Below are 108,889 nucleotides of genomic sequence, written 5' to 3'. Positions count from 1 at the left end.
AGATATGTCTTCTGAATGACCATGGCAAGTTTGTTGCCATGTGGCCAATAGGTGGCACTGTAGCAGATCATCTATCTACTGTATAAAGGAAGTATTCTGTGTCTGTGTGTGTATGTTTGTATGACTGCCCTTCGCATATCTCGAGAACTGTTCATCCAAACAACTTCACACTTACAGGGTACACTAACAGCCATACCGCGGTTCTCGGGGGGCCGAACAGTTGTCCCATTACGGAGAGGCATGCACTCTGAAGAGGTATTGCACTAGTTAAAATAAACATTAAAGTGATATTTAAAGACTGAACCCTGAATTCCCCCTTTTTTCCAATGTTCAGTTTACCGAGTCCATGTTTTCAGTTGAGTACTTTTGATTGACTGGTAGTATTTAATGCAACATCAGCTGCACAAATTGTCAAAATGCTAAATTTATTGTTAGAATTTGTTTTGCATTAGTTGACAAGGAAAAAGAACGGATCTCTGGTTCTGCTGCTGCATCTAATTTGTCCATCGTAAGTTCAACAATGTTTCAGGACCGTAATGTTCGGAGGTCAGTCTGCCATCTCCAGGCACTGAGATGCTTGTCAGTCTGAGTAGGAGTTGCCATGTTGTTCCTGATACTGGTGGAGAGGTTTCACACGGGGCAGAATCATCTCTGGCAGGGTTTAAACCTGAAATAACAGGGTCACAGCAACCCCCACAACAGCATCTCTCAAGTCCTCTGTACACCTGCTGTGTGACAACGCAGTGAGCGCAGAAGAACTTCATGCAACTGTTCAAAGTTTCTCGTATCGTGTGTGTGTGTGCATGGTGACAGTTTCCTCTCTTTCATTTGCGTCATCGATGTTAAAAACCTCAGTTTCTATTCAATTTAAAAATACAAACTTGGATAAACAAATGTGCAACAGAAATAGGGGCGAAGGCGGGAGGAGCGGAGGATACAAATAAGCCAGCCTGTTAATGAGGCGATTTGTTATGTGTTGTTTTGCTTTTTTTAATCGGACCGAATCTGTCGCAGGGCCTGATGATGTCTTTATGACACACAGATTTGACAGGCTTACTCAAAATGTGCCAACTAACTCATGTCTGTTCTCTTTGATTGGAGCAACAGGACAGAACTGTAATGGCCTCACTTTATCAGCCTTAATGTGCTGTTTTCCATCTGCTGTGGGGAGCTGGTGGCAAAACGAATTATCTCTGACGCTGAATGAATGAACAGGCTACAACATGAACGCTGAGCTTATTGATGCTCTGAGTTTTGGGTTGTATCTCAAAACAGTCTGCTCAAGACTAATGGACACGGTGACTTTTAGATTTCTCTTAACTGTTATTCCTAACGAGGCCAAAGTGAAAAAATAATTACACTATATGGACAAAAGTATGTGGACAGCAATGTTCACTTTTGGTCTGGGGTTGTTTCTATGGTTTGTTTCAGTGGTGGAAAGTAACTTAGTGCATTTACTCCCTTTGTTTTGTTCAGTTTTTAAATATTTCAAGATGTTTATTGTCACTCTGGTTATACAAGTACAATCATGTGTTTTCGCTGGGAAGCTCCATAAAAGAGAGAATAGTGAAATATAAAAAGACATACACAAAATGAAAAAATAAAATAAAATAACAAAATATAGGAAGCAATAGAAATATCCATTTAAAGGTACGGTGTGTAGGATTCGCTCCTTCCTTTCCAAGACTGCGGTAACGTGAGCCGCCAAGTACAAACAGTGATAACGCTGTTCGCCTCGCTCAGAGGTCATCCTTACAACACTGTAACTCTACTTTAGGAGCAACGGAAGTCAGACGACGGCTGGCGGTACCAAGGTTTAGCACTCTGCAGCTCACATTACTGCAGTTTCACAGAGTCAGTGTTTGGTTTGTCCGTTCTGGGCTACTGTAGAAACATGGCAGACTCCGTGAAGAGGACTTGCTCCCTATGTCGATATGAAGGGCTCATTCTAAGCTAACGAAAAAACAACGATTCTTAGTTTCAGGTGATTATACACTAATGAAAACATGGTTGTGAATATTATAAGAAGATTGCATTCAAGGCACATATTACACAGTGGATGGCACATGATAGCATCTGTAATAATAATCCACTGCGCGACATTTACTTGTAATGGAGTATTTTTACAATGCAGTATTGGGTACTTTTACTTTAGTAAACAATCTAAATACTTAAAGACTCCACCTCTGCTTTGAAATCTTAATGCTACAGCATATGACATTTTAACATGTCACAGGATGAAGATTGATGTAAATACTAATAATGATAAAAAGAATGATTGCTGAATTGCATTTAGCAGCTTCGTTGTTCCTGCTGGCTCACTGTCACACTGCCGTATCTTACTGGGACACTTGAATAGAACAGAGCCATTATTAATGTTAGTAGAAACAGTATCAGATATTTAAATCAAGAGTCTTTGGAAATAGGGTGTGAGGCTTTGAGGCATCATGGACTGATAAATAAAACTGACTTGACATGAATGAGATGTTCAACACTCTCACATGGAAGTAATGTTTTGGTGTCCACATACTTTTGGCCATATAGTGTATCTTTGTCTCACTTTTTCTCCCCCTTTATGTGGCTGCTAGTCATCATACGGCACTAGCACACCATCTCTCACTTTGCCTCTCTGTGTTTGTGAAACCGGAGTTAAATAGGATTTAAGATTTTAACTGTCGCAGGATAAAAGACGAAAGGCTCTACTTTACTGAAAAACAATCCTGAATTAATTTCTCAGATACAAGAAACTATGAAATTCTGAAATCCTCCTCACATTTGACTACAACAGGCGTATATTTAAATTGTTTGCAAATATGAACTTTACACACAGAAGCACACTGCAACTAAATATCAAATGATTCATTATCTCGTTAACAAAGTCTTGTCAGACCTTTGCCGTCCCAAACGACACCCACATCTTGTCTGATTCATACAGTTTTACACATATCGGCGTCGCGCTGCATTTCGAATTTGAAAAATGTGGAAAACTTTGGTGTTTAGTTGATATCAAGATTATAAGACTATTTGCAGTCACATTTCAGGTGAAATAAAAATCATTCTATTTCACATGAAATTATCTCAGTTGGGGGATTCGTGATCCAGAACAAGTTCTCTGAGGAGGCAAGAAAAAAAACAAACTTCAGCTTCTGGTTTTTTTTCACCTCTTTACCATGATGTACCAAGTGGGCAGAAACACACTTCGTTCACACACAAGGTCTTCAGCCCTGTGTGAGAGTGATTTTCTGTGTGTGTGTGTGTGTGTGTGTGTGTGTGTGTGTTTGACTGAGTGGGGGTTAGAGACGGAGTCAGCAACACATTTTTTTTAGGATCAGGACAGATCCTTTGAACATGCTGTGTTTACACCAGTTCAAATGCCAGTGTGCCCGTGATTCACTTTGACACAGCAGGCTAGTGTGAAGATGTAAGAGAGGGGATCTGGGAGTGGACATGTGCATGTGTGTGTGTGTTTGTTATGCATTTTTTCTGCCTATGTATTAGGATTGGTCATGATTTTAGCATCACACACACACACACACACTCAGTCTGGATACTTGGTCTTTATAGTATGGAAGTGGCACCAAGAACCGCCCGTGTGCGCACACACACACACACACACACGCACACACTCCCACAGCCTCCCTGAAGCTGGTTGGTGAGTTGGCTGCCTCCCCCAGTTGCCCTGGGGCCAAGAACAGTGTGAATACACAACGTGCACCCACACACCCACACACACACACACACGCACACGCGTGACCTTCTCAGTCCCACAGACCCCCATGGAGGCTAATGGCTGACTGGTGAGCTGTCTGCCTCCCCTAATCACTACACCTCAGCCAAGAAACAGTGTGACTCCAGACGCGCAACTTATGCCCTGCACTGCTCACAGCTTGGCGTTGCAGATGACCCTCCGTGGAGCAGGTTTTGGGGAGCGTGTGTTCACTTGGGAACAGATGGTGTGCATCATGGTGGACCGGGCCTTGACCCGTGTCATGAAGGGAGGACTCAGTTTGTGAGTAAACCTGCCCTGACACAATTTATTCCACATGCAGAAGACCTCCACGTCCATCCATATGCTGCAACCTACAGCAATTACAAGTTTAATTTGTTTTATTGGTGACACACACATACCTGGATGCCCAGTAGGACCATGTGTTGTCACCTCTCCTCCTCCTCCTCACACAAATGTAATCAGTCCATATGCTGCGTTGGATCATTTCGCTCCGCCGCTAGGTTTCCCTTTCATGTTCATCTGTTGTTCTGAATTGTAGGCGGCTCTAGGGCTTCTTTCCAAAACCTGGCCTACACTATGAGACAGATGATTTTTTGGCTTTAATGCCAAATGAGTTTTCCCGCCTCCTGTCCTCCTCCAGCCCTCTTGTGAGCACATGTGCCACGATGGAACTACACAAACACCCTTACAGTCATACAATAAATATTTGTTGCCTGCTTTATCATAGAAATTCTGAGTTTATTGTCACCCAAGAAGACCTCCATCCAACTTCTTCATGATCACAAAGAGTAAATTCAGGAAAAATCTCTGAAAAGGTGCATTAGGATTGCTCATGTTCCGAGATGTAGACTAATAGACTGCGTTCTATGGTGCCTTTACCTCATCGTAATGAATAAAGCCTAACAATCATTGTAGTGGCAGCTTGCTCTAAACCAGGGGTCTCAAACTCGCGGCCCGCGGGCCAATTGCGGCCCGCAAGACGATATTTTGTGGCCCCCACCTTGATATGAAAGTTTAATGTTAGTGCGGCCCGCAAATTTTTTTTTTTTTTATAAAGTTTTTTATAAAGTTTTTTTTGGGGGCATTTTTTCATTTTTATTGACAGGACAGTGGATAGAGTCTTGGAAAGGGGGGAGAGAGAGAGTGGATGCGGAAAGGGCCACAGGCCGGATTCGAACACGTGCCGCCGCGGTCAGGACCAAGTCTTGTTACATGGGCGCCCGCTCTACCAACTGAGCTAACCAGGCGCCCTCGGCCCGCGAGTTTTATGTGAATGGCAGTTTGCCGTTGAAGGTCCCTTTGTTGCGCGAGCCCGAGCTGAACGAACCTACCAATCACAGTGGGGTATATGGCTCCCGGGGACGGGCAATCGGCCGGGCTTGATGCAAGCAGAGAAACATTTCACAACAACTGTGGCGGCGCCCGTGTAACATCGCATAAGCTTGATTAAAGCTTGATTTATACTTCTGCGTTGAATCGACGCCGTAGCCTGACGTGCACCTCTCCAGAAATGTAACTACACGTCGCGGCGACGCAGACCGCAACAGCTGTGATTGGTCCAGTCTCTCAGCGATGCTGAGCGGCCAGGACCCCGGACAACCACAGAAAGTTCTACTTCTCTCTGCCTCCATCTTTTCAATGTTTGTTCACACAAATCCACTCAGATATATTTTCTCTTTTCGGCGTTGCAGTAATGTCAGTAAAAGTTCTGTGGTTCAACAGTTATTAGCTCCAACTCCGCTCAGTTTCTGTTTGTAGTACAAGAAGAAGAAGGAAACTCATAGAGACGCCGCCGCCAACTAGCGGTTTGGTGGTGTAATTGCAGAGCAACACAAACACAGCAGGCACAACTTTATTGCGGAGTGACACCAAGTGGAATGAATATATATCTTGTCACACAGCCCCAATCATGTCTTTTTCAAAGCCTGCAGTGAAGAGAAAGGTTGGTGACGAGCACAGACAATTTCAGGAAAAGTGGGAGACGCAATAGAGGCCATGTTCAGAAGAACCGTTCATGTTCTTCAATGTTCCATTAATGTTCAGGACAGTTCATGTTCAGAAGAACCCATTCAAGTTAAAGAACTGTTAATAATGACGTTTGAGAAGATTGTTGTTTTTTTTAACAAAGCTTTTTTTGTGGAATACCTGATGCGGCCCAGCCTCACCCAGACTCTGCCTCCAGCGGCCCCCAGGTAAATTGAGTTTGAGACCACTGCTCTAAACCATCCTCGCCACTTCTAGCAGGATGTAAAGGTTTCTGACTCACGTAGACTAACATGTCCAACTTCCACTTGCCTTCTGCAGACACTCACTCCCTGGTCAGCTTCAAAGTCAGAAAAATTGTTGCTCCCCATCCCGCTCCCCTGAAGCCTAACTAACATTAACCATACTTAAAGGGACACGCCCACATTGTCCAATAGAGGGACGACTAGTTAGGCACATCTTAAAGGGACTGTTTGTAACTTTTTACAGGTATAAATCTAACGGGTCGGGATCCCATGCGCACTCGCGTGTGGTCGTAGTCTCTCCTCCTCTGCCTGCTTGCCTTCACGCACACGCCGCGTGCGTTCTCGCTGTCTCGCTGCCTCGCTCCACCTCTAGACGTGCATGCGCGCACACTACACACTGCAGGAGAGTTAGTTTAGCTCTGAGAATATCTAGTGAATGTACAGTGGACGTTTGTGCAGAAATAACTGCTATAGCTCCTCCAGACCAACAGAGATTTCCCGTGTCTTGTGAAGTGACGGGGCTCCGCAGTGAGAAACGTTATCGTCTCCGACCGGGTGCCGGTGTCTCCCTGCGGGCGCAGTCGGGAGACGATAACGTTTCTCTTCCTGCTTCAGCCCCGGAGGCTGAAGCAGGAAAGGCCAAAACTAGGATCAGCAGTGATTCATAGAGAGACCTTCGTCTGGTCAGCTAACATTACTGCCAAGCAGTTGAAATATAGAGTGATATTGTGGTTTTAGCTGACGTGCGTCGCCTCACTGTGTTGAGCCATGCTCGTTCATGTCTACGTAGAGCGAGCACAAACGCGAGCCCGACGCTGACTTTCGTTGACTTAACGGCCACAGGTGTCGCTGTTAACAAGCATTTATGAAAGTTACAAATAGTCCTTTTAATATTGCACAGATTTACTGTTTGTTCAATGTCCGTATGGCCCAGGGAAAGAAACTGTTCGCGAGTCTGGAGGTGCGGGCTTTCATTGACCACAAAAAATAAATTCAGGAAAAATCTCTGAAAAGGTACATTAGGATTGCTCATGCAACATGTTATGTTAGCTTAGATCTTTCTTCCTTTTTTGTTATTGTTTTTTTTTCTCCTGTGCTTGGTTTTATATATGTGCAAATAAATACATTTTAAAAAATAAATACAAAAGAATTTTCCAAAATGTAGACTAATGGAGTGTGTTCTGTGGTGCCATTACCTCATCATAATGCATAAAGCCTAACAATCTTACTTTGGACAAGCGAGGATGCATTAGGTAATGCCACAGTGGAGACCGTCACTGCCTTTCTGGTCGCTTCCTCCGGTGACTGTCCCTCCTCCTCCCGGTGTGACGTAGTGAGGATCCTCCGCAGCCCACGGTCTGTGGGCAACGACCCGGCGGGTATAAAAAGCTTCCCGGGACTCCAGCCCGTCACTGCATGCAGCCTTCAGCAACTCGTTCACCAGAGCTGAACTTCAGCAGAGATAGCAGCAAGCAGGCACCTCCTCGCCAGCAGGCTAACTCGCTTTCGGCTTTGGTTCGAGATGCAGACTCGCAGCACCATGAGATGCTCCAGCAGCTCCAGCAACCTTAAAGGTGAGTTCTTCTCCATCATGCACCTGCACTTTGAATGCATTTTTTTTTGATTTTGCAAATGCATTTCTGTGATTTAGTTGACTTATTGCAGCTTGTGCACTCACTAGTGTGCACTTTTTAAAGATTTGAACAAAATGACTTGAGGAACAGTCAACTTTTACACTTTAAATTCACATAATTCACATTATTGTAAGGCAGGCTTCTCGTTGCCTTAACTATAAATTTACTTGTTACTGAAGTAAACTACTGTAGAGCTTCGTCTGTGCAACAGGATCTACTTTAATGTCTCAACTCCAGCCTATAGGACAATTGAACACCGATAACCTAAAAGGTGGCACATCACTTCTTACTTCATATCACTGAGTCACATCTTAATCATCACTCACTTTATAGTTTTATAGTTTATAGTTCCAGATCTAACTTAAGGAGCAGAATACAATATGTATACTGTATAAAATAAGTCTTTACAAAAATAAATCTAATCTTACATTATTTTCTGTTAACTCATTTGTTGATTTAATTTATTATTACTCTTTTTTTTTAACTCTATTCTTTTTTTTGTCATTATTATTATTGTCATTTATTTTCTTGGTTTTGTTTCGGTTTTGAATGTTGAGGTTGTTTTCTCTAGTGTACTTAGTGTCTGTAAGCTCATCTACTTAAAAGTTGGTTTATAGACTGTTGTAAATACGAACAGTGGATTGCATACACGAAAACAGACTTGAAAAAAGGGAAAAAGTAAAGTATAAAAAAAAAAAATTCACATAATATGTCCATGTTATTCTGGGTAGCAGCAGCTTTGTGTCTGTAGAAAACCGCTGAATTTTTATGAACTTTATGATGATTTTACGCACGGTCATTTTGCATGTAGGTCTATTTTAAATTGTTTACCAAGATGTATTGTTCATCAGCCATTTTAATTTAAATCGTGTTTGCGAATTATGGATGTTAGAAATGTAAAGGAAGGTAGCAAATAGAGGGAGCCAGAGTGCGCACTTTTGGGGCATTTGTGCGCAAAGATTTGTAAAAGCCTCTAAAAGAAATCTGTGTGAACTTATGTGATATCGTCATCCAAAGGAAACGTGATTTACAACACGTGATCAAAAGTTAGTATGTATGTTATAGCTGTCCTCTAAAGTTTACCTCCTTGTCCAAATCTCTCCATATCTCATTTACGCACAGAGATGTGCTGATATGCTGACGATTCCGAACTTTACTCTTCATGTCGTGTCGACTTTAGAGTAAATAAGACGTATGAAGACTCTAGAAAGGTGTCTTATTCCACTTAAAAGTCCTATCTCCAGTTCTCCCTCTGCTAATAGTCCAACTTGTTAAGAGGTCAAGAGGTGAGTCGCTGGAAAATCTTGCGCACAACAGATGAATGGGAACTTCATCATTATTTCATGTGTATTGCTTTTCCCGCGGTGGCCACTTTTGTGCGCTGTTATCCGAGCTGTGCCAAGAAGCTGCTGCAAAATTGATAAGAACCGAAACTGATCCGGGTCTGGTTGCCGGTTTTACGCGTGCCCTCTGCGTGACAAACCTCTCAACGGAAACGTCCCTTTGTTAACCTGAGAACTAGGAAACCGGGTTAATTTAATCTAGTGAGGCACGTGTGATTCACGTATCTTGTCTCTTAAATGTCTTTATAGTAGATTTGGAGATTTTCCTCTTCTAAACAACTGAATTACAGAGTTATGTAACGGTGTCACAACAGCCATGGAGACCTATGTAAAGTGATCCGGTGGATATGAATGGGTGAATGATTTCTGTAATGTAATCTGGTGAATTATATATGAACCCCAAAGTTCTGTAAACCCATCAACAAGTCACGGGTGAAAGCACAGCAGTGCTAAAAAGAATCACTGTCAACAGCAACGGGTTTGACAGACAGACAGCGAAGAAAGACTGGTGTCAAAAGCTGAAATCAACCTCTCCTTCTTTGTCTGTCTCTCTCTCCGGGACTAACTAGTGCAACAATGGTCCTTTGCTGCTAACCTGACCTTCAATTGTGTTCCTTTCATGAGAATGAACGTCCTCTGTCTCTCTCTCTCTCTGCAGGTGGATTGACTCTGTGGCTAATTTTGTGGCTGGTGGTGGTGAAGCCGGGCGGGGTGTCAGCATGCCCAAGGCTGTGCGTGTGTTACCCAACGCCCATGACGGTCAGCTGCCAGTCCCAGAACCTCACCATAGTGCCGGCCGGTGTGCCGTATGACTCACAGCGTGTTTTCCTGCAGAACAACCGCATCACAGAGCTGCGCGCAGACTCTTTTGGCTTCGAGACACAGGTAAAAATGGCAGTGAGTGCATCTGTGTGTGCATATTTCCCTGCAATATTTGTAGACATTCAAATTCATCTTTTTTTTCTTTCTCCTCTCTCCTTCCATTGTGCAGGTGCTTTGGCTGTATGGCAACAACATCACGTGGGTCGAGGCCGGGGCCTTCAGTAACCTCAGGGTGCTGGAGGAGCTGGATCTCGGCGATAACCCGCTACAGCGGCTGGAAGGTGGTGCGTTCAGGGGCTTGGAGAAGCTGCAGAGCCTGCACATGCATCGCTGCAAGCTGGCCACTCTCCCCCATGACCTCTTCCACAAGCTGTACAGCCTGCAGTTCCTCTACCTGCAGGTAAAACCAGCACACACACACACACCCACACCTAAAACACACAAGTTTTTAGTCATGCAAGAGTATGTACACGTGATGCAGACTTGATTTATGGACACATCAGTTGCCAACATGAAGGCTGAACACCCACACACATAGAGACACTGTGCACGTTGAAGGATTGTATTAAGTTGGTTCAGTGAGTTGCACACGGCCCGCAGTCACAAAAATGCAAACTGAGAATAGATATAAGTAATTATTAAAACATTTAGAATCAAAGCAACACATCTCAGCTCCAATTAGAACTATTCAACAGTCAAAAAACTAAATTTATGTAACCATCAAAATATTAATCACGCACAACAGATTGCTTTCAGATTGATTGGCAGGGAACTAATGACACAGAATGATCGCAAAGTGAGCGGCTGCCAAATTCTCCATGCACACACACACAACATATATGTATAATACACAAAAGGGAGCGTACGCCCACACATTTCCTCTCAACAGAAGTTCTAGCTGCTAGTCATATGAGACGAAATGATCAAACATAACTCTAGGATAGAATAAATGAAAATGATTAAATTCCCTGCAGTACAATAAACTCACCTAAACTCTAAGCTTGATTTATACAGCACTTAAAATCCAACCAAATAGTTTTGAATCACAAAGAGTAAAAAAAAATACTGTTTCAGGCATTCATTACCGTGCTCTATGTAAATTAGCTTGCAGAGGTTTTTACAAGACATCACGTGTATTTTTATGTTTTTGCCAGTGTTGTTCTCAGCTTTTTGGCAGCTGACAGTGAGATCTCAGCTGTCGGACTGTCTTTGAATCCCCCATATTAAGCTCTGTTCCAATCAGAAAATAAGTCCCTGCCAAGCAAAAAAAATCTCTCCCACATTCAGTTTGGTTCCAGTTTGTAGAGGTCACTTCTGATCATTGTTGAGCTACGTTCAGATAGTAAGTCCCCATATATGGTAACTTCAGAGAAAGTGAGTTTTTCCTCCTATCAAAGCTGATAGTAATCACTGACAACTTTTGCCAACTAGAACAACCCAACAGTCTTCCTTCGTTTTCCAAAGCACTAAATCTTCTTGTGTTTTGTCTTTGCTCCAGGAGAATCAGCTCCACTTTCTGCAGGATGACCTGTTCTCAGATCTGGTCAACCTCAACCACCTCTTCCTGCATGGCAACCGCATCCGTGCCCTCTCTGAGAACGTGTTCAGAGGCCTGGTTAACCTGGACCGCCTCCTTATCCATGACAACCGCGTCAGGCAGGTCAACCGCCGGGCTTTCCGTGACCTGGGACGCCTGACCATCCTTTACCTGTTCAACAACTCCCTGGCCGAGCTGCCAGATCAGGCCATGAAAGACACCCAAGGCATCCAGTTCCTCCGCCTCAACGGGAACCCCTGGTCCTGCGGCTGCGAGGCTCTTCCCCTCTGGGAGTGGTTCCGCACGGCTCGCATCTCCTCCTCTGAGCTCATGTGCACCTCCCCATCCCAGCGTCGCGGCCAGGACCTCAGGTTCCTCCGGGAGATGGACTTCGCCCTCTGCCCTATGCCTGACCCCGGCTCTCTGGCGGGAACCACCACGACCACCTTCAGCACCAAGACCCGCTGGTGGTTCTCCAAGCACAAGCCCGCATCTTCATCCAAGGCCGCGTACCAGAAGAGCAGCGAGACGGTGAAGGCCTTCCCCTTCCCCGCCGGGAAGCCTGAATACCTCCCCAAAAAACCCTCCGAAACCATCTCCACCAAGTATGAACTGTCGGAGGACGAGGCGGCGCTCCCCAAGCTGGACCAAGAAGAATACTGGGCCAACTACGGCAACGAAGACTCCTCCATCCGCTGCTTCGAGCTGGAGTGCCCCCCGGGCTATGACAACCCAGCCTTCTCCTCGTCCTCCTCCTTACCCAGCACCTCATCCCTCCTCCACCTCCTCTCCCTCTCCATAGTCACATGCTCCCTCCATTTCCTTTTTGGCTGAACTCTTCTCTCCTTCACTCCTTCTTTTCCCTTCTGATATTTCCCCCCGCTCTTTCCAACTCTGAAAAGAAACCTGGATCTTGATTCCTTTCAGTTACCTCCTCAACTCGCAGGAGGTGCAACACTGACGCAGGAGACAGGCGAGGCAGCAGGGAGCTGTTTTAAAGAGCAGTTGAGTTGATGTAGAGTAGGACAGGATTTCACTGTTGAAGTAGCTGCTGCTTATTAGTACAGGCTTTAAAAAAAGCAGGGATCAGATCACGGAAACTGACTCTGATAGCGGCGGTACAAAGGCAGAAACCTGCAACAACACGATGAAATGATAGAGACACAACACACATCTGGTGTCTCCAGATGTTTTTTGATATCACAGCTGTGAGCAACGCAGGCGTTGTGACTCGACTACAGCTATTTTCTATATCAAGCGTTCACCATCCACTCACCACGAACATTGTCCACCACTAATTTCTTTCTTTCATCATCAATAGAAGTGGTTATTAATGATACCGGAAGTTGGAGATAACGAGAGTCTTGGGAGGAAAGAAAAGAAATAGAAAGAATTGCAGGGCGAAGTTGAAAGAAAAATCAATACAACGTGAGCAGAGTGAGCTTAAGATATTCATCTAAAGGCAGAGAAGGATGAGAGGATCATTAGAACTGCAGCCAGGAGCGGCTCTCCTCTCTCCTTCAGATTCTTGTGCGATCCCAGAGATGCCAGCGAACCACCACCACCACCCACACGTGTACATACCACTCATCATCACTGTACATACACGCATCCTAAACGGCTCTGTATTTTAGACTAGCTGGATTTTTACCTTTCCTTTTTACTGTAGTACCATTCGGTAAATGACCGCTTGTGGTTTTAAAAGAGATACTCATTTTGTAAATGAGAGGCAAACAAATGAAATGTAGAAACTCCTGTTTTCGTCCCCCGTGTTCTCCAGTCTTGTCTCTTCCTCTCTCAGACGACCTAAAAATGTTCCAGATTCAGATTTTCTTTTGTGTGTGTGTGATTCAGTTTTTGTTGTAGACTAATAACCAAAGTCCCGAGAAGACCAGTTTGATCAGGTCTTTTCTTAAAATGAGTGTCTGTGTGTATGTGCCTGTTTTTCCTTTAGAAATATGGCCTTTGTCTATCTGGATGTCCAAACTGACAGATAACAAGGTTAAAACAACACCAGAGCTGAATCCTTTACAGTCTTTTGTGTTGTATTTAGCTCAGATTGAAAGTTGAAAAACTCCTTTACGCACAGATAAACTTACTAGCACCCATGACTGTTTAAAAACTGCACAGTTTCCGAAATGCACGAGAATCTGGGTCTCGTTTCCACATTTGGCAAATCCAAGAATTTCATCTGATTTCAGTGATATCTGTTTTGTATGCTACTACAGACCACAAGGAGGACAATCAAGCTGTCATACACTTTATAAGAGATATTTTCTTACTCCACTGTGTGTTTTTAGATACTGGGAAGTTCCTTGTTAACCCCAAATGTTTTTGAGTCCATACAAATCTGTGAGTTTCTGCATAGAACATGAAGGATACTGTGACGCTGGTAGATTCTGTATTTTTCAATTGAAAAACTTGTTGAAAGTTGAAAAGTGTTTTGCTTTATTAATAAAATAAACAAACAATTAAACAATATTGTGTTTGGGTTTCACTGTTGTTTCACTGTCGTCTTCCCTACGGAAGCCACAAAACGGGCGACAAGTTGGTGAGCTGGCACAAACACAACATATACAGATAATAATAGATAGTAGAAACCTTGACGTAGTGATGGAACACATTCATTCATCTAGTCTTGACTCAACAGCCTCCTGCGGGCAATATTTTACACTTTCACACTAAAAGCCCAATAAAATAAGAGCATCAGAAGCATGAACGTTGTCAGCATCATCAGAGCTGTCTTTTATTTTGACATCTGATAGCTCTGACGTCCTCGTGCCATTAAAGCAACAATCTGGGCTTTGTTTATTTAGGAGTGAATCACGTCATAGTGCTCCTGTCAAACCTCTCAGAAAAGGGAGGTGGTATTTGTAGTGTGTGTTTGTGTGTGCGTGACAGTGTGTGAGTGTGTTTGTTGAAGGTCACCAGTCTCAACTGTTCGCTCCTCGCCCCAATCTCTTTTCTCACCATGTGCAGAAGGCAGCTATATTGGGCCAAATTATACAGAGAGATGGATGAATGAGCTGTCCAAGTGTGTGCGTGTGTGTGTATGTCTGTGTGTGTGTGTTTGGGTTCAGTGTGTGTGTGTGTGTGTGTGTGTGTGTGTGTGTGTGTGTGTGTGTGTATGATTCAGGGAAGGGGCTGAATGGGGAACAGGCCAGGATGAAAATGTGACGATGTGTCCCGGAATCAGCACTCCCCCTCAACAGATTAACTCTCACCGTGATAATGACGGTGATGCATACGCTCATGTGTTGCATATATATTTACATGTGCAAATACACGCTGACACACACATACACAAAGTTCAGAAAAGTTTGGTGGGGCGGCCCTCTAATCTTTTTTATCTTCCAACTCACAAATAATTCATCACTTTCACACCTTTGTTTTTCTCCTCCCTCACTCCTTCCGGTCATAGTTTACAACAGATAAATCCTCAAACCCACATATACTATTGTCCTTAACAGCATCTTTCTTTCAGAACTTTTCATTTCCTCAAATTCAACATGCACATTTTGACCACAAAGGAGATCAGTTTAAATCTGAGGGTGCACTGAGACTACGTGTGTCTGTTGTGACGACCCCTGCCGACCCTTGTCAATTTTTGACTTGAAATGAAACTCGTGACGCGTGTTTACAACATGGAAGTCGTGTACACAATATGCTTGGCGTTCAAGTGGTAAAGTTGCACACATACACATATACATGTGTCTGAAGTGGGCCTTACATGTGAAGGTTGATGCATGTGTGGGCCCATGTATATCTGTGTGAGTGTTGAAAAGTATACCTATATGTTTATGTATGTCTAGGTTTGTACACATGCGTACATGTATATATACTGTATGTATATATGTATTTTTGTATGTATGTATGTGTATGTATGTGCATATATGTGTGTATATACTGTATATATGTGTATATGTATATATATATATATACATATACACATATTTGTGGGTTTATGAATATCTATATGGGTATGAATAAACATATGTGTATGTTTATATGTCGACATAAATGTATGTGTACAAATATATGCCAGTATCCATGGTATATGTAAATGAATCTAATGTACACACTTGAATACAGCATCCAACCTAGTTGTTATATATTTTCTGTTTTTTATTTCTAATGCAGATGTTGTTCTCTTTTGTGTACATCTTGTTTTGTCTCTTTGTTCGTTTCTAAGCTCATTACTTAAAAGATTGTTATGAAAGTATGAAGCCAGCAAGAAAGTAACATAATGCAGTAAATGTAAAGGCATAATGACAGAGGAAAAAGATGAGTCCTCAGACATATTATTAAATTACAAAGAAAAACAATATGCAACTAAAATTACAATATATTAACTTATTATGCACCAACAAATTAACTACCATGGCCTCCACCATTTCTGACATCAACAAACACGTCACAACTCGTGAACACGGAGCTTTCAGAAACGTTCCACTTCGTGAATACGACAAGAGGGGGGCGTTCATATGGACTCTTCTTGTGAACACCGTAAACACGACCCCATCTGAAGGCACCAAATCTGTCTGCCATGTTTTCCAGGTACCTGGTGGAGGGGATCGCTTGGGCCTAAGAGTCTATATAGCCCCGGCTGTTACTGGCAGTCTGGTTTCGCTCTCTGCCTGCTGTGCTGCTGATGCTGCAGTTCATACTCTTCCCTTGTTTTGTTTGCTACAGACATTTTCACACATCCACACATGCTTACATTAGTGATTACTGACTTCCCACGTTTGTTCTGTTCTCTTTCGTTACTTTGTGAATAAATCCCTTTATAGTACTTTTATACTCATCTAGAGGTAGAGGCGGGCGCATGGTGTTGATTGTGCAGCTGATGAGGTGATTCGGTCCAGCTGGAGTTCGGCTGTGTGCTTTGTTACCAGAGCTGCTTTGGTCTTTGTTTGTGCTCTGGTTTCTGGTTTTGGGAAGATTCACCATGGCTACTATCCAAATTGTATACTTTTTCTTTTTAGTACGTACTACAGCTGCCCTTACAAAGTACGTACTGTTGCATGCAGTATGCATACAATTGGGACATGCTAAATGTTTTTCTGGCATATTAAATGGTATGATAGTATGGGTATTGGAACACACAGCATGTGTCTTTTCAGCAGGAAGCGTCGGTTTCTCCAGTCTGGTCATAACACTGTTAATAAACAAATGAAAGGAAATACTATGAACCAGTGTCACAGAGGTTTGGTTGGGTTATTGTTCTGTGATTGGCTGCAGAAGCAACAATGTTTAAAAATCCTTGTCTCCAAATCTAGCAAAAAAAATCTGCTATTTTGTCTACAAACATGCAGCTACAGTGGTGCTTTGTTGGGATGCAAACAAGGTACAGTGCAGTTGCAGTGGATGTTGCAATCACAAAAAATGATGGCACTCCCAAATTTCCATCAAGAGATGAGAATGTAACACCGTCACAAACCCTGCTGTGTTTTGAGAAAGGAGTGCAGCTTGTTTTTCTCAACTATCTTTGTCCCCAACATGCTACTACTACTATTCACAGTTGTCTCTCTTCATCCCAGTCCGTAACACGTTTACACTTGCTCTCTCTGTGCTTGGCAACCACTATTATAATGTAAGGCAATCTAAGGGTTTTTCTTTGATATCAGGGTGTTCGCGCTTTAAAGGAATAGTTCAACATTTTGGGAAAGCCGCTTCTGGCATAGAGTGAGATGAGACGGTATCATTTGTGTCCTCTAACTCTCCGCTAGAAAGCGAACGAGCATATTTCCTAATTTCCTGCTTTCTGGCAGTCAAGGCTTCAGACATCTGTGGATTTAGACTTCTCATGGACGTTATTAGTGATAAAAAACAAGAGAAATATCACTGCTGTTGTCCAAAATTGTCAAAGGATATTGGCCTATAGCCAAGTTCAACTCAAATAATTATAAATATTTGACATTACAACCAATGGCATGGTAAAAAAAAATCATTGTAAAACAACTTTGGAGTTAAGTAAAAGGACATTAACTATGGGTCATAATTTCACACAAATGTGCAGATGGCAGTAATGGATGGCTCCGGACATGCTTCCGGGGTTATCCACCTCGAGAAATGCACATCAAAAACTTGAGTCGTGACCAACGTGCTTTACTCTTCCTACATTTCCAAGTTGCTCTTCCATGGCAGAAGTGTAGGCGTTTGCTCCATAGCCTGAAAGCAGCTGCCTGGGTGGTCACGGGACGTCTATTTCCGGTGCAGGAACACAACCAGGCCATTAGCAGAGCGAATTTCTCTGAAGTCGTCAGACTTTGATGATGTGCGTTTATCACACACTGTGCCCACTCATTCCCCCCCAACTCTCTGTCCTTTCTCTTGCCTCTGCCTTTCTTCCTCTCTTTTGTGTGTTTGCCTGCTTTTCATATGCTGTCACTCAGTCTTTGTCTGAACCCCTATCACTCTCTCTCACTCTCTCTCTCTCTCTGCCTGTCACACAGTCTCTCCCACATGGTTATGCTCGTCTTGGCCAAGCCTTCTGTGTTGGCTCGTGTGAGTTGGCGGGTTTGTTTGCGTGTCATTGGCGTGTTCGCTGACGTTCACCCTCACACATGTTCTTATTTGCAGAGGATGAACAGAGACTCACACCCTGACGTCAGAAGGCCCAGGATGGAAACAGAGAGGGATGAGAGAGACTTTTGGGATTTATTCACTGCCACCGAGTGTTTACTCTGAAATAATAGAATACAATTGTTGTCTTTTCTTGACATTATAGAAGAGAATAAGTTCAAACTGCAGTGTGACAATGCAGCCCTGCAGTCAACGTGACATCCATAATTGATGGACATCATTTGCAGCACTGTTGTACTCACCAACTCCCATTGTCAAGCACGTGGAAACATGAGCCTCCAGAGCAGCGGACCTCTGCTCCTGATAACCCACCCAAACGGAAGAGGAAGGAAACGAGTGAAAACAGAGCGACGAGGAGATCCTTTGATTGATCTTAATAAATCATGGAAACACTGAGTATTCTCACTAAACAGAGACAGACTTTGTCATGAGTTCACCCACCGAGCCATAATGAGCCCATCGCTTGTGCGTCACCGGATAAAATGCTACCAAAAGGGCATCAGTGGGAAATAATATTTTTAAAACGCCTGAGACATTAGGAGAAGAAAAGGATGTTGCTTTTAACTCATATGATTTTATTTCATACAACTGGTTTTGAAATGGTTTTCATAACCCCAAAAGCTGGAAAGGTTCATGTAATTCTTCACCAAAAACATAAAAATAAACAAAATTGGAGCAGCATTCACACACAAAGACCTGATTATTGTGAAAACTAATACTATATAGCAGCTTTCAAAATACACTATAAAACCTCCAGTGATACTCTGATCTTTTACTGAAATAAAAGTACCAATACAATAATGTAAAAATACTCCTTTACAAGTAAAGGTTCTGCATTCAAAAGTAAAAGTACATAGGAAATATCAGCAAAATGTTATGTTATCAGATTATTAATACTGATGCATCATTGTTTAAGCAGCCTTTTACTCTTGTAGCTGGTCAAGGTGGAGCTAATATATATGTGTTATATATAAAGTAATGTAGTTTAGTCCCGGGGTTCTCAAACGCTTTGGGGCCAGGGACCCCTTAAAGGGGAGAAAATTCTCCAAGGAACCCCTCTTAATCATAACACCGATTGAGCATAATGCTTACTACCAATTGTACTCAGGCGCATTTGGAAATATTTGTAGTCTAAAACTTTTCAACCTAAATACCTCAGACCTGTTTCATAGTGATAAAAAGAAACACATTTCAATTTGAATCATGTTAACACCACTCTCAAATTGCATTTGGACTCAACTTGACACCATTTACTTTTCAAGTAATTGATCTTAAAAGCTTTAAGAAAATGGACAGTAGAAAGACATATTCCTAATAAATCCAGATGTTTAAATTTACCAGTCTAAAGCTGACCTTCAGTAAGTGCTTCAACTTAATTAAACAGCACAATTTTATAATTTATAGCAAATTATTTCACGGACCCCCTGACAGAGTGCCGCAGTCCCCTGGGGGTCCCTGGGCCGCACTTTGAGAATCACTGGTTTAGTCCAGTGGGTTCCAACCTGAGGGTTAGAGTTCCTCCAAAGCGTCACGAGACAAATTTGAGAGGCCGTGAAATTATTAATGAGAGAGGAAACACAAATACGTCTTTATGTTTTGGACTTTCTGCTAATCTTTGTTTTTTATGTTATTTAAATGACATTTTGTGAGGAATTTAGAGGGGAAATGTCTCTTTGGTTGAACTGCTAACAACTCATAGACATCTGAAACATAGGAGGCCATAAAGGATGGGAACCACTGGTTTAATCTTTATTTATGCATTTTAAAATGCTTTTTACATGAAATCTAAATCTGAAAAGTAAGTAGTGGGCTAATTCTAGCTGTCAGATACACGTAGCATTAAAATTAGACCTTCCAGCATATATGGTTTGAGATTTAAAACTCTCCAGACTCTTCTATCTTGTTTGAAATAGACAAGACATGATGGAAACTTGCTGTTTCTTTTAGCACAAACAAGATGTGAGCAGCGTATTGTGTTTGTACAAAGGAACAGCATATAAGGCCTTTGTGAACAGACTCTTCAAACTGAGAGAATCAAAGCAAATCTGTCTGTGTCAGTGTGACTAATCAGTTGTTGATTGAACTTAATATATTACTGAAGTTGTACAATAACTCAAAATGATTCATGTTTCGTTCAGTTAACACATTTTTATGGCAGCAGGGGAGATTATGTTTCTAAATTAAACCAATGTGCAATGTTTCACACTATAAAGTGCTTAACAGCTTTACTACAGAGCCAATGACAGTGGAAGAAGCACAGCAGGGTTATCAATTAAACATCAGGATATATGTTTACCAGCTGGAGAATCCTAAATAATAAGGTGCTAAACATATTCAAAAAAGACCTTAATTTATGAATGAAATATTTGCCTTCTGTTGTTGCTTGCTTGTGTGTACATACAGACATATCTGCGTGCATGCAAGACTACACATTATGCAGTGTGGAGGCATCCAGGAGCTCTGTGCATCCGGTCTTGAGTCAGTCAGAAATTAAAGGAGGAAAGCGGGGTGAAGGCGGGGCACATCTGTTCGACGGTCTGTCCTCTCTTCTGAAGCTTTACGCACACGGCTAAAAATACGCTGCAACAGACTGCAAAGACAGATTGGGATCCAAAGACAGTAGAGATTTGATGTGTCTTTGTGTCTGGTCTGCTTCAGAGAGAGTGACGCGCTGAATGAAAGATTTAATAATATGGTGAAGGCAACGGGGATAAAAGTTAGTGCACGGCCGAGATGAAGTGTGGGTCTTGAGTTTGTTGTGAACAAAAGAACAGTTGAGCGCTCGTGAGTCAGTCACACCGCCTCGCTCTGGGAGTTTGTAGCCCATTTTTGTTGGCACGGACGCAGCTTGTGACGTCCTTCAGACAATTTGCTCGAGTGCCCAAATATGTGACTGCCACATCCACTGTGTAAGACACGTGGATTCTGTATTGCTATTCCGGTAACACCATATTTGTTCTTGACTTTGAGGCACTCAAACACATCCCTCTGATGCTCTGCAGGGTTTTCTCTCACTTTCTCCTTGTTTGTTTTGAATGCCGTCTCTCACAAGTTTACAATAGGGAATTTTGCAAACAATTAGAGGACATGGGATCACACAACCCTTGGGACCTGCATTCATCTGTCCGTTTGCAGAGGCGATTACACAGATCTTCAGTTGGAACAGCCAGAAGGGGGATTTGATCTCAAAGTGTATCTAGACTTTAGCTGAATGGGATGACGCAAATGAGGCCATGTCAGAGATCCCAACACACACATCTATGTATCAAAAGTGGTTTCTTTACTATGGAAACTTGTTTGAAATAGGTTACATTAATGATTATGTGCAGCATTTTATATCATTGTCAAATCAATTAAGATACAACTGCTGGAAACAAAAGGAAAACCAGAAACAAGTCCACCGGTGGCCTCCATCTCGACCTGGGGATGTAGCATCAGCTGATTGTTTTGACATCATGTTGATGATCACGATCGACACTAGTTAGTAGTTTAACAGATTATAAATCAGTCCTGGAGCTTTTAACATTAAAACAAACTTAAAGTTTTGGACAGAATAAGAACATCAATGATCCTTGCAATGAAACAAGAACACAAAAAAAGTAAATGTAAATTATCTTACAGATTTAATTTTCAGATAACAATTTTTCATCCTCTTGCCGTCCATTGAAAAAATGAATGTCCAGATGTGTTGATTTTTGAATTTCCTTTATGTGTGGAGAAAATTCTCTTTCTTCTTAAGCTCAATAAAACTATTTAAAAACCCTCTTGGATCAGCTGGAAAATGCAACGTCACAAAGCCGATTACGGCTGTTTTTCTGAGCTCAGGGAAAGTTTTCAGAGATACATGGTTCTCACAAACAAATGACGATGTTATAGAATATGATGCATTGCTGTAGATTAAACAGTTTATAAAGGAGATCAAATCAGCACAACCTTAAACTTCTACAGCAGTAAAATGCAACATATACATAAATGCACCAGTAATATTAATCCAAACCGACAGGGAACATTTTAATGCAGTAACAACAATTGCAATGCAAAAAAATAACATGAGTAAAGGATCTGAAAAGTTCCTTTGTCGCCACTGACAACATATTAACATTAGATCCTGTCCATGTAGTGATACACAGTCTTACAGATATGCGTGGCCAACTCTGCCAGAGAATTGCAGTTACCGCATGTGCTTTTTCAGAAGCCTGAGGGGCTCAGCAGTCTCCGAGCGCCTCCTCTTAACTGCGGGTGTAGACAATAGAGCGAGGGGGCCATCATGCGGAGTATGGTGTATGACATCCTCCAGAAGGTCCTCTAGTTTCTCTATTACCCTGTCCATGTAGCTTTCGTCTTGGAGGTGGGAGACCTTGTCTGCAAGATCTTTTAACAGACTATCACACTTCTGTCGCTTCCGTGCGCATGTGGAGCTGGATGATGATTCTGCATGGGTTTGTTGCTCGGAGGCGGAGGGATTGGTCGCTGTAGATGATGGTGCGGACGTACCTGAGCCGTCAGCAGAGTGCTTCAGGCACACCTCATCGATCACAAACAGAGGGTTCTCCCTGTATGCGAGGCACAGTCTGTCCCAGCTCCACTCAGGTACCAGGTTGAACACTGCACAAAAGTGCGTGCATGGGAGCAGGTTTTCCTGCCAGTCTTTACATGTACATGATGGCATCTGACTTTCCGATCCAAAGAACACGCTGCACTGTGGTACTGTTGTGTCTCTCTGAATGTTGACTTTGAAGCTGGCCTCCCCTGCAGACGCTACATGGTCCAGTGTGAACATCAGGGACTCCTGGTGTCTCGACATGATGTGCTCAGCCACCATTATTGGTTTGTCTCTGAGGAACAGTGGCAGATATTGGCTGTTTACCCGGTGGCCACGGACGTTCAACTCAATGTATCTGTGAGCAGATAAACATTGAATTACTTCATACCACATTATATATGGTTTGGTTAGGTTAGGTTATTTTGTCTCTGTCATCTAGTACATTTGATTTGAAATTAAATATTTGTGCTTGAAGTACAGACTTGGTATGACAGTAAATACTGCCATGTCATATGAGCACTATGAATAATAAAACAGCAAAGTATTCATGCTTTGAGACTATTTATTTTGGTTTTCTGTCTTTGGTTTGTTGGCCCTTTTTTGTGTTCTTACCTTTGATAAGATCTTGGCAGGATATCCTTCACAATAACAGTGGTGGTGTCACTGAGACTGCGGTCCTTGTAGACCTTCAGGTACGAGTGTCTGAATGTTTCATTTTGTCTCTCGACTCCATTGTTTGCGTAAGCAGCCACCCTCAGGTCTTCCTTCTTGAATGCCATAACCCATCTCTAGTTCAGGACATACAACGTCACAAAATCATATTAAAATCCTATTCATAAGGAATTCTAGTTGAATGTGTGCACTACAGTGCTAAAATAGGTTTTATTTTTAACCTTTAAAAATGTGCGCTGGCCTAAAGTGTCGTCTAAAGCTTTTTAGCTTTTAGTTGTACATTAACAAAAAGAACAGCTCTGGAGTAGAAGTGTACACAAACCTCTGCTTGGGAAAGCCATTTAGTGGAGAACCATCTTCTCAGACTCTCGTTTGTCTGCCAGGCAGAGTGTTGTTTGAGGAGGCAGGTGCTGCTATCAAATTCTTCAGCCGTCCCAGAGTCTGCGATGGCCCCAAGCATTTTCAAAACTTCCTCCTTACACGTCACTCCGTGACCCTTTTTTCTCGTCCATTCTATCCACGCTTTCTCCCGGTGAAAATCGCAGAGGATCACATTGGAATCTAAGAACATAAACAACACAGAGTTACTGTATATTTCCCACTATATTTCACTAGACCTGAGTTTGGTTAAATATAATCATTGATTGTACCTTATTATACAACTTAATTGCAAACAATAAAATGTATTGTGTGTATCAAATGGTTTGTAATAAACAGGGGGGTGTGGGTAACCCAAAGTAATGGACATAACAAGCGATGGCAATAAAGTTATTTGTATTGCTATCTTCTGATTTGCTACGTAAAAGTTAATCTTTGTTTAAAAAAAAAAAATGGAATAAAGAAATAAAGAAATTTAAATACTTACCCTTGAATACTTCTTCCAGAGCCCCAATTTCTGTGTTACAGAAATTGACCATGAAGTGGGACGGCTTCCAGTCTGCATTCCACTTTTTGAACACCTCCAACGCCTCTCTGATGTCCTCCTTCTTCTCAGACTGTGTGACGAAGACTCCAACCACAATGTAGTTGACATTAGTCCTCACACAGAGGAAGAAGACGGGTACTGAATACCTAAGAGGCAAATTAAGTAGATTGGTATTACGCATTCTCCAGTGCATCGGTAACATGTTGAGGATGTAATCAATGATCACAAATAAAAAAATCATTTTAATTTCAGCACAATAGTCATGCAGTTTTGAAGAAAAAATATGAATACAAAACAGTCTGTGTAGGTATGAATGACCTAATAAAGTTACTATCATTACAGTACCTGCTCGTACGGTATGTTGCATCGAGCAAGCACAATTGTTGCCCATACAACACCAAAAGCCTCCTCTGCCATTGGGTCTGCAAACAGAGGAGCAACTTCTCAACGGCGCCGTCGTCCGTCTCCTGAGAAGGTCTGTACTCAATAGCACATCCCTCTTCCTTCCATGTCTCCACCAGGTCCTGGAACATGTGAAGGCCAAACATTATTTTAATGTATGTACTTATTCTTAGAAGTTTCTGTCCTGCAAACGTAAACGTAGACTGTCTTGTTAGACAGTTTAAAACTGACTTTTCTTTGGTGGTCAGAGATTTATGCACAACTCTGTGCATGATCTCCACATTACTACTTGTTGTTTGTCTGTAAGAGCAGCACCCACAACACAATCTTTACCTGTAAATTCAGCTGGTCTGCACTGCTCTTCATTGACCCCGTATTTACTTTTTGCATGATGTTGCGGATGTCCTTATCTAGAGGATAGAGCCTTCTCCGAGTAGGGGAAGAGGATTCGGAGCCTTGGAGCACCTCCCTTGACCCTGCTGCCTACATGTCCAAGCACATCAAATTGACTTCACCAGCAATATCTTAAACAAACAACTGCATATACAGTATGTACGAGAAGAACAGAAATGCTATGGAATTTGTAATGTCAAACCCAGCACAAGGCACAAACCTTTCCAACAATGGGGTGGTTTTTATGCACTGTCACATGTGGGAAATAAGCAGTGAACATCTGCTCTGTTACCACAGGTGACGGGTTTTCTTTTAGCGCTTTTCTCACAGCTGTTGATTGCTCTCGCCTCTGATATGGGGTGTCCTCGCTTATCTAGAAACACAAAACTCAGAACTAGAACTCAATTCTATTCAACCTTTTGTCATATCAGTTTGAACGAACATTAAAAATATGATCTACTAAGATAGGAACAGATATATAACATGATAGAGTAAACCTAAGAAGTTACGCACATGAATATTGGAAACACAGTCTTTCCCATGACAAAATAGCAGTATGCTTTAGATAGTATCTCACCTTATAATCAGGGAATCTGCATATATGCACTGCATATATGGCTGCAGGACAACCTGCTTTTTTGGATTTCCGCATGGTCTCCACAAACACATCTTCTTCTTTGACAGTCTTTGCCTGAAAGAAATCATCTTTAGCATTTATACATTCAGTGATATCCAAAGACTTAGTCTAAATTTTAAATGCCATATTGATCATCTTGCAAAGAAATGAAAAACTGCCTTTTTCTCGTAAAGTTATGACTTTATTCTCATAGTATTACGACTTTTTTCTCGTAATATTATGACTTTATTCTCATACTATTATGACTTTATTCTGGAGATCTCAGATGTTTTTTACCTCAATGTGGCCCTAATTTGTGCCCTCACGGCATTAGACTTATTACTATATACTTAGACTATAAACTGTTACCTTCATTCATCACAATGATCAAATGTTTTGAAGCTCCAGACATATTATTATTATTTTTTTTTAATTTTGCCTAAAATGTCTCTTTTGATAGTAAAGGTTGCTGACCCCTGGTGTGCATGCAAGTGTATTATTACACATGTAATGACAACCCCCACACACACTTAATAACACAGTTACACTCTTGTTAGGAACTGTAGCATCTAGCAGCCTACACTGTAAAAACTCTAACTTGTATTTGTTGGCATGACAAAGCGTTTCAAGTTGTTAAGACTTTGAAATATACGTTATTAACATTTGAGTCAAAAATATAAGTCAGTCCAGCAAACCAGACTTTAAGTTGGCGTCAAATCCCTTAAGTGAGTTCATAATACTTCTATCTTTCAGTTGTGAACACAGACTGTCGGTTGTGAGTCAACACAAGGGGCGAAAGTTCAGATAACTCTCGTGTCTTTGTTGTGAATGGAGGGAGACAACTTTCAGAGTTGAAGTTTGAAGTACTGCGCCCCCCAGTCTGTCTGTCTCATGGAGCTCCAGTCTGACTCCACACAGGTAAGATTAACTTATTTTTCATTTGATATAGTTTGAATTGTGTCATATTTGTATTCAGAGTTCTATGGTGTGATACATTAACAGATACGGTAGACATTACCATGACAACAGTTCACTTAAACACTATAACGTTAGCTTAATTAGCTAAAGCTGATGCTAGCGACGCTTGTATGGACAAGAAGCGTTCAAACAGGGAGGACGATGTTTCTGACTGGTTAGTCTGAATGGTATTAATGTGTTGTAACGTTACGGTAACACGTCGGTACAGTATTACAGCTACAGGGGTAGTTAGCTGCGTCCACATGTCAACGGCTAAACTGCGCTAACCGTTAAGCTATTAATGCTAACGGGACATTGTGGTGACTTCTAGACGGTGTTGGTGAGTAACGGTAGTGTTGGTGAGTAACGGTAGTGTTGGTGAGTAACGGTAGTGTAGGTGAGTAACGGTAGTGTTGGTGAGTAACGGTAGTGTAGGTGAGTAACGGTAGTGTTGGTGAGTAACGGTAGTGTTGGTGAGTAACGGTAGTGTAGGTGAGTAACGGTAGTGTTGGTGAGTAACGGTAGTGTAGGTGAGTAACGGTAGTGTTGGTGAGTAACGGTAGTGTAGGTGAGTAACGGTAGTGTTGGTGAGTAACGGTAGTGTAGGTGAGTAACGGTAGCGTTGGTGAGTAACGGTAGTGTTGGTGAGTAACGGTAGTGTTGGTGAGTAACGGTTAACGGTAGTGTTGGTGAGTAACGGTAGTGTTGGTGAGTAACGGTAGCGTTGGTGAGTAACGGTAGTGTTGGTGAGTAACGGTAGTGTTGGTGAGTAACGGTAGTGTAGGTGAGTAACGGTAGCGTTGGTGAGTAACGGTAGCGTTGGTGAGTAACGGTAGTGTTGGTGAGTAACGGTAGTGTAGGTGAGTAACGGTAGTGTAGGTGAGTAACGGTAGTGTAGGTGAGTAACGGTAGTGTAGGTGAGTAACGGTAGTGTAGGTGAGTAACGGTAGTGTTGGTGAGTAACGGTAGTGTAGGTGAGTAACGGTAGTGTTGGTGAGTAACGGTAGTGTAGGTGAGTAACGGTAGTGTTGGTGAGTAACGGTAGTGTAGGTGAGTAACGGTAGTGTTGGTGAGTAACGGTAGTGTTGGTGAGTAACGGTAGTGTAGGTGAGTAACGGTAGCGTTGGTGAGTAACGGTAGCGTTGGTGAGTAACGGTAGCGTTGGTGAGTAACGGTAGTGTAGGTGAGTAACGGTAGTGTAGGTGAGTAACGGTAGTGTAGGTGAGTAACGGTAGCGTTGGTGAGTAACGGTAGCGTTGGTGAGTAACGGTAGTGTTGGTGAGTAACGGTAGTGTAGGTGAGTAACGGTAGTGTAGGTGAGTAACGGTAGTGTTGGTGAGTAACGGTAGTGTTGGTGAGTAACGGTAGTGTAGGTGAGTAACGGTAGTGTAGGTGAGTAACGGTAGTGTAGGTGAGTAACGGTAGTGTTGGTGAGTAACGGTAGTGTTGGTGAGTAACGGTAGTGTTGGTGAGTAACGGTAGTGTTGGTGAGTAACGGTAGTGTAGGTGAGTAACGGTAGTGTAGGTGAGTAACGGTAGTGTTGGTGAGTAACGGTAGTGTTGGTGAGTAACGGTTAACGGTAGTGTTGGTGAGTAACGGTAGTGTTGGTGAGTAACGGTAGTGTTGGTGAGTAACGGTAGTGTAGGTGAGTAACGGTAGTGTAGGTGAGTAACGGTAGTGTTGGTGAGTAACGGTAGTGTTGGTGAGTAACGGTTAACGGTAGTGTTGGTGAGTAACGGTAGTGTTGGTGAGTAACGGTAGCGTTGGTGAGTAACGGTAGTGTTGGTGAGTAACGGTAGTGTTGGTGAGTAACGGTAGTGTAGGTGAGTAACGGTAGCGTTGGTGAGTAACGGTAGCGTTGGTGAGTAACGGTAGTGTTGGTGAGTAACGGTAGTGTAGGTGAGTAACGGTAGTGTAGGTGAGTAACGGTAGTGTAGGTGAGTAACGGTAGTGTAGGTGAGTAACGGTAGTGTAGGTGAGTAACGGTAGTGTTGGTGAGTAACGGTAGTGTAGGTGAGTAACGGTAGTGTTGGTGAGTAACGGTAGTGTAGGTGAGTAACGGTAGTGTTGGTGAGTAACGGTAGTGTAGGTGAGTAACGGTAGTGTTGGTGAGTAACGGTAGTGTTGGTGAGTAACGGTAGTGTAGGTGAGTAACGGTAGTGTAGGTGAGTAACGGTAGCGTTGGTGAGTAACGGTAGTGTTGGTGAGTAACGGTAGCGTTGGTGAGTAACGGTAGTGTAGGTGAGTAACGGTAGTGTAGGTGAGTAACGGTAGTGTAGGTGAGTAACGGTAGCGTTGGTGAGTAACGGTAGCGTTGGTGAGTAACGGTAGTGTTGGTGAGTAACGGTAGTGTAGGTGAGTAACGGTAGTGTAGGTGAGTAACGGTAGTGTTGGTGAGTAACGGTAGTGTTGGTGAGTAACGGTAGTGTAGGTGAGTAACGGTAGTGTAGGTGAGTAACGGTAGTGTTGGTGAGTAACGGTAGTGTTGGTGAGTAACGGTAGTGTTGGTGAGTAACGGTAGTGTTGGTGAGTAACGGTAGTGTAGGTGAGTAACGGTAGTGTAGGTGAGTAACGGTAGTGTTGGTGAGTAACGGTAGTGTTGGTGAGTAACGGTAGTGTTGGTGAGTAACGGTAGTGTAGGTGAGTAACGGTAGTGTTGGTGAGTAACGGTAGTGTTGGTGAGTAACGGTAGTGTAGGTGAGTAACGGTAGCGTTGGTGAGTAACGGTAGTGTAGGTGAGTAACGGTAGTGTTGGTGAGTAACGGTAGCGTTGGTGAGTAACGGTAGTGTTGGTGAGTAACGGTAGTGTTGGTGAGTAACGGTAGCGTTGGTGAGTAACGGTAGTGTTGGTGAGTAACGGTAGTGTTGCTGTTTGAACTAACGTGTACCTTAGTTAACTGAAGGCTTCGTGTCTTAACTAGAAAGCCACTTGTAGAGTTTAGACCTCCGTCAAGGACAAATGCCCGTCGCCCGTAGCGGCCACAGTCAAGTCCGTCCGTCCGTCTTCCGTCCCCCTCCGGTTAACACTATTAGCTCTGTCAGCACTGTTAGCTCTATTAGCTCTGTTAGCACCGATAGCGCCGCCATTTCGGCTCTGCCACCTCCATGTTTGCTTGTGAGGTCTGAGTGGAGGAGTGGAGAGCCCTGTGAAGACTCTTTGCATAAGCTATTCTAAAAAATTTAACTTTCGAAATGAATGGGACAGAATATTGTATTAAATTTGTCAAAATACTGTCAATTCCAGAGAGCAGTCTACTGTTTACAATTACATTAAATTGATATGTTATATATGTCAGAACCTGTTTGAGCAAAATTAACCACATCATTAATTATTCTACCACTGCCTGCTTTGCTGACTTCCAGCAAATTGTCACCTTTGTCTTTCAGATTGAAATTAATGCAGTACAAGAGCTATCTGTGAAGTATATCAGAGCGGCCTTCACCTTTTCCCATTCCAGCCTTTTCCTATGATGTGGAATTGAAGTTATGCAAAGGCAATGAGGCATATGAAAAAAACAAGAAAGGTATCAGCATAACCAGAGACATGAAGATGGACATTTTGGATAAGATTGCTCAAGCAGTTTTTGAAGTGAATGCCTATCCTGATCAAGAACAGATTTACTTATGTTCTCTGTTTTGGCACAGACTACATTATTAGTGTAATTAATGTCTCCTGAAGGATGACATTAATTACACTAATAATGTTTTGAGATGACATGGGTTAATATGGTGCTATGATGGTTGCTTCTTACAGTAGATTTTTCTTGGGGTCCCCAGGATGAGGGTTAATAAAATACGTATTTTAACATGAGGATGGTGTTGAAATTGTATTGACTTTGTATTGGCCATTTACGTTTGAGGTTCTGTTGTTCAACAGATCAGGGAAGAGTTTCTTCGGATCACCAACAAGGACCTAATAGACAACTTCAGAGCAGCCATTAATCAGCACACTCCAAGGCTCCTTAAACTCTATCGGGCTAAGCGGACAGCTTTACCGCCTGAGATGGATCAACTCTTTAACAGACTGGATGAAGAGGTGAATTTTTAGAATTAATAATTTCATCATTCTGGACATTATGGAAATAAATGTATAACAAGGAATTGTGTTTTTTTTCTTTTTATAAAGCTGCACTAATCAATATTTTTAAATAAACAATGGGTCAAATTTAAGGTGTTGCTCATAGTGACAAACCATCAGAATAAACCCACTGTACACTACCTAAGGGACAGACAAAGATAGCGACAAGGTGGTGAAGAAAGTGGAACATCTAACACCTAAAAAGCCAGCTATTTATATCAGAAGTTAAAAGGAGTAAATCTTAGACTTTCATTCAACAGGTATTCGCTGGATGTGGAAGAGGACAGCTGTTTGCCACATAATCAACCTTATAAGGCCATAATATATCAAGTGTGTGATTGTTTCAGTCTGTTGAGTCCTGCACCTAAGTGGGCAAAAAAATAAATAATAATAAATGCAGCTTTAACACAAACTGTGAAGCATGTTTCCATGTTTGTTCTCAGCTTTCTTCATGTTAGTTACATCTTGGTGTAATTTTTCTCCCAACCCTTTGTGTTTCAGATATCTCACATAGCACATTGACAGACTGCAGCCTTGAAGGGCCTCCCCTTGTGTCTCTGTGACAGTCATGAGAAGCTGTTCAGGAACTGTCTGGTGAGTGGTTATTAGTAGAAAATGTATATATTTATTATTATTCTGTTATTAAAAATAGACTCTCTTTGACTTCAACCTTTGCCTCTCTGCCATTTTGTCCCATTCTAGTCTATCCATCCCAGTGTCCTCCTTGTTCTCTTTATCTGTCCCAATGCCCACAGCGTCTTCAAGAGTTGTACTTTGCTGGCTATTACTTGATGTAAATGGTTTCATGTATATGGGGGTTAAATCTTTGGTTGCGGGGTATGATATGGAAATGTTTAACCCTAAGAGATCCACATAGACCCGTTTTAGTTTTTTAATGCCAAATGTCTTTCAGTTTGATTTACTATTCATGCGTTGGTCATTTTCTGTTTGTCATCACAAGGCCACTGACCCATAAGAGGAGCAGACGAAGGGCCTCATCGTGGGTATCCTCACTGTGTTGGAGGATGATGACAGTTCAGCTCCTGCAACAGTCATTAATGTTGCTGTTGTTGTAGAAGAAAACAACATCGTCCTCCAGGATCTCCCTGACCTGCCAGCGGCTTTTGCTTACCTCTTTGGGCTGATCTACGCTTTAAACCTCCAGTACCCAAAAGAACTGAGGTACACATTCGAAACCATTCAAAAGGTTTTCATGGGACTTGGAACTGATCTCTCTGCAAGGGTCCGATTCTTCAAAAACAAACTCCTTCAGTGAATCCACCGAGCTAGCTGATAATGTTGGGTCTGGGACAGTTTTGAATTGCAGAGGTTCCTGTTGCCCCTTGTAGAATGACTTAAATCTCAGTTGCCTGAGATGGATCCTCCTCTACCTCCTCTGATTTTAAGTTCAATCTCCCCACCTCTCCTCTCCCTTTTCCCATTTCTCCATTTCTCTCGCCATCTTCTTTCCTCTCAATCGGTCACCTTAACTTGTCTAACTTTCTTACTTAATTTGCATATTCTCCCGTTCTCACTCAAATTCTGACCTCTAAAACTCTCCCCTTCTGTCCAGCCAACACGATAACTGTCTCTCTGCAACTCACAAACTTGTATCTACCTCGAACTCCTCTTCTGTCTCCTTACCTGCCCATCTCTTGCGCTCCGACGTGCCTGAATGCTCTCTTACATTTATCCTGCACCTTATTGGATATTGTTAACCACGTGGCTTATGTTAAGATTGAATAGTGTGTAAATTGATGACACACACCATTGGGCTGCCTTGTTATTTTATTGTTAAAGTTTTATTAGATTGACAGTTCTGGATCACAATTGTTCTGTTTGGAGTTCCATTTCAACCCATGAGCTACTTCTTGTGGTAACTGAATCTTCTTATGTTTTGTGTTTTATCATGGTTTATTACACGGCGTTGTTGAATACTCGATTCTGATTGGTTAATTACGGCGTTCTGCGGTCTGTTATTTCTTTATAGCAGACCGTTGCTATGGGCGCAGCTCTGATGTCAGACTCTGACAGACCGTTTTGTGTCAAATTATTGATTTCTTAAGTAAGTAGCCGTGTAATAAGCGGGATAATGTACAGCTAGCAGGTCATTGTTGTGAAAGAATCCCCTTCAGGGCGATGCCGCTCAACGTTCCTTTTACAACAATGACCGGCTCGCTGTACATTATCCCTTACGTAGATGAGTGTACTCTTTTTAGTAGTCTCACTGTCGAAGTGCTGACTTTTCCCTTTAACTTTATCTTACTAAGGTCACAACTGCTACCTCATTGTATTATGGTGTTCAAGATGTGATTCATACTAGTATACAATGTTAAGTGCTTCATGTTAGTTAAGTGCTAAGACTGGGACAGTTATGGGTCTCAGCAGTTACTTGGCCTTGTTCCAAAGGTTTGGATAGGCTGTGTTTTAATTAATTAAAAAAAGAAGTTTTGAAGGTAGATGTTGCATCTGTAATTATTTATAATTTGATGGCTAGTTATTGGTCCTAATTTATATATTTGACTTACCTTAACTGTTGCAGTGCACAATTTGAAGTTACTCTAACCTATTCCACTAAATGAACTCAACTGAAATTAAGTGGGTACTATATACAGGTTTAAGTTACTGCAACTAGAGTTAAGTTAACAGAAGTAAGGATTCAAAGTTGTTACAATATGAAATTATAAATTACTGCAACTTGAGTTGAGTTAACAGAAATGAGAATTGAAAGTTGAGCAAACTCAAAAGCAAAACTTAAAATGTTATGTTTAATTGCCCAACTTAAAACTCTGCTGAAGTTTGTTACCTTACAATTTTGAGTTCTGCTAGCTTTTTTTTTTTTTACAGTGTATCTCACATCATGACCAGCAACATGGTGATATATCTAAGGACTGATTCATGCTTTAGTATAGTGAGGGATTCCTCACCATCTTCTCTTGTCTCTTCCTCTTCTCTGCAGCATGTTTATCTCGACCCTGGTGACACACGTACGTTTTAGTGCCAAGCACAGCAAAGGGCGTGCCATCAAACGGGACCGTCTTCAGCTGCCAGTGGACACCTGTACCTGTTAAACTCACTTCTGTGAAGAGAAATCACCTCAGATTAGTATCTAGATAGAAGTAACCTCGGCTGCAGACTGACATCTGACATTGAGTAGCATAACAGTTAGTTAGCCCAACCTTAACTTTAGTTCACTAACTTACCGTGTTTTCCAAACGATTTGTGGCTTTTTGAAACAACAAATTTGATATTGGTGTTTTTCTGGTATGACTTCAGATGTGCTTCAAAGTCTGTGAGACAAGAAAATGTTGAAGCGGCTCCCAAAGGTGTATGTGAGTCCGCCATTGCTGTTGTCATCCGTGTTGAATCTAGTGATGTGTCGTCGCGAAAGAGCCGGTTCTTTGAGCCGGCTCTTTGAGCTCTTATGATAAGAGCACAAAGAGCGTTTATTATTTTTTCTTTCTTTAATTAATTCAAGGCAGAATGATATGATGATCTTCTCCGCTCCACGGGCACTCCATGCACTGACTGTGACTGAATGTTGTGTTAATGACGTCCGTGCGACCAATCAGGTGATGCCAGACAAGGATCATTACATCAAGCAGGAAGGGGCGAACGGCGCGCTGATGGTCTACAGGTACAGAGCAGGAGGGAGAGGAGGAGAGAAAGAAAGAGAGAGGAGTGCGGTGCACGAAAAGCAGACAAGATGAGTGACAGTCGGAAACAAAGCAGCATGTAAAATTATGGTATTCTGGAAATTATAAGGTTTAGTATAATTATATTGAATAATTTAAGTGATATATATGCACACATACTAATCATAGGTCAAAACAGATAAAGCTACATTTTGCTGAATTATAAAAGGCAGAAGTGGTAAAACGAAGAGCCGTTTGGGAGCCGAAAGAGCCGGCTCTTCTTGGTGAGCTGAGCCAAATGATCTGGCTCACTAAAAAGAGCCGGAATTCCCATCACTACTTGAATAAAGCGCGCATGCGTGAGAGATTCTCAACTTGTAGATGGTCTCGTCCGTCGTAGTGAAACCCCCTTCAGACAGATAGTTTGGTACAGCCCACCAGTCGCGCGAAAGTTCTGTAACAGCCATGGCGCCTAAAGCAGGTAAGTTGTAGTCATGGATGTATTAAAGGTTGTAGTATGTTGTAGAAAGAAATATAACTCAGTAAGTCAACCAGCATGATAGAGATGTGGTGTATATTATTTGCAGTTGATAAACGGGTACCGTGTGTTATAATAACACTGGTTGTCATGGTTTGGTTAGACTTCCCCTAGTAGACTGCAGGTTGCCATGGAGTTACCGTTAGGTTGCCATGGAGTTACCGTTAGGTTGCCATGGAGTTACCGTTAGCTAGTAGCTTGCTAGGGCAAAGAGATGAGCAGAAAGGGGAACCCCCTTACCCAGCTGGTCCTGAGGCTGAGTTCACCAACCCTCTCCACTAACACACCAAGGCCTCAGGAACAGAGCAGACCACCAATTAGACTCAACCAAATTACAACACAGTTAACACTAAACTACATCACCTGTTGGCAAACACTATCTGGCTCTAAATCGACAGTACACCATAGCAGACTATCTGAGCATGGTTACTGATCTACATTTAAGAAGAACCTTGACAAAGTCCAGACTGAGTGAGCACAGCCTCGCCATTGAACAGGGGCGACACAGGAAGACCTGGCTCCCTGTAAAGCAAAGGCTGTGCTCTCACTGCATCCTCAGTGAGCCTGAAACAGAGCTACACTTTCTCACCAAATATGAGAAATATAAAAACATCAGGGAAATATATTTCAAAAGAATCAATTTTAGAACTAAAGTTTTTCTACAGCTCTCGGATGAAGATAAATGATCCGTCCTACTGGGGGAGGACACTAAGAGCTGTGAGCTGTGAGCTGGTAGCAGTCTGTGTTGCTGCCTGACATAAACTGAAGTTCAGCTGTCTGCACCTTGTTGTTGTTTGATTGTTTGTTAATTTGCTTCGTTTCCTGTTTATATCGTTGTTCCGATTGATTGATTGAAAATGATTTTTAATTTATTTTATTGATGTTAATGAAATGTAACTATTGTAACTTTTCATCATTTGAATATGCCAATCAATCATTGGCAATAATGCCAATAAAGCCATTTGAATTGAATTGAATAGTGGAGCAAAGCATCCAACGTGGAGGGATGATGATCAAAGTATAACATCAGCCAGTGTTTATTAGTTGAACGCTACGACTCGCTTCCTTATCTACCGTTATCCTGAGTCTATTGCATTCCCTTTAACATCAATGTGTATTCCAGGTCGTCGAGGGACGAAGCGCAAAGCGGAAGTTCAGACAGAGGAGGATAAACCATCCGTGGAGGAGAAGAAGGACAGAGGAGAGGAGGAGAACGGCCAGGACGGTCAAAGGGTAGTCATTGAACACTGGTGAGAAACATAGTGTTCAATGACCACTGTCAAATTTCTTATTCAGCATTTAGTTGTACATAGCTCCATCCTCTCGTGTCACTTCTGGTTGCAAAAAACCAAGATGGCGACAGCCAAAATGCAGTCCACAAACCAATGGGTGATGTCACAGGGACTACGTCCACTCCTTATAGTCTACTTGAGCCTGCCTGACAGGGCTGGTGGACAAAAACAGTTGGGAACCACTGTTCATCTACACAAGACATCCTGCTGTACATTAGGCAACAAACAAGCTTAATAACTTAATGAAAGAAGCAGCAGCTTCATGCATTGTAGACTTCATTTCACTAACTGGCATTCCTGCAACATGACTCCTTCAAAGCATTATGCTCATGTAATAAAGTGTTCTCTGCAAAGTTGTACTTGAGGACAGTACTTGAGTAATGTACATAGATGCTTTATCATATGCAGTCATTGATAACTTTAGTAGACTGCATAAATGTCCATCTGATGGTTGATCTGTTATTTCTGGCAGTAAGAGCTGACGAGTGTATGGGCGTAATGCTGAGGAGGTGAAATCTGCCCTCCTGGCTGCCCACCCTGAACTGACTGTGGTCTTCAACCCTGAGAAACCTCGCAGGAACAGCTTCGAGATCACTCTGTTGGATGGAGGCAAAGGTGAGGACGACGAAAAGGGGAAAACCTAGAATAACTGCAATTTTACATCCCCAGTGGATGAGCAAGTGTCAGTATCTCACTTTTTGGACTTACTCATTTGTAAAGGCTATTAAAGGTTCAGTTCACCAGAATTACAAACAACAAAAACACAGTAATTTTCTAACCACTGTTTGCTATGCACGTAGTTTGATTTTATTTGCTGATGTTATGAGATATTTACATCTGAGATGGATACTGGTGGTGGTGAATGAAATTTCATTTGGTCTTCATAGCAATAAAAATATCACTAAGCAAGGTGCATTCCCAGAAACAATGGTCCAGTTACTCAGGATGAGAGTTTAAGCCTCGCTTTTGACAATCGTCAGTTTTATTTTTTAATCTTCACATTAAAACAGTTTATAGCGAGGCCTGTGGATCCCCCAGAGTAAACTGGGACTTTGTTTGTGGAAAGACCAATAAGAACATGGGGTATTTCAGCATGTGTATACCAAAAGGCCCAGGCTTTTGTAACACATTGATAGTATCGCTTATCTTCTATATTGTTCCTACAAATGACGCCGTATTCTGATGTCTCATCCCTAAAGAAACATCTCTGTGGACTGGAATAAAGAAGGGTCCGCCTCGTAAGCTGAAGTTTCCTCAACCTGATGTTGTAGTTGCTGCTCTACAGGAGGCTCTGAAGGCTGAGTAGATGCCCAGTGAAGGTTTGTCATTTAAAATCTCTATCGGACAGAATAGTACAATACTCTATGCAAAAATGAATCAGGGATTGCACCGTCAGGCTTAATTTTTAATTTTGTTCAGCTGTAATAAATAGAGACGCAAAGTAAAATGAAACCTGTGAACTGTATTTTGTATTGGATGTAAATGGAGTTAAATTAAATTAAGTTTCACATAAGGGAACCAAACATGGATGTAACATACATGTATATTATTTTTGAAAAACACAGACTGTTCAGAGCTCATGTTGGAAATGTTACTGCCCAAAAATATATTTAGGTTGTTTCTTTTGTTGTTTCAGTATGATTTTAAAATTGGGCACATTACAAGGAAAGTTTGATGTCACCATTTATTCTTGACCGTCTGGTTTGTGGACCAGAATTAACTCAGGTTTTTAAAAAATATATATTAAACTGTTTAAATGTCTGTCCCCTTCGACATTTTCTCCACTAATTCATAGAAGGTGTCTTCCAAAGAAAAATCCAAATTGAGCACTAGGGCTTGCAGTGTGAATGCAGCCTAAGTAGTGTGGACCCCTCTATAAAATGAAATTAGCAGGTCTGAAAATGAAATACAGTCCACAGTTTGTTTACATAGTTGAATGTGGAGTCAGGTTTTAATAAAACACATCCAATCAATTTCATTCAATTCAATCAAAACTACTTTACCCCCATGTTTTGCACAAGTGTCTATACTGCTGCTGGTTGAGACTGATGGCCTTACAGGTGAATAGTACACAACAGTGGTGTTTTAGGAATGTTTATATTTCAGAGTTTAACTAAACAAAACTCCTTGTCTTGCTTTCAGCCAAGAGTTGAGGAGATGTGAACCATGGAAGCAGAATGATGAGGAGTGACAAACGGGATGTTCTCAGTCTCTCCTCTGATGATCCAAGCTCCAACAGCTCGCATCTCCTGGATGCATGGTGACACCTAGTGGAGCCTCTCTGAGCCAATACATTTCATACAATGCATACAATGCTGCTGTTTTTGTAAACGTTTTTTCCCCTTATTTCTCAACAGTTTATTATGCTTTTAAATCATGTTTTTGGTAAATAAATAAAGTGTTTCTTGTTTCTAAATTATTGTGAGTGCAGGTTTGTGTTTCCTCTAGCCAAGCAGTCATTTGTATGTGGGAAGGTTTTTATTTTACATCCCAAAAAGATTTATTCTGTGCAGGGCAGAGTTGGAAAATAACATAAATACGCATATTTACTCAAGTACTTTACTTAAGTATAATTTTGAGGTACTTGTAGTTTATTTTAGACTTTTCTTTTCATGCCTTTTTCTACTTCTACTCAATAACATTTCAGACGGAAATATTGTACTTTTTACTCTACACTAACTTTTTCTGACAGCTTTAGTTACTTTACAAATTAAGATTTTTGCACAGAAAACATATGAAGAGTTTGACAACTATTTTGATAATTGTTGTTTTTCATACAAAAACATTTCATATTTCCAACTTCTTATTTTAATTATTTTAATAACTTTAATGTATTTTATTTATAATGTTGAGGTTTGTGCTGTTGGTTGGACAAAACAAACGTTGTGAAGGTGTCACTTTGGGCTCTGGGTAATTGTGAGTTTTTACAAACCAATCAATCAATGAATGTGGTAAAACAATCACCAGATTAATCCATAATGAAAATAACCATTAGTTAATAGTTAAAAATGAGCTCCACCTCAACCAACTACAACAGTAATATCCTGCTTTTACAGTAATGCATGAGTACAAGTCAATTTTCCTGATCATACTTCCATACTTTTTACATTGCATTATTTGCAATTTGGCTGAATTATAAAAGGCAGAAGTGGTAAAAGCGAAGAGCCGTTTGGGGGCCGAAAGAGCCGGCTCTTCTTGGTGAGCTGGGCCAAATGAACCGGCTCAATAAAAAGAGCCAGAATTCCCATCACTACTTGAATCAAGTGCGCATACATGAGTTTCTCAACTTGTAGATGGTCTCGTCCGTCGTAGTGAAAACCCCTACAGACAGATAGTTTGGTACAGCCCACCAGTTACTGAAGGTTTTGTAACAGCCATGGCGCCTAAAGCAGGTATGTAGTCATGGATGTATTAAAGGTTGTAGTATGTTGTAGAAAGAAATATAACTCAGTAAGTTTGCAACAGGATAGAGATGTGGTGTATATTGTTTGCAGTTGATAAAGGCAGCTGGTGGAAATGCTTCCAGGCGGGGCTGTGCCACATCCAATCAATTACAGCAAACATCCCGGTGTGGTTTAATGCAAAGAAAAGTGAAGGTATCAAAAACACATTACTACTTTGCAGTTAAAAAATTATTAAAATAATAAACAATTATTTGATTCCAACAGAAGCAGTAAAGAATGCTTAGAAAAAACACAACAGTATAACATGTACTTCTACTCCACTACATCTCAGAGGGACATATTGTGCTTTTTACTCCACTACATTGATTTAATAACTTTACAGATTCAGATTATTAAAACAAAATATAATCAACGAATAAATGATGTGTTATTATAGATTAAACTACCCAGCAGTATATAAAGTCATTAAAATGAGCTCCACCTTTACCAGCTGCAACATTAAAGTGATGAACACATTAATGCTTCAATAAGTATAATCCAATAATATATATTATTCTGCATAATGTCTACTTTTATGTTTGGTACTTTAAAGCTGAAGTAGGCGAGATTGGAGCAAATGGGCCCACTGGTGGGCCTCAGAGAGCCACCTGGTGGGCCGCAAAGGTGCTGCCAAATGGTTAGATTAACCGCTAACATGTATTTCAGAGGTTGTAGTGGGCTCACTTTTAAAGCTGAGTGAAGATACTGACATCAAATGAAACTAGAAAAAAACCTGATGAATCCATCGGTACCAACCATGTCATACTAGCTTGTCGGGAAGGAGGTTAAATAACGCTCCAAAATTATGCTAAATTTTGGTGAGGAAAAAAACTGCCATGGCCATTATCAAAGGGGTCCATTGACCTCTGACCTCAAAATATATATATGGAGTTACAAAAGGTTGAGAACCCCTGGTCTATTGCATTCCCTTTAACACGTGTATTCCAGGTCGACGAGGGACGAAGCGCAAAGCGGAGGTTCAGACAGAGGAGGAGAAACCATCTGTGGAGAAGAAGAAGGACAGAGGAGAGGAGGAAGACGGCCAGGACGGTCAAAGGGTGGTCATTGAACACTGGTGAGAAACTTAGTGATATCACATTATAGCCTGTAGTGGAATAGGCACTTAAATGAATAACGTTTGCTATTTTTTTTTTATTTTCTTGAAGCGGTTTGTGGGCAACTTCTGGGTCTGAGAAGTGAAGCCAATCCTGAAGTACCTGAAATTTGCATACTTTATAAATAGCCAGCAGGGGGCGACTCCTTTGATTACAAAAACTGCTCCAGACTAACTGTTTACATGAGTTGCACTGGTGGGCATAACTTTTTCATATAGGTGCACCAGCACATAATTTAAAGGGACTATTTGTAACTTTCAGAAATGCTTGTTAACAGCAACACCTGTGGCCGTTAAGTCAACGAAAGTCAGTGTCGGGCTCGCGCTGCTCGCTCTAAATAGACATGAAAGAGCATCACTCAAAACAGTGAGGCGACACATGTCAACTAAAACCACAATATCACTCTATATTTCAGCTGCTTGGCAGTAATGTTAGCTGACCAGACAAAGGTCTCTCCATGAATCACTGCTGATCCTAGTGTTGGCATTTCCTGCTTCAGCCCCGCTGCTTCAGCCTCCAGGGCTGAAGCAGCGGGGCTGAAGCAGGAAGAGACAACAGCCTCAATAAAGTGTTCTCTGCATGTGCTCCTGCTTCTTTTTCAAGGTGTTGTATTTATTTTGCTGCCTGCAGTTCTTAACGAGGATGATATTTCCCCCTAAAATGTAGTTGAATATGAGTATAACATGATGGTACTCAAGTAAAGTACCTCAAAGTTGTACTTGAGGACAGTTCTTTAGTAATGTACATAGATGCTTTATCATATGCAGTCACGCTCCTCATTGATAATTTTAGTAGACTGCATAAATGTCCACCTAATGGTTGATCTGTTATTTCTGGCAGTAAGAGCTGACATGTGTATCGGCGTGCTGCTGAGGAGGTGAAATCTGCCCTCCTGGCTGCCCACCCTGAACTGACTGTGGTCCTCAACCCTGAGAAACCCCGCAAGAAGAGCTTCGATATCACTCTGCTGGATGGAGGCAAAGGTGAGGACGACGAAAAGGGGAAATCCTAGAATAACTCTGTCATTTTACGTCCCCAGTGGATGAGCAAGTGTCAGTATCTCAGTTTTTGGACTTACTCATTTGTAAGGGCTGTTAAAGGTTCAGTTCACCAGAATTACAAACAACAAAAACACAGTATTTTTCTAACCACTGTTTGTCATGCACGTAGTTTGGTTTTATTTGCTGAGGTTATGAGATCTTCACCTCTGAGATGGATACTGGTGGTGAATGGAATTTCATTTGGTCTTCATAACAATAAAAATAAAAATATCACAAGGATATTGTTTGTGGAAAGACCAATAAGAACATGGGGTATTTCAGCAGGTGTATACAGACGTGATGTGAATGCAGAAATAACCAGAATTTAATTAAACACATTTGTTCCAACCATTCATTAAAGCCACACCTTGAAAATTGAATATCATTAAGTTTAATAGATTTCACATCAGCTGTAAATCTGAGGTGTTAACTAAGGAAGTGGATAAAGTAAAATCTTTTACTATTACTATTAAAGTCTCTTCTGCTTCATTAAACCCTGTTCAAACATTCAACAGGAGGCTGTGTTTACCAGGCGTGCAGAAAAGCCACCAGAGAGAATAAAATGTGCAGAAAGAACTACACATGCCAACACGCGATACCCCCGTATCTAATTATGCATAATGTGTTTATTGTGTTAATATGTACGATTATTTAACTCCAAAGTTAAGACATTTGTACACCAGTTGCTCTTGACTTTTTGAACACTTAGTTTTTGAGTATCAGTCAACACATCTTAAATTGTCTTGTTTTTTGTAAAAAAAAAAAAAAGAAAAGGCCCAGGCTTTTGTAACACATTGATAGTATTGCTTATCTTCTATATTGTTCCTACAAATGACTCCGTATTCTGATGTCTCATCCCTAAAGAAACATGTCTGTGGGCTGGAATAAAGATGGGTCCGCCTGCTAGGCTGAAGTTTCCTCAACCTGATGTTATAGTTGCTGCTGTAGAGGAGGCTCTGAAGGCTGAGTAGATGCCAGGTGAAGGTTTGTCATTTCAAATCTCTATCAGACAGAATAGTACAATACTCTATGCAAAAAATAATCAAGGATTGCACCGTCAGGCTTTAATTTTGTTCAGCTGTAATAAATAGAGACGCAAAGTAAAATGAAACCTGTGAGCTGAATTTTGTATTGGATGTAAATGGAGTTAAATTAAGTTTCACATAAAGCCAAACATGGATTTAACATACATCTATATTATTTTTAAAACGCAGACTATTCAGAGCTCATGTTGGAAATGTTACTGCCCAAAAATATATTTAGGTTGTTTCATTTCGGACGATTCAATGGTCCCTTGTGTATAGTTCTACTTTTTTCCCCCAGAGCCATGTGTCATAGCCTAAACTTGGATTTCCTTTTATGTCTTTACATTTTATGAGTCACCAGCCCAGGGCAGACGTTAACTGCTTGTTAGTCGAGCTTATGACACAACCTTCAGTCGTTATCGCTAACAGACGTCTTACTGTCAGTGTTAGGGCTACATTCACACTGCAGGCCCAAATCCGATTTTTTTGTGACTCAGATCTGTTTTTTGTTTTTTTCATATCAGTGTGAACAGCACAAAACACATGGAATCTGATCTTTTCACTTCTGATTGCAGCTTCTTTCATATGTGGTCTTAAATTTGCTAAAGGTCTGATTTTTATTTTTTTGCAATGCGACCTCAGTCTGAACACTCATATCGTTATTAATGTGACTTTAACGTCACTCTAGATTGACACAATTCTGAGCTGTGAAACCATTCACGTCACGATCCCATCACTCCAGTCTCCAACTCCACATCCACTCACTTCTGTACAGAAGAAGCAGCCATTGCTCCACAAAAAGCCAGAATTAAAAGTTTGGCTCTCTTTCTCCTCATCCCCGTTATCATCTTCTAATCTAATCTAATCCGCTAGCTACCTCTGCACATTTTGACGTATAAATGAAACCGAAAACGCTAACTTCAGTGGCCTCAAAATTTACTTCCGCATGACCGCTTGCTGCGTATGACGTCTTTGTTGTTGTTCTTTTGCACATGCGGGTCAGTTCGTGGCCAGTTCACACTGGAATCTGAAATTGGCCACATTTTAAAAATAATGTGAATGAAAAAATCAAAAAAATCTTATCTGAGCAATAAATCCAAATTGAGCACTAGGACTTGCAGTGTGAATGTAACCTGAGTAGTGTGAACCCCTCTATAAAATGAAATTAGCAGGTCTGAAAGTGAAATACAGTCCACTGTTTGTTTACCCCCATATTTTGCATAAGTGTCTATACTGCTGCTGGTTGAGACTGATGGCCTTACAGGTGAATAGTACACAACAAAGGTGTGTTAGGAATGTTTATATTTCAGAGTTTAACTAAAGAAAACTTCTTGTCTTGCTTTCAGCCAAGAGTTGAGGATATGTGAACCATGGAAGCAGAATGATGAGGAGTGACAAACGGGATGTTCTCAGTCTCTCCTCTGATGATCCAAGCTCCAACAGCTCGCATCTCCTGGACGCATGGTGACACCTAGTGGAGCCTCTCTGAGCCAATACATTTCATACAATGCATACAATGCTGCTGTTTTTGTAAACGTTTTTTCCCCCTTATTTCTCAACAGTTTATTATGCTTTTAAATCATGTTTTTGGTAAATAAATAAAGTCTTTCTTGTTTCTAAATTATTGTGAGTGCAGGTTTGTGTTTCCTCTAGCCAAGCAGTCATTTGTATGTGGGAAGGTTTTTATTTTACATCCCAAAAAGATGTATTCTGTGCAGGGCAGAGTTGGAAAGTAACATAAGTAAGTGTATTTACTCAAGTACTTTACTTAAGTATAATTTTGAGGTACTTGTTCTTTATTTGTGTCTTTTCTTTTCATGCCTTTTTCTACTTCTACTCCATTACATTTCAGTCAGAAATATTGTACTTTTTACTCTACACTAACTTTTTCTGACAGCTTTAGTTACTTTAAAAATTAAGATTTTTGCACAGAAAACATGAAGAGTTTGACAACTCTTTTGATAATTGTTGTTTTTCATACAAAAACATGACACAGGCAGATGTAATTACTGCGGACAAGAGGAAACGGTGGAGCATGTCATATTGTGAGAGATATGAGGAAGAAAGAAGGCATTTGAGTCAAGGCCTCAAAGAGATTAAAGTACACTTTGATTTAATCGATATTTGACAAAAGAACTCACTAAATGAGTGTTATAGAACATTAATTCAGTATCTTAGACAAATTAATATAATTGGAAAAATATGAGGTTGTTTGTTTTATTTTGTTTTTTATTTTATTTATTTTTTTGGGATATAGTAATTATTATCCAGACTGATCCACACCTCCAGACCACTTGGTGGCGTTAATGCACCAAATCGTTGTTTGCCAATAAACCTCAAAGAAGAAGAAAGAAGAACATGATTGGTTGCGAAGGACGTGACGTCATCACGTCGTCTCACCCAAACAGCGTTGTCTCCTCAAGAGTTGGGAAGCTACTTTTCATTCTACAATAAGGCTTGAAATCAGTCCGTAAGTACCACACAGTAAAGAATAATCAACCTGTAGACATTCACCTGACATTATGGGAGTAGTTTACAGGTATTTGGAGCGTTTGTCGGCTCTTTACTGCTGAAATAGTTGCTGCTGCTGCTTGTTAACTGCTAACGTTAGCTAGCTGGCTCTGCCATGAAGCACTGGTTCTCTCTCAGTGAGTTCATTGATCAGTACACGTGTTATAAAGTACTCCAGAAAACTATTACTATAGCCAGCGATTAGCCCAACACTGGACTGTCACTCGACACACAAATGAGGAATCCAATTAAGTTTAAAATGTCCCAGCAGCTCTCTTTATAGCTCCAGTCTGTCCCTCACATGTTACATTATTAGTGGTAGACTGGGGCTCCTCTGTCTTTCTGTAACGTTATCTGAGTTTACTGAATGAATTGTATGTTTATTAATGTGACTTGTTAACTATATAACTATACTGCTATACTTTTTGCTGGCCTCTTGTGTGATAGTGATAATACATGTAAAGAGACTTTCTGGTTAAATGAACTTTGTAACTCAGCTTTGGGCAAGCATTTGTCAATACTTTTGACATTTTAAGACTATTTTATGGTCTTTAAAAAGATAAGAAAAGATTAGATAGAACTTTATTAATCCTGAAGGAAATTCTTGTGCCAGAGATTGCTAAAAAATAAAAAATAAATTACAATAAGTTCAAGTGTATAAAATAAAAAAGTACTATTTCTAGCACCAGTGCTTAAAAGAATAACAATTAAGTAAGATACATTTAGTAAAATGAGTAAATAAGATTAGTAAAATAAAAAATGTAAAAAGGAAAATAAGTAATATTGCACATGTTGGACATTAATATTGCACACAATGAACAGTGATATTGCACATGAGAATGTAAAAAGTAGTATTGCACATGATATTGATATTATTGTTGTTGTCGGTGATATTGTGACAACAATACATTTAAATACATACAAATACATCTCTAATATATTGGCAGTATTAGAGATATTGTGACAACTTGTACTGTATATGCATGTAACTTCTCTTTTTAATATGCCGTTATTGCCATATGTTTGTAACATAGACTTTCTCTTGTAGTCATGGCAACAGAGGGTGTGGAAACGACGAGTGAAGATGTTCCGGTACCTGGGAAGGTCAGCACCAGGTTTGACCTGGAGAAGGAGACTGAACTGAGGTTTGAGGTGGAGGCAGGGGAGGCAGCAGAGCAAGTTGAGCTGGAGCTCCTCACGGGAATGGCTGAGGTGTTTGGCTCCGAGCTGAACCGCAACAAGAAGTACACATTTGGACCAGGCTCCAAGATCGCAGTTTTCACCTGGCAAGGCTGCAGTGTGAATCTTTATGGGAAGCCAGAGGTGAGCACCTGGAGGAGGGTCCATGCAGATGTGTGCACTTTTTTATGTGGCCTCTATTTTGGCTTATTTGGTGATTCAACTCACCAATTGGATATGGTATCACATTTAACCCTGTGTGGCTTTGTGAGTTTGACATTTGATGAATGAGAGGCTCAAATAACCAGCGTCTCTCCCTCATCGCCACAGGTGGCTTATGTGTCCAAGGATACTCCCATGCTGCTTTACCTGAACACACATGCTGCCCTGGAACAGATGAGAAAACAAGCAGAGCGGGACAATGAGAGGGGGCCGAGGGTAGGTTTGATTAAAAAATCCTGTTTTCGGGGGTCTTTATATGCAAGCTTTCCAGATCCCATTAAATGCATTTTCCATTGACTTTGAATAATTAATCATCCCTCAGGTGATGGTGGTGGGACCTACAGATGTGGGGAAGTCAACAGTGTGCCGGCTATTATTAAGCTATGCTGTAAGGGTGGGCCGGAGGCCAACACTGGTGGAACTGGATGTCGGACAGAGTGGGGTAAGATGAATTGGAGTTATCATAATAAACATTAACTACAGACTACGGGAATAACCTACTGATATTTTAATTATTTTGCATTGTGTCACACAGACTTATCATCTTGAATTCAGGCAATGTAGAACTACAGCATACACAGCATCTGTGGTATAGAATAATTTAGATGCCTCTGTTTTAACGGCAGTTAAAATAAAGAGTAGTGTAGTATTGCTTGCACAAGATTGATTACAGTGACCTACTGCTTGTGATGTTTATTATCATTTATTGTATCTGGGACTATTGTAAAACGTCACTTTGAGTGCCATAGGTCCATTAAAGAGACAGTGTGTAGGATTTAGCGGCATCTAGTGGTGTGGTTGCAGATTGCAACCAACTGAGTACCCCTCCGCTCACTCCTCCCTTCCCAAGACTGCGGTAACATGAGCCGCAGAGTGCAAAATCGTGGTAATGCTGTTCGCCTCCTTACCATAACAACACTACTTTAGGAGCAACAGAAGTCAGACAGCGGCTGGTGGTTACAGCTCACGTTACTGCAGTTTCACAAGCGTGTCGGAGAACTAGGGTGGCCTTCAGGTTACATAAAAACGTGAAAGGCTCTCGCTAGAATATATGAATATTATATTCGATTTCTGCTTATAGATTCCCTAAATCCTCCACACTGTCCCTTTCATTGGACATATGGCAAACATCGTAGTTAATCATGCCACACTCAAGGTTGTTTTTTAAAAGTGCCATAGGCGACTCAAATCTTATTGTGTAAACTACATTCTGCTCCTCAGGTGTCTGTACCTGGGACCGTGTCGGCACTCTGCATTGAGCGCCCGGCAGACGTGGAGGAGGGTTTCTCAGTCCAGGCTCCTTTGGTCTATCACTTTGGCTCTACTACCCCAGGGACCAACATCAAACTTTACAATAAGGTGAGAAAAGAAAGATTCTGGCTGTTGCGTAACATGACAGAATGAAGCCCACGGCCAAACTACAAATTTAGTCTGCTTTGTCAACAGTTTTTTTTTTTCTCTGCCCAGTTTCATCTGTTCTTTTCTCAAAACATTTAGTTGACGTCATGCCTGGCGGAGGTGTTTTCTCAGCGCTGTGAGGTGAACAGGAAGGCCAGCGTGGGAGGCTGTATCATCAACACTTGCGGCTGGGTCAAGGGCTCCGGATACCAGGCTCTAGTCCACTGTGCCTCCGCCTTCGAGGTGGATGTGGTGCTGGTGCTGGACCATGAGAGGCTCTACAATGAGCTCAAACGAGACCTCCCACACTTTGTACGGGTTGTACTCCTACCCAAGTCCGGAGGGGTGGTGGAGCGCTCCAAGGAGTGCAGGCGGGACACTCGGGACGAGAAGATCCGCGAGTATTTTTACGGCTTCCGTGGAGTGACCTTCTACCCCTTTTCCTATGAAGTGCGTTTCTCAGACGTCCGCATCTACAAGATCGGCGCACCGTCCATCCCGGACTCGTGTTTGCCACTGGGAATGTCTCAGGATGACACACAGCTAAAGCTGGTGCCTGTTACACCGGGGAGAGACCTCACATATCACGTGCTAAGTGTGAGCAGCGCCGAGGATGGAGAGGAAGGTGCTAGAAAGGGTATAGTAGAGAGCCCCGTGTGTGGCTTTATTGTGGTGACTAATGTGGACACGCAAACACAGGTGATGAAAGTGCTGTCCCCAGCGCCCAGACCACTGCCAAGACACACTTTACTCATCATGGACATCCGCTTCATGGACATGAAATGAAGCGTTACACTTTAGAGAAGAGGGCCCTGTTGCAAAAGTAGTGGGAGTCATCCTTGGAGGAGTTCTGTTGAGAAGAAATTTTGTTTCCCAATTGTCTTTTTGTGCTTTGTAGGGACTACAGGTGGCAAAACAGAAAACGATTTAGGCCAGGAAATTGGTAGCTCCTGTAAATAATGCCCCATTTTATAGACCACACTGTACAGATGTTTGGACACAAAGGATGTTTTTATCAGTGCAGGAATTATTTTCTTGATAATCTGTTTTATGAACATTGTGTTCTCTTTGAGTAATAAATGTTTTAAATGTAAAACGTTTGTGTCAATTATACTAAGTTCCATGGTCGCATATTTTCCTATGCTACATATGGACTGTATATCAGTTCATGTTTATTTGCATATGTCCAATACCTAATGCACTGGTTCACAACCTGGGGGTCCCGACCCCCACTAGGGGGCCACCGAAGCTTCGCGGGCTGTCACGAGGCCTTCTTGATTTTAAGGGGTGTAAGATAACTTTTACCCTATATCTCAGCATTTCATTTAATTCTGTCAAAGGAAACTATATGAAATTGTTATTTTTAGAGTTTGAATTATTATTTTTTTAAGAAATAAACAGAATAAGGGCACAGTGAAGACCTGAATACAAGTTATATTCACAGAACCATCCCTCTCTGCTAAACAGCCTCGTCCTGCATTACAACCTCTTAAAGAGCTAATAGAACAATGGCCAAGCATCAGAGAGAAGAAAACACTGAACTTCGAGCCTATTAAGTATGAATGATTGTTAATAAATACATTTTAAAAATACACAATACAGAGAATTGTATTAAAAGTCCCTAAAAATAATAGGAAAAATCATTTCTGATACAATATTCACAGGAAATAATCTGCTCAAAATTCATCCAAATCACTGGTTATGAAAATATTTGTGTCTTTACTTAATAACAACATAATCAAATGTGGGAAAAAGTCTTTACAATTCCATTGCTTCATAGTAGGTTTTGCAAAATATTCTCACAGAGCTTCATCCAACATTGCAAACTTGTTATGACCGTGTCTGTGAAGTGAGAGACGTGTCCTGTCTTCTCTGTTGTATGTATACATCATGTAGTGTTTGTGTCTGTTTGGAAATAAGTGGGGCAAAGGTCACTAAACTGTAGGCTATATCCTAACTGTCATACAGTACCAGTATGGCAGTAACCGTTTAGGAGGACTGCGTTATGAGCTCATTAGCTGTTTATATTGTAAACACCTGCCAGCTCACTGGAGCTCATCACATATTCTACAGTTCCTTGTGCTGTAAATTGGACACATACAGTAACAATATCTCAAATTGAAACAACATATACTGCGTGATGCCCAGACAAATATTGCAAAATTAATTTATGTGCTGATTTTTATATTTAGCATGTTGTCTTTAAAGTTTATTTGCGGTTCTATTGCTCTAAACTTTGGCTTTAATCAGCAGGATGTGGCTTCATCGTAGGTGGGTCTGTTGCGGAGGATTCGAGTTGACCATCTGGGATCTGTGGTGAAAACTTTGCAAAGAAATTGTTTTACCTAAAGACTGTACTATAACTGCTTCCCAATTCACACTGCACATTCATTTTTGTTATTCATATTCACATTCTTTCTTTTTATTATTATTATTTATTTTCTTAATTTTATTTCAATTTTGAATGTTGAAGTTGTTTTCTCTAGTGTACTTAATGAGTTTGTCTATAAGCTCAACTACTTAATAAATTGTTTTTTAAACTATTGTAATTACGAACTGTAAATTACATATATGAAAACAACCTTGAAAAAAGGGAAAAAATAAGTATAAAAAAAATAATTTGGGAGGGTCAAAAGTGACTATAGTTGCAGAAACACAGTTTATGAAGCAAGTGTTCTTCCTCACCGTTTCACAATGAGACGGAAATGTTGCCTTTAAATGTGTTGCAAGGATAATATTTGTGTATTACTTTAACTGAAAAAACAAGCGATTTGGATGAATTTTAAGCAGATTATTTCCTGTGAATATTATATCAGATATGAGTTTTCCTATTATTTTTAGGGACTTTAAATACAATTCTCTGTATTGTGTAAGACAGGACACGTCTCCCACTTCACAGACACGTTCATAATAAGTTTGCAACGTTGGATGAAGCTCTGTGAGAATATTTTGCAAAACATACTATGAAGCAATGGAACTGTCAAGACTTTTCCCCACGTTTGATTATGTTATAATTAAGTAAAGACACACAAATATTTTCATAACCAGTCCATTAGTCTAGTGGTTCCCAAGCGTTTTCATTACGGGACCCTTTTTCTATCATTGAATAAACTGACGACCCCTGATTAAGTGACATAATTTATGAATATTTCATATTGTATTCAATGCATAACAATAACAGTACAGAACAACTGATAAACTGTACTATTATTAACCCAAATAGTGAATGCAATAACTGTAGGAAGTTGTGTAAAACAAGCGATTTGGATGAATTTTGAGCAGATTATTTCCTGTGAATTTTGTATCAGAGATCAGTTTTCCTATTATTTTTAGGGACTTTTAATACAATTCTCTGTATTGTGTATTTTTTATAATTTATTGACAATCCTTCATACTCAGAAGTTCAGTGTTTTCTACTCTCTGATGCTTGGCCATTGTTCTATTAGCTCTTTAAGAGGTTGTAATGCAGGACGAGGCTGTTTAGCAGAGAGGGAAGGTTCTGTGAATATAACTTGTGTTCAGGTCTTCACTGTGCCCTTATCCTGTTTATTTCTTAAAATAATAATAATTAGTTAAAACCTAAATAGTGAACGCAATAACTGCAGGAAGTTGTGTAAAACAAGCGATTTGGATGAATTTTGAGCAATTATTTCCTGTGAATATTGAATCAGAGATGAGTTTTCCTATTATTTTTAGGGACTTTTAATACAATTCTCTGTATTATGTATTTTTTTAAATTTATTAACAATCATTCATACTTAATAGGCTCTAAAGTCAGTGTTTTCTTCTCTCTCTAACATTTATGTGGTAATAAAATATATGAAGGTGACAGTAAATCAATACTGTGATGACACAGTCTGATGTGTTTCCTGAGCCCAGCCTGCTCGGCCTCTGATTGGCTGCTCAGCCCACCTGAGGGACGACGGGCTACTTCCGGGATTCCGATGTGTCGGCCTAGCCAGCGAGCTAACTGGTCTGCTAGCGGCTAACTGAAGGAGCACCGGAACGACCCACAACACCTCGACAGGACAGACAGCTCACATGTTCCTCAACAGGTATGTCCTGCTTTGTTTTTACCTGGTGACTGTCTACCTGAACGGAGCTGCATTTATCTTAGAAAGACGTCATATGAAATGTTAGCTGAGCCAGGTGAGCTAACTCTGCTAGCTGTGGGAAAGGACTGAGCAGTGTCGCAAACAAACTTCAGAGGTACGAGCTGTAAGAAGTATAGGTGGTGTTTAAACATGTCTTTATTTAATTCAACATTATTAGAGTGGAGCTAAAACATCGCAGTGTGATTTTACTTCGTTTTAAAGAGATAAAATGAAGGTTTTAATGAGGTTTATTGAGCTGGTTGTCTTGTCCTAGCTAGCACTGCTCTGGCCTGTTGGTCTGTTTCAACAGTATGATCAAAGATATCAATCAAATGGTTTATAGATTGAAACAACACATCAGATAAACATTAACCTTTTAAATCAAAGCTTTCCTGTTTGCTGCTGCCTTTTATTAAACCAGATAATGGTCTTATATACTGCACTAGAGCTTTTACTCTTCTGTGTTTTACTCTATTTTAGCTTTTATTTTTATTTTCTAATCTTTAATGTTTTTATAACTGTTTTAATTATGTCTTAATGTTCTTTTTGCACTTTGTGTCAATGTTCTTGTATGTTTATGTAAAGCACTTTGAATTGAAAAGTGCTATACAAATAAAGCTGCCTTGCAAAGGGTAGTAAGTCAATCAAATGGTTTATAGATTGAAACAACACATCAGATAGACATTAACCTTTTAAATCAAAGCTTAAAACCTTCCTGTTTGCTGCTGCTGCCTTTTATTAAACCAGATAATTATCTTATACTGCACTAGAGTTTTACTCTTGTGTGTTATTACTCTATTTTAGCTTCTATCCTATAGCTTTTATTTCAACCTTGTGTTTATTTTCTAATCTTTAATGTTTTTATAACTGTTTTAATTATGTCTTAATGTTCTTTTGCACTTTGAATTGCCCTGTTGTTGAAATGTGCTATACAAATAAAGCTGCCTTGCAAAAGGTAGTAACTCAATCAAATGGTTTACATTGAAACAACACATCAGATAGACATTAGTTAGTGTGTCACTGCTGGGAACATGGATTATACTCATAACACCACTAGCTGGCTTTGCAAGCTGCAGATTGTTGGTGACATGACAGACAGGCTCGACATGGAGATTTTAGGATTAACATCCATTATAGGAGGTGGTGGTGGAGGGGCAGGTGAGATGATTAACAACACTGACACTGTGCCACGGCCGCTGTATTTTGTTAGTATTACTTGGTGATTGTTGAAGAAAGAGGGGTGTGTCCAAACTATCAGGTTACACCTTATAGATCCGTGTCCAGTGTGTGTGTTTGTGTGTGTGTGTGTGCACACCTCACTACTTCTTCTTCACCTGGAGATGAGGGAAATTAATCTGAGGCGTCCAGGCTCATCACAGATCTTTGTCTCCGTGTTGTTTTGAATTTTCCAGAAGTGGGAGGTGTTTTCATTTGACATCCTGAGGGCATTTTACGGTAACATCTGTGTTTAACAACAGCAGCAGGCTGTTGAGCAACTGTGTTTATGAGTAATGGTGAGAAATGCACAGGCACTTAGTTAATAAAGAGTTGGTTAGTCATCCTGATTGTTGTGAAACCGAAACCTCTGCTTCTCTTATCGATACCTCTGTCTCCTCTTCCTCCTGTAACCTAACAATTAAATTTACTATTGACAGTGAAGCTTAAACCTGAAAAATGAAACATAGATAGTTTCATAAACAGTGTTATTGTTAGGCAAGGCAGCTTTAATTGTATAGCACATTTCAGCAACAGGGCAATTCAAAGTGCTTTACATAAACATTCAAGAACATTGCAACAAAGTGCAAAAGAACATTAAGACATAATTAAAACAGTTATAAAAACATTAAAGATAATAAAATAAAAACAAGCTAAAAATAAAAGCTATTGGATAGAAGCTAAAATAGAGTATGACACACCAGAGTAAAAGCTCTAGTGCAGTATAAGATCATTATTTGGTTTAATAAAAGGCAGCAGCAAACGAACATTTTAAGCTTTGATTTAAAAGGCTAATAGCTATCTGATGTGTTGTTTCAATCTAAACCATTTGATTGAGTTTTTTCCCCTACAATGGCCCTAATACGCCGTCGCACTATTGATTATCGAAATAACTGCCAATTAATCCTATCAAGTACTTCAGCTGTAATTATTGGCAACATTGGTTTTTGCCCACTGACTGTAATTTTTATTTTATTTTTAACAGGGGCATCCAGCAGCTGACCCACAGAGCCCGTGGGTAAAAGAAGACAGGGGGACAAAGAGGAAAAAAAGGACTAAAATGCATCAGACTACATAACATCACTGCTGCACATGGCTTTGTTTAAGAAATGCAAAATGGGAAAGGAGGTCTATCTGCAGAGAATTTGGAGATGGGAGAGGTCTCTACACCCAGACCCGGCCAAGTGCGGTGACACCTCGATGACATACACAGGGCTTCTTTTTGGATTGAGTTGATTTTGTCCCCATATTGACACAAAGACTGAAGGCAGGGGTCTCACAAGAACCAGGGGACTCTGCTTGGCTGTTTGAGCTGTTTTACTTGTAAAGGCAAGGCTAGACATCATTTTTTAAAACATTTTTTTTTAATCAGCTTTTTGAAATTCCAGCTGGACTTTTGTTTGACGCAGCTTCCCGCAAGTGGTTTAAAAGTGAATTTGTTTGTTTAGTTGTTTTCCCCTGCTGACTTAGTTTGAAACGCTGGAACTGTTCCTTCTGCCGCCATCCTCAGTTTCTTCCACCCACCCAGTGCCTAAATAAGCCCTCTCGGGACAATCACAGAAGTCATCAGCAGCTGCTGCGCTCAATCCTCTGCCTGTTCTCCTCTATGTGCTTCTGCTCTTGGCCTGCTGGCTATCCACCCACTACCTCTTTAATTTTCTGCTCTTTTGTTATTATATTCATTTTCTCTGAGAGGCATAATCAAGCACAGTGGCGAGCATTAAATGTAAACACTGAGTTTCGGTTGTGGAGAGAAACCTAGATTGCTCCGGTTTTAGTCCCGTCTGTGCTTTTGTGTTCAAGCACAGAAGTGTTACGGTTGCACTGGTGCCAGTGAGCAGTAAGATTAGATTTATTTATATTCTTGCACCAAATACAGTTACATTAAAGCCATACAAAAATATTTATGAATTACCTACACATATTTTTGTATCACATTGCTCTTGTATAGTTTTGCATTTATAAACCTCTAAGATTATGCACACAAATTAAATATTTACAAGCTGTACACTTGCAAGTAAAGCTGTATATTGCTGTATAAAAAAAAATATCCTCTTATTTTGAGTGACTATATTAGTGCCAGGAGACATTTAGTGTCTGGACACAGAGAATCCCTCATGTTCCCATTCAGTTGCTGCTTTGCATAGTGTTTTCTTTTCCTGTGTGTAGTCATGGCCCCTCCTCCCAAACAAACACCATATTTGCCATTTTGACCAGTAAAGCACCCTTTACAGTAGGTAGACCGGAGATATCTACCTCTCTCTGTCTGTCTTCCTCCCCTCTCTCTCTGTCTCTGATGCCGGGCTTCAGTGGTGGGGGGGTTGGGGGAGGAGTAGGTGTCCCTGCTTCTGCTCCTCCCCGTCCATTTCGTCCCAGCCGATATGTCCCGGTGTCTGCAGCCACCACGTTCCTCGTCGGATCCACAACCCTCTTCTTCTGCTTCACGTAAGTATCTGTTTCTTGCTCATATGCGCAAACATGGTTCAAAAGGACCTACATGTATGTACACACTCCGCATAACTAATAATGTTTGTACATATTTGTGTGTTCTAAAGGCATGTGTCAATATCTCTACGCGTCCTGTTTTATATGAAGACATCCTGTTGTTTGTTTAACTTTATTTATTCAGAGAAAGTTTAGTGAGCAAACCCGTCCTCTATTCAGCAATACTTCACACAGTTCCTCACAGTTACACCTGTGAGCTCCCCATTTACTGAGCAGCTTCAGCGCAGCTGTTTAGGTGGTAAATCGCCTTGTACAAAGGCTTGTCAGCAGTTTTTGATGGAGTGTGTGGAGTGCTACTTGCTCATTTTCCCCATCTGTTTATTGCCAGCAAGTGCAGGGGATCGAATTATGTAGTAGTCCAGTAGTTATGGCAATAATATGTTAAACTGTAATTTTATTTTCATGCTGTCCAGGTGCCCATGGTTGTCAGAGTATTTCTCTTCTGTCATTCCCATCTACATTGCCGTGATCTTCCTCTTCACCCTTGCCAATTTCTGTATGGCCACTTTCATGGACCCTGGAGTCTTCCCCAGAGGTAAACACATGTGGACACATGTTGGTATACAAGTCTAGAAAGTTAATTATCACATACTAACATATTCAATGCCTTTGAGTACATGATAGATAAACTACGACTGAAAAGAATCATCAGTAATGACCGTGATCCATTAGTAAAATGACTGAAATAGTGTCACACAGTACAGGGAGATCATATGATCAGGTACTATGATGTTTGTACAGTCTCAGTGTTTGTGTCTGTTGTCTTCAGCGGAGGAGGATGAGGACAAAGAGGATGATTTCCGCGCTCCACTCTATAAGACGGTGGAGATCAAAGGAATCCAGGTGCGCATGAAGTGGTGCTCGACCTGCCGCTTCTACCGCCCACCGCGATGCTCGCACTGCTCAGTCTGCGACAACTGTGTGGAGGTACACACAAACACACACATACACACACACACGCACACACACACACACACACACTATAACATGGGCTTGAAATATGAGTCCTAATTATAATTTTTTTTAATTTCACACACATTATTATATAAATATGAGTGAATGTTATCCAGGGAAATTGGGTGGAACAGGGTGACGTTTTTGATTATCTATGCTCATTTTGCCTTTTTAAATATGAAACACATTCTGTCCTTTTGTAATATTTTGAAAACGAATGTATCCCGATATCAACAGTCTAAAAACACTACTTCATTTAGTTTGCATTACATATGCTGTACCTGTGTGTGTAATGTGTCTATTAGATTTAATAGCAAGTCCTAATTTCCCAGTAAACTTTAATAAAGTGTAGTGTGATTTGACTGCTCTACCTAGATTTGTAGTTTTCCATGTGTGAGCGTGGGAGATAGAAATTGTTTGATTTTGATGTATTGTAGTTGTTCTTTGTCATCATCATTTTCCTCTCTGTTATATCCTCACTGGTGCTTGCACACGGTTTTCTCTCAGGATTTTGACCACCACTGTCCTTGGGTGAACAACTGCATTGGTCGGAGGAATTACCGCTATTTCTTCCTCTTCCTGATATCACTCACCACCCACATCGTGAACGTATTTGGCTTTGGCTTGGTTTATGTCCTGCACCACCGCCAGCACCTGGACACGCCACACGCTGCCGTTACGTATCCTTCACGTGGCACACTGCGGCCACGAAGATGCCGGACAAATTATGAGACTTTCTTTTCACATTTTATTTGCAGAGGTTGATTTGTAGCCTGATATTTGCTGGGTTTGTTGTAACCTCCTTGACCCTCTCCTCCCAGTATGGCTGTAATGTGTGTGGCCGGTCTGTTTTTTGTCCCAGTCGCTGGCCTGACTGGGTTCCACATGGTGTTGGTGGCCCGCGGTAGGACCACAAATGAACAGGTACATGCAGCAGTATCAAATCCTGCATCATTGAATTCATCATTATTGTTGGTGTCCCTGTGAGCTGCAACATTTTTCTCTCCTCCTCCCTCTCTCTGCAGGTGACAGGGAAGTTTCGGGGAGGCGTTAACCCTTTCACCAACGGCTGCATGAGGAACATTTCTCATGTGCTCTGCAGCTCCCTGGCTCCCAGGTCAGCCTTCCTCTCTCTTCTGCACTCAACCGTTTACTCCCTTTCCAGCCTCCTCTTTTATTGTTCTAACTTGTCTGTTTAGTTATTGGAATATATGAGAGCAAGCGTTCAGTGTGAGTGGCCACTGGTGTTAGATTATGTTTGTCAATAGAGCAACATACTGCTAAGCCTTTTGTTTAATGCTTGTGTCATTTCACATGTCATTCATGTCCCTCTCACAGATACATGGGCCGGTTGCGGAGCCCTAAGGCAGTGGATGTACAGCCACCATTTCTTAGACCGCCCCTCACTGAGGCCCAGCTAGAAGCAAAGGTCCTGGACAACGGCATCCAGAATGACCGACACAGCAACAGGGTGAGTGATACTAAATTCAACAATCGCACAAAAACGATGTGGAAGTTTAGATATAGGAACAGAGATTCTCAATGATTATCACGTTATTCAAGAGTTAGTGGTATATACTGTATGCTTGACTGTATACGTTGTTGCTGTGTGATAAAAAAGTCTGAGTGACAGGTGCGTAAGATCAAAAACTCTATAGACCTGAAAAGAAAACCAAAGAATCCCAAACACTTTCCATCACTTGAGCTCTTTGAGTACTTTATAAACACTACATTTTGGTCCACAAAATTCATACAGATAAAACCTAGTGAGTTCAAGTGGTGGACAGTGTGCAGGATTCTTTGGTTTTCTTTTCATGTTTAAATCCTGAAAGGTGAGGAGCAACACAGAAAATAACTGTGAAGAGGCAGCTGATGTGTTGGTGCTGCAGCCGTTGGCCTGGATACCGGTTGTAATTCTGCACACTTTCCAGTTAATATAGACAAAATAACATATTCTGAACTCCGCAGTTCTGCTTTTCCTCTCCGTATTTGAAAACCTCATGTCTTATGTCTCAGTTATCCAATGGAAACATTCTTAAACAGTCCTTTTAAACTGTCTTTAAACAAAATGATAAAACATGGGGCTTGAAGGTTTGTCAGTGTGCTGCTATTCTACAAATGATCTCAATGTATAAACTGTTTTCAGAACAGAGAAACAGCACACAAAGTCAGTTAACAGTTAAATCCCGATGCCATGTTGGAAGATTTGAATAATTAATGAAGATATCCAAGCTGTGCCAGCTTTGTGTAATATTATGCATGGTTTTGGAGAGGTGTGAGAGAAATTGATTTAGAGATAATTGCAGGTAACAGGTCAGTTCCCATGCTAAGCTTTGCAGGTGTGTGACAGGTTTGCAAATCTGGGAACGTGCAGGACAGAAGATGAAAAACGACTCCCTGCTTTGCTCATTTGTTAAAACATTTTAATAATATTTCTTTCTTTCTTTTCTCCACTGCGTATGCACACTGTATTTCACACACTGAATAAGAGCATATAATACAAGAAAACCCTACCTCATCTGGATAATGAAGTACATGTGTTAGCAGCTGCTTAAGAGGGCGGTCAGACTAAAAATAGTTTGAGCACATCAGTGAGTTTATCAGATGCCAAAACGTTGAACTATGGTTTATGAAACAGGACTTCATAACTCCCAAGAAGTTGTTATGGCAACAACCATTCCATCGTTTGTTGCAGCAACTATAAGGTAAACAATAGAAGTACACCGCTCAAGTTGCAAAGTAATCTACCTGCAATATGTGTGCATTGGCAGACGATGTTGCTTTGTCTTTCAGGAATGGGTTTTTGATTCCGTGCTATTGTCAGTCTGAACACGGCCTGATACTGTGTGTCTGCTCACATGACTCCTCTGTGTGTCTCCTCCAGTCTAAGAGCAGTCTAGATCAGATGGAGAGCCAGTCAGCTGATGCAGAGCCTCCACCTCCTCCAAAGCCAGAGCTTCGTTACCCGGGCCTGCCCCGAGCGGACACAGAGGGTGAGACACACACACACACACACACACAATACAGAAGTGAACCTATCTAGATGCAGGTATATCACCTGACCATCAATTGCAGCTCAGGTGTTTTCACGTGAACGGATGACTGTTTGTTTAGTAATCACAAACACGCCTCCTTCAAATGTCACTTTTGGTTTCTTGCCACACAGAAAGCAGCTTGTTGACTGAAGCTCCACCTACACCGTCGATGTACAAGTACCGACCAGCCTTCAACAGCCCAGGAAGGAACCACACTGCCCTCACACACCCCAACAAGGTACAAGTCGATATACACCTGCACAGACCTCAAGGTACTGGGTATAAACTATTCACATAACATTATGTAGATACTGTATATTAAGGCTGTGTCTGAAATCACTCACTGGTAAGACTCATGTGTATCTAAATATATTCTTTTAAATACAAACAACCTTGTTGATTTTTACATAGCAAGCTTGTTTTAGCAAAAACACAGTGGGATGTGGTTAACCTTACTGCACGAAAAGAAGTGAAGAGAGCAGAAAATATCCCATGGATTACTGTAACAGTTGGTCTGGCGGCCCTTCTAATTTCCTTTGTGGTTAATACCATGCCCCTCTTTTTTGTTTTTACTTTGAATTGATCATTCAGTGGCCATCGGTCGATCAGTAAGTCTCAGCTAGTGTCATCTGTGTGTATCCCTTTGGCTGTCTCTGTGTGTTTGAGTGGATCTATCCTTTCCCCTGAGACTGCATTGACTGGATTGTGTAGTTCATGTACCGTTATGTATTTGTATTTCCATTTATGTGTTGATACACACACAGTCTTTGACATGCAGTGTCAGTGCTTGTTCCAGCCAGTCAATGTTTCCAGTCCAGTAGTGTGATGATGGAGTAGAGCACCGGTCAAGCATCCAATTTCTCCCCACCACTCTTTATTTCTGTTAGAATCTGTAGAAAATGTTTTTTTACGCGATGTTATCTGTTCCTGAGGTAACATGGGGATTTTCATCTTTGTCCCCCCCCCTTCACTCCTGCCTTCATCTTCATCACACTTCCTCCCTCTTCTCTACCTTTTGTTTCTCCTCCTCTCAGATGATCCGTGGGGAGAGTCTCGACTCTCCGTCTCCCTCCATCCTCCAGTCCAGCCGTCAGCCTAGCTACCGCTCGGAGCCGAGCAGCCTGGACGGGACCACAGTGGTGGGGGGAGGTGTAGGGGCGCGCAGAGGGGGAGGGGAAAGGGGTGAGGGCCCCGGAGGCCCAGGCGGGACTGCTGGGGTGATGCCGGGGGGCATGTCAGGCTACTCCCTGACTGGGCGCTCCTACACCTCCTACCCATCCTCTCTGGTTCTGTCCACTGGCGGCTCTCGCTCCTCCAGCCTGCGCTCAGCGCACACGGCACATAACCCGCTGGCCACGCTCCAATCGGAGGGCACCACAGACACCAGCTACAAAAGCCTGGCTAATCAAACGCCTCGGAATGGCAGCCTGTCCTACGACAGCCTTCTGACACCATCCGAGAGCCCAGAGTTCGAGTCGGCCGCTCACGAGCTGTCGCCGCAGAAGCCTCGCGCTCCGTTTCCCTCAGCGACTATAACAGGCCAGCCTGAGGTGGTGTCACCCAGTAGCCCGCTGCAGGGCTACACGTCGCCCTTCCTCTCGGCTCAGATCGCCCAGCAGAGGGAGGGGCAGCTGCTCCAGGGCTCTGCCACTTTCTCCTCCCCCCACAGGGCCTACCTGCGTGCCGTCAGCCCGCCCCCTTCCTCCCCCTCTGGGCCTCCTGAGATCCAGCACCTGCTCCTGCACAACCAGGACTCTTCTTCCCGAGCCCCTCGTAACCTTTCCTCCTCATCCTCTTCCCCTGGGGCTCGCTCACTAGAGCCCCCGGTGTCCCCGCCACCTCGCGGCCTCTCCCTCGGCAAGTCCCAGTCTTACATTGGAGAGGCGGGGCCTCAGCACAAGCCTCGGGTCGCAGGAGGAGGCATTGTGCTGGGAGGGGGAGGAGCCGGAGGAGGGCAACAGGCTCCACAGTGAGTAGTGATCCATCGCCAGATCCGTCAGCCTGCTACTCGTCCTCCTCCTTCTCCTTTTCCTCCTAATTCTCTTCTTCCTCCCTGGTTTGTGTCAGCCTTCCTCTTCCTCCTTGATCTGTGTGAGTCTTCCTTTTCCTCCTTCACGGTTTACAGTCTTTGCTTGTTTAGTGTGTGTGGATGTTTTATTGGTTTAGTAAAGCATGTCAGTATGTGTTTAGCTCTGTGAAAGCATGCCTAACCAAGCTGCTGTTTACTTCTGTCCTGTAGCCTTTTCTGTCCTCGTCCTTTTCTCACTCACTTAGTTTGTTACCAAATGCCTTACAAGATCGACGGTAGAGAAACATTTTGCTGTTTGTGCTTGTTTGTTGTTATTTTTTAAGTAGAACCACTCACCTCCACATCCATGTATCCTCTTGTCCTCACCCCTGATCTGTCTCCCCCCGCTCCTCTCCCATCCCCCTCCTGATGGCTGTCCAACCAGATCCACCTCTCGTCCCGTCTTGGCCAATCACACCACATCCAAACCAGGGGGCGGAGTGAAGAAGGTGACAGGCGTCGGAGGGACCACTTACGAGATATCGGTTTGAGTGACAGACATCCTTCCCGGTCTATCACGAGGAGGGGGGAAACGTCACTGGACTACTTCCACTTGTCTCTTACCTGAGCTGGACATTATTCACGACTGCAGGCTCCTGAGAAATGACTGTTTTCCGCTACAGGACTCGAGGAGCAGGCCCGTCTGGTACTCACTTTGTTATATTTGTAACGCCACTGGCCACTCTTCTCTGCTAGCCTTTCAGATTTGAACAAAGAGTAAAAGGAGGACGCTTAATTTTTTTCACAGGATCAAGTCGTCTCCATCTAGCCACTTTGTGAGCCATAGACTGATGTGACTGTATCATCACGGCTGGGTACAGATACGTCTATAGAACACGCATAGCTATTCAATGATTTGCTGTTTTATTTGGTACATTAGCACACAGAGTTTTGACCACCGTGTCCGACACTTAAGGAAAGGATGGCCTTTATCCAGTGGATGTAGAACTTAAAGAAGGGGAGGATTTAGGATTTCTGTTGACCAATAGAAACGTCTTCTCCGCAGTCAGAACGGACCACACAACCTGTTTTAAGAGTCCAACCTATAAACACAGTATCATTTTAGTTTTATAAATCTTTTTTCTTTTTTTCTTTTTTAAATATTGTTTTATATAAATGTATAAACAGATTATTATTGGGTCAACTTGTCAGGTATTGAAGATGACTAAAGGGTGGCAGATGTACTGTGTGTAATTATTCATGAAAGCGATTTTTCAAATCAGTTGCCTGTTTTTATTTAATGGCTGCATCAGCCACTCATGAGCTCTTGCTGGAGTTTTCATCGTCCAAAGAGAATGATGATCGTTTGGCGGACAGCTTAAAGTGGCAAATATAATTGAGCTTAATTTTTTTCTGAAAGCCACAAAGAAATTCTGAATCACGATTGCAGCACAAGCATCTTTGTGGAATGTACGCTTGTAATGTTTATGCTAGAGACATTATGCAAACTCTGTTAGTAGCTTTAAGATCATCGTATGTCTTTTTGGTGTTTTTCTTTTTCTTTCTTTTCTGTAATGTTTTGTCTGTCAAGATGCTAGCAGAACCTTAAACCTTTAACAGATGGCCAGCCAAATAGGGGCAGCGAGGGAAGGGCTTATTTATTTCATCAGACAAGACAACCTTGTAGTTTTGGGCACAATTTCAAACCAGTCTCTACCAGTTTGTTCTTTTTTTTCAAGAAAAAAAGAGCAAGTATGAATATTTTGTATGAAAAAGACTTTATAAATGAAATTGTAAATGCGATATGCCACTGAATAGAATTTCAAGGAGGGACTGGTTTGCAGTTGGAGACTGTGTTGATTGTTTTTTTTGCCTTGAGACCATTCATAGAGAAGCATGCGCATTATTTTTTTTTCTATTGGTTTGTATTTTTTACACTTTTCTGAGGAAAACATGTAAGGCAGATTTAGATTTGTTTGATTGACTTTTAAAACTTCTGTCAAGATATAGTTAATTTTTTTTTTACCCATTACCATGTTAAGAAAGGAATAATTAGAGGGAGGGAGGTGTGTATGGGTTTTCACGATTGGGCATTACAGTTAAGGTTTTATTTATTTTATTGTTTTCTATCAGTGGTGTTAGCAGTAGAATGTCAAAGCTGGCTGAATGTAACACGTCTTTGGGGGGAAAAGTACACGCTTGAAGCACACAAGTATCAACCCAAACGACCGTGTTACAAGTTTTTCAACCCTCCCAGTCTTCAGTGTGCATGTGACTTTTGTTTGTCGTGCTGAATGCTTCACTGGCGTGCGTACTTGTGAGAATATCGTCAAAAGCCCACCTGGTTGATGTGTGGGTGGCAACAAGAAAAGAAGCATCTTTTAAAGATCACAGGCAGCCGTCGTACAGAGATAAAGACAACCTGTGTTACTTTTCTTCCCGCTCTGGCCATGGACAGTGGCCACTGAACAATTTGAAACTATGTGAGTACAGTAAGTATACTTCTATGTGAGATAAAATATCGCTATTGTGGGCTGTGATGAATGGAACGAGTTTCACAAATATCTGTAACGAGTACATTAAAAGACATTTCCAAAATGGCCTTATAAAGAATTTTTAAAAAGATGTCTTCTCAGAATAAAAAGGTCAAACTGATGAAAAACTGAATGTGTCATGAATCTTTTTTTTTTCATTTTTTTTTATTTCAGTTTCAACTTTTACTTTGGTTTTGAATCATGAGATATCAGTAAACACATTAGCTGCAAAATACAGGCAGCAAAAGTTTACACACAGTGATGAGATATTGCTGAAAAAACATTAATTACAAAAAAAAAGGCACTTATTCTCCAATAACTTAAGTAATAAAATGTCCCAAAATCATTGCTTATCTTTTGCATAGCTGCATTCATTCGTGCATGGTACCCAGTCAGACCAGGGACGTGGTCCAGCTTTTTGGGGGTATTTATTCGCCACAGTAAAGACATCTAGTAGTGGTTGAAACTATATTCCTCTCTCCGCCCCATAATAATCTGGATTTTTGCAGTAATGTAAGGCATGGCAATGTGGGAAGAAAAGTCAAGACTTTCATGCAGCCCCTCTCTGAATCATCCTCCTCACTGGTCTTTCTTGCTCTCTGTGGGCTCCTCCAGGTCGTCAGTTTCATCATGGAGCTCGTCGTCGCCCTCCTCTGGCTGAACGCCGTTATGCTCCTCTCCTTCTTTCAAAGCACGACTTTTGTTCAGCTTCTTGGACTTTTGGAAGAGCTCGTTGAGGTTAAACTCTCGGATAATGTTCTCCTAGGAATGAAATAAGCTTCGTATTAGCACGTGTGTGTGTGTGTGTGTGTGTGTGAATGTAACAGTACATGTGTTAGTTACAGCCAAGACTTACCTCACTGAAGGTCCAAGACACAGCTCTGGATTTATTGTCCACCATAGGACGTCTCATCAGTTCCCGCCCTCCTTGGAAAAGCATCAGTGTGGGCAGCTGCTTGGCCAGAGGAGATGTACTCACCCTGTAACTGTTCAGAAATAATTCATGGGACAGTCAAAACCTGTGCTCAGAGAATCTAATAAATATGTATAGCATAAACAAACATTAAAACGACTGCTGCATCATTAAAGGCAAGCAGAGTGGGAAAGCGAAGAAAATGACTGACCTCTGTGAAACCTCTCCGTAGCGTCCGATGTCCACCTTCCCAAACCTGAGTCCAGCACAGTTGTACCTGGGAGGGGGAAGATGCACGAGACATTTATGCCTCAAGCCAAAACTGTCCAAACATCCAATATTTAGTCGATTTTTGGAGAGCATTTCACTTCATTCTTCAGCAGAACTTAAACAAAGACGTTTAATCCAACAACGTGATTGTGATTGCTGAAGGAAACATTAAATGCATCTTAAAATTAATTAACAGCCTATTTTGATTTTTTTTTTTTCACCAGCGTCTGCAGCTACTATTAAATAAATACAATTATTTTTATGTTTCATAGCAAAGACATCAAAGACTATGATTTTATAGTGAATCTAGAACAAGTACTTTACTTGAGTTTTTATTTTTCTGTAAACGTTCACTTTTACTCCACTTAATCTTCTAAATAAAATGTGTACTTTTACTCCGAAACATTTCCCCGAAGCTTCTTCGTTACTCGTTACTATTGCAAGCAAGCAGGTTTGGTGAATCAGTGGTCCAAATTACATCATTCATGTGATGGGCCAGTGCAAACAAAGCATTTACTTGTACTTTCAATACTTAATTACATTTAATATCAGAAAATTACTTTTGATACTTAAGTACAATATATATCAGATACTTTAAGACTTTTACTAAGTAATATTCTAATAGGTGACTTTAACTTCTACTAAAGTAATTTTCTGGTTAGATGTCTACTTTTACTCAAGTGTTGCTTTCATGTACTTCATCCACAACCGATAGCCTATCTATAACACTCAGCAGATTCAAGAAACATGTGGGTGTTAAACCTATAAATGTTTATTAATCATAAGGTTTACTTCCTTCAAAATCAATAGATATCATGGTTGCTTATTTAAGTAAAAGGCATGACTAGTGATTTGTAGCTTCATAGTCAAAACAAGCGTGCATTGGTCTAGTATTTTGTCTTGAACACAGCTCAATCTGTATTATCATTAGTGACTAATTAACTTGTGGGAGTGCCTGGGGTCAACATACTGAGACAATATAAGCCTTATTAGGCCATTATTTACTTATCTCTTACTTGAGTGAAAGGTCGGCAAAGACGGGAGCGAAGGACTGGCATTCAGAGGACCAGTTGGCGTAGAATTCAACAATCCAGGTGACGCGACTGTCTCTCTTCAGTTCCTCCTAACGATTCAATAACACAGAGTTAGATTAGAACAGATTACACAGGTGTAGATCTCCGTCATTCACACCCACTCACCTCCAGGACGGGGGCATCGTCATTTCATTATATTAATTGGCATACTGCTATTATAACGTGCCGTCAATGTGTGATGATCACTGTCCGAAATGCAAACATTCTTATTGCATTGTGCAATAAGAAGCTCACATCTTTATGTTGATATAATATTGCATATGAACACTTGATTACTCTATTATAATTCCCACCAGGTTGTGTTGTTTCAAAGCTTTTACTTCACATATCAGAGGCCTGAGGTGGCGCTGTACATCATATGTACACATGTAGTCTTACGTCATAAAGTAATTTACAAGCATTTAAACAACTGAAATTCAGTATCATCTGTAGTGTAACACTCACATCTATGGTCTTGTCACTGAAGTACTTGATGTACTCGGGGCCCATGTAGAGAGGCGGCTTACAGGTCATGAGAAACGCTGGAGACAAGGCACAGATAAACAGTTTGATAAGTTTACATTACGGAGGTGCCCAGTGAATGAAAACAATGTCTACATTTTCTGAAGCTATGAAAGTCTGAGATTAGGTTACACTTAAACCCTAAAAGCATTGTTTTAGTGGAATAGGTGCTTGATACCAAAAAATCTGAATATAAAGAGGAAGAATATAAAAGAAAGGCACCCACAATGGAATCAGAGCCTTTTTTAATCTATAGTAGTGATGTCCTGAGGGAGACCAGTGTTAGGTCAAAACATCTGTAATAAAACAGGAGCTTCAAATGCAGTTTGCAGGTACCTTTGTTGTTTTCGTGTTAATCAATTTCCACAAATGTTGGCTTGTTTTATGAATATCTACCAATAATTCCATAGAAACTGTCGGGTAATATATATAGATCCAAGTCAATATTTGGAGGATTTCCTGCAGTGTTTTAATTCGCCTGAAATAAAGACCATCTCCGTTAACATTATTAAAATGAATACACTTTTATGAAACAAAACATTAACGTTCAGGGGAGAAGAGCAGATGTGCTATTTTACAGAGCAAATGTCACATATTTAATGAGTTTGCCAATTGTTTAGGCCGTCATTTACTAACAAAAATGATTAAAATACCAAATGTGAGAGGATCTAACTCTGCTAAATAGAACTGCAATGATTAATCGATTAGTTGTCAACTATCAAATTAATCATCATCTATTTTGATAGTCGATTAATCACTTGGAATACTTTTTTAAGATAAAAGAAGTCTAAATTCTCTGATTCCAGCTTCTTAAATGTGAATATTTTCTGGTTTCTTTACTCCTCTATGCCAGCTAACTGAATATCTTTGAGTTGTGGACCAAATAAGACATTTGAGGACGTCATCTTGGGCTTTGGGAAACACTGATCAACATTTGTCACCATTTTTCTGACATTTTATAAACCATTTGTGACAAGGGTTATAATGAGACCACTGACCGACACACAATGCCATGTAAAGGATGCCGAGCCGAATGTCCAGCCTGAAGAAGAGGATGACGTTGGCCACTTTACTGAACAGGAACACGTTGCCTATGTGCTGCTCCAATGTGACTGGGAAAGAGAGAGAGGAGGAACAATGAATGCAGCAGTGGAATAACCTTCACGCTGTTGATACAAGGTCACAGGATTACAATGTTTACACAACAAAGCAAAGTGTTTTAGAGCACTCCCTGGATGTGGCTTTGCTGCAGGGCCTCTCAGGATTTGAAACGGTTACACATTAAGTACCTGTTTGGTTGAAGTTTAACATTACATACACATTATAGGACAGTCCTTGTTGTTAGATGTGATGTTTGAACACAGTCACATAACTGTCTATAGGTTAAAGGATGAGGTTTAATTATAGAATATATGCATCAATATATCCTGGGGGCTCTCTGAGCATCACCTGCTTGGTGCATGGGCCACTTTTGATGATGTGACTGTTTACAGTATAAACACACAATCTGGTTTACACATATACAAATGTGTGTGTGCGTGTGTGTGTGTGTGTGTGTGTGTGTGTGTGTGTGTGTGTGTGTGTGTGTGCGTGTGTGGTTACTTACTGGCTCTCCTGTTCTTCATCATCACTATTGCACTAAGAAACATAAGAATCTCCAGCTCTCTCTATAAAACAACAAAAAGAAAAAAACAAAACATGAAACAACTTTCTTTGTGATAAATCATCTAACTCATGTTTCAGTAGCTCACTCAGCCTCACCACCATATTTAGCCCCACCACCACCTCCACCATGCTCACCCAGTCAAAGTCGCAGGAGTTGCCGTCCTCTCTCTGGGTCGCCAGGTGCTCACACAGACCTGGAGCCTTCCGGACCAACGCGAAGGCGACGGTCATGAAGACAGAGGTGATATAGTAGGGCTTCAGCAGCCATTTGTAGATCTGAGGTAAATGGTAAAAGAAAGTACAGAGTCCTGTGATCAGAACCATGTTGGAGGAGGTGACAGTCAACCTCGAGGAGGTTTGAGAAGGAATGACAGCTGCAGGTAGCTGACTGGAGACTAGGGACGTGTCGTCACGAACGAGTCGGCGACAAGAGCCGGCTCTTTTAAAGGGACTGTGTGAGAATCAGAAATGCTTGTTAACAGTGACACCTGTGGCCGTTACGTCAACGAAAGTCAGCGTCGGGCTCGCGCTTGTGTTCGCTCTATGAACTACATGAACGAGCATCGCTCAAAACAGTGAGGCGACACACGTCAGCTAAAACCACAATATCACTCTATATTTCAGTAATGTTAGCTGACCAGACGAAGGTCTCTCTTTACAGTTTACAGTTTTGGTGCTTCCATGTAGTTTGTGTTGGAGTCTGAGTCTGAACAGCGTAGCCACACGCGAGCGCGCATGGGACACCGACCCGGGTGATTTATACGTGTAAGAAGTTACAAACAGTCCCTTTAAGTGATATATGTGCACACATACTAATCATAGGTCAAGACAGCGCTAAATTTGGCTGAATTATAAAAGGCAGAAGTGGTAAAACGAAGAGCCGTTTGGGAGCCAAAAGAGCCAACTCTTCTTGGTGAGCTGAGCCAAATGATCTGGATCACTAAAAAAAGATGTAATTCCCATCACTACTGGCGACAGGGTCGTACTGCGCATGCGCCAAACACAAACTTTTAGAGTATTTCATAGTTTGTGGGCGCAGCGACTCGCCGTAGATTTGGCGGGTACTGCAAAAACGTAAACAGAGGAAGCTGAAAACATGGAGGAAAGCGAAGTAGCAACACAAAAGAACTCTGTAGATAAAGACTCAGTAGAAAAGCAGACTAATGAAGCTACAGGAGAAGTTTCCTCACAGGTGTTAAACCCTGGATCAGAGGCTCGCTACAAGAGGCTGAAGCTGTTCGATAAGGTGATGCAGAAGAGCCTGAAGAAGTTCATCGATCATGCCAGGTAACATGTTATATATGTGTTTATAGGTGGGAATCTAGTCCCAGTTAGTAGCTCTCGTGTTATAGATCATCATTACTGTAAATTACAGTGTATTATATTACATTTTGTATACAGACGAGCTGTGTGTGACTGATCATAACATTAGCATTCACCTTTCTTTTCTATTCATGTTAATCAATTTCACAAAATGTTGGCTTGTTCTATGAATATCCACCAATCAGGGAATGAAATTAGCACCTGCCACCTGCTAAATACAGGGTAAATGTTGGCTGTGGCAGGTAAAACTTTCAGGTCACCTGCCACCATGGCCTAAGGTTTTCCTTATATTAAGAAATATTAGTTTTAAAAAGCAATTCCTACATTATAATAGTCAGGGATTAAGGTTACATGATCCATATGTGTACTGTCTGTTACCACTGACTCAGTATTTACTAGGGTTGGACGAAAATATTGAGTATTGCAATATTGTGTTTTGTGATACTGTATTAATTCTCAAAAACCCTGTATTGAATTCTAATTAATAGTTTACATGCAAAGATTAACTCAGGAAATACTTTACTTTATTGCAAAGATCCTACTATTCTGATTGCATAAAAAAGTTTACTTTTTATATCTATCAACTTATAAATGAATCAGATAATCATTTCAGCACTAGATTGGTTAACTGAGAAAAGGTCCGGTGTTTTGGGAAAAGCCATAATTCGCTGCAGTTTTTGTTGACATTGCTTTCACTCTCAGTTTTAACAGATTCGCCAGCACATTTCGGCCGCTGTACAAGAAGAACCCACAGAGGATGGAGAGCATTCACAAGCAGTTCATTGAGGAGTTGCAGAGGACTATACAGGTATGCAGCACATCACACATTAATATCATGAATGAAAACATAAACTACAAATGGAAGGTCTACTGTCTTGTTGTTTTTATTATATTAGCTGTATGCACTTGTCTACCTGCCTTTGTTTTTTTATTTACTTACATCAATGTCTGTGCATGTGAAGGAGGACATCAGCAGATTGATTGAGGAAGGCCGGCTAGAGGTCAAACTGAATGAGCTGGACAAACTGGAGAGTGCTGCCAAGAAAAGTGCAGATCCTGCATGGTCAGTAAACAGCATTAAAAAACTATTCACCTTTCAGCACCGTCTGCTTTCTCTCCAATTAAATGATCAGCTGGTTACATGTCAAGATTTTAATTATATATGCTCAGTTGTCCTGTAAAACCTTTCCCCTCTTTGACAACATCTGAAGGCTGATGGCATACATCTACTTCTATTACCACCACTCATTCAAATACATTGTAACAACATGCAAGTAGTAAGTTCATTTTCTTGTCATGAATATAGCAAATCTTAACCCTCTGACCTGCATTTGTATTTGTTTTTGTGTGTTTCTGAATGCAAACTGCAGAGAATCTGAATAATTATAGTTTTGAATGGAAACTGTTGTCGATCAAATATTTAACTGATAAATATTTGAAGATTTAAATTGGACTCGTGGAAATTTCCACAATTCTTCAAAGGGGATACATAAAGATGGATACTAACAGGGCAATTTTGTAGGCAGTTGTTGGGTAACGGTACCAATGATTTGCCGCAGCATTGTTGTGTTAATCAATCACTGAAGAACATCTTATCGCCTGAACACTTGCACACTCTGTTTTTTATGCTCTTGTGTCTCATTAACAACCCTGTTATATAGGTGCATTGCATTTTTTATTGCCCTGTGCATCACCACTGTAATATTTCCATTTTGCAACATGAGTAAAATGCAAAACACTTTAATTCTTTACCCTCTCACTTGTTTTGTTAGGCGGCCGAGTGGGGTTCCTGAGGAGGACTTTTGCAGCTTTTTGATGCCATACTATCAAAAGCAGGAGGCCTACATGCGACTGGAACTGAAAAAGATTCAAGCGGAGAACGCTGCCTTAGCACAGAAAGTTCAGGCTGGTAGAGAGAGTCTTGCACAGACTGAACATCGGATTTCTACGGCTGTTGATGAGTGGAAGGTGAGAGAGAAACAATAGGCAAAAGAGACATTAGAGTTGTACAGGATCAGAACATTCACACAAAAAAACAAACATATTCAACATGTTTATTTTTACACTCACAAAGGGGATGCATGTGAAAGTAATGCTTGAGTCTTTACTCTAAAATGTATTTGTGACATTAGAGGTCATCTGGAAATTAATACACCAAAGCTCTTTTACATAATCATAGAAAACACATTCTTCTAATTGCAGTCTCATAAATTCTGTAATAGCTGCATGATTGACAGTATTTATCTAAAGCTGCATTTTCTTCTCAAGTAAGTTTTAGTGTCTTTAATGTATTGTAAATGGGAGCAATTTTTTTTAATTAAAAAAATAAAGGAGAAAAAAACATAGTATTTGCATTGGTGCAGTTTGAAGGAGGCCACTCTCTGACAGATTATGCTGATGAAAAAAATATACCCCCTGCACTATGACATAAATAAATAAAATAGAAGTTTGACTTGACTGTTAACAGTTTTTAATGTGATTTTTATTTTCTCTCACACTTTTAGGCATCGGTCACAGAGTTTGAAAGGCTGGCATCTTCTCTCTGCCCTGCTGATGTCTTCGATGTGTGATCTTCACATTATTTCTCATGCAGATATATCACCTAACTTAACTGTACATATCAATTTTGTTTACTCTGCCTGTTTGTATGAAAATAACGACGCAGTATTAGGGCCACATTGAGGGGAAAAAAATCGGAGATTTCGAGAATAAAGTCATAAATTTATGAGAAAAAAAGTCGGAATATAACGAGAATAAAGTTGTAATTTTACGAGAAAAAAGTTGTAATATTACAAGAATAAAGTCGTAATTTTACGAGAAGAAGGTCGTAATTTTACGAGGAAAAAGTAGTAATATTACGAGAATAAAGTCGTAATTTTACGAGAAAAAAAGTCGTAATATTACGAGAATAAAGTTTTAATTTTACGAGGGAAAAGTCGTTATATTAGGCTATGTCCTCGCCCGTTTTTTTGGTTGCTGGTAATATTTTTTCCTAATATAACGACTTTTTTCTCGTAAAGTTACGACTTTATTCTCTAATAAAATCTCCGATTTTTTTCCCCCCTCAATGTGGCCCTAATACTCCGTCGTAGAAAATAAACTTGAAATCTTGGAATATAAAAGTTGCATTTGTGACCTCAACGATTCTATCCTTTTGGGTTCCTATACACCAATCATAACGGTAATGTGAGAAAAAAAGTCGTAATATTACAAGAATAAGTCGTTATTTTATTCTCGTAAACTTATGACTTTATTCTCTAATAAAATCTCAGATTTGTTTTCCCCCTCAATGTGGCCCTAATACTCCCTCGTAGAAAATAAACTTGAAATCTTGTAAATAAAAGTCTGATTTGTGACCTCAGTGATGATATCCTCCTCTTTGGGCTCGTCTACACCCATCATTACGGTAACGTGTGCGCGTGTCTGCCTGGTATTACGGTACCGTAGGCTCGTGACCATAATGCCTCAGAGAAGTGAAGAGTCGGGGAGTTGATGATTTAACGGTGAAACAGCCTCGCTCATACCCGACCACACGCTTCAAGAAACCGGCTCCATATCAATGTATTACTCGTGATAGATATGACGGAGATGTTTTCAACTCTGTTCGGGCAGAACGAAGCTCAGGGACCGCCCGGCTCCTCGTCGGCTCTGGGTTTCGGACCGGGGAAACCTCCGCCGCCTCAGCCCCAGAATCAAGCCCCCATGGCGGGGACGATGCCACCGCAGCTCGGGGATGAGGGGCCTACCCTGCGGAAGCCCGGAGCCATGAATGAACCTTTCTACTTACTGCGGGAGCTTCCTGGTAACTGTCTGACTATCACACCTGCTGTAGGCTTTGTGTGCTATTGGTATGGTTTATTTAAAAAGAAAGAGTTGCTTAGCAAAGGTTGCTAAGCAGTTTGTAAACAATGCTAGCTAACGTTAGCACACACTTAGCAAAACATGTTTTTTTATTTTTTTATTTTTTTATTGAACAAATTCAGATTTACAAACAACATGGCTCATTTTTTTTTTTTTTTTTTTTTTTAAAAGAAAATTAATTTACTAACATTGAGACATTGTGATTTAAACTCAATACTTTTAACATACAAGGCACAATTGGATAGGAAAGATAACTTAAATTATAAAAAATAATATAATAAAAATAAAAGGGGGTAGAAAATAATTCAAGGAACAAAAAAAGAAATGCATAAATAAATAAATAAATAATAAGACTGCACTCTTCCATAGTAGCTGTAGGGGTCATCATCATATAGGTTCAGTTCTTGCAGCATGTTGTCCTTTCATTAGTCGTAAAGGCTCATAGATCATTGCATTAGAGTAAAAGGACAAGTAAAATTATACATGAAAATAATAATAAATTAAATTAAGGGCTATAAGGGCTGTACCTGTGATTCGTATTCTTCTATTATACTAAGAAGTTTCAATGCATTTTTGTTTTTTCATGACTTTAAGGGCTTTTATGTAAGAAAGAAACTCAGAATGAAACACTTTAAACCTAGGTTTCACTTTCATATACTTGGATTTGTGCAAATACAATTTTCCAAGAAGGAGAATGTTATTCTCCAGAGAGTCATCTTTGTTGTTGTCCATGACAAGACCATATACAATGTCCTTTTGAGAGAAGTTTCCCAGATGAGAAACTTTTAGGAAAAGCCAGTCATGTATATCAGAAGCCATAAAGCTCCTGAATACATACAATTAAAAAATAAATGATCAGTAGTTTCAGTATCATCACAAAATACACAGTTATTGGTTTCAATTCCAAATCGTTGTCGCAACAAATCACTGGATGGATACACACCGTTTAATATTTTAAAATGGATTTCTTTTGCTTTGGGAGTAGTTACCGGTATTGTTTGTTATATTGGGTGTGTGACACGGTTAAACGTGATGTAGCAGTTAACTTTAAGTAGCTCCTGTTGGACCTGGTGAATTTGGTGATAACCTAATGTGCGATATGTATACATTCGTTGCATATGACATGACTTTGTGGTGTTTTGCATGAATTACACTGATGACTATATGTGTGTGTTTTAGTGGGAAACGAGCTAACGGGCAACACCAACCTCATCACACACTACAACCTGGAGCACGCCTACAACAAGTTCTGTGGGAAGAAGGTGAAGGAGAAGCTCAGCAACTTCCTGCCAGAGTTACCAGGTGGGTTGTGGGTAGGAACAAACAAGTTGTTAATGAGGGAGGTAGGGTGACCAGACCAAAATATGCAAGTGGCTGCTAGATTTGCTTCACTCACCAGCCAAAAAAACAATGTTATGTTTTGGAGAAAAAAAAGTTAATTTCCAACCTTGGTCTTTATAGCTGTGTGTCTATTCAGTGCTCACCACCTTGCTCTTTCATTGTTTGTATTTTGATCTCTGAATTTCCCCCTCATTCCAACTTGTCCTTTCTCTTCTGTGCTGCAGGTATGATTGACTGTCCGGGCACGCAGGACGGCAGCTCGTTGCGCTCTCTGATTGATAAGCCTCCAGTGTGTGGGAACTCCTTCAGCCCGCTGACGGGCGCTCTGCTGACAGGCTTCAGACTACACACAGGACCGGTACTTATTGAATATATTAACAGTATTATGGCAAAGTGTCTTTAGTTGTCATGTTCTGACCCACAGGTATCCTTAATCTCTTAATCATATTGTTCATTTCAATACTTACATGCGTGCACATTTTTGTGTTTGTTTTTCCCAGCTACCAGAACAGTACAGACTGATGCACATACAGCCTCCAAAGAAGAAGAGCAAACACAAGCACAAACACCATCGACCACAGGACCCATTACCACAAGGTATGACATGAGCTATATGTACACACTAATGCAGAGGAATGCAACATGTTTCAGGCCACTGAGCTGCTTCTTTTTGACATCACAGAAACTCCATCGGACACTGATCCCAAGAAGAAGAAGAAGAAGAGGGACGACGATCCTGACCGCAAGAAAAAGAAGAAAGACAAGAAAAAGAAGAAGGTAAGAAAATCTATCAAGAACCAATTAATTCATAAAGTTGCCAGTTAGGCGTTATTATGGGCCCTAATGCAGTTATGGGCAGAGATGGAGGGACATAGTCACACAAAACCCATTCCTAAAGTTTATTATCTTAAAATGTATAACTAATACAGTTACAAATTTCCTGTTTTAGCAATGAATTAAACTTAAACCTATGTTTAAGTTTTAAGTTAAAGGTGCTAAATACAGGATCGGGAGCATTTCTATTGCCTTCACACGGCTCTCACGGTGTAACAGTGCAAACAACGACAAAAGTGCTGACAGAGTTAACAGTGTTTACCTGAGGGGGAACCGGAGGGTGGGTGCTACGCTTCCGCAATGACGTCGTCGGTCAGGACTATGTTATCAGCTGTAACCGCTGTATGAGAGCAGTGCAGAGCGGCGGCCACATGCACTAAAAGCACGCACTGCCGGCACAGCGATGTCAACAAAGCAAGGAGAAACTCTGATTACAACACACTACTATTACTCTACTATATCTTTACATAGCAAAGAGTTGTTTGCTGCTATATTAATGCTCTGGATATTTTATTTAGCACCTTTTTAAGTTTACAGTTTATTATAGGTCTTTTTGCAAGACGTTTTTGCAACACGGTGCATAATCGCCGTGGGGGGACAGGCAGGTCACATCCCCCCAATATATGAAACATGGAAATTGTTATGAGCCCTCTCCAAAAGCTTGTAGAAAGCTCATTTGTTCCCTTCAGTATTCATATCTCTGATACACAAGCTCTCTGTCCCCCTCCAGAACCGACACAGTCCCGATCACCCCGGCCTCGCTGGATCACAACCCAACAGCAACAGCCTCAGATAGACAGGAGCACACTGTGTGCACACCTGTGTTTGAATGCGTGTGCGACTGTGCATTTTGTAAGAGGATGCGTGTGTGTGTGTGTTTTACAGATAATTGTATTATTGGGAGAATGTTTATTGAGAGTAATGCAAATGGTTGTACGATGTGTGTTTGAGTGAAAGAAGCAGCGACACAGTGGATGTGTGTGACGGAAAGAAATGTTACAGACCAGTGTAAAAGGCAGAACGCCGCTGATGAGCTGTGTGATGTTATGGATGACTGAACAAGCACTGTGTGTATGTCCCTCTTTTATTTTGTTGTGATATCTTTTGACCATAATGCCAAAATCAAATAAACTTTTGGTTATTATTTTTGTGTCTTTGCAAGACTTCTTGTGGGAGTGCAGATTATATGATCAGGTACATAGTTTATAATACACTGTAGCAGCAACAGAGATAAACACTGAGGCACTTTGTTGCATGGATGGCACACAGACAACATGTTTACATTCATTCATTTATTTGTTTGTCAAATGCACAAGCTGGATATATTGATTGAAGGCAGGAAAAAAGGCATACATTTAGCAACTCATATCAAGACTTCAGCCCAAAGGGTCAAGAGAGAAGATTAGATAAACCACTGTAGATGATGGTCTTAAAATACAGACAAAGCAATTCTAGTTGCTTTTTTTAGAGACTGTCAGAGGTGTTGATTAAACTTAACACCAACAATTCAGGCAGCAACTGTAAAGACTTCAGCACAAGGTGGTCAGAGCTCTGACAACCACTTTTTTCTTATGGACCTTTAAGGCAACTTGCAGAGAGGCAAAGAGGTCCGATAGTTGTTGCTGGAATTGCTGTTACATTTGTTTCAAACATTACAAAATACTGTGCAAGAGGAAAGTAATGACATATACCAAACTGGAAAACCTCACCAATACTGATTGTAATGCACTTAAAAGGGTTTAAACTAAACAACACAAAAGTACAGCCTCAAAAATCACAGTGAAGCTGAATTTTTCTTTGTATTTTCTGTATTTACTGCAGGACTAATGCATTGTGTTCCTCTTAGGAAAGTGCGGTACTATCAACTTGCTAACAGTCCCTACACATGGCTTTGGTTTACAGAGAAAGATGTTTGCCAGAGGCATCTTACATTCATATCTATTGCAATAAAGCCAAAATGGCAGCCAAGGCACGGAGTTGAAACAAAACACAGAATGTCCTTCATATCGAGAAAGCAAAGATTCAAGAAGCTGAACACGTTTTATGTACGAAGGGAAAAAATGCATCAGACGAGAAAGGAAACATCTACTATAGCTGTCCTGACACTGAAATGGATTGAGTCAAAAATTTAAAAAACATACAACTGATTAAAGAAATCGACATGATACTGATGCTGTGTGCAGAACAAACATGTACAGGATGGACACATTTTGTTGTCTCTTTGGAAGAACGTACATGGTTCTGTTTTGTTCTGCAGCTGGCTGAAACAATGTCTTCGTAATGTGTGAGAAAAATCACATTAAAAACAGCCAGTGTCTCCTCAGCCATCAGTTAATACACTGTACACACCCACCTATAGCAACACAAGCAGAATATGTCATAAAATACAAGACCACCTCAGTTCTATTTACAAATTTGACAGAGGTTTGTTCGCTCCACAATCGATACACGAAGAAAAAGCAAAAAGGCAAAAGCAGAATACACAGCGAATCATCCGAGGGTCATTTATAATTGGCACACTACAAAATAACTGATACTGTAACAAACACTTCCCTTTTTAATGCTACTGCAGCTAGAGTATAAAAATACACTTAAATACAGTACATATTTTATACACACACTAGTTCATTTCTGTGCATAAAGCAGTACAATGTGATTCATAACATTGACACACACTGTGTCACAATTTTAAAAGTCGGTCATATTTTTCCTTGTGAATTTTTCCTAAAAACAAAAATGTTTTTCCTATATATATATATATATATATATATATATATATAAAAATATATATATATAGGAATATGTATATAAATATATATTTATATACATATAAATATATATATATATAGGAATATGTATATAAATATATATATATATTTATATATAAATATATATTTATATAAATATATATTTATATATAAATATATATGTATATATATTTATGTATATATATATACATATATATATATATATATGTATATATAAAAAATCCAGAAATACAAAGGTTGACTCAGCAATGCCTCTAAAAATAAACATGAATGCACAAGGAGCCATTCTGTACTGATTAAATTAGTCATTTTGGGTATTTGACAATTAAAAGATTAATAGTTCCTAATGTGAAAATAAAAACGTTGATGGACAGACAGGAGTCGGTTGCATAGAGACAGTACAACAAAGGAAACAGAGGAGGTAGATATGATGTCTCTACAACCAGCCTATCTGTGTGTGTCTGTGTGAATAACTGGACTCTGAAAATACCTGAAACACTTCTTTATACGTACCAGAAGTCTGCTATTCAGGTGCTTTAAAATGTCTTTGATTGCTTGTATGCTTTAAAAGTGTTTTATAGATGTATATTTATAGCTTTTGCCGGGGGGGATTACAGTAGAAACAGCACAATACACTAAAGTTTGCTTCATTAAGCACACTTTTGAAACAACACTGAAGTAGAAAGTGTAACTTTCCTAATATCGTTAAGCTGTTCTTTGGTGTTAGCGTTGATTGTGATGATTTTTAGAAGTCTTTGAAAACTATATAACAGTATTTCAAGTACCGTGATATCCGCAGTCTGACACGCAGGCCATACCAGGGTGTGTGCATGTGTCTTTGTGAGTGAAATCTATGGCTTTAAATCACACTAATTTGGCTCTTTTACACTAAAACCAAAATAAATAAACAAATGATGACACTTCTTCTCCGGAAATCACAAGGAACATACGGTCTGAGTCGTAACAAAGCATGAGGAATCCTATTATTTGCTCTGTGGTGAGCGAAATGTGCACCAGCAATGGACAAAAAAACACTGGAAATATCAAAACAAAGAAATATGTGGATGCGTAGATTGCTGGTGCTCATTTTGAAGACACACGTACAAATAAATCCTACAATTCCCCCAATCGGTGACGCTCTAGGCCTCCACAGCAGCGAGGCCGTTGCTGTGAGGTTTACAGCCGTTGGCCTCGGTGTCGTTGAGCGCCTGCATCTCCTGTCCGGCCGCCCGCTTGTCTCTGGCCTCCTTTTCCCTCATCAGGCATCTGCGGTGGTAGAACAGGTAACCCGGCAACAGGAAGCCAGCCAATGAGGAGATGAGCAGGCCGAGGTTGATCTAAGGGAGAGTTGGATGACAGTTACAGCTACAGTCACACAGTTCCTGGTGGGTGCTAGAGATTATTTTGTGTATGGAGCTAGAGGTAAGTGTGCGTCCTCACCCAGTAGGGGTCTCCTCCCAGCGGTCCGACCATGGCGATGAAGAGCGGCTGCTGCAGCAGAGCGATCACAGCGCTGATCATGGACTGGAGGCCTGTCAGAGTGCCAAAGTGGTTGGACGGGTAGCTGTGGGGGAGATACAGGTTATTACCAAAGAGTTTGAAACACCAAATTAAATGACACAGAGCCCCAGATTAGAAAGGAAATATGATGAGCTGAGAAGTGCCTCTAGCAATAATCCGTAATTATTGCTAGTAATACATTAAATACAACTTTCCAGAAAGTTTAACTGTGAGGTTGTTTCCTCTTCACGGATTCCGCCATGTTTCTACAGTAGCACAGTACGGACAAACCAAACTCTGGCTCTATTGAGAGTGTTTTGCTTTTTGATGTTACCTGAAGGCCACAGTAGTTCTCCGACACGCTTGTGAAACTGCAGTAATGTGAGCCGTAGAGTGCAAAACCGTGGTACAATCAGCTGCCGCGCATAAAATAGTGTTATAATGGCAAGGATGGCCTCTGAGCGAGGCAAACGGCGTTTGTACTCGGTGGCTCGCGTTACTGCAGTTTTGGAAATGGAGGAGTGAGCGGAGGGGTACTCAGTTGGTTGCAATCTGAAACCACACCACTAGATGATGCCAATTCCTACACACTGTCCCTTTAACAATTGCTTTGAGTTTTAAGCATGAAATTTTGTGAAACATTACACCCTAAAGTTATGTTTTCATGTAAGACGTGAATGTGTTAAACAGAGCGTCAGATGATGCAGGTTGATGAATTAGCGGTGCAGCACTCACACAGCAGCGTAAAGGCCTCCGCAGCAGGAGTGGATGAAGCCTCGGACCATAGTGTGGAGGATGAAGGTCAAGATCTGAGGAAGAGAAGCAACACAATCAATGGATCTGAGCGTCTATTTATTCTTTACTTGTTTCCTTGTTCTCAGGCTGCTATAATGTGTGTGTGTTCTCGTGTGTGTGTGTTCTCATGTGTGTGTGTGTTTGCTACCTGTAGAGGCAGGTTGTCTATGAGGCAGCAGCATCCGAAAGCGATCAACAGCACGTTGGTGAGGATGAAGGCCCTCATGGCGTTGGTCACTTTCTGGATCTTACGGTCTCTCTTGGGTACGGTGCTCTGTCTGGTGGGGCGCAGACACAGAGGTGTTTTAACATTAATGGTACGCTGGGACACTCCCATTATAACGACACCATACAACATTCATGTTTATATGTCACATCTGGTTACATAAAAAAAAATGGACCAAGTCGTGTTCAGAATAATCTGTACGTACATCTTCTCTGTGCTTGAAAGGACGGTCTTCTCCTCTTCACAATCCTTCATCCTCCAGTCCATGATGTATCCAATCAGAGGACACGTTAACAGGCACAGCAGCTGCAGCGTGCCGAAGATGGACGAGTAGAAACTCACTGAAGAAGAAATTAAACATTAAATCAAAGAAAAATAAAAGATATGCCAGACAAGTTACATAAAATGTATATATTTAAAGCTGAATTGTTACCTTTCTCTAATTTATCAATCACCAGCTGCTCAGATGCTGAAATATAAAAACAAAGAAACACTCTGTCAGTAACTTTTAGATGTTCTTGATAGTTGTTTGCTGGGAATGTGGTTGAGGGTTCGTCACTCACGATGCTCTTCGCCGTGGGTAACCATGAACTCCAGCATCTTGTTCATCGCCCCCATGAAGAAGATGATCCTCAGCTGGGACATCCCCATGGTAACCAGACTCCACAGGAAGATGGGAGAGAACACGGACCGTCGGAAGGGAGTCGCGTCTGAGAGAGGAGGAGACGGTTCGTCCAACATAAGTGCATTTATTTATTTTGATATAAAGATGAGAGGAGCTCACGGCAGGTGATTTCTTTCTTGTTAGAGTTTAAGTGTAAAAGCTTTCTTGTGACCCCTTTAGATACATATCTTGTGAAGTCAGAAGATATATCTGAGGGGTCACAAGATGATTTACGGGAAGTAAAGAAAGCAAATTTCTGTAAAACAAAATTGTTTCTTTTAAGATTTGTCTTGTAAATTACTAATTGTTCGTCTTTAAGCCTCTAAAAAACTTTAAAAAAACATTATGAGAAGAAAGAAAACACCTTTTGGTTGATTTAGTCACACCCTGTTCACATATGCAACCCGTGATGTCCCAAGTCAGCAGCATTTTTGGCACACAAGCCAAAAAGACTGGTATAAGGCTGGTATAAAGTAAATGGCTGAGAGCATAACGGTTGTTGACTTACTGGGAGCAGGGTCAGATCCATTAGGAAGTTTTTCTGTGGAGTGTCGGATGTCTCCATTTTTCTGGCTCAGTCTCTCTCCAACACCCTTCAGCTCAGATGCAGGCACCTCTTGCAGTGTGAGGATCTTACTGTTATATAGAAACACACTGTGAGGTTGGAGCGAAGGAGCGATGTTCTGATATACATTTTTGATGTCTGTAGGAACGAGATGAACGGCGGACACACTGACCTGTAGTCTACTTCGTCAGGTGTTGGGAAGCCTTCCGCGGGCCAGTTCAGGAAACAGTTGGCAAAGACAAACCCGGCAAGACCTGCCCAACTCCACATGATGGCCTGGAAGGACACGCCTGCGTCGTAGATCAGCTGGGAGGAAGAGAGAGTTACATTTGTTTAAGAAACTTGCACTTGCTTTCAAGTCACATGATGTTTTTGGCCACTTCGGGGCAACAGAACGAGCTGTGAACACAACACTGACACATTATCACCCAGTAAATTTGTTTTTTTTCCTGTTGCAGTGTTTGGCTTCATCCGAAATCGCATACTATGCACTACATCCCAATATGTGTTCTATCGTTCAACATACTTTTGTGTGAATAAACAGTAGTATGCATCTTTTCGGACGCACTGAGCAGTAATTTACGTCGTCACTTCCTCAGAGCCTCCTTGCCGGTTAGAGACGTGTAATCATGGTAACTTGTGCCGACCTCATGTGTCCAAAACAATGAGCCATTTGTAATTTACCTTGACTCCAGGGAAGGTGACAGCAGAGGAGGCGTAGGAGCCGATCATCAGAGACATGATGGTGGAGCTCAGAGCGCCAAACATGTTGGGGAGCTGCAGGGACAGAGGAGTAGATACAATAGATATCAGTCAGTCAGTCAGCCACCTCAGCAATGTGACCTACAGTACACCTGTACACATATGGGCTGGTCTGAGTCAAAACTGTGGTTTAATCAAGATGCAGTGTGTTATTTTGACCTGCAGAGGGCAGACCACACCTTTGTATGAGCAGCATGAACCAGACAGGAGTTCCTCTTAATCAAGCCACTGTGAACTGTCCCTGCCTCGGGAGTTTGCACCCAGTCACACTTCTCTCAACCCACAGAGCAGACTCATTAAAAAAATATTAGTTTCCATGTCATGAGGAAACAAGAAACAAAGTCACGACCCAGTTTGGTTCCTGACTCCGTAGATCAAACACAGACTAAGCTATACCTAGACACACGTCCACAGTCTTTTATTCTTGCTTTATCAGCAAATTCTTTTGAGGTAGGATTAAAAATGTGGAGGCCAATCTATAGCCGGCTCTCGATGAACTTCACAGGGGTTCGTAGACACGGCGTGGGGGAACACATGCATGACACACAGCAAAGGGGACAAGGCGGCGGGCACCAGGCACTAACACATCATATATTAGGTCGACCTATTTACAGTAGTAAGAAGCTTAGCGAACACAACAATGACCTATTGTGCTGCCAGCACACTCAGTGGCCTTTGATTAGAGATTTAAATGGGTCAATCACGATTATAAAATCACATGTGTGGGATTTTAGGTGTGCTGCATGACAAGCTCGCTATTCTCTCCCAACACTGACCACGGTTTTCCAAACTTCTTTCTGGCGTCAACTAATCTCCCCGCTGGGTCAGAGGTCACCGTGTAGTGTCAGTGTTTATTGCCACAGTGTTCATTTTCCTCACTGATCTCACTGTGGTTGGACCAAATGACGTCAAATCAGAGTTGGGAAACTGGAAACACGGTGACAATGATGCACTTTTAGCTATTATTGGAAACAATGAACCAACCGATTCAGACATTTATATATTCTTTTAAGATTATGTTTGACTTTCTTGGATAGATTCAGAGAGAAAACATGGGGAAAGCGTGGACACTGCAGCTATATGGTATGCATCTTGACCACTAAGTCAGTGCACCAACTTCAGACGTTACATGAGTCCGATGCTGACGTGAGGCCCTCTTTACTTTTGTATGATGGGAAGGACATGAATGAAGGGTGGAGAGATGGATATATAGAGGTGGAAGGATTTGGGGTGATGACGATTACACATCTTCAAACCTTCCTGACATGCACTGTAAATGCAACAAGTGAAGAAAAACTGTTTTATAACAGTATTTCAGTGTTGCATTAACTGATTTCTGGTCACTTGGAGGCAGCACAACAAGCTGCAAATACGACCCTGACACATTAGTACATTATAAAAGTTCAATCAGATGAAAGAGGAGATAAAGTTTTGTAGAGCTGCAGAGTCAAGCAACAATTATCTGTGAGTTCATTACTACAAACAACCACTTTCACATACAAGTAGTCATTTGATCCTTGTTAATATAAAGATATTGATTGCAGCAGCTTTAAGTTTAGCTGATATCTCATTAATTGTTTCTAATTATCATGGGACTGAGTGTTTATCATGAATGCTTGTAGCTTTTTAAAATGTTATATGCTTTAAAGCGATGCAGTAAAACAGATATGTCACATTTGCAGAGGACTCCCTGGAGGGTCAGAAACTATGGAATAACTTCCAAGAAAAGGCTTTCCAGGAACTTTAAACTACCCCATATGGACATTCCTGGAGCTGCTTATTGCTCCTGAGTCCAGCAAGACCTGAAGGTGGAAGATGTAGGTGAGACTTAATGCGTGCTTTTCTTTAAATGTAGATGTTTTGTGTGTGTGAGGGGGGTTTATTGTTTGCACCAAAAACCAAGGCAAATTCCCTCTAAGTGAAACCCTACTTGGCAATAAACCGTATTATGATTCTGATTCGGTTTGGCTGCTGTCTGGAGATTAGGCTGTGGTGACAGTGTGTGTCTGGCAGACGAATATGTGTGTGTGTGTGTGTGTGTGTGTGTGTGTGTGTGTGTGTGTGTGTGTGTGTGTGTGTGTGTGTGTGTGTTGCAGGCGGAAGCATGAGGTCACTCAAAGGGCTGACACAACAAGGATGGCAGGTAAACAGGAAAAAAAAAAGCTTTCCTGAGGATGTTCGAGAGAGATGAGAAAAACAACCCGGAGAACACCCCTCCTCATTCAGCGATTCTGAGAATCAAAATACTTCAAGGCCCGACTGTGACCATGAGATCCACAGCGCTGGACTCTCCGGCAGCGGCGGTTTGTGGTATGCAGGCGAGAGGGCCCTCTGAGCACACACATCTTACTAACGTTAAAGCAAAGATATTCCAGCCATGTGAGATGTCAGCTAACTGATGTTTGCCTTCAGAAGTGCAGTAGTGAAGATGAAATGTGTGTGTGTGCATGTGCGAGCAGCAGGCGTGATTCCCACCGTTTTAGTCCTCATAAAGTACATAACTCAAACAGGGCCTTGCAGCTCATGTTCTGCATGCTAACGCTAACGACAGAAACACGTGACTGTATGGAGGCAACACGGGGGTCAACTGGTGTCAGGAAGTCACACACACGAATACGGCTTTGGGCATTCGCTTGTCACGACTAATCAGTTCAGGCTCTACTCCTGCTGTGCCCACTCACTTGGGTGTTGTAAGACTTTGGCACTGAGTTTAATTAAGACCTTAATCACTGAGAGAACGGTCCAAATAGTGGCTTAATGAGGAGCACTGAAAGTCTGATGCAGCTCTGAACATGTCAAGAGAAAGTGGAATAAATGGGAAGAGGAGAGAGAGAAAGAAGGAGTGTATGAAAATAAGCAAATGACGAAAAAGAGAGGTAGTGGGAGGAACTTTTTTTTTTGGTTTGACTGATCTCCCCAAGCCACAGCTGCAGCCCCTCTCTCTCTGTGGAGATCCCAGCAGGAAACACTAAACCACAGCTGATTAGCACCGGCTTCTTCTCCCCACCTCAATTCTGTGCCGCCCTCTCTCACTGTTCATAGAGTGGCCAAACCGTTATCCCTCACAGCGTTGGTTCAGTTTAGTTCACGTCCAGCTGCACTACACTTATATAACACAAAAAAAAGTAGTCTAACGTAAAGACGGTGGTTCAACTGGATGCCTCGAACCACGACGTGTGACTCTCGCTTTTGAGGTTTCTTTGTATTTTACATAGGGTGACCAGATCCCAACAAACCAAATGTGGGACAAAGAGTATGTTTGTGTGGGACAATGTGGGACACGTTACCAAGGCTGAGAGGTAATCTACAATTTACCATTTACCATCTAACTTAAATCATAAACATTTCTCTTCTGCCCCTTATCTTGTAACATCTCTATGCTTTGCCCGAATGCATCCATAGATCGGCACATCTCTTTTTGAGCCGCGCGTTTCTTGTGAGCCTCACATGAACTGTGTCGCTTCATGTCGTATTCCTCGCTGTGTGAAATGGAAAAATAACTGGCAAATTTCACAAAAAAAACCTCTGAGAATCGCCTTCCACCGGCTTATAAATACTTATAAGTAGTTTCACAGTCTTTGTTCTAGCTGCTCTTCTTTTTCTTTGTGGTAGTTTCCATTATATTCCGCCTAAATCTGCATAGCTTGTGACTTTGCGGTAACTCGCTATTTTCTGCGTTGGGCATAGCGTAGCAAAGATGGTGAAATGTTAACCTGCGCTTGACTCACGTGTGCGCAGTTTGACAACAAACACAGACCCGTGATGACGGTCTTCCCTGCTTTCTTCACAGCCATTGGATAAAAGCCAGATTTAAAAAAGCGTCTGTCCTGCAGTGGTTTGACTTTTGAACACTAGAGCCAATCAAAATGTGGGACATCGTCTCAATATGCGGGACAAGAGATAAAATGCTGTGCAGTCCCTCGTAAAGTGGGACACCTGGTCACCCTAGTTTTACCTAAAGTCCGTGTAGAGGCCTCTATTTGTTGAGCAAATTTAAAAGCAGCTCAGCTTCTCTCTGCTAGCTGAGACTAAAGTTAGCACGTGGAAGACTGACAGTTCTCGTAAGCATGTGATCAGACAGGCCCCAGTGCTGCTGAAGGGCAATCCCACATCAATACGTGCAAGAGGACCGTCCTCATTCCACTATTGTGTGACACATTACGTCTACAGTCATACCGCACATAGTTAACATGCACCATTAACGGTATGCGGGAACCAGGAGGCCCTGAAGGTTGCGTGCTTTTGATAAACCAATATGGTGTGTTCGCACAGGTTAATGATTCTAAATAAAAGGCCAGGTGCAAGATGTTCTTTTTTTTGTAAATCAGTTTTTAATATCGCAAATGAGGAAAGAAGACGCAGTCACATTGAGCTACAGATTAAACCATCATCAAGTTAAATGGAAAATCAGCTACACCTTGTCTACGTCACAGCCTCTCATCACTGATGGAGGTAAATAAATACGCACTCATACACACGTGTGCCTTACGTAACCACCCTTAGAAAAAACGATTTGCATGTTTATAATAGCAATGAGAAGTTATAAGTTATATCTATTTGTTTATTTGTTTTTGTTTGTTATGCTTTGTTTTATCTGTCTCATTTTGGCACAAACATAAAAAATATTCAAATAAAATAATAATAAAAAATAAAATCATATGGACAGAATATGAAGTGAATTTTTTTCATTATAATGGTTTTATATTGTTTTCTTTCTTACTTATGTTTTTTTCCACCATACAATCCCACACAAACATATAAGTCCCCTAATGTACTGTATGTTCACAACTTTATTTTGTCCACAACATAAATTGTTCAGCTGACCTGCTCCTTGTTATGAAAATAAGAACTTCCCGGCTCCTTCTCAGGATTTTATATATTTCTCTGCCAATTCTATGTGTTTGCATGTTGCAACTTGTCCTTATTATTACTATACACACAGAGTAACTGTGCACACAATGCAGGTGCAAATAGTGTCAGTAGAGCATGGAGGAGTTAACTACTTTGTCATACAGGTAGAGTATTTCATCAGCAATATTCAAAACCTTCCCTTAAGTTTAAAGGTTTTATATTATGATTTCCAGCACACCGGATAATGTGAACATATATTAAATCAAATCACAAGACAGACGGGGTTAAGTCCCTCATTATGTGTAACCGACTGTAGAAGGACAAATGTTCTTTCCTTATTCAATAACTTCCTTGTACAAAAGCAGAGCTGTTACTCTAAAGCACATGATTTAATCGGAACGGGATGTGTGTTTCTCAGTCCTTGTGCTCTGCCGTCATTCGCTCTCCAGAACAACAACAACAACAACAGTGTGGAGGTCAGCCAATGTTGGTACACCGAAGGGAGACACAGAGGTCAGACAGGGACAACGAGGAGGGGAGGAGTTGAACATTACTCAAGTGTGTGTGTAATATTAATCTGTTGTTTGTGAGTGATTAATAGAATAGAAAGAGTACTGTACTTTCCTGTGTGAGAGTTATTTGAGTGTGTGACCAAACACTAAAAGGAGTTTCCGTGTCGCTGCTACCATGAGTCACAAGCTCTATTGTCAGATATAACCGAGCATGACTGATAATTATCATTATTAATAACAGATTAGATGTGTATTTACATTGCCAGGATTCCTCAGTGGGTGTGTCTCTTTTGGTGCTTGCTTAAGAAAAGTGTCAAACATTTGGAGAACTTTTTCAAACCACCTGATAATTTTATCTCGATCGACTGATTGAAAATCCAGCCAGACATTTTTTTGGTAAATTTGGGATCCCTGTAAGAAATTCAAATACATTTAGGTTTGTTTATTTATATATTTTATGTAACTTTTATTTAATCAGGAAGTCCCTTGAGATTAAAATCTCTTTTTCAAGGGAGATCTGGCCAAGATAGCATGCCATTACAATGTTACAAACAATTATGAAATAAAGCATTTCAAAAACAGACATGAGTTTGTAATGACTGACCACCAAGGTCCAGGGATTTTAAATCGCAATCTGTCCATTAAAAATGAAGATAACTTGTGCAATTGTGCTAACAATCACCTTGAACAAATAGACATCACATCCTTTTTACATGGATACATAGTTATTTTGTGTGTTCCTTCTATTAAACAGCGATGTCAGCTGTCTATTCACATGGTCAGCAGGTTTCAGTGAGATACACGATGCAGAATATCTATTTAATTTGAGACAGGTGTCTTAGCTTTTCTTTTCTACAGTCACCAGGTCATAGGAGAGGGTCATCTGTCTGTTCTCAGCTTCATTATCTAAACATTTGTTTCATGTTCGTCTCCCCTGTGTGTGCATCACCATGCAAACACATGTGTCCATCCACATGTGTGCACAGTCATGCAGAGCTGAAACGGTTTCGGCATTGATTTTCAGCTGACTGCTGAGCAGAACAGAGAAACAGGAGAGGGAGAGAAGATGGGAAGATAAGAACAAAGGCAGAAGGAAGGAAGTGAGAGACAAGAGAAAGTGTGGCCTTGAGTATTTTGAATAGAGGTGAGTGGGCCGAGCTTTGGGGAGAGGGTGTGTCTTCAAACGCTGGCCGTTATTGGTGGAAACACAAATGGGAGACTTTCCATCTGGGGGAAGTTATATGCAGCTCTGACGGAAACTCTGCTGACATGCACATACCGAAATACTTGCCATGACACAGGAGGCAGCGGCAACAATAAAACACACTCGATAATGCTGGTACCAGCTGACACATCACACGCAAACACACACATGCCTGACGTGAATGTAAACAAACAGCTCCCAGTCACAGCACCCACTGTTTCCTCAGCTGAGACAAATAGAGGCCCCGACCATGCCAAGACTCTCAGCTACCAAAACTGTTCTGCTCATTCGTTCCAGAAACACAACCCTGCATTCGTACTTTCTCAGAGTCTGAGTTATGTAACCAAAGTAGAGACTTTCAGAGCTATAATGTGGGAATAAAAAGAATGAAAAAGGCTGTTTGGTGCCAAATTATACCCTTAAAAAGGATCCTCTTCTTCATGCTGACAACATGCTTAACATGATGCTGATTTAACAGACAAGAGAGACATTGATATGTTTCCTTTTAGCTCAGAATCTGACATGATTATTTTTAACATTTAATGCTTTTCTGTGTGTTTTACTTTCTTTAACATGGTGCAAGTTGTACCTTGAACAACCGACCCTGTTCTTTTATCATGGCTGTCCAGCCAGTCCTGAGAAGATTTAAATGCACTGTATATATGTAGATATATATATTTAAAAAATATAGACTAACAAAAATAGTTTGGAGGTTGTTAGGGACACACATACAGTACGCAGTGTGAAAGCAAAAGCAGCCTCGGAGGCATCAGATGACCATCTTACCCAGTTTGTGTTTTGCATAAAACACAACAAAGCTCTCAAACAGTCCATTCAAGAGGTGAGTTGTCATTTTCACCATCTCATTTCCTTCCTTCTCTACCAGGTCAGAAAAGGTCTTATGTAAGGAAGTTGCTAATAAACACAATAGCCATCAAAATATGGATGTCACTGAGCATGTGGACATCCACCAAAACAATGAGAACGGGCACAGAGAAGAGTGAATGTCTCTTAAAGCAAAAAGATGATATCTAGTCTTGTGTGTAAATATCAATATTATACTGTATGTATATATATTCTGCTCCGTTACTCAGTGAGAATCTGTCTTTTTCTGGTTGTGTGTCTCACCGTTAGCGAGGTGAAGGTCAGGCAGATGCCTCCAAAGCCGTTCAGGGAGAGAGCCAAGAAGATGAGCGCTGACAGAACTGCAGAGAAAAACAGAAACACAGAGGTGTTAGAGCCATTATCAAATCTCTCAGAATAAGATTGGAGGACATATTTTTCACTTTGTCCAACAAAAGATTTACATACTTTTTTCAGAGACTACACTCGAAGATGAGGCAAAAAGCTAATTGTTTGGGCAGTTTTGATGCAGTTACCCCACTTATGACATCTGAGAGGTGTGATTATGAATTGATCCACTTTTTATTTACTTTTACGTTTATTTGTCGTTTCTCTATTTTTCATTTTTTTTATTTTGTGTGGTTTTGCTTGTTTCTGTTCTGTTTGTACACTTAAATTAAATTAATTGAAATTAATTAAAACATAATTAATAATAAGATGGAAAACAAGCTGTGCGGGGGGGAGGGTGTCAGACTGCTAGATGATCCAGCCGGCTGTTTGTTTGAAGCATATTGAGGGCCTTATAAAGTGGAATTTTCAGTTGGTACAAAAGCTCAAAGAACAGGATACAGGAAATATAATATCACATTTTCAGGTAGCACATGGGCATTTCCTGGTGTTTATTTAATACCAGCTGAGCCACTGTGTGTTTTTAAAGTGTGTGGTGTAGAGAGGCCTATTGGCTATCGGCCATTGTTCGGAACCGGATCCCGATTTCAACCGCATCTGAAACTACATGGTTTCCATTGCAGCCAGAGGCAATCGGTGAGATTTAATAGTTACATGAACAGTTGTGAAAGAAGGAGTGTGGAGAATGTGAAGAAATTAATTTGTCAATTGTTTGGATTCTGCCCATTTTTACACCTTTGCACACCTGGCGTAAGTGTTGTTGAAAGGTCTAAAAGCCTACTGGGTTACATGGACCACACTGTCTTGTCCAGTGAAAGGAGCTTTAATACACTATTAAGATGCAATAAAAAAAACATGATTCAGCTTTGACACCTGAATTTCCCTCCGGGGATTAATAAAGGTTCATCTTATCTACGTGCAAACACGGATACAGATACAAGCTAGTTAACGCCACCACGACTCAGAAACTATCTGATGCGGGTCTTGAGAGACATTATGGCCGTAACGTGAAGTGGCCAAAAATGTGTGAAACATCTCTCCGGAGCTACGGACAACCGGAACTCTGGGAAACTCAGAGAAAGTGGAGCAACATCCTCGTCACCCTAGCAACACACCTCCACCTGACAAGAGAAGGTAGTAACCTAGTACCTACAAGCAGCTATCAAAGTCATCCGTTTATCAGTGATTGCACAGTAAATGGCAACATACAAATAATGTAAATAAATAGCCAAATAATGAAATTAATATAACGTTAGCCTGTGATAAAAAAATAAAAGAAATATGCTAATATACAGTATGTACCCCTTATGTTTATCATCTTTTATCATTGGACCTATGGAGGCATACATGGCATCACTTATTACAGTTTTATTTATGTTAAAGGTCCCATATTATAAAAAAGTGAGATTTTTATGTTTTTTTTTATTATAAAGCAGACTTAAGTCCTATATAAATACTATGAAAGTATCGAAACCCTCAATCCACAGGGAATACACACAGCCCGTATTCAGAAACTCTGCATTTTAAAACAAGCTGTCAGGATTTCTGCCCATTTGTGATGTCACAAAATATACAATATTTAGACCCTTGACATCATTTTAAACATAAACATTCTAAATGTTTCCCAGTTTATTTCCGGTTGCAGTGTATGTGAATGTCATCAGCCGACAGGAAGTAAACATGGACCCAAGTTGTTGCCTAGCAATGCAATTCTGTTGCAATTCCGTTGCAATTCCGTTACAATTCCGTCAAAATACGCTAAAACGGAGTGTTTTAGATAGATGGTAAATAGAGGCATATTCAAGCAGACAGTATGAGGAAAATAAAGTTTTTTTTTAACATTACAGCATGTAAACATGTTCTAGTAGAAACACAAAATACAAGTATGAACCTGAAAATGAGCATGATATGGGACCTTTAAGTATTCTAAATGTAGCCCTTCTTGGCATTAGCTGTGTGTGTTATATAGGTTAAATTATATAACACAAGTAATGTAAACATTGAGAATGTTGCTCTTCCAGAGGAGCAGCTGGCCTTGTAGCCTCTAAGTAAATTATGACCTCAGGTGTGCTTCAAGCTGTCACTTAAAACCTAAACTGAAAGATAACCCCAACACATTTACACATTTCTTATGTCACATTTGATGAATTGATATCTGGCACATGTTTTTGTGTATGTGTTTGTACTCACCATCAGGGTCATAGGCAGACACGGCCATCATGGCACAGGACAGAGCGAAACACGAACTGTAACAAAAAAATATTTTAAATTCTTGCATACTGAATCACATACTGAGTCACATTCATACAGTATATAATTAGTGTTTCTAAGAACAATGCATCACATATAGAAACTCCCAGAGGGCCATGATAAAAATACCACAGCGTATTTAACTGCTGGTGATACAGCAGTCTCTGTGTGTCATACAACTGCCACTTTATTCAGTGAAAGTGTAAGTCAAATGAGTTCAGATGCAGTTTAGTTTGGTCAGCAGATCTGGATATACCAGCATAAGTTAAACAATGTTTTCATACATGAATTAGGGGTGTTATATTAAATATCGATTCACATGAGTATCGCACTATTATGTTGTGCGATTCTCCCAAACACTGTTTAAATTAACCTCTTACATATATGTTTTTTTATTTAGTTACTAGCATCATATGAAACCTAGACTATAGACTAAACCTAAGGAATCCATTGATACAAAGCATGTCATACTCGCTTGTCTTGAAGGAGGCTAAATAACGCTCTAAACTCACGCTAAATTTTGGCGAGGCAAAACTGGTATGGCCATTTTCAAAGGGGTCCCTTGACCTCTGACCTCAAGATATGTGAATGAAAATGGGTTCTATGGGTACCCATGAGTCTCCCCTTTACAGACATGCCCATTTTATGATAATCACATGCAGTTTGGGGCAAAAACCATGCAGTTTGTTTGCATACAGTATAAATGTGTTATTTCTGGCTATCATAAACTGGTTTATTTCTGGTGAGTTCTTTATACTATCTATCTCCTTGCTTACAGTATCGCAATATATCACAATATATTGAATGATTACCCCTGTATCATGATACGTATCGTATAACCAGATTCTTGCCAATACACAGCCCTAACATGAATAACATTACAAATATGATACACAAAACGTCAGTTAAGCCGTTGGTTATCAGCCAAAGACTGAACCCGTCAGTGGTTTAACAGCCTGCAGCTGCAGATAAACTCCACATTCTCCATTTTTTATCATCCTATTGTCAAAGCGTCTGGCTATTCAATTACGTAGCTGCTGAAACTGTGAATGAGAAGGAGAAAAGGTGCATTCATGTGAAGATACTCACTCTCCATTCAGTGTACTTGTGTTCACATGTCCACACCCAACGAGAAAGAATTTACTTACTATGCAATGTGCACACGCACTCTACTGCCCCACCTTTATTTATTGATTCGCACGCTGGAGAACCACTTCGGGAATGTGATCCAACTGCTTTTTTTCCTTTTACTATTACCTCAGTAGTAGTTGAGGAATTGACTTTCACTCCAGGTTCTCACAATCACAATGACGAAAATGTTAAGTAGTCAAACCTCCAAATGACAAAGCCAAGTTTTCATAAAGCAAATCTGTATATTAAAAAAGATTTAGGTTTTTAAAATGACACATTAACACCCCGCAGACATGCACATTCCCTTACAAATTGTGGCTATTACCTGCCCATCAGGCGAATTGGGCGTGGCCCAAACCTGTCCATCAGTATACCGAGCGGCAGGGTGGTGGCGCTGAGCAGGAAGGAGCCAATGGTGAAGCCCAGATTCAGCATCTCCTCCTGGTCCACGCAGCTGGGCCACTCCTCCACCTCGCCATTGGAGGAGTTGCCTAAAGACAGGACCACGGAGTTGTTCTCTGTGAGGGTTGAGGTGAAGAGAGGTGAGTGGTGAGAATATGAACAGAGATTAAAACATTTAGCGTTTTGGGTCAAGAGATGATTAAGAGGAGCAGAGACCAGATCTGCTGCATCATTTTTTTTTCAGACTTTTCTATAATTTAAAGTAAATTATTGGGGGGAAAAAAGGTCCTCTATATGCCTCTACAAGTAGAGCTGCAATGAATAATCGATTAGTTGTCAACTATTAAGTTAATTTGAACTATTTTGATAATCTATTAATCGGTTGGAGTAGTTTTGTAAGAAAAAAAGTTAAAATTCTCTTGCGCATTGGATAAAGTTGTCATAAAAACAAAAGCGACTGTAGTAATTATGACAAGAGCAGAAGCTGAAGTCAGGTTCTATAGACAGCGTAAAAACTCCATATGGGGTGGAGGTTGGGGGCAATGGATGCAAATCACAGGGTTTTTACCCAGGAGACCGGAGTTAGCATCCCGTGTAAAATCAACAATGCATATGGTTTTTGTGTACACAAGCGTTAAAATGTATGTTGAAATATAGTTATTTTAATACAATGTTTTGCCCTAAACTTAACCAAGTGGTTGTGTTGCCTTAACCTAATGAAGTTGTAGTTTTGTTGCCTAAACTTAAAGAATCCTTTTTGTTTGTGTTCAAAACGTAACTTTTCATTCAGTTTTATGTTAGATCGTGTTGCTTTTAAGGTTCGCTGTCACTCTTACAATGTAGTAGGCGTAGCAGGGCTCTACTGGCCCACATCTATGGTGCTTATAGCGGCGGATAACGCCTATTTGATGACCTGATAACAGTGAAATCGGGGGCACCGTTCTAGAGAATATAACCGTCCTCTGTATTGTTTTACAGCTGAGACCCAAAACAGAAGTAATGCGTAATTTTCTGTTGCAGACGTCTGAAATATGTCATCAGTTCAAAATCATATTTATAAGCAATTCTCATAAAATTAGGAGAAGTCATGAGGTATCAAGGTGATAAAACAACGTTGTGCATGTTTTATGGAGCTGTTAAAGAGAAACAAGATGTTCGGGTTAAGTGACAAAGATCTGTTGTTTTTACCTGTACACAGGTGGGAGTAGAAGCCTTCCCTTTTCAGCATGATGAGCAGCGAGCCCCAGCCCAGCAGCACCGCCGAACACAGCAGGTTTTCAATCACCGCCGTCACCGCCATCCACCAGCGCCTCCTGTAGGCCCGGAGGAGAGTGGGCGTCATTGCTGCTGCTCTGTGATGGAGGAGAGGCGAGGAGGGAGGTGAGATTTCATTTATCTTCAAACTTTCGAGATGTAAGGCCATGTTAGTGGGTAACTGCGTCATACCACAGCCTGATGAAACTCTACTAAATATATATAAACAGCACAAAACACAAAACTCAACATGAGAATGAATGCAAACTAGGGCTGCAACTTAGTATTTGTTATAAAAATGTTCATCACAAGTTCCCAGAGCTCAAGATGATGCCTTCAAATGTCTTGTTTTGTCTGATCATCAGTCAAAAATAGAAATATATTTAATTTACTATCATAGAAGAGTAAGAAAACAAGCAAATATTCACATTTTTAGAAGCTGAAAACCAAAATTTGTGTTGCTTAATGTTCTGGCCATTGACCAATCGTTGCAGCTCCAATACAAACCGCACAAAACACAGACAATGATGAAATAAAATAACCATAATGACCACTCAATGACAACCATTAGATCATTCATGACTACCAATTAAAAGCTGCTCCAACTCGAGTTTAAAAGGAGTTTTGTGTGTAATAAATTGCACATATTGATCCCCAGAACAGAGGAAAGATTTACAAAATATTCTTTCTCCATGTTGACTTCCAGAAAATAAAAAATCTGTGATATTTCCTTGTTTACTTCACTGTTGAGACCTGAAGGAGCTCCTTGAGACATTTTTCTCCCAGTTTGCCTAATGAGTGCCCATGTGACCAGTCATTGTTTTGTAAATCCCAGTTCACCTTGGATGGCATTGTCCTCTGAAATCCTCCCACTGTGCTGTCAACAGAGCAGCTATTTCACCCGATTCTGACCGGAGGAAACAATGCTGAGCGCTCGCTGTGTCTGCTTTTGTTCTGTAAACAGGGTTAGCATTTTAAAAGGGCGACATTTCAATCTGAAAGTTGGACTCGGGGAGTCTTTCAACAGCATGTTATTATCTCACCGGGGTCAAAAGTGAGTGGTGATGCAGCTTTTATGTAAACACAAACAGAATACTGAAACTTGTGACGTGACTGACCAAATAAAGTCAGGTTAGTCACTACGACCTGGAAAGTAAACAGACACAGGACAGGTCATTGGTCACTGTACCCTGTGACATGAGTGATCAACACACAGAATATACAGTCGTGACCGCCCTGACAGGATCACACATCTGGAAAACATCTAAGCAAGAAATACAGATCCAAATATAACCAGCTATTCAATTTGGCGGAGAACCAGAGGAGAAGTGGAAAGGATCAGAGGGAGGAAAAGTCTCAGCTACTTGATTTGAAGAGAGATGGACGGCGAAGTGGGGGATGGCGGGGGGCTGCAAGTCAAGGCCTAAAACAGGAAACACTTTCAACAGTTCCTAATGAGGGCATCTCTTCGGGCATTTGTGTTTGTATGGGAGAAGACGAGAGGATCTAATAGGACAGATTTGTCTCTGCGTGTGTCCATGAGTCTGCGTATGTGCTCGTGAGGCGTGCATGTAATGCGATTATCCATAGCTCACTGAACTGCCTTTGTGCTGAAAAGAGAGTTTGAAAAGGGGGGATTTCTATGAAACTGACACCCCGTGCTTAAAACCCCTTCAGCACACACAAGACTCCCCAACTCTCAACGAGGCGACAGAGCGAGACGGCGCTCATTCACTCAGACCTAAGTATATAATCCACAAATTAACCTGTTAATTAAACCACAAGAGCACATAGACAGTAAAGAGGCTAACTTGTTGCCTTTGTGTGTCTAAAATCAGGCCGATAAGGACAACTAACGGCTGCCGTCATTATGGATTAAACTACTCGATAAATTATTTGGCCTATAAAAAATTAGAAAGCCGTGAAAAATGGCCATCGCAACATCCTAGAGCCCAATGTGACTTCATTAAACCGTCCAAAACTCCAAAATATTCAATTTACTGTAATGTAAGACCAAGAAAAGCAACCAATTCTCACATTAGAGAAGCTGGAATTGTCCAACTGTTGCTGTTTTTGCTTGAAAAATGACTTAAACTATGAATCAGCTATTGAAATAGTTGCAGATTAATTTTCTTTTGATCAACGAAACGATTCATTGACTAATCTTTGCAGCACTAATAGAAATTAATATCAATATCAATATGATTCTGACAGTTGAGTCTTTCCCCAGTTCAAGGCTTTCTGACATCTGAACGATACGGGCATAATTTCCCCTTCAGGTACTGGATCATATCATCATGTACCATAGAAGCTTAATAAATTACATTTTGCAGAAAGTACCTTTATCATGACACCATCAGTTAACCTATGAGTACTCCCCTTCTCTATCAAGTTCTGCGTTTCCTTAATGAGTCACAGAATATCAGTGAATTGTTGACGTCAAAAACAACCTTTACTTCTGGCCTCCCGGTTTGGAGAAGGTGTCGTAGGCATGTTTTCCACTAACTCCTACTGACAAGTTACACATTTTAAAATTTCAACCTATTTTTCTATCAGCGAAAAAAGGCTAAAGATAACAAGCCAAAGAAGATGAATCAGTTAGGGCAACCGCTGCTAATGATAGCTTAGGAATCCCCAACCTACTGGCTGAAAATAGCAAAGATTCTGCCACCAGATGCAAAAAGTACACTGATTAAATATCTTTAATCTTAACTGTGCAGTCCTTCACTTTAATTTATCATCAACTGTTTCTAGTAACACCATGACTTTAAAAGCCGGGGGTCAGAATAGCAGAGTGGGCCTAAAAGCACAACATCTGCATTTTAATTACACTACTATGCAGTGTAGTACCAGCTTTGTGTCACTTTGAGCACCATTAATCCCTCTGTCTGACCAGCACACTAAAAGATACACACTTCGGTCTTTGTTTAACATTTTAGAAAAATGTTAAGTGCAGAACTATAACATGAAGTTATGCATTAGGGATGCACCGATCCGGCTTTTTCAGTCTCACTGTGTGGGAGTGACTGGGGTCATTGTTTTATGTTTAAGAAAACATCAGGCTGGACTTAAAGAGGACATATTGTTCTCATATTAGAGAAACTCCCTTTGGCGTGGACTTTGGGTTTTGTAACTTTGCAGACCTTTTACATGCACAAAAACTATATAACACACTAAAGGAAATGGAAAAAGCACATCGCTTTAAACATTGCTTTCCTACCTTTGTAAAACAAAATGTAATAAATACATATATAGATATAAATGTAAGAGTTATTTATTCATAAAATAATAGATTGTGCACCAGCAACTTGGTAAAAAAACTTCAAAATTAACAGGAATTACAATTCGAGTTAATGCAGCTTGGTCAAATCGGTTGGTTGTGTTATATTTTGCAGTGTGGCTTTGCAGATACTGCAAGTAGCCGTAGAACTGGTTGGCGCAGCAAGCGTGTAATACCTCCAAACAGCTGACATGTCTGTAGTTAGCTCCCTCAGTAATGCAGTCTAAAGGCGTACTGCTAATGCATGACATAGGCAAGTATGCGCACATGTATTCAAGCGTAAACATAGAATTGAATTGAATAGATCAGCCCCATTGTCACCGATAGCCGATTCAGCTATTTGAGTCGGTAACGGCCCGATATAAGTATCAGATCAGTGCATCCCTAATTATTACCAGCCGCGACAGCGACGTTGGTATTGTTTTTAACTTGTGAGTCTGTGTGTGTGTCATCATGTCAAAATGTGGTCATGGAGACCCCTACTGTAGCGGGAACTATCACAGAAGAGGTTTTGAGTACTTTACCCGGTGTTTATATGTCTGTCTGTGGACAGATTTTTTCACCGTGATAGCATCCGTGTAAGATTCAGTCACAAAAGTTTACAGGTGTGTAGTTGAGATCAAAATGAAGGCTGAGTTTGAAGATGGGTGTGGTCCGAGTAAGGGCGCCAGAAGTAGGGGGTGTTTTAGCTGGTGTGATCATCGCAAGATGGTCTCTAGTTTGTTTACGTGTTGCAGTAATCTGGTAGAACGGACAGACAGACAAGTCTTTCAAACTTGAGCTGACACAGTCTGTTAGAGGCCTAAGTATAGAGACTGCTGTGACATGGATTGGATTTAAAATGCTGTGGCTGCAATAAATACACATCACATACGCAATCAAAGCTCGGGTGACAATGTTGCACAGAGCCATGGCGACTTGGTGTCGTGAAGAAAGGTCTACAGGAAAGGTGTCAGGTCTGCAGGAAAGGTATCAGGTCTATAGTAAAGGTATCAGGTCTGTCTGTAGGAAAGGTATCAGGTCTGCAGGAAAGGTATCAGGTCTATAGTAAAGGTATCAGGTCTGTCTGTAGGAAAGGTATCAGGTCTATAGTAAAGATATCAGGTCTGTAGTAAAGGTGTCAGGTCTGCAGGAAAGGTATCAGGTCTATAGTAAAGGTATCAGGTCTGTCTGTAGGAAAGGTATCAGGTCTGCAGGAAAGGTATCAGGTCTGCAGGAAAGGTATCAGGTCTGCAGGAAAGGTATCAGGTCTGCAGGAACGGTATCAGGTCTGTAGGAAAGGTATCAGGTCTGTAGTAAAGGTATCGGGTCTGTAGGAAAGGTATCAGGTCTGTAGTAAAGGTATCGGGTCTGTAGGAAAGGTATCAGGTCTGTAGTAAAGGTATCGGGTCTGTAGGAAAGGTATCAGGTCTGTAGTAAAGGTATCAGGTCTGTAGTAAAGGTATCGGGTCTGTAGGAAAGGTATCAGGTCTGTAGGAAAGGTATCAGGTCTGTAGTAAAGATATCAGGTCTGTAGTAAAGGTATCGGGTCTGTAGTAAAGGTATCGGGTCTGTAGTAAAGGTATCAGGTCTGTAGTAAAGATATCAGTTGCTCCTTGGTGTGTATTTGAGCTCAGGTTATAAAGCCACATGTTGGACTGATGCAAGACACACAAGTCATGCCAGTTCAAGACAACCATCTAAACTGCTGCCGCCGCCTCTATTTCTGGTTGCTACACATTCTTCCTCTCTGTTTCCCGCCTGTTTTGTGCCGCTTGTTAAAGCAGCAGTTACTTGGAAACTGCACGTTGTCATTAAGGACTAAGGCATGTAGTGCCCTGGTGCTGTGAGGCGGGAACGACAACACAACAAAGACTTGCCAACAAGCCGAAACACAGAAAGACAAAGACTATTAACAGTTGGCAGGCAGTTGTGAGTTCTTGTCATACATCACACTGTGATGCGTGTATGTGTGTGTGTGTGTGTGTGTGTGTGTGTGTGTGTGTGTGTGTGTGTGTGGGTGTGGGTGTGGGTGTGTGGGTGTGGGTGTGTGTGTGTGTGTGTGTGTGTGTGTGTGTATGTGTGTGTGTATGTGTGTGTGTGTGTGTGTGTGTGTGTGTATGTGTGTGTGTGTGTGTGTGTGTGTGTGTGTGTGGGTGTGGGTGTGTGGGTGTGGGTGTGTGTGTGGAAAAGCAGGTGAAGTGAGCACTGAGCTGAACACCATATAAGGAAGCTGCTTCCTGAAATACCTGACCACCAGCAGCTGATGCAATGTTGCCATGACTAGCTCCTCTATGGCTGATGGAGTTTTGGTATTTATGGTGGTGGGTCGGGTGGTTATAGGCTATTCATATATTATATTTTGGATTATTATGACACAAAATACTTTTTTTCTGCTGCTTCTGTATTAAAATGTGAGTTGGCCATGATATAGCCTATAGTCTGTTATCACGTGTCCTGCTTTCTTTCTCTCAAGTCTTTCTGTTGATGCTCCCATCCAGTCCTGCTCTTTTTTCCCCGCGGGGATGTTTGTGACCTCGACCGGCCGTGTTTATCAACCTCTGCCGGACATAAAGGACCGCAGGGCAAACTCTTTATCCTCACAAGTTTCCAAGAAAATAAACCTTGCGCCCTGGGAGCCTCTGTTCCTCGAGGCTGCCCGGCCGGCGAGCAGCTGTCTCTCCGCGGGCATGACCTCAGCCCGGGCTCCGGGGTCCGGTTACCGGGATGACAGGGCGGCCGCTGAAGAAAACCCGGCCCTGCTCAAGTCTGCTGTTGCGTTCATGTGCTCCTCCGAAACGTCAGAATTGTGAGATCGACGTACAAGAAAGACGCACAGTGGTGGTGATGGATAACACCTTGTTTCCCATGATACCACATCGACCTACAGATTATAATAATGAGCTTTTAATTAAAGGGACTATTTGTAACTTTCAGAAATGCTTGTTAACAGCGACACCTGTGGCCGTTAAGTCGACGAAAGTCAGCGTCGGGTTCGCGCTTGCTCGCTCTAAATAGACATGAACGAGCATCGCTCAAAACTGTGAGGAGACACATGTCAGCTAAAATCACAATATCACTCTATATTTCAGCTGCTTGGCAGTAATGTTAGCTGACCAGACGAAGGTCTCTCCATGAATCAATGCTGATCCTAGTGTTGGCTTTTCCTGCTTCAGCCTCCCGACTGCGGTCGGAGGGAGACACCGGCACCCGGTCGGAGACGATAACGTTTCTCGCTGCGGAGCTCCGTCACTTCACGAGACACGGAAAACCTGTTGGTCTGGAGGAGCTGCAGCATTTATTTCTGCACAAACGTCCACTGTACATTCACTAGATATTCTCAGAGCTAAACTAACTCTTCTGCAGTGTGTAGTGTGCGCGCATGAACGTGAGGTGAAGCGAGAACGCGCGCGTTGTGTGAGTGAAGGCAAGCAAAGGAGCAGTCTGAACAGCATAGCCACACGCGAGCGCGCATGGGACACCGACCCGGTAGATTTATACCTGTAAAAAGTTACAAACAGTCCCTTTAAATTGTTTTACAGGCAAAAAAATGCCAGTTCCAGCTTCTGAAATGTGAGGGTTTGCTGCTTTTCTGTGTTTTATATCACTGTAAATTGAATATCTTTAGGTTTTGGACTGATGGTCAGAAAAAAATCCAAGAAACAGATATTTGCATCTGTCTGTGGATGAGTAAACAAACGTCCATCAACACACTATATATTTGCAGTGGTAAAGAGTAACTAAGTACTGTACTTAAGTGCAGTTTCGAGGTACTTTACTTGAGTTTTTCCCATTTCATGCTACTTTATAGCCTACACTTCCATGAGGAATATTGTGTTTTTTAACTCCACTACATGTATTTGACAACTGTAGTTACTTTGCAGATTCAAAATAATAGGCTAATACAAAATGTAATCAAAAATACAATTTTAATTAGGATGTGTTTATTACGCATTATCATTATTATTATTATTATTATATTATTATTAGTGCTGTAATTACAATGAGCTCCACCTTTACCAGCTGCAACATTAAAGTAATATACATATTAATGCGTCAATAATTATAATCCAATAATATGATATACATTATTCTGAAATGGGCCATTCTGCATGATGAGTACTTTTACTTTTGGTACTTTAAGTATATTCTAATGCTAATACTTTTGTACTCAGTAAGAGTTTGACTGCAGGACTTTTACTTGTAACAGAGTATTTCTACAGTGTGGTATTGCTACTTTTACTCAAATAAAAGCTCTGAATACTTCTTCCACCACTGCCTATTTGTTTAATAATGATATGAAATGTTTAGGTCCTCATGTGTTTTGTGTTGTTATTTATATTCTGCATGATGAATACTTTTACTTTTGGTACTTTAAAGAATTTAAAGACCTTGAGCTCTGAGGAAATGTGACATTTTTCATTATTTTCTAAACACACATAGTTGCAGCCCAAATTTGTAAGATTTTTTTTATTGTAACAAAACACAACGTCCTTTGTTACAGACTTCTTTACTCTAAAGTTATTTTTTTATCTATTTTAAATCCAATTAATCCAATTAATTTAAAGAATTTAAAGACCTTGAGCTCTGAGGAAATGTGATTTTTTTCATTATTTTCTAAACACACTTAAATGCAGCCCAAATTTGTAAGATTTTATTGTAACAAAACACAACTTTTGTGACAGACTTCTTTACTCTAAAGTTATTTTTTAATTTATTTTAAATCCAATTAAAAACGTGTTTGTATAAAATCTGACTTTAAGGGGTGCCCATGAAGGCAACAGAAGGCTATTATACTAACCATCATGTCTGTGACTGCTGCTTCTGGTAATAACATCTCATTTAGAGTAATAACATTTGAATTAGAGTGTAACAAAACGATCTAATTAGCCATATGTGCGTATTAAAGGCTAGAGAGAGTTTACCACTCAAAGAAACACAGAAACCACTTTAACATCATTTGAACTCATTTGAATAGTCACTTCCGAAACAGCGCGCTCCTTTCCGCTTCTATTTCTCACCCTTAATGTGGTTTCTACTCTCACGTTCTCCCTCTCTGTGTGAAACTTGCGACCTTTTCCCCCATTACGCATCTACACATGTTTAATACAGTGACTCACATAGTGACTATGTGCTGAGTCTTTTGTGTCTCCGCTTCATGCCACGTGTGAGTTATGTGCAGCCGGTTCGCCTTCAGGCCGCCACTCCACACACGTTAAGAGCTTTATACTACACTTATTAACCTACAGTAGCAACATAGAGTGAACAAAACTCATTCACTTACTTCAGTTGTGCGTCTTCTCAGAGAGGAAAAATAATGTTTTTGTTGCTCACTGAGTGAAAAAATGAAGGATTAAAAATGAGCTGATTGTTCTAGTTAGTAGTCAGTGAATTAAACTTTTCCTCTCTCTCTACTGCTGCTTCCTTTCTTTCTTTTCCTGCTAGTCCTTGTGAGACTCCACACTTCTTTTCTTTCTCTGGTTTCATCACAGACTCCCCCTCTTCTGCTAATTTGACTTCTAATTCCCTCCCTCTTTTGAATGGGTGGAGAGAAGTCATTCACTACTTCACATAATGTCTTCACTCAGCTCTGTATGCAAATGGACCTCATGGAGTCTGCAGCTAAAACACGCTTCAAATGCAAAACACATGAGGACCTAAACATTTCATATCATTGTTAAACAAATAGGCAGAGGTGGAAGAAGTATTCAGATATTTAATTTGATTAAAAGTAGCAATACCACACTGTAGAAATACTCGGTTACAAGTAAAAGTCCTGCAGTCTAACTCTTACTGACTACAAAAGTATTAGCATTAGAATATACTTAAAGTACTCATCATGCAGAATGGCCCATTTTAGAATAATGTATATCATATTATTGGATTATAAGTATTGACGCATTAACATGAATATTACTTTAATGTTGCAACTGGTAAAGGTGGAGCTCATTGTAATTACAGCACTAATAATAATAATAATGATAATGCGTAATAAGCACATAATCGATGTTCCGGAGGTTGTAACGGGTTCAGGTAAGCTTGTGTCAAACTAGCTCGTCGTGAAGGAGACTTAATAACGCTCTGAACTTGCGCTAAATGTTGGCGAGGAAAAACTGGCATGGTCGTTTTCAAAGGGGTCCCTTGACCTCTGACCTCAAGATATGTGAATGAAAATGGGTTCTATGGGTACCCACGAGTCTCCCCTTTACAGACATGCCCACTTTATGATAATCACATGTAGTTTTGGGGCAAGTCATAGTCAAGTCAGCACACTGACACACTGACAGCTGTTGTTGCCTGTTGGGCTGCAGTTTGCCATGTTATGATGTGAGCATATTGTTTTATGCTAAATGCAGTTCCTGTATTATATAAATTTGCATAAAGGAAGCATATTTGCCCACTCATGTTGATAAGAGTATTAAATACTGAACAAATCTCACTTTAAGGTACATTTTGAACAGATGAAAAATGTGATTTAATTTGCGATTAATCACAATTAAAGGGACTGTTTGTAAAATCAGAAATGCTTGTTGCGACACCTGTGGCTGATAAGTCAACGAAAGTCAGTGTCGGGCTCGAGCTTGTGCTCGCTCTACATAGACAAAAAAGTGAGGTGACACACGTCAGCTAAAACCACAATATCACTATATTTCACCTGCTTGGCAGTAATGTTAGTTGACCAGACGAAGGTCTCTCCATGAATCACTGCTGATCCTAGTGCTTTTCCTGCCTCAGCCTCACGACCGCGGCCGGAGGGAAACCAAAGCTACCAGCGTCCTCCGAATGCGGCCAACACTGTTTTGCAAGACGGGCGGTTAGATATAACTTTGCGGTTTTGGTGCTTCCGTGCTGTTTGTGTTGGAGTCTGAGTCTGAACAGCGTAGCCACACGTGAGCTCGCATGGGACACCGACCCGGATTGATTTATACGTGTAAGAAGTTACAAACAGTCCCTTTAATTAGCTGAAAGACACAAAAAATATCTGTAACGGCAGTCAGGACATAATTCTCTGTAGGTTCAAAGAGAGACCCCTTTCACATGATTATTTGAGCCACTGTTAATATAAAAATATGAATTTGACTAGCTGTGAAGTTTAAAGGTTCTCTATAGACCATTTCAACATTTGTCAACTTGATCATTCTTAATGTACTTGTACTACTCTTTGACTATGGACAATCATGCAATTAAGCGCGATTAAATATTTTAATCGATTGACCGCCCTAGTTTTTAAACTTTGTTTGCGGGACAGTTTGTGAATTTGCCTCACAGATCAATAAAGTCTTATCTTATTCATAATAATACATCATAATTTATTAGTTGATTGTATTTTTTTACTATTATTCTGAATCTGCAAAAAAGTAAAGAGTTAAAACACAATATTTGCCTCTGAATTGTAGTGGAAGTATAAAGTAGCATGAAATGGAAATACTCAAGTAAAGTACAAGTACCCCAAAATTGCACTTAGGTACAGTACTTAGTTACTTTCTACCACTGCAAATAGTACCGTTAATGCTGTGTGTATGTTGATGGACGTTTGTCCACAGACAGATGCAAATGTCTGTTTGTGTAAAACATGTTCAACGCCAAGCACAAAACAAAACACACTTCAGGCTACCAAAACAAATTAGTTCATTCTACAGAAAGACTACAGATGTTTTAATGTTACGGTAATGGTGTCAGTGTTTCTCTCTGTTTACGCCAGTGTTTTTTTTTTCAAAGCAATGAAAGTAATGAACACGCTGTTGTACAGTACTCTGTTCATAGAGAACAATAAACCTATATGTTTTATTATACATATTTTATAAAGCTCTAAAGCAAAAAAATCAGCATAGAGCTCATGTTATACATGAATGTGTCTCTAATATTATAGGCATTTGATATCTTCAGCCAGTAGTAAAACATAGATCAGACATTTTCTCCTGTAATCTTATCATGACTCTTGATTCTAAATCAAATGAATGTACTCAAATGAATTATATTTACCATGAAATGTACTTACATTGTTATTGTGGCCTTCAGCAGGCAGCTTTCAGCAGAAATACTCGACTCAAAACTTCAAGTTAAAACTAGTTTCTGTTTACATTCACTGTTACACACCAAAGCAAACCGTTTTTTATCCTTGAGGGCTGACAAACTCGTTAATTTCCTTCCGTCATCAAACATTTGCAAAGTAGATTTTTTTGGACAACACCAATCAACGTCCATATTTACTTGCTGGCAGTATTCCTTTTTGTTGGGGCATTGCTGCATTTCTTGGCTCCTCACTGACACCTGGTGTTCAGAGGACGTTTGCAACATACGCAGTGGGCCTTTCGCTCAATCAGTTTAAGTCTCTTTCAAAAACTTACTTAAACAAATGTGCTTTTAAGTGAGTATTTTATCTTTTTACTTCCTTAAAGGTGCAGTGTGTAGTATGCGAAAAGGTGAAGTTGCAGATTGCACCCAACTGAAACTTCTCCCGTGTGCCAAGCGTGTAGGAAAACTACGGTGACCAACGTGTTTTCTGTTGGCTCCAAAACATCTTTAGCTCCATAGAGATCTATTCAACAAGTGCAAAAATGGGAAAACAAGAATGGCCCTTTCTGGAGTCAGTGTTTGGTTTGTCTGTTCTGGGCTACTGTAGAAACATGGCGGCCAGCTCTGTGAAGAGGATTTGCTCCATATGTAGATATAAACGGCTCATTCTAAGTGAACGAAAACACGTTTCTTATTATCAGCTGATTTATACACTAAAGAAAAACATGTTTTTATTAATATTATATAAATTTCTGCCAACAGATCCCCCTAAATTGTTACACACTGTTCCTTTAACTTATTTTATTTTAGCCTCAGATGCTTGACTTTGTTAAGTGGTCATTTTTTGTATTATAAGTTTTTTTACCTGGCTGTTTCTATCTAGTTTTTTGTAAATCCCTTTGTGAACAACCTCCAGGTCTGAAAAATTAAGCCATTGTGGAAGTGCCTTAAACTTGCATTCTTGCTAATAGCCAGCAGGGGGCGACTCCTCTGGTTGCAAAACAAGTCTGATTGTATAGAAGTCTATGAGGAAATGTCCCTACTTCTCACTTGATTTATTACCTCAGTAAACATTGTAAACATGAGTTTATTGTCTCAATCGCTAGTGTGGTGGCAGTTTCTGTTAAAACAAGACACAATGGGCGCCTGGGTTAGCTCAGTTGGTAGAGCGGGCGTCCATGTATCAAGGCTTGGTCCTGACCGCGGCGGCCCGGGTTCGAATCCGGCCTGTGGCCCTTTCCGCATCCACTCTCTCTCTCCCCCCTTTCAAGACTCTATCCACTGTCCTGTCATAAAAATGGAAAATGCGCCCAAAAAAATAACTTAAAAAAAACAAAAAAAAACAAGACACAAGCCAAGGTCACAACTTGTCTTTCAAGTAAATTTAATAAGAAAAGCATCTGCAGATGGACTCACTTGCCACAGTCCCCTTGAGTGGGATACATAGTAATACAAAACACACAGATAA

The 108,889-nt window shown here is 40.9% G+C and overlaps 9 protein-coding genes, 1 long non-coding RNA gene and 1 pseudogene across 14 annotated transcripts; 8 read left to right on the top strand and 3 right to left on the bottom strand.

The window, feature by feature from the left end:
- The first annotated feature begins 7,365 nt into the window (after positions 1 to 7,365).
- Positions 7,366 to 13,773, top strand: rtn4rl2b (reticulon 4 receptor-like 2b). The gene is made up of 4 exons (XM_074648750.1): positions 7,366 to 7,532; positions 9,594 to 9,820; positions 9,927 to 10,157; positions 11,256 to 13,773. The coding sequence occupies exons 1-4, from the start codon at positions 7,481 to 7,483 to the stop codon at positions 12,126 to 12,128; spliced, it is 1,383 nt and encodes a 460-aa protein (XP_074504851.1). The 5' UTR covers positions 7,366 to 7,480; the 3' UTR covers positions 12,129 to 13,773.
- A 7,797-nt stretch (positions 13,774 to 21,570) lies between these two features.
- LOC141775412 (uncharacterized) lies at positions 21,571 to 33,844 on the bottom strand. Its single transcript, XM_074648751.1, has 10 exons — positions 33,670 to 33,844; positions 33,394 to 33,545; positions 25,392 to 25,505; positions 25,035 to 25,187; positions 24,755 to 24,904; positions 24,365 to 24,543; positions 23,960 to 24,165; positions 23,417 to 23,655; positions 23,035 to 23,210; positions 21,571 to 22,777 (listed from the first exon to the last, which is right to left on the bottom strand). Exons 1-10 carry the CDS (start codon positions 33,821 to 33,823, stop codon positions 22,051 to 22,053), a joined length of 2,250 nt encoding a protein of 749 aa, XP_074504852.1. The 5' UTR covers positions 33,824 to 33,844; the 3' UTR covers positions 21,571 to 22,050.
- Positions 26,325 to 30,848, top strand: LOC141775422 (uncharacterized). Of its 2 annotated transcripts, none has more exons than XR_012595601.1 (4): positions 26,325 to 26,348; positions 29,776 to 29,912; positions 30,266 to 30,424; positions 30,727 to 30,848. It is a non-coding gene; the product is annotated as an uncharacterized LOC141775422 (long non-coding RNA). The 2 variants fall into 2 exon arrangements; XR_012595602.1 differs by having other exon boundaries at positions 29,752 to 29,912.
- A 586-nt stretch (positions 33,845 to 34,430) lies between the features above and the next one.
- LOC141775420 (selenoprotein H-like) lies at positions 34,431 to 38,347 on the top strand. Its single transcript, XM_074648764.1, has 5 exons — positions 34,431 to 34,582; positions 35,763 to 35,889; positions 36,404 to 36,546; positions 37,131 to 37,250; positions 38,074 to 38,347. The coding sequence occupies exons 1-4, from the start codon at positions 34,567 to 34,569 to the stop codon at positions 37,235 to 37,237; spliced, it is 393 nt and encodes a 130-aa protein (XP_074504865.1). The 5' UTR covers positions 34,431 to 34,566; the 3' UTR covers positions 37,238 to 37,250; positions 38,074 to 38,347.
- An 840-nt stretch (positions 38,348 to 39,187) lies between these two features.
- Positions 39,188 to 44,178, top strand: LOC141775421 (selenoprotein H-like; annotated as a pseudogene).
- Positions 44,179 to 44,864: 686 nt separating this feature from the next.
- On the top strand, positions 44,865 to 48,960 carry clp1 (cleavage factor polyribonucleotide kinase subunit 1). Of its 2 annotated transcripts, none has more exons than XM_074648758.1 (6): positions 44,865 to 45,024; positions 46,114 to 46,388; positions 46,575 to 46,682; positions 46,789 to 46,908; positions 47,688 to 47,825; positions 47,964 to 48,960. In XM_074648758.1, the coding sequence occupies exons 2-6, from the start codon at positions 46,116 to 46,118 to the stop codon at positions 48,648 to 48,650; spliced, it is 1,326 nt and encodes a 441-aa protein (XP_074504859.1). In that variant the 5' UTR covers positions 44,865 to 45,024; positions 46,114 to 46,115; the 3' UTR covers positions 48,651 to 48,960. The 2 variants fall into 2 exon arrangements, with proteins under 2 accessions (XP_074504859.1, XP_074504858.1); XM_074648757.1 differs by lacking the exon at positions 44,865 to 45,024 and adding an exon at positions 45,056 to 45,202.
- Positions 48,961 to 51,759: 2,799 nt separating this feature from the next.
- Positions 51,760 to 64,337, top strand: LOC141775413 (palmitoyltransferase ZDHHC5-B-like). Of its 2 annotated transcripts, none has more exons than XM_074648752.1 (12): positions 51,760 to 51,919; positions 54,159 to 55,618; positions 56,092 to 56,213; positions 56,448 to 56,605; positions 57,140 to 57,312; positions 57,454 to 57,556; positions 57,658 to 57,749; positions 57,971 to 58,103; positions 59,517 to 59,625; positions 59,799 to 59,905; positions 60,702 to 61,636; positions 62,121 to 64,337. In XM_074648752.1, the coding sequence occupies exons 2-12, from the start codon at positions 55,470 to 55,472 to the stop codon at positions 62,224 to 62,226; spliced, it is 2,187 nt and encodes a 728-aa protein (XP_074504853.1). In that variant the 5' UTR covers positions 51,760 to 51,919; positions 54,159 to 55,469; the 3' UTR covers positions 62,227 to 64,337. The 2 variants fall into 2 exon arrangements, with proteins under 2 accessions (XP_074504853.1, XP_074504854.1); XM_074648753.1 differs by having other exon boundaries at positions 61,735 to 64,337.
- An 18-nt stretch (positions 64,338 to 64,355) lies between these two features.
- tmx2a (thioredoxin-related transmembrane protein 2a) lies at positions 64,356 to 71,046 on the bottom strand. Of its 2 annotated transcripts, XM_074648760.1 has the most exons (9): positions 70,916 to 71,046; positions 68,788 to 68,928; positions 68,594 to 68,654; positions 67,986 to 68,099; positions 66,931 to 67,007; positions 66,409 to 66,515; positions 65,334 to 65,399; positions 65,066 to 65,195; positions 64,356 to 64,971 (listed from the first exon to the last, which is right to left on the bottom strand). In XM_074648760.1, exons 1-9 carry the CDS (start codon positions 70,943 to 70,945, stop codon positions 64,789 to 64,791), a joined length of 909 nt encoding a protein of 302 aa, XP_074504861.1. In that variant the 5' UTR covers positions 70,946 to 71,046; the 3' UTR covers positions 64,356 to 64,788. The 2 variants fall into 2 exon arrangements, with proteins under 2 accessions (XP_074504861.1, XP_074504860.1); XM_074648759.1 differs by lacking the exon at positions 70,916 to 71,046 and having other exon boundaries at positions 68,788 to 69,044.
- On the top strand, positions 69,682 to 72,659 carry pmf1 (polyamine modulated factor 1). Its single transcript, XM_074648763.1, has 5 exons — positions 69,682 to 69,939; positions 70,678 to 70,783; positions 70,938 to 71,038; positions 71,748 to 71,943; positions 72,480 to 72,659. Exons 1-5 carry the CDS (start codon positions 69,749 to 69,751, stop codon positions 72,543 to 72,545), a joined length of 660 nt encoding a protein of 219 aa, XP_074504864.1. The 5' UTR covers positions 69,682 to 69,748; the 3' UTR covers positions 72,546 to 72,659.
- A 715-nt stretch (positions 72,660 to 73,374) lies between these two features.
- med19a (mediator complex subunit 19a) lies at positions 73,375 to 77,155 on the top strand. Its single transcript, XM_074648762.1, has 6 exons — positions 73,375 to 73,777; positions 75,016 to 75,138; positions 75,402 to 75,535; positions 75,678 to 75,774; positions 75,860 to 75,954; positions 76,742 to 77,155. The coding sequence occupies exons 1-6, from the start codon at positions 73,555 to 73,557 to the stop codon at positions 76,805 to 76,807; spliced, it is 738 nt and encodes a 245-aa protein (XP_074504863.1). The 5' UTR covers positions 73,375 to 73,554; the 3' UTR covers positions 76,808 to 77,155.
- Positions 77,156 to 78,918: 1,763 nt separating this feature from the next.
- On the bottom strand, positions 78,919 to 104,893 carry slc43a1a (solute carrier family 43 member 1a). The gene is made up of 15 exons (XM_074648755.1): positions 104,690 to 104,893; positions 96,081 to 96,244; positions 94,816 to 95,008; positions 93,300 to 93,355; positions 90,987 to 91,063; positions 83,214 to 83,306; positions 82,702 to 82,835; positions 82,473 to 82,600; positions 81,864 to 82,010; positions 81,734 to 81,769; positions 81,506 to 81,641; positions 81,223 to 81,352; positions 81,015 to 81,088; positions 80,220 to 80,343; positions 78,919 to 80,116 (listed from the first exon to the last, which is right to left on the bottom strand). The coding sequence occupies exons 2-15, from the start codon at positions 96,232 to 96,234 to the stop codon at positions 79,919 to 79,921; spliced, it is 1,680 nt and encodes a 559-aa protein (XP_074504856.1). The 5' UTR covers positions 96,235 to 96,244; positions 104,690 to 104,893; the 3' UTR covers positions 78,919 to 79,918.
- Between the last annotated feature and the right edge of the window lie 3,996 nt (positions 104,894 to 108,889).

The sequence above is a fragment of the Sebastes fasciatus genome, chromosome 10 (genome assembly GCF_043250625.1).
Source record: "Sebastes fasciatus isolate fSebFas1 chromosome 10, fSebFas1.pri, whole genome shotgun sequence".
Lineage (NCBI taxonomy): Eukaryota > Metazoa > Chordata > Actinopteri > Perciformes > Sebastidae > Sebastes > Sebastes fasciatus.
This window is presented reverse-complemented; position numbering and strand designations above follow the sequence as displayed.

What these genes read in the sequence shown, in the direction of transcription:
- rtn4rl2b (XM_074648750.1), top strand. Translation starts at nt 7,481, where the DNA reads ATGCAGACTCGCAGCACCATGAGATGCTCCAGCAGCTCCAGCAACCTT. An exon ending in CAGCTCCAGCAACCTTAAAG is followed by an intron (nt 7,533 to 9,593) that starts GTGAGTTCTTCT and finishes CTCTCTCTGCAG; the next exon opens with GTGGATTGACTCTGTGGCTA. An exon ending in CTTTTGGCTTCGAGACACAG is followed by an intron (nt 9,821 to 9,926) that starts GTAAAAATGGCA and finishes TCCATTGTGCAG; the next exon opens with GTGCTTTGGCTGTATGGCAA.
- LOC141775412 (XM_074648751.1), bottom strand. Translation starts at nt 33,823, where the DNA reads ATGACAACAGCAATGGCGGACTCACATACACCTTTGGGAGCCGCTTCA. An exon ending in CAAATCGTTTGGAAAACACG is followed by an intron (nt 33,546 to 33,669) that starts GTAAGTTAGTGA and finishes TTCTCTTCACAG; the next exon opens with AAGTGAGTTTAACAGGTACA. An exon ending in CTGCCAAGATCTTATCAAAG is followed by an intron (nt 22,778 to 23,034) that starts GTAAGAACACAA and finishes ATCTGCTCACAG; the next exon opens with ATACATTGAGTTGAACGTCC.
- clp1 (XM_074648757.1), top strand. Translation starts at nt 45,181, where the DNA reads ATGAAGCACTGGTTCTCTCTCA. An exon ending in ATCTTTATGGGAAGCCAGAG is followed by an intron (nt 46,389 to 46,574) that starts GTGAGCACCTGG and finishes TCATCGCCACAG; the next exon opens with GTGGCTTATGTGTCCAAGGA. An exon ending in ACAATGAGAGGGGGCCGAGG is followed by an intron (nt 46,683 to 46,788) that starts GTAGGTTTGATT and finishes ATCATCCCTCAG; the next exon opens with GTGATGGTGGTGGGACCTAC.
- LOC141775413 (XM_074648752.1), top strand. Translation starts at nt 55,470, where the DNA reads ATGCCGGGCTTCAGTGGTGGGGGGGTTGGGGGAGGAGTAGGTGTCCCT. An exon ending in TGCAGCTCCCTGGCTCCCAG is followed by an intron (nt 57,750 to 57,970) that starts GTCAGCCTTCCT and finishes TCCCTCTCACAG; the next exon opens with ATACATGGGCCGGTTGCGGA. An exon ending in ATGACCGACACAGCAACAGG is followed by an intron (nt 58,104 to 59,516) that starts GTGAGTGATACT and finishes TGTCTCCTCCAG; the next exon opens with TCTAAGAGCAGTCTAGATCA.
- tmx2a (XM_074648759.1), bottom strand. Translation starts at nt 68,976, where the DNA reads ATGGTTCTGATCACAGGACTCTGTACTTTCTTTTACCATTTACCTCAG. An exon ending in TCAGTGACAAGACCATAGAT is followed by an intron (nt 66,516 to 66,930) that starts GTGAGTGTTACA and finishes TTGAATCGTTAG; the next exon opens with GAGGAACTGAAGAGAGACAG. An exon ending in TGTCTTGGACCTTCAGTGAG is followed by an intron (nt 64,972 to 65,065) that starts GTAAGTCTTGGC and finishes TTTCATTCCTAG; the next exon opens with GAGAACATTATCCGAGAGTT.
- pmf1 (XM_074648763.1), top strand. Translation starts at nt 69,749, where the DNA reads ATGGAGGAAAGCGAAGTAGCAACACAAAAGAACTCTGTAGATAAAGAC. An exon ending in AAGTTCATCGATCATGCCAG is followed by an intron (nt 69,940 to 70,677) that starts GTAACATGTTAT and finishes TTTCACTCTCAG; the next exon opens with TTTTAACAGATTCGCCAGCA. An exon ending in AGTTGCAGAGGACTATACAG is followed by an intron (nt 70,784 to 70,937) that starts GTATGCAGCACA and finishes GTGCATGTGAAG; the next exon opens with GAGGACATCAGCAGATTGAT.
- med19a (XM_074648762.1), top strand. Translation starts at nt 73,555, where the DNA reads ATGACGGAGATGTTTTCAACTCTGTTCGGGCAGAACGAAGCTCAGGGA. An exon ending in CTTACTGCGGGAGCTTCCTG is followed by an intron (nt 73,778 to 75,015) that starts GTAACTGTCTGA and finishes TGTGTGTTTTAG; the next exon opens with TGGGAAACGAGCTAACGGGC. An exon ending in ACAGGACCCATTACCACAAG is followed by an intron (nt 75,775 to 75,859) that starts GTATGACATGAG and finishes TTGACATCACAG; the next exon opens with AAACTCCATCGGACACTGAT.
- slc43a1a (XM_074648755.1), bottom strand. Translation starts at nt 96,234, where the DNA reads ATGACGCCCACTCTCCTCCGGGCCTACAGGAGGCGCTGGTGGATGGCG. An exon ending in TGACCTTCACCTCGCTAACG is followed by an intron (nt 83,307 to 90,986) that starts GTGAGACACACA and finishes CTGTCCCTGCAG; the next exon opens with CTCCCCAACATGTTTGGCGC. An exon ending in CCTGACGAAGTAGACTACAG is followed by an intron (nt 82,601 to 82,701) that starts GTCAGTGTGTCC and finishes TCTATATAACAG; the next exon opens with TAAGATCCTCACACTGCAAG.